The sequence below is a fragment of the Embiotoca jacksoni genome, unplaced genomic scaffold, assembly GCF_022577435.1.
Source record: "Embiotoca jacksoni isolate LCO1_2020_lvr unplaced genomic scaffold, fEmbJac1.0.p SCAF_8, whole genome shotgun sequence".
Taxonomy (NCBI): domain Eukaryota; kingdom Metazoa; phylum Chordata; class Actinopteri; family Embiotocidae; genus Embiotoca; species Embiotoca jacksoni.
Genome location: NW_027185436.1, coordinates 18,730,291 through 18,852,186, shown reverse-complemented (window position 1 = coordinate 18,852,186; position 121,896 = coordinate 18,730,291). Strand labels below are relative to the sequence as shown.

At 41.5% G+C, this 121,896-nt stretch overlaps 3 protein-coding genes across 9 annotated transcripts; 1 reads left to right on the top strand and 2 right to left on the bottom strand.

Moving 5' to 3' along the window:
• Positions 1-9,028: 9,028 nt before the first annotated feature.
• Positions 9,029-20,305, top strand: angptl2b (angiopoietin-like 2b). Of its 5 annotated transcripts, none has more exons than XM_069138855.1 (6): positions 9,029-9,338; positions 9,458-9,643; positions 14,148-15,073; positions 17,090-17,283; positions 18,246-18,516; positions 18,639-20,305. In XM_069138855.1, exons 3-6 carry the CDS (start codon positions 14,173-14,175, stop codon positions 18,836-18,838), a joined length of 1,566 nt encoding a protein of 521 aa, XP_068994956.1. In that variant the 5' UTR covers positions 9,029-9,338; positions 9,458-9,643; positions 14,148-14,172; the 3' UTR covers positions 18,839-20,305. The 5 variants fall into 5 exon arrangements, with proteins under 5 accessions (XP_068994956.1, XP_068994955.1, XP_068994957.1 ...); XM_069138854.1 differs by having other exon boundaries at positions 9,430-9,643; XM_069138856.1 differs by lacking the exon at positions 9,458-9,643.
• An 8,949-nt stretch (positions 20,306-29,254) lies between these two features.
• On the bottom strand, positions 29,255-43,569 carry zbtb34 (zinc finger and BTB domain containing 34). 2 transcript variants are annotated; one of them, XM_069138306.1, is made up of 2 exons: positions 43,347-43,569; positions 29,255-36,043 (listed from the first exon to the last, which is right to left on the bottom strand). In XM_069138306.1, exons 1-2 carry the CDS (start codon positions 43,371-43,373, stop codon positions 34,490-34,492), a joined length of 1,581 nt encoding a protein of 526 aa, XP_068994407.1. In that variant the 5' UTR covers positions 43,374-43,569; the 3' UTR covers positions 29,255-34,489. The 2 variants fall into 2 exon arrangements, with proteins under 2 accessions (XP_068994407.1, XP_068994408.1); XM_069138307.1 differs by having other exon boundaries at positions 43,423-43,569.
• A 28,681-nt stretch (positions 43,570-72,250) lies between these two features.
• lmx1bb (LIM homeobox transcription factor 1, beta b) lies at positions 72,251-119,070 on the bottom strand. Of its 2 annotated transcripts, none has more exons than XM_069139054.1 (9): positions 118,756-119,070; positions 118,310-118,567; positions 117,630-117,816; positions 79,136-79,368; positions 76,697-76,872; positions 76,146-76,223; positions 75,691-75,757; positions 74,583-74,744; positions 72,251-73,465 (listed from the first exon to the last, which is right to left on the bottom strand). In XM_069139054.1, the coding sequence occupies exons 2-9, from the start codon at positions 118,446-118,448 to the stop codon at positions 73,308-73,310; spliced, it is 1,200 nt and encodes a 399-aa protein (XP_068995155.1). In that variant the 5' UTR covers positions 118,449-118,567; positions 118,756-119,070; the 3' UTR covers positions 72,251-73,307. The 2 variants fall into 2 exon arrangements, with proteins under 2 accessions (XP_068995155.1, XP_068995157.1); XM_069139056.1 differs by having other exon boundaries at positions 118,310-118,432.
• Positions 119,071-121,896: the final 2,826 nt, after the last annotated feature.

Here is a 121,896-nt window from a genome sequence, read left to right as displayed (position 1 = left end):
GTGGATATCATTAAATTTGTCAACAAGAATTTAGCACTAGTATTAAGGATTTTGTCAGCTGCTTGAGGTCAAGTATCATTTGTGAACGTGGAAATTTCTGATTTCACAAGCTGTCAAGGCCACCTAGTTCTATAATTATTTCTGGTCAGTATGATGGCAGTAAGTCAGAATAATGGAGAGCTTTCTGTAGACCAGGCACTGATTCATTCCCCTCCTCTCCACACTCTTCACAAATATAGTTTGTGAAATGTAACAGCTGTTCTTGAGGTTTGCAGTGTTCCTAAGTCACTTTGTGTTATTTTTTTCCCCTTTAATTTATCACCTTAGATCAACCCACTAAAAATAAATAATAATGGAAATATATAAAAAGCATGCTGTAACTTTCAATCCTAGTACGCTTCAGAGCTCATTAGTGGGGTAAGTGATTAACCCAATACATTCAAACTCTTAACAAAATTGCCAAGAATCTAATATTCACAGCGGGGTCAATATTTATTGTGGGGTCAAGCAAACACACATGCTTTGTTGAAACACAGGGATGGAAAAGGCCACACTTGACTGAATCTGGTCATATAAACTGGAGCGAGTATTCCCAGCGAGTTTCAGGTCAATGGCTTTCAATTGGAAACCTGCTCAATAAATGAGAATTTTTCTAATAAAAATGCAAAAATGGATAAAATTGAGAACAAAAGGCATGATTCATGGATCAGTTTTGGTTTGTGTCATTTATTAGTTTGCTACAAAAAAAAATTATACGTTCATACAGTACATGGTAATAAATGGTTCAGTTATTTGCATTAAGTTAAAAATGTGTATGTTCAGTTCTGTGATTGCATTTTTAAATCTTAGATTTCAGTGGCTTGCTTGGTTTCACACTTGTTATCAGCAGTTTGCAGTCTTTGAGTGCATTACCCGATTTCATCAGATAGTTTTAATTATTGCATTTTATTACATGTTAATGGAAGAGTTCCAGCTCTTTTCATCACTGGAGCTCTAACAGACTACTAATCAGCAGACCGATCCTTTCCCACCAAGCATCAGTGTACAAACATTGTTCTGTATCCAAAAAACTACCAAGACAACCCTTCTCAGGATCAGGGTCAGAGCAGTGTGTGTAATGATGTCTGAAAAGTGAAAACAAAAACAGTATACTGTCCTGCCTGATGTGCATATCACGAAACATCTACTTATGACGTAAAATGGCCGGCAGGAATATTGGGTTTTCAGTGGGCATGGGTTTCTGAAAAGGGAACGTCTGTCCCGTATTTGGACAAACTGGGGTCAACAGACATGCTTTATGATTCTTCTTCCCATATGTTTATGTGCTCGTTACATGCAGCATGTGTCATATCCTTGCAGTATTTCCAACAAGGTAAATCTTATCGACCATGGACATAAATGTAAATTCACCAAAGACTGAAGTGGTATAGCAAAATATCCTCACTGCAAAAAAAGCACGTACAAATACCCAAGCAATACCCAGCACTAGTCCAACATGAGTCCTTGGTATAAAAGTAGTAGCCTACTATTTCTCCGATTAAGTGCTGTAATTGATTTTTTTCACACAGGAAATCGTCACACAAATTCAAGATAAAGATTAAAACTGCAAGCAGTGATATGCGGGCCCTCGCACGCTGCACGTCGGGGATCCATCGGGTCGGGGCCGCCGGCTCCCCGACGTGCAGCACGCGAGGGTCCGCATATTCCCCTTTGCAGTTTAAATTTTTTTCTCGATCTCGTTCCTTATTCTTCTTAAAAAGAAATTGCCTTTTTTTGGCGTTTGGCTTTTCAAAAACTCATGAAAGTTGGTGCCTGACGCATGTGCAAAGTTTCGTGAGGTTTGGAACATAACATAAACGTTCAACGTTCATTAAAAGTTCAACTTCCTGTGTCACGGCGAAACATCAAACTTAGCCGCATATAGTATATGGCTATATATACTACATATATACACAATGTATTTTTGGATAACTTTTTCAAGTTACACAATGAAGAAAAAGTCTCTTTTAGAATTTTGTTTTTGTTTGAGTTCTATATTGTTGTTGACCTTTGGTTTGTGGTATTAGTATGACTGCATGTACAAACCCAAACCTGTGTGGCTTACCCCTAGAGGGACTCGCCTTAGGGGGACTCACCCCCTGTGAACCACGTGGCCTTACCCTTAGAGGGAGTCGCATTTGAATGAATATTTATTTATAGTATGGCTTTTATATCACATTTTGAACACCATGCTATAATATGACTTTTGGGTCACTTTATGGCCGCCATGCCACGGGCACACCGATTGTCGAAACCGAATTCTTATGATAACTTCAAGTCAAAGTTAAATTTCAAGTCGGTCTGACAAAATCTGTACGAGGACATCGTTAAAGTACAACGTGCGAATCGCCAAAAATGGCAACTAAATTCAAAATGGCAGACTTCCTGTTGAGTTGACGTAATGGTGCAGTGTAACTTTTTTGTACGTCTAGGTGTGATACACATGTCCACCGATTTTCGTACATGTACGTGAATGGAGCCGCCGGGGCATCTGTGTAGGGGGCGCTAGCGACCCAATTGGCCACGCCCACTCGCGACTCCACTAAAATACAAAATTTGTCACCAGGAGAGATTTTCTTTTCCCAACTTTCATGAGTTTTTGAATATGATGAAGCCTCCAAAATTGCATTTAAACTTTCAGGATGAAAAGAATAATATTTTTACGAATAACAATAGGGCTTTCGCACCATCGGTGCTCGGGCCCTAAATACAAACATGTTCTTGCACCAAAATTTCTTAAATCAGGATATCCCCATAAACACCATAAAGTTATGACTTCATGCTTCCCGAATGCTACTCGTGCATTAGGCCGTATTGTAAAGCTTTACGATGTTTAAAGTCCGGCTGAGCCTGGGGTTTGGGGGTGCTTCTGCTGCCATCAGTAATTCCATAAACAGCAAGAGAATGAGCTATGGTCTACCCTGAGGCAGGGTGCCGTTCCAGTCTTTCTCCAGGCTCTTCTTAACCCAGAACTTCAGCCATTAAAGCTAGCAGACCTGAACCAAAAAATACAGCTACAGAATACACCTTGTTCTCTCGAGCCCAGAGGCTGAAACCAGAAAACAGGAAACAAGCTATGACTCCTGCGTTAACACGAATTTAACCCATGTCACACCTGGTTTGTTCAAAAATGATACTCTTTCCTAATAAACGTCCAATAACCTCAGAGAGGACCAATATGATGACATTTAAAGAGTGACTGGTGCTGCTGTAAAATAAATCTGTCACACAAACATGTGGGAGGATCGTATTAAATGTAACAGGGATCCAAGATTCTTCATTTGCTCCAACTGTGACTTGAGGATGTTATCTTTCCCTGCTAGAAGGGAAGTGTCTGACAATTACTAAACAGACGGTGTGCTGAGAACATTACACCAAAGCTAGGACATAAATTACTGTATAATACGCTGTATTTTCCATACTAAGACATTTTTTTCGGGAATAATTTGTATTTGCACAGGCAATGGTCATTGGTCTGAAAAAGTAGGTCAAATATGCTGCTGAATAAATCCATAGTCACAAACTTCACCGTGAACAGGGCTTTTTGAAACCTGAACTCTACTATTGACAGCCTCCAATGATGACAGAGCTATATGTGTAATATTGGTGGAGAACATCTGCCAATAACCTTTCAGCTACACCTTAGGTCACACGTCGTTATATTTTCAAGTTGATCGTATGGCTTTGTTTGTTGTTCTCCTCTGCTGCCATGGATGCCAAATCACAGCACCTGGACAAGCCTTCACCCTCTTGAGTGTGTTCCTTTGGATTCTTTCCAAATGATGTATAGGAGGCCAGACTTGTAAGACATGTCTGGAAACCATACAGCAAGTCTAGAGCACTCATGAAAAATAGGTAATGTAAACTTGATCTTTAAATTACACGCTACGAGGCACGATGTCAAAAGTAATAAACGTAGGATATTGAGCTGGTTTGCGGTTTAATGCTGGTTAAACTGGCTGCAAAAGGATGAACAACAGGGAAACTTTGCAACTTCTGAATTGTTAAACATTGGTCACACGGATGCATATGTGGGCAGATGTTCTAATGTTATTTGCAGCATTGTTGGCGTTACACCGTTAAATCACTGCATAAATTTCAGACGAGGCCACACAGGCTGCTCATGCTTTCAACATCAGACTAATGAAGTCTGAATGAAATCCTGTTCCTCTGAATTCTCACACGTTCCATATTTACTGGTCTCGTTTGGTGGTTTCTGCAACAGTTGGGGTGTGCTTGACAAAATCCTGAGCCAGTCCCATTCGTTCCACTCAGATCATAAAACAAAAAATTTTCCTCCCAACAGAATGACTGTTGTAGGTCTAGCCACGAGGAACAGTGAGTCCTGCACAGCAAGGCCATGGAATAATTAAACAAACTCTTTCCATGCCACATCACAGAACAAAAATATGAAAATAACTATTTTGATACTTTGATTCATTATATAGCCAGACAGACATCACATAAAAGGCCTACTGCTGCAACAGTTTACAAAAGTGAATTCACAGTTGTAATGAGCTTTTCAATCAAAGATAGATAACAAACATCAAGCAACAGTAGGCCAGGGGTTACAAAGGTTGATACAGGTCACACGAAAACCATCCATCATAGCTGGAGACACGCTGGCCTGAACATACCCGTGTTTAAACAAAGGTCACTATGGAGGCACTCATGTTCGGCACACACACACACACACACACACACACACACCGAAAGCCATAAACACAAGCTCTTTACATCTGAACCCAATTATGAAAAATATAATCTGGGTTAAGCTTAATAATATTAGAATATTACAGAGCATATATCAAAGAAATTGAACAACTAGTAGTACTGATCATCTGAATTGACCTGTGGACACGTGATTTTAAGTGCAGATGTTTGCGTGAATGCCAACCAAGGCTAAAAGTAACTAATTGCATTTATAGCTGTTAAACTAAGTATATTATGTTACTTTGAGTATATTACTTATTTTACTTGCATGTATAACTTTCAATGGAAAATACATCAATTACAAACATCTTCCCTCTAAAACTATATACAGTTCATCTTAGTAAATAACAGCTAGTCAGTAAACAATAAAATATTGAGTAGTTTCTACTTTTTCTATTAAAACAATCAAGTTTGAACTCTTTTTAAAAAAAAAAAAAAAAATTATTTGGGAATTTGTACCACTAAAGTACAATGAGGTAGTCAGAGGGTGATTTTTGTTAAGGTTCAAATCTTAAAGGTTGTTTTTTTGTTTTGAAATTATTTTGTATTATTAATTCAAGAACATAAAACTGCAACAAGGGAATTGTTATCATGTTATGTCAACGATGTCATCATGGTTTGTCGTACGTCGCTGTGGTCAGGACTCAACTTGAATACATGGTGCATGCTGTACCAAGCGAGATGTCAGGGTGCTCCCCTTTTTCTTGAATTTACACTATTCAAACGTGATGCATTTTCCTAAATAAATGTGTTTGATCAAATTACAACAAACCTACTAATTTACTGCAGGGAAAACCTGGAGCCAGGTAGTAGAGCCAGGAGAAAACAGGAGTGCAGCTGAAAGCTTTGGCCCTGTGGCCCACAAATGTGTAAATCCCACTTTAACATACTGACTTTTTCTATTCTGGTATTATTTTGTACTTTCTTGGTACTTTTGTCTAATCTGCTTGTACATTTTTTAGACTCCATCTGTCATTGCTCAGGTGAAACCTGTTAGTGTCTGGCTTCTCATACTGGAATTTAATTCCACAGCATGCTACTAAGATTTCATACATCCAGTTGCCTCTAAAGCAATAAAAACTATGATGTCATGCTTTTCCTTTCAGTTCTCAAGGTTGTTGCCAAAACATTAGCTCATGGAAAGAAAAATTCTGTGCTGTATATCCATTATTCTAAAGCCCTCCTAGTTACTAGTTTTCTAGTATTTCTACCAAAGTAGGGCACTGCCATACTCCTTCAACCATAGCTGTCCTAAAGGAACAACATTCAGCATCAGGGCAAATCATAAATTGCAAGGATAAACTGTTTTTATCCTTTAATCTTTGAAACACTTGAAAACTAAAATTCTGTGCTGATCTGAAAAAGCTGTGTTTGATGCACAAACGTGATGTAGACACGCCATTGTTTTGCAAGTTGTTTTCAATAATATTACAATCCAATAGTTTAGTGACCTTTGTGACTTATTAAGATGAACAGTGACTTCCATGAATCTGACATTTATTGTACAGTAGTTAAACCTGTTTATATCATTTAATGGATGCAGCAAAGACTATTGGAATAAATATCATTATAAAGGACTTATCCACTATTAAAACCTAATTCTACTTGTATGTATTCATTCATCTGGTCACAAATTCTACTCATAACAGAAGCTTTCCTGCTGCTAAACCCAATGTACTGGTAAACTGCCGGACAGCTCTCTCAACATGTTCATTCATTCCCCACCATACCAGCCCATCTGTGAAACATTTCCAACTTAAAGTCACTTTCCCATGTGGTGCTAGCAGCTTTAAAACGCATTGATTGGTTACCATTTCAGTGTGGAAGTAACATTTTCCTCTGACATATTGACGATCCGGTGTTCCTCCACCTGCTGGGGATTAGACGTGGAAAGAGAACTAATCACTGCTCCGACACCATGGTTTCGGATGAGACTCAATGAGTCACCCAAAACACTAAAAAGCCCTGTCACTCACACGCTTAGCCACAAAGTCAGCCGCAGCTGTTATATAGGAGTGGAAAGAGAAGCAAGAGGGTATAAACAACCGAATAACAGTTCAGTATTACATGTGACACGCAGGAGTGTAAGTTTAAGCACATTTTCTTCGATCAAAAGTCTCTTTAAGGGATTAGTTTGTCAAATGAGTCTGGCCTAATACTGGATGTTACGAAATAATTGTGTTCACCTCTTGCCAGACAATCGTCTTCTGCCAGGAATTTTGTCCCGTAAAGCCAGTAGTACATTCTCGCTGTGTCATCAGGGGAAGTATTTAGAGAGTTCCATTCACTGAAGGAAGAAATTAAATTAACAGTGGAAGAAATCAAATTCCAAACTGCACATGATCTGAAAAAGAAAAAAAAAAAAAATCATACATAATTGTGGAACTAATAGAATCCTTTATGTAATATCCACAGGACTATGCTTGTTTTGGTGATGAGGTTCTTCATCGATAATTTCTTTCTTGGAATCTACAGTCAGCTGCTGCTTGTTGCTCCTCAAGCACTTAGTAGTTGACAATATTTTCCTTGACGTGCTACTAAATGATGCCTCGAGGATCACAGTGACATCAGAAAGTTGAAATGTTACCTATTGCAATGAGCTCTTCTAGTCTTACTGGATGTGGCTCAGAGTGCATTGGAACATTTCCCCCAAAACGGCCCGTATTATGACTAGAACATTCCGTGATAAAAACCACATGAATGCAAACTGTACAACAGCTTGGATTTCAAGAATGCACTGAGGCCAAAATTTGAATCTATATGCTTAAAGGAAACTATGCATAATGTAATAATACAATGGAAAATGTTGATTGTTGAGAAGGAAGGCAGCAAGGGCACCTATGCAGTTGAATACGTACTAAGAAGCAAAAACGGGGTTCATTTGAGGGATAAATTCATACAAAAAGACTTCAGCTACTCACTTGTACACCACTTGTGCACCTTTGTTCAGAAAGACTGAACTTCCTCTGGAAACGTACTACTAATTTAAATGCCTGTTGTTTAACTCTTAAAAGAAAGTGATGTAGCTGAAACTTCATTAATGTCTTCCCCGTTCCCTTGTATTCTTTTTATATGCATCCCAACACTTTGTGATTCCAGTCAACACCTAAAAGTTCGTAACCATCTGTAACATATTTAATCTTTTATACTCCAAAGGGGAATCACACATCCTGTGAATTGTAAGACAAACTGCACAGCAAACGTTAACTTTTATTAAACACAAGGCCACAATAAAACACTGAAGAACATGTTTGCACGGTCCTTTGACATATAGTGTAGAATAAAATGGTAGCATAATAAGATGACTACTTTGAAGGTGCAGAAATGATGCCTGAATTTTATTTGCTAGGGAAAATAAAAGGCTAAAAACAAGCAACCGATTGAGAAAGTTGCCCTCCTGGTGCTACTACAACTTGGGTCTAAACAATTTAATTTCAATAGTTTACAGAGCAGCTAATACCAGATTAAGAAATAATTTTAATAGCTCCTAGAAATGGGCAAATTCCTATGAAAATAAGCCATCTGAACTTTCGCTGAACCTTGCTCTGACTTGAAAATGATTAAATACTATATAATCTTCGTAGAAATAGGAAACCCAATGACAACATTATTGGCTGGGCAAAAACATGACTCTTATTGAAAACAGGAAGACAACACAAAAACAGAAGCCAAAAAGGCAACAGAACCAAAAGCCCCCTCTTTGCTTGGGGAATTGGCAGCACTGTCCATGCTCAGACAAGACGTGTTTCATATCCTCTTGTCCACCAAAATACATGGACACAAGTACCACTTTTGAAGTCATAGCATAATTAGCCACTCTGCAGTGGGACTTAGTTCATACTGCAGAGATCCAGCAGGTTTCAGAAAGATCACCTCCAGACTATAAACCAGGGTCAAATACCTGGATCTGCTTCCTGTCTGCCAGTCTTTTTGTCTCTCTCTCCCTCCCTCTCTCTGGACAAGTGTTCATTCACGCCCAATTAGGATCTGATCAGTGTGACATCACTGCTGTCCACCACTAGAAGAGCCATGCAACCCAAGCCAGAAATAGTGGTGGTGGTGAACCAGTGGTCAGGGGGCAGGGGATTGGAAATTTGAGTAGTACACACGTGCCTGTGTGTGTGTGTGTGTGTGTGTGTGTGTGTGTGTGTGTGTGTGTGTGTGTGTGTGTGTAGCTTGTGTTGTGCGGATCTCTTTTGTGCCATGGGGAGGAGGGGTGGAGAAAGAAGGCTGTTGCTTTAAACAAGAATGTGTTCATTTTGAGGGAGAGGGGGAGGCTCTGCCTACTGAAACACTGCTAGAGGACTTTTCATCATTTAAAAGCACCAAGGAGAAAGAGAGAGAGGGAGAGAGAGAGAGAGAGAGAGAGAGAGAGAGAGAGAGAGAGAGAGAGAGGTGCAGTTGAGAGAGACAGCCTCTTAGAGCTGTGAGGCAGAAGTGATGGATTCGGCCCACAGAAAAGTGACAGTCTTCTCTTAACAGGCCACAGGCAGCACACATCCTGCCCTGGACTCTCACCGTTTACCAGGAAACTACCTCCTTCATCCATCTACAGTTGCCTCCTGAAGGTGTTCCAACTTTTTCAGGTGGATTTTGGAACAATCTACTGAATGTTTGCTGAAGAGTGTCTGCCAAGTTGAGCTTCTGTTGGGGCTAATGACAGTCTTTTAATCACAGGCTTTAAAACACCACTACCTCTCCACAGCTGGAATGGACTAAGGTGACAAAGAGTGTGTAACAAGACAGGCAGTGCGCAAAGAGGGGGAGAGGAAGACGCAGGGGTGCAGCTTTCACACACTTGGGATGACTTTCTACCAAGAGAATCTTCAAACAGCTCTGGCAGGAGGGCAAGGCAACTGAGGGAGCCTCATCAGTACTGTGCAGTTATCTTGTAAGCATTAAGTAAGCTTGTCTCATTTATATTTGTATCTCTTTAACAAGGACAGTGCATGTGTGCATTAACTAACTAACCTCAGATCACTGCATTTATGAATTGTCCTCACTTGTAACAAGTAATCTTACAGAGCAAAAATTTTGACCTTTTCTTGGTGTGAGACAAGTTTTTAGTGAGCTCAGAATTAATCAACTCATTTTTTAGTTGAGCTCTTACTTCTGTCATTTTGTTAGACAAACTGAAGTCAGACTTTGGATGTTCACTCTGAAGGAAGCCGCTGTACTTCAAATAATAATCTTAAATTCAGCTGCCGTCATACAGCATCTGTTGTCTGACTCACTGTTTGGTGCCAAGCAGTAATTCTACTTTATGATGAGTAACTGCACTCTGACTGATAGATTTGGCCAAGGGGGGTTAATTCAGCACAGGGGGATGCTGGAGAGTGAGCCTTTGAGGCTAGTAAAGTGCTTCTTTGCTACTGGTAAAAAAAAAAAAAAAAAAAAAAACACTCAGCTTGTCAAAACAAAGAACCCCAAAAGTGTAATATAAAGACACTTTGGCAGTGAAGAAGGTCTGAAGCATGTTATATGCAGCAAGCGCCATGTATGATACATGCTGAAAACAAAATTTCTTTCTTATTATTCCCAAAAAACTATTCACTTCTAAAACGTGTTTTTTTTGTTGTTTTTTTTTCAAAAAGATAAGCTTATTATGTCGAGGAGATGCAGATTCAGGATGTTCCCCTGAACTCAAGAGGCCAGGGAAGTAAGCGGTTGAATCCCGTCTTTGTTTCTGTTGCCAGACTGGTGTTTGGATAAGGGGGCTTTGAGGTAGAATGCTGAAACTTATCGAAACAATTCCCAAGACCCTCTGCCTCCCTGTCTGAGATCACAAGCGAGGTACAGAACTGCACTAAGCAGCGAGAGACGCAGAACAAAATCTACATTTTTTTTTTTTTACCATCACACTGCGCAGGTAGAGTGGAGGTTAATCATGTTACAAATGTCATGTTCCACGCCTACAAGGATTACATGCTTGAGGAAAGAATGAGGTTACCCTCAAGGTAAAGTAATAGTGCAGATTACTATGAGCAAATTGAATTTGACTCTGATCCAACACATATTGGGTGTCATGCAGGAGACTCAGCCAGTTCTCAGCAGAGTTGGTGCTAATTTGAACATGCAGCACAAAGCCGCCCTGCAAAGTGTGCGCTTCGTTTTGGCTACCGACGAATGAAGTGCTGTGTAGTCCTGTTGTGATCTCCTGTTGTGAAGGATGATGAAGTGATTGTGAAGCATTCACACAGAAAGTAGGACACCGAGAATGAATTGGGTCAGTAGATACAGTATGTCTTATAGGTACGGCGGGGATAAAGAGGGGGTTGTGGTCTACATCTAGAGGATCTAGCTCTCTCTGTCTGCCACTGCCATTGACTCTCCATGTGAGTATGGCAGCTCACTCTAATGAGGTGACGAAGAATGTAAGGAATGCCCTGCTCATGCTGAAATGAGAGGGGCTGGGGTGAGAGACATCAGCCAGGCTGAGCAAGGCTGCCCACCTTCTAATTAATATGTGCTGAGCATGACCAAAAAGGCTGGAGAGCAGTGCTGGTCAGAGACACGGTGACCTAACCGCTGCACCCGCCTATCACACTTCATTTAACATTGAGTAAAATCCAGAAGGCGGAGTCGTGTAAACACAGACTTGCCACCTGAAGACAGTAAAACCAAAACATCTTGGTGTGAAGCAGACTTGAAGAAATTACCTAAGAGGAGCTGCCAATCATAATACAATGAGAGGGGCTATTCACTGCACTTCAGTCAATTGTTTTAGGCCCTGAGCAGAGCAGATGTATGTGACACTTCTCAACAACAGTCAATCTCTGCAGCTATTGGCCGGTCAATAGCAGTTTGTCTAAGTGAACTGGTTTTAGGACAATAATGAGGCACAGGGGTTGTTAACAGCGAAGACGGAGACCCCGAAGAAGGGCCTGTTCCCTCCAGCCGATGGGTTAATAACAGGCTGTCTCTCTGCAAGGGCAGATGGGTCCCTGGGAGAGTTGAGCCCAGCAAGTGTTGCTATTTGAAAACACACATTAACGGAAAAACCCTCACAGACATGCACATACCGCATACACTGAAAAACACACATTTCATCACAAGCTGCAAGCAGTTTTCCCCCTTCAGCTTTGAAGTGTAGTGAAGCCTAGAGCAGGAGATTCCAGGCTAACGACGTCCAAAATGGGACTCCACTGCAGCAGGGGTAAATCACACGGCATTTCTCAAAGACAGATCTCATGTTCCAGGGGGAGAAACCGCAGGAGCCACTCGCCAAATACCGTCATCAGCCCATTACAAGGACAGGCTCTGAGCGACTCTATTATCTTGGTATGGCTTTATTTGTAAGCTATTATTAGTGATTTCTTCAGGGCTTGATCTATACGATTTTAAGGTAATTTCAACGATGACTGACAAGTATCTATTTGCATAGTGAGAAAAATATTTGTGACGCTACAATCTCTGCATCAATCAGCATTTGCAGCGGTGACGTCATAGAGCCTGGGCTTTGTTAGCAGGATTAGTGCCATGAAAGACTTCATGCTATGCTGACTGAACATAGTTTCATGGTAAATTTGAAACAGAAAGTGCACTCCTCTTTAGTGGTTTTAGGTGCTGCTTGAACAGAATACAAAAATACCTCAGACAGTCAAATTCCATGGGGTTTTTTTTCCTGGCAAGCTCAACGATCAAAAAGACAGTTTAGGTAAGAGAAAGGTGTGCAGAAGACCTTTTCTATGCAAGTTTTTTTTTCTTTCCCAGTAGGAAAAAAGTGTTTAAACATTCTAGACAGATAAAAATGAGAATGGTTGAATGTGCCAGGGGTCATGTTCTTGGAGAGCGCTGCATTTCTCTTCTCCATGTCTCCAACCTAATGTGCTGGCTGCACGCCCGGATTAACAAGACAAAAACATTTTTGCTCTCTTCCCAGTTTTCTGCTCAACATTATATTGTAGGTTATCTTTCGCACCGAGGTAAGCTATGAAAAATGTGTGAGGGAAGCGCTTGTAAAATGGACAACCCTGACGCCTCTCTTACGCAGGCAATATAGGCTTCTCTATAATGCTTTATGATTAGACCGGCCCCTTCTGACTTTGGAGAGGCGGTACACAGGACCCCTCTGTAATCCTATATACAGCAGCTTTCAATTAAGGTGCCCCAGGAGTTCAAGGCCTTGTTATCCTTACACAGGAGTTACATTCTCCTCAACATTTAGTGCCATCTCGTCTGCTTCTAATAACACCACATCAAAAAACTGCCAGCACTTATTTTTCAAATAAAAATAAAATTGAATTCTGGACCAAACAATTAATCATCTCAATCTTGTGAACTCTTGAGGAAAGGGTTGTGCCACAAAGTCTTGTTAGAAAGAAAACTGAATTTTAGAGAGACTGTTACCAAAACAGGGATATATCAGATTTTACCAGGGATTAATGTTATGTAACATCCATCATACTTCGTCACGCTAAGTGGTTTAAGTAAGCCTTTAGTCTAACAGTCAAAATAGGAAACAGGCATGTTCGAAGTGGATACATAAATTCTGATTAATTACCCTTCGATGTCTGAATACAGAGTATTTCCTTATTTTGGTTAAGACAGGAGTGATGTAACCCAATCAATATTCAAACCAGTTGTTTGAATGGCATCATCTGTTGGTGTCTCAAATTTTCCATAAGCAACAATGTTCAGGCCTGCAGAGGGGAACAGACAGGAGTGTTTGTGTGTGTAAGGAACGAGCAATGGCAGTCACCCAAAGGGAACCTAAGCCAGGACAGCAAACTAAACTAAACCAGTAAATTTCTACAAGCAGTGTAACTGACTAAAGAGATCTGTACATCAATAGACAAAATAAATATTTTTCTTAGAGCCACTAAGGGGGATTAGTTTCAAACAGCATACTGCCTTTGATAGTAGAGACCTAATTAAAAAAAAAAAAAAAAAAACAGGATCATGGCCAGATGTATTGAATCAATTCACAGCAGTGTGTGCTTATGCCGGTGGAGATATGAAAAGTAGAGCAACCACAAGATTTCTGATTTATATATATTACACAAGAATATCATGTGGTTCCTGTCATGGAAAGTCGCAGCAGCCATTTTGGCGCTCAAATGGTCATGTGAGCAATTTCCTTTCAAATCTAATCTTTTTCAGTAGCCCAGATTTTTGACCTCCACCCCTACCACGGTGGAGATGTGTATGCACGGGGCTTCTGCCTGTTTCTTGCAGTTAATGAATGATAGGACCAGGGGAGCCTTCTTCTGGCCTCAAAAAGCATAGCAGTGATGGACTCCATTGAAGCCATGTCAAAACGAGGTTGCAGCTCAATCCTGAGGGCTTTTAACTGTAAAGGAAGGGACAATGTTTGAGCATAGGTATGCTCACACAGTCCTCTGTTTTCACGACAATGTGACCATGTTCTTCATTTTCTTACCCATTCTTTTCAGGCTTTGGTGAGTTGGACACTAACTCATGGAGCCCCCTTCAATGGTACTGCTGGGGCTCCTTCTAGTTTATGGACTAGCCAGTGGTATCCAGCAGACGCAGGGGAGCCCATCGGACAGCAGCCATGGAAGGACTCAAGAATTTGACAGCAGTGATGACGGTCTGGAGAGAGAGTTTCTCTATACTGGAAGGAGCAAACGTGCTCCAGCTGACCAGCAGCAGGACAAGTGTTCCTACACTTTCATTGTGCCTCAACAAAAAGTGACTGGAGCCATCTGCGTCAACTCCAAGGAGCCGGAGGCCATGCTGGAGAACCGGGTCAACAAACAAGAGTTAGAGCTGCTAAATGTGGAGCTACAGAAACAAAAGAGGCAGATCGAGACCCTGCAGCAGTTGGTGGAGGTGGACGGAGGTATCGTCAACGAGGTCAAGCTTCTGAGGAAGGAGAGTCGAAACATGAACTCCAGAGTCACTCAGCTGTACATGCAGCTGCTCCATGAGATCATTAGAAAGAGAGACAATGCCCTGGAATTGGCACAGATGGAGAACAAGATCCTGAACCAAACCTCTGAAATGCAACAGCTCACCAGTCGATACAAAGATCTTGAGCACAAATACCAGCACTTGGCTTCCTTAGCTACAAACCAATCAACACTTATTGCCATGTTAGAAGAACAGTGCCAGAGTCGACCTCCTCTCCGTCACGTCCCCGTTCCCCAGCCGCGGCCTCAGCCTCAGCCTCAGCCTCAGCCTCAGCCACCTCCACCATCACCACCTGTCAACAAGCCTTACCAGCCACCTGTCCTTCCACCACGTATCACCAACCCAATCAGCAATGAGATCCAGAGTGACCAGAAGTCTCAACCACCTCTTCTTCCAACGATGCCCACGGGTACACACAGCCCCTCCACCACTGACAAGCCCTCTGGTGAGTCCAGCAAAGTCCAATAGAAAAATGTGTCTTTGATGCACTCTTATCAAACACACCAGTTACCATCATAACCAAAAGATTGTGTGTTTAATCACTAATCACGAGACAACACTGAGTACCCATTCTTCCAGTCAATTTAAATATGACCCACACATTCCCAGAGCAAAGGACAAATGGTGAGAACAGAAAAGCTGTTGTCTGCTGCCTTTTGAGATGCATATCATTTAATTGCACTGATTTAACCCACACAAAAACACAAAGAATGGTGGTAGGGTAAATATGTGCGCCTAAATGTACATCTGGCCCTGAGCCCACTGGTCGTTTGAACGTGTTAGCAAAGTTAAAAACTGATGTGAAAAGTGTTTTGTGGGCTTGGTGGCAGTGGATAGTTGATTTTCGCTCCCTCTCTTTAGAAGACTTCTCTTTGGTGGAAAATGGTGGAAAAAAAACAAAAAAAAACAAGACCAAACCATTCCGAACATGACTACTGGGAGCTTTTTCCATTGGCATTTTGAGCTACCCTTTGCCATTTTCACTAGGCTTCATGTGAACAGTAGCCTTTGTACAGATTGTTTGAACGGAGGCAAGTAATTTCCTGCCCACATCCACGCAACTAACACCCAAAGACTTACATAAACCTTTAACACGAACAGAGAGCTACACAGCATAAAAGAACGAGGGAGGAAGAGATAGACGTGAAAGAGAAACAGAGAGAAAACACAGGGATGGAGTCAGCGAAAAACGGGGAGGGGTAAGTACAAACAGAACGAGATACCCAGAGTCAGTGATGTCATTTGTTCCAGTTGCACCAGGCAAGAATCAGTCATATGTTCCACCAAAGCAGCAGACTTTATCAGGCAGAACAGAGCAGGGCAGGGCAGGGCAGGGCAGCTCTCTGGGTTGTATCTGCTCAATGGAGACATTCCTGAGAGTAAAAAGATGGCTGAGCGCAGGTCATGAAACAGATATCATCCAGAGTGATTTCATAAAACCAAAAACAACCTCGAAAAGAGATTTGTATAATAACAAGTGCTTTGTTTCTTCTTTCATATGCATCCTCTTTTTATCTGTTGCACTGCTTTATTCACCTCTACCCCTTTGTGTGACCCCTTATTCTCTTTCCATTTGCCCTCGCTGCACTCAAACTCTTTGAAATGCGGGCCACTTGCCAAACGAACCAGGTGTGAAATTTTGGGAACTTTAAACACTTTCACAGCAAATTGTAGCAGGGGAGCCAGTTCCCCCATTAGTGTTTTTCCATATTTGCCCGGTTTGTAATTTTGGGTAAAGGTTTCAGTGATTTGCACCATGAAATCCAATAATAAATTGTCCTTGCAAAAAAAATGAACAAAACATTTATAGCATGAATAGTATTGCGCAGACTAATGCAGGATTGACGCTGCATTAGTGCTCTTCTCAGAGGTAGGTCAAATTTATTCCCCAGCTGCAAACAAGCAACACATCTTCATACATGCTGTAAAAGCTATCCTGCTAGTTCACACAGCTCATTGTAGTAATGCATAAAAAACACAAGCAACCATTAAATACACAGATTTACAGGCCTCATTAATTTAGTCTCGTAAATTCTATCTTCAAACTATGATGTGGAGGCTTAATAGGTGTGCCTCCACTGAAAATGATGTGTCTGCATAAAATAAAATACAAAAAGAACTAAGTATACTAATAATCCTGGACTGTAACGCATCATGGAATACTGAAACCTTATGCTACCGTTTCATCATAGAGCAGTCAGGATTCCCTTTGCCCTCATGCCAGTGTTTCTTTTGGCAGCACAACCGGCAGCCATTTCCACTGTGTGGGGAGCAGCCAAAGTCAATTCTGCTGTTAAAATGAGAGCCTCCGCTGAAAAATGGGATTCCCTATGACCAGGAATAATAACTCTTTGTGTCACCATGGATGTTTCCCTATTTCCTATTGTTAACTTTTTAGGCACTATTGCAGTTGACTGGGTTTTACATGCTGTACAAGTCATGTTGTAATTTTTCTGTTTAGGCCCCTTTAAGGATTGTCTGCAGGCTCTTGAAGACGGCCACACTGCCAGTGGCATGTACCTAGTGAAGCCAGAGAATGCCAACCGGCTTATGCAGGTGTGGTGCGACCAGAGACACGACCCAGGTGGCTGGACCGTGATCCAGAGGAGGGTGGACGGATCTGTCAACTTTTTCAGGAACTGGGAGACATACAAGGTGCGACAACCTCACACCGAATCAAGGACCTCATAGTTTGGAGGGAAGCTGGTGGCTTATGTAGGGTGTTTTGACACTAACCAGATGTGAACTGCTAATGAATAGGTGATTGTTAGGCTTTCAAAGTGTCTAATGTAGTCTCAGTCACAGCCTTATGACTCAGTAATTCCTGCAACATCCATTGGTCTTGTGAAATGACTTCACACCAAAAATAAAAACGTAAGGATATTGGACATAAATGTCAAATTTCTCAATGTCATCTGTGTTGCATTTCTGATGTTCTGGAAAAATACCCCTTTTTTTTTTTTTTTTCCTGAATATTGCATCAGAACAAATCTGATAAAGGGCTATGGAAAACGTGATTTTTACACAGGGGAACACATTTTCTTTATCTTTTGAATAGGAACCTCCTGCTACAGGGAGAGGGAGTACATGGAAAACATGTTCTCGCAGGCCAGCAATTCACAAGGGTCCTGATTAAATCTTAAGCTCAGGGCAACAACAGATATATTTCCAAGAGCCTAGCAAAAACATTTAAACCACATGAAATCTCAAGTTGCCTTTGTGCACTCATCAGGAGGAGTGTTTCCATTCTAAGTACCCCAAACCAACTTACAGTATGACCAGAGCCAGAAAAAAGGAGTAAGACCGCATGCAGCATGTTGAATTTCATACCAAATGCACTGCATCCTGCTGTGTTTTCAACAATAAAATAATACTGGAAATCTGGACACCTGATGCAAGCCATGAACTTGACTCTGAGGGTCCATTTATAGTAATGTTCCCTGACGATAAACAACCCCACAGAAGAGCTAAAACTCATAATTACCTCCAGAGCATGAGCAACGACCCTGAATCATCCCGCAGACATCCAAACTAACCGTTCAAGGCTTTTCAAAGAGCATTCAGAAAGGATTTTCTAATCGTACTGATAATGTTTTTCTTATCATGGCACTTCACAGCAAGGTTTTGGCAATATTGACGGCGAGTACTGGCTGGGTCTGGAGAACATCTACTGGCTGACTAACCAGGGAAACTACAAACTGCTGGTCACGCTGGAGGACTGGTCTGGCAGGAAAGTGTTCGCAGAGTACGCCAGCTTCAGAGTGGAGCCTGAAGCCGACTTCTACAAGCTCAGGGTGGGCCGTTACCATGGCAATGCCGGAGATTCGCTCACCTGGCATAACGGCAAACAGTTCACAACACTGGACAGAGACCACGATGCATATACAGGTACAAATTTCAGTGTTACATTTTTTTTTTAAACTGGGCACATTTTGGCAGATTCAAAACAATGACTCCACTATGTTTATACACACAGCCTAACTGTTTTATTTATTTTCCAATCTTAATAGGAAATTGTGCCCACTACCAGAAGGGAGGCTGGTGGTACAACTCCTGTGCCCATTCAAATCTGAATGGAGTTTGGTACAGAGGAGGACACTACCGCAGCCGCTATCAAGATGGAGTGTACTGGGCAGAGTTCAGAGGAGGAGCCTATTCACTAAAGAAAGTAGTTATGATGATCCGCCCAAACCCAAACACCTTCCACTAATCATCCACGGAACATATACTGTACTGTATTTCTCACAAAAAAAATCTTTACAGGCCTAATATTTTTTTTTTGTTTAATGGACTGGCGGCAGACCAAGTCAGATGACAAAGAGAAAGATCATGTTGAAAGTGCAATATCAAAACATCAGGGCGATACTGGTTCCCCTAACAATTCAACAAATGTGCGCTCCATTATTCAGTTGTCTGAAAATGTTACTCTTTAACATATGTCGGCTGGGTACCGAAATTGTATACGTTTATGGCACTGACCGAACTGCATCGGTACTATTTACTAGAGAAAAATACCTTGTCATTGGGAACCAATATAAGAACCTCGACTTCATCTACACTGACAAGTTTTCATATTTAGTTGCATAACTTTTGCTACGTTTACGCAAGCTCTCCCCATATATATATCCTCTACTTGGGTGGGCTACCCAAGTACGTAATCATTGTTTCAACTTACTCAACTAAATCTTACATTAGATTGTTTAATTTCACACGTGTGGAAGTGGCTTGCGCTGTAGTAACTGGAGGCTTTTGGATAGCATCTACTGATAGCGTGTGAGGCATTCAGGGAACAGCTGTTAATTGTACCTACGGAAAAGGACCTGGTTTACACTCTCCCCTTCTAAACTGCATGAAAACTAAAAGATTTGTACCATAATATGTAACATAGTTTTCATTTTCATAAAATGTTATTGATATAATTGGTATGGAAAAAAGTTTCGTTCATGAACTGGTATCAAAGTCAACCAGTATCGAACATTTTGAGCAATACCCAGCCCTAAACATATGAGACATTAAAACATGCTCATTGCTCAGGAGTTATTTAAAATAGACTTTGGCAAACAAGAACCTGAGGTGACACTGCCTTATTCGATCTGAGTGAGTAGCTTTGAAATAGGAACATTACAATATATATTTAGTATCCTACAAGCAAATGAGGTTGACACAGGAAATGTATCCAGTGACTATCATTTAATTTCATTCTAAATACATGTTTCAAATGTGTAAATTTATAGTAACAGTAACATTTATTGACTTGTAATACAGCCTTGATATTCTGGCCAGTTTTGTTAATTACAGTAAAATGTACTATACAGAATAGTGCCATTTTCTTTTCTAACACAAAACCCAAACTGTTAATATAAATACCTGATGTTAATAACAGTTTGATCCAAAAATATATATTTTTTTTAAATCAACTCATTAGTAAAATTTGAGGAGATAAATTCTCTTTTATGACTGGCATTTGTTTTAAATACTCGTTTTGAAATCTTGAATTTCTTGAACAGGTATCCACCAATTTGCTTGTATGAATCAAGCATTGTATTTACTGTATAAATTTAGTGGTTTATTGATGTCAATAGATCCAACACATTGCGTTTGTACATAAGACATTTGTAATATAATGTATGAAACTTGATACGTCACTACTACGTTGCAATAAAATATGTACAGCGTGTGTTTATCTCTTTATTTTCTATCTCTTGGCGTAAGACCATACTTAGTATAGTTAGTGAGCAGTCATAACTTCATTTGAGTTTATAAAGCTTATAAACGCTCAGAACATTTTAGGTCTGAGCGTGTTTTTGTAAAGCTAACAAAAACAAAGGGGGTGCAGTCTGAAATAACACCATCTGATTTTCTGACAGCAAGAAGCTTCTCAAATACATTGTTTAACTTGTGCAACATCATTTATCCATTGACTCTCAGTGACGACAGTCTCTTTTGCCAGTTTTCACTGGGGGGGCTTACAAGTTTGATCCTTGATAAAAGCTGAAGGTTTCTATTATGGTAACATTTAGTGTTTTTCTTTTTGTGATACATATCACACTTCTATTTTCAAGTTTCTGTCTCATGAGGAGAGGTGCTAAACTATTCACTGTTAGGATTATACCTTCACCTATCCCTGTGGGAAGCTACCCTTGGTTTATTAGCACTTTGCAAGGAACTTACTTTTCTATTATCTAATATGTAAATCAGATAAGCATGTAGGTCATTTTCTCTGTACATGTTTTTTTTAAAGCAACTTTGAGTAGTAAATAGCCCAAAAGGCCTAACGATTACTAAATGGTTCAACGTTACATTTCCCTCAGAATATTGAATCATGCTTGAAGAAAGCTTATAGGTTATAACACATTGATAATCGATTTCTTTTTTTTTTTTTTACAATATCAGATATGCTTTTTTGGATATTAATCATGAACAAAAATCTAAGTAAAACAATGCAAAACAAAAAATGTAAAGCTACAATCTCAAAGATCTCTGTTTCTGTCTCTTGATGGCAACTATGGTGATAAGCAGTAATTGCAGCTGTGTTTGTTTTACTTCACTTGTATGTTATACTGATATGAGACTAAATACCATCTTAGAGTTTGATATTGCAATATTGTGACATGGTGTAATTCTGGTCTATTTCAGTAAAGTGATGTCATTTTCTGAACCTACAAGACTGTTCTAGCTGTTCTATTATTTGCTTTTACACAGTCATATCCGCATTACTGATGATTATTTATCAAAAATCGAATTATGTAAATATTTTGTGAATGCAACAATAGTCATCACTACAATATCAGTGCAAAAATCAATAAAGGTATTTGGTAAAAAAAAATGGCTAGATATTTGATTTTGTCCATCTCGCACAGTCTTAGTTTTGACAAATTCAACAACTTGCCTGGAAAACATCAGTAAATAGGACATATTTTTGAACAACAAATAACATGATGAATAAGTACATAAAGTGTTTCTCATCACAAAGGCGAGAACTGGTTGCATAAAACCATGTTGCCACGAACACTATCAAGCAGCATTTGCATACAGAGTTCGCATCCCAGAGACTGAAAAATGAAATGTGACAGGCTTGTAAAACTAATGCATCCAGCAGTCCCCTCCACTGACAGCAAAAAAACACCTTTACTTTACGATGTGTCGATGACATTTCCAAAGACAGCTGGAAAATGAAGCAAAAATGACTTTACACTGCAATGAACCAAACTCCATTAATGTCATATATTGTCTCCAAATTGAAGTTTAAAGAGGTTTGACAGTTTAGAGAGCATTTGAAATCAATTTTGTGTGAATTTCTGTGACTGACAACTTTAAAGAGGATCTGAGATTGTCTTAAGAGACCAATTACAGACAGAGCAAAACGTTCTATGTCCTATTTAAATTCCTCTGCTCCAAAATGTACCATACAAGTCTTTTGTGCTGCCAAAGTAAAGATGTATGCTTATGTGATTGTGGCCAAAACACTTGTCCAGCATTAAACTGACAAACACTGACTGCTAAATCTGGCTAAAAGCCAAAAGCTAAAAAAAAAACTAAAGTTCTTCCCCATGACAAAAAGGCTGTGGACGGGACAAAGGAAGACATCCATCACAGTGACTGTCACTTTTGTCAGCTGTGGTTTTACTAAAGATGGATGGAATGGATGGATGTACGGTAAAAGGCACTTTGTACCAAATCCTTCGGTCTTCCCAATAGGGTCAACACTTTTTCATAGAAATTACATCTTAAAACCAGTTTAAGTCTGCTTTGTCAATTAGCCTAATCGTGGTAAAACAGAGGATGGTATTTCATCGTCTCCATAAACAGAGACGACAGACTCTTTGGATGCCGTGTGCGTCTGAGGACTCACCACGATGGAAAACCTTCAGTAAGGGTGGCCTGTTCAGCCCCCACTCCTCAACTAACATGGAAAACCTTGAGCTGACACAGTGCTCACTCAGCACAAAAAGAACCACATTTCCTGAGCCTTCAAACCTGAACCTTAAAACTGGCCTGTATTGTTGTTTCACATCTGTAAAAGTCTGTGTCCTTGTGCCGTTTTCAACTTTCCTGTGCTCCCACAAAGACATTTCACCTCATCGAATGAGTAACTGTAGTCATACCAAGAGAAACCACCGTACACATTTTTCGCTGGGGGCCTTAACCACAAACATTTTATGCTTTTACTGAGCCAAACAGATCCATCCACCAGGGAGCTAGCCATGCCACATAATTTGTAATTTACTGTTAATTATTAAAAGCTCTACTAAACATGATGAACAAATTGGAGTAAATTACGGGGCTGTCCGCACTCGTGTTCAGGATGTTGGAAGAGTTAACATCAAGCATGATGAAAGGGCTGCGTATGGGAAGGGACTTTTCCCACTACATCCTTTCCCCATTTTTCCACAGGTTGTGAAACAGTGTCACGCTTCAATCCGTTTGTGCAAGTAGCCAGTAAAACCATAAAACAAAGTTGAATCACATCATTTAAAAAAAAAAAAAAGGTCACATAATTATAGTGCACCGACGCTCACGTTTGCGCTTGCCTTTAACCAGTATCATTCCTTCTGCAAAGAAACATTCAACAAAACACATTTAACACCATCAGGAACCCAAAGTAAAATCACATCCATCGCTCTGTCATCATTTTCCTCTCTGCAGTCTCCTCTCAAATGTAATCGCCACATCTTTCTGCCACAACTCACCACAGACTGTCAAGACGTCTCGAGGTACGAGAGCTACGCTATCATTTCAGTGTCTGTCTCTGAAATCACAGCATGTCTGATATGCATGTAATGAAGCGTTCCATTGAGGTGACCCGACAGTGACTCGAGCAGAGCCCGACGTTCTCATTGTCTCACTGCAAGTCAGCAAAAACACAACTCTGTGCACTGTGGAATACCAAATAGTGAGATCCAACAACAGTCTGCACATTAAAAGGTTACCGACATCTTTTTCCAAGTCATTAATTCAAACCAATCCCCACTGCTGCTGTAAAATGATTGTGATGCATATGGGAGTTATTAGAGATGCATAAAAATAGAAAGGCGTAATAATGTGGCGAGGCTTCTCTTTTAGAGAATAATCACTTCATTGTTTATTACTTGCATAGTGGAACTATTGAATTTGGGGGGGTTTTCCGTTTTCCAAGAGCTCAGCATTTGAACTGATTTCCAACTGTGGAGATGTGCAGATTTCCTTATACTTTTACAGCCACATGCCACGACCACTGTTTCATGTTCTTCCAACATGTCTGCGAGTCCTCTGCCGGGACCTTTCAGAAAATCTCTCTGGGATCGACTGGAGGAATTTTCCTCAGCAAAATGGAAATGCTATTTTGTGAGGTTTTACTGCGGCTGTCACAACATAACTTTAATAGCAAGGCATTTTTACAAGAAGTACGTTGTATCCTTGAGAAGTGGACAGAAATACTTCAGTTTAGTACAGTTAGTTCGATTTCACGCCACGTGCACCCTGTGACCTTCAAGAGCCGAATTCTGCACACTGTGCAATTTCATCCCACATCTGGGCCTGTCACAATTATTACGTAATCGCCTGATTGCAATTATTTCATCTGACCGCAGCTATTTTGCTTAATCATTAGAATTGTTTCCATTCAACTGGTGTTTGAGGTTTGACTGTCGCTCTTTCACTGATGTCATTTGGTTGCGCTCCCTTCTTCTGCCGTGGTTTAAGGGCACATGAGTGGAGAATTAGCGGCCCCATGGTACATTGTTTATTTTGATTATTGATACCTAATTTCTTTCTATGTTTCAGTAATGAGATTTGTATTTTAAAGTAGTTATCTATGCAATATCTGCCCTGAGCAGTTTTTGGTTACAAAGCCTAAAAAGCAAACAGAAATGTCGTTTGTACGTGTTTGTCCCAATGTTCAATCATCATCTTCAAGGTGTATCATTAAACTATTATAAGGCTTATACTATAATGAAATGAAATGAACAGTAAAAGAAAATGATATCGCTAATTGCAATATTTAGGATGACAAATAATCGTCAACTAAAATTTCATGATCGTGACCGCCCTTCCCAGAGCCCTCTTTATCAATAATTGTACACAAATGCAGGACAAAAACACACAAATACAAACTTCAGTGTTACCCGCATTAGTTTGATCAAAATAAATAAATAATATATTCAGACAGTGAAGTGCAATCCCATTTTGCCTGAACAGAAAAAAAAGCACTGACCGTTGTGCCAAAAACTTCAAATACGACACAAAATGGATATGTTTGAAATGAGTGTTAAAATGTGACAACTGTGATAAATAAGACAGAAGTCAAATCTACCAAGTTCTCAAAAACATGTATTTCTTCCTGCTGTGCTTTGTTACATTTACATAATGCCGGTAAGAAACAAACTGTGGTCTAACTGCTCATCACAGAGACAGCAGCACACCAGGAGCCTTTAAGCCATTACTCGCCAGTGAGTCAAAATTACTGGGGCACGGATCAACTTTGATCAACAGATTGACTCGGTTTTCATAAAGGAAAATATGAACAACATGAACAGGCATTTTTTGGGAAAAGGAGTGGTTTCTCAGAATCTGACAGATGTTCCTCTCTCTCTCTCCGTCTCTGTCATGCCAACTTGGCGAGGCAGACTTACACTAACTTTCAAGTTTTAAATGCTTTAAAAGAACAATAATCAAACCGAATATACTCAGTAAAACAAATGTAGAGGTTTGTCTTTGGTCCCATTTTAACTGAGCTTCAGGATATCCATTCAGACATGTCTAGTTCTGAGTAAATTGTACAAATAAATGTTTCTTATGATTAAGCATTAGAGTGGCCTCCCATTAAAACTCATTTCAGCTGAGCACATTAAATCTTTTCATTTCTTTCCCTGGAATAGAAACATGGTAATTATCCAAGGTGAACAGATGTATTCTGCATGTGCTTTAATTACATTTCTCCTATTAATAGTATGAAAGGTCAAGATAAATGCCAAAACATTAATGGAACAATCAAAAGATTGAGGGCGTATTGAAGCTAGGAAGGTGTCTTACAACCGCCCTAACCCTCCAAATGCTCTGAATTCTGCCACGAAGGCAAACAAGTGATTAATTCATACTTCAAGTTTATGTAAGCTGAATTAAAAAGATTCTCCCACATCATGGCAGACATGTTTGCAGTTATGTCCGATGGCTCCTGGCCTTTTTCACAGCAAACATTTTGAGTTGTCATAGCAGGGGGGAGAGGCACACGTGTTATTCATAACTTTGACAATGGCTTTGCTGTATTCAAGTGCCCCTGTGCAACAGTGAGCACCAAATACAGATTGCACAACAGGCATTTTGCAATGAAAGTGAACCAATATGCACACAGGCTGGTCCAATTTCCATCCAGGGAAGTCAAAATGTCTGACCTGACCTGAAAATGAAGTAATTAGTTCATTATTTTTGTAATTTAAAGCTGGGGTGTGTCGTTTTCTGGAAAAGGGAAAGAAACAAAAACAAACATTTGAAAATGCTATCCACCTCCCGCAGTTCTCCAGCCCGGCCTCTCTTTCCTTTCAGGACATGCCCCTATACGCACTCTTGACCTCCTTTGGTGCAGGTTGTTGCCATCAGGAACCAGAAGTTGAACTTGTGAAACATTACAGTCCAAAACACCACCAATACCAACCGGATGACCGTGTGCCCCCCACCATCACCACCAAACAAATGCACTCCTGACAGCCCGCTCCGGTGGTTGGCAGATTTGAAGTTGGAGTGCGCAGAGGTTGGTGTGGGGTCGCCTGTGGGGTGACACCTGGTCTTAACCCACCACAGATAACCTTAACCTTTAATAGGAATAGTAATGTAATGGTACATTTTGTCTCTAGAATTTTCCACCACTGAATCAGGCTTAAGTCTGAAGGGACATGCTCGCACATCTGGATTAGTAGAAGAGCAAATAGCATTGCCCTCCACCTGAGATGACCTGACATTGGCCTCAAGCCTGCGTCATGGGCTAGATTTTCCAAAGCCTGAAGGCAGAAGCAAGATGAGGTGCAGAAGTCTGTTATTGCTTCAGACCAGACAGTTTTCTTAAAGGTTATTAAGGGATTTATGCCCAATGACGCAAAAAACAAAACAAAAAAAAACAACAACTGCCAACTCCAATTTGAACTGTATGTTTTTCCTAATGTGAAAAGTGAAAATGGAGGAGCTAATTCCTTAACTGTAGAGTTAAAAGGGGTGTGAAAATGTGAACATCTTTGAGACAAAAACAGATGTGTGTGTGTGTGTGTGTGTGTGGACATAATATCATGGACCCATACTCAATACAAGGCAGACCTGGTATTTTCAGTCACATAATTCATCACATACAGCAACCGCCAAGTATTCACAAACTATTCAAACTGCAAGCAACGAGATGACAATGGCTTAAATTTCAAAAAAATGAGGTCAGACCAGTGAGTTACCAGCAATTAGTCGGTGTCATATTAGTAGGCTAGTGACAGAAGCAAGCAAACACGCAACTAATTTCACACATGCGTTTATTAAAATCAACATGGCGTCGATAATATGCAGCTTTTATAATAAAAAAAAAAAAAATCGTACCTGTTGGCTGGTTGCGTCCACTGGCTTCACTTTTGTATTGTTTTCCATTCTGTTCTGCAGAGCAACTCCACCTGCAGCCATTGAGAAGGTGTCTGTTTTACGTCGGGCCAACAGGCCAGAGGTTAATTTCCCTCAAGTGTCACGTGACGTATTTCCTGAGCGATTTCGCACTCTTGTGGGTGAGGTTGACGTTTTTCCAGCGGCTTCTATCCAAGATAAGAAATTCCACAAGGAAATAAGCAAAGTTTGTGACTGCGTTTTCATTTCAAATAGGTGGAAAACTCACCTGTTTTCTCTCCTTTCTCCAAAAACCCCTCTAACGTGGCAGTATCAGGAGTCTAAAAGGTCAATTAGGATCCATGTCATTATGGATGAGGTCAGACTCTGACTTTTGACTCTGAGCCAGACTATTTGAAGGAGTGTCTTCATTTACTTCAACATCAACCTTCACAAAAATACCATCGAAAATGGAAAAAGCTCTTTTTTAATACAATCTCCCTACAAGAGACGAAACCCCGTCGTTATACTAAAGCAATTCACGCATATGGCTACTTTTTTTGTTGTTGCATTTAATCAGCTAAGGGGTCACATTGGGAAACAACACGGCACAAAAACTGTCGCTCCAGCAGCACACATGTAAGTAAAACAGGAGTACCTGCCTGCTGTCGGAAACAAACGACCCTCTGTGACCTGTGAGATCATACAAGGTCTGCAGCTTCAGGACTATGTGGACATTGCTGTGTGATATAGACCGAGCCAAAGAAAAGTGCGTTGGAAATTGAAGAGCCACTGATCATATTCTAACTGCAAAACTGTTAGAACAATAATTACAATCATCCTGAAAGTTCATATTAACAAATGTATGAAACAGCCATCAGCTATATACCCTGATCCAGTGAAGTTTGTGTTACAAAGCAGCAATACATCATACTCATAGAATGCAATTAAAGACGCCTTGTGGAAACACAACTACCTCAGGTTTCCTGGCCTTGTGTTTTGTGGTTCATTTTATTCCCTTATTCCACTGAACAGAGCAATTTAGTCTGTTATTTTAGGATTCAGATGTCTTTGCAGTCCTATGACGCTGTCATTTAAACAATTCATCCAATTTATTATTACGGCTACGAGTGCTGCTTATTTTACAACACCCGTTCCCAATCATTAAACTATTTACTGAGATTATCTTACTGACCAGAGGGGGGAATTATATTAAACAGTGAAATTCTTCTTTAAAGTTAGTGTTAACAAGCAGTCTGAAAATATAATTGCAAGCTACCCAGTTTAGTGGTTTTCCAAAAATTTGGGCTTCTCCGTGGCCTCACTTTTAAAAAACGACATCCAGAACAGCGGTAACACTATGGGAGGGCGCTACACATGTGCTGTGCCACTTGATGAAAATATGTCTCTCTTTCGATGCATTTTTTAACACATTAGGGACAGGAAGAATAACACTGCTGAGAATGGAGGTGGAGAACTTGACCGGCGATCCAGCAGGACGGGCGATAAATTCATTTTATCACCAGCCATCTGAGACTAACGCAGTTTATTGTTTTATATGTTCCTACTTGGCCTCTGTGACTTTTGTAAATTGCCTATTTTTCACAAACACTGCTTAGAGCACAAAACCTCAAACAAAAGAATAATTTTAATCTCACAAAAAGTTAATTAACTTAAATGTCCTCACCAGTGGCCAATTATTTTCTGTTTGCATGGGTAACGTTTTAATTTTGAAATTAAACAGCCCTATGTTTTCAGTCACAAAGGCCTATTTATTCTGAGCTGTATTATGCTTCTCTTTTAGATTAAATTGCAAAATTTCAGGCCCTGAATATCAGTAACCCTTTCAGATGTGTTATTCTCTAGCTCCCTCTAGAGGGTCAAAGTTGCACATGCATCATTCATTCCTACAGATGGCACTCACGTCCAGAATTACTGCTGTATGGAGTAAATACCAGGCATGGCAACAACGCAAATTAAACCGTTGTTCCTCTCCCCTTTTACATCAAAAACCTTTCATTTGAGTCCTCATGCACACATAAATACGCAATAAATCAATCCGCTCGTGAGAAACAAAAAAGACAAATCAGAGCCAAATCAGCGTCTTTATTTTACAAACGCATTATTCTATTGACATTTTTTATATAATAAAAAAGCAATTTACAAGCTTAAGAACCAAAATGAAGCAGCACAGAATGATTATGAGTAAAATATATAATTTGAATAAATATATTTTATTTCATGCTATAAAATAAATTCATAAATGGCAATAGATACAACATCAGCTCTAGCTAGCTTCATTTACTTCATAGTTGTACAAAACAGTAGAGTTCTGAGGTTCACAGTTGGGTTGTGAGGTTGTGTGTAGAGTGGACAAAACAGGAGCCGGGACTTTTCTGCTATCATGGTTCAGTTTGTGGTCTCCAGTGCGCCTCGAGCTTCAGCTCTGTGGAAAATATGGACTCATCGAGACCTTGAGGCAGAATGTTTGGGAACCGCTGACTGAGGACTTGTTTCCCCACCTGAAGAGAAGTGCACGATTATACCATGGACATAGGATGCATGTCCAATGAGACCACTTTTAACACTATATACCCTGAGTTCTAAGTTTTTTTTTTTTTTTGCCTTGTCACCAAATACATACGAGCCAGAGACACGATAGTGCAGAGTTTAGGGAGTTAAAAAAGGAAAAGGAACAATAGTCTGAAAACTTCCCCTCTGATCCTAAACAGCTACAACTGCAGTCTCTGAGCCCGAGGAGCCAAATGAGATCACTGAACCTCAGCATGCCAACAGATAGCCCGCTCCCAAACAGTGGCTATACAGCCCAAAAATCCCTTTCACTATTTGACTCAGCTGGAGGTGCAACTCTGAACAGTGCCACTGAGTTTAATGACTGAACCACACGCTCAGTTCTTGTGTTGCAGGTTTTTGACCGCCACTGGATTCTGATGAGCATTTAGAACATCAGCAAGCAACACCGCTTTTTCACTTATATATATATTTATTTTTCAAAGAGTAAGTCAACCTGTCCAAAGTTTCAGAAAATATATAAAAAATAAATCAATATCAAATTGTCCTGGTCCAACTTCAATTCAACAGCTCCCTGACATTCAGTTTGTTTGATATATGACAGGTCAATATTTCAATAGGCTTGATGATCCCAATACACCACTTTCATTTTTAAAAAGGTTATTGCTTTTTTTTTTTTTCTTCAATAATACACAGTGGACAGAAACTGACAGGAAAGCTATGGAAGACTTACGATTTATTTCTAAGCCTGTATCAGTGTTCGTAAACTACCTGAAGTGAGTTTATTATAAAAGGAATAGGACGAGCTGCAATTTCAAAAAGTAGTCTGACAGCCTTCCCTGTAAACACTTCCTTTTGATTAGTTGTGGCCCAAAATGCATCTCCAGTTCCCCTCGGAGGGGCGGAGCTAAGAGTTGACAAATAGTCAATTCGAGTGTCAAGTTGAGTTGGTTCTGTAAGTGTGTACTATCACATAAGTAACTATAGTTCATGAAAAGCATTTAAACAATTTCCCCTCCATTCACCTATAATGTATACATGGACTTCTTAACGCATTTGATAATAACAAAACAAAAAAAACCTGACTAGTCTAAAAGCACCATTTAAGGGGAAAAAGGTCCCTACCAAAGTGATTGAGGCCATTATAGCTGAGTCCCTTACGGGTAACTACAGATATAAACTAGACTTCCCAGATGGAACGGCTATGTAAAAAAAAACAACAAAAAAAAAACTGTAAGTGCACAATCAATGACACGAATACAAGAAAACTGAAGTTAAAACATTATCTGTTGGCAATTTTATACAATTTTGTGGTTGAGCAACGAGCAATTCAGCTACAGTATTTGAGGCTAAGCTTTTTCTTTCTGCACAAATATTCAGTTCATCCTGTTAAAGACCCGGGCACCTATTTCCCTGCTAGATGCTCCAAGAGAACAGAAAGCAAGTCGACTTGTGTTTTTCATGCATCGACTTCCTTCACTGAAATGCCTAAACTACAGTACATTGCTTCGATTGTCCTCGGTCGTTAAGAGAGGAGGGATACAGTATAGTCTCTGAACATGGGGCAATGGCTTGCAGGGAACAAGTCTGCCTCACTTGATTGTAATCAGTTGCTACAAAGTCAGTTACATCGTTAAATCAATTACCCATCCCGTGACCGAAAAACAAAACAAAACAAAAAAATCCAATGATAAGGGAAAATTAGGGGCGGGGCTTGAGTTGAGAATACAACAAAATGGACAAAAATGACATGAATTCATTTCTTTTCATTCTTGGTACCACTTTAAATGATGTGGCCATATTTTATTCTAATCTCTCTATTTAATTCATTTCAAATGAAAGAGGCACAAGAATCTAAGTGCCAGAATCGGAAATATAAAGCTTGTGGCAAGGCACTAAGTTTAAGATGCCACTTCTTGTGAAATATTCCTATTTTGTTTACATTGGCTTTAAACAATTACGATACCTATTGCACAACTTTTATATTGTCAGCTTTCGTATGGCTTAATATATGACGTTACTTATGATTTCACTACTTAATATCTTCTTAGCAAATTGTTCAAATTTTACACAAGTGATTGTTATAAGATGGGAAACATACATTCCTTTCAAATACCAATGAACTACATTAAATGAAGAACTATTCTTCTTAATGAGCATTCAATTATGCAATACAGTCAAAGTTTACTGCTAAAAATCACCTTTCAGTCTTTGGTGTTGTCTCTTGGTACAAAGTCTTTTTTTGAACAGTTTGTACCTATTATCCGCAAAATGATACTGACGATGTCACAAGAAGGTTTTAATGTCCTCTCGTGTTTTTGTTTTAAATGAAGGGAAAGAATCATCATAGGCAGCTTCAAAATTACTCGGCGACTGATTTTGGTGAAGTCAGATCAGCTAGAAAACCTGCACTTCATCATCAGCAGCTGACGGAAATAAACTTGACTCGGTAAACATTCATCTAAAAAGCATTGTGTAGGCTGACAGACTGTGGGTGATGATAACCAAAAGTGTTTGTGGTAAATTCGTACACAAAAAAAAATAACAAAAAGCTAGCTATACTGATTTTTTTGCTTAATTCCCCAAATTTTGGTTTGCTATCTTAACTGTCAATGAGTAAAGACGATGACTGCACATTCAGAGGAATAAAAGGACTGCACTCTTGACGTTACACTAGAAATAAGCAACAAAACACAATATTCTCCCACCACATGCACACAAAGTAGAAAATTATATGAAAAGTGTAAAATAATCAGTTCATTCTCAATTCATTGACACAAATTCAGCATGGACCAGATGGGACAAAATAAAAGCATATAGCAGGGGCTCTCCAACAAAGACATTAAACAGCTGGATGGTAAATAAGGAAGCAGGATCGCACAAAAGGAACCACCCAGCTGAGCTCTGAATTTGCAAATTATGACAGGATAATCAATCAGGCCTTCTAAGTGCCTTTTTACTGTGAATATAGATTTTTAAATCACAATGGAAATAAATCCAAATCTCTATATTCTAACAACTCCCCCATCCCTGATCCCCATAGTTCATATAGTAAAGATATAATATAATTCTGCCATATGCATGACTTGTAGCTAATAGTATTCATGTGATTGCAGAGTTTCATGAAAGCTCACAACATTTTTAGTCAGAGGGAAAAAAAAAAAAAAAATCAATGCTGTGAAGCAAGTACTAGTCTGACACTGCTGCTGCAGCATCACAATTAAGACAGAAATTAGCACATTTTATCACTGGGACAGCGACCAGCCCACACACTAACTCTGCAAAGTGCATCAATACTTTGGATCATCAGCTACCTCTTAAAACATTTACCTCCTAACCTTAATCTAGCAATGCCAAATCCATGACAACGCCCAAAGTAGGATTGACAGATGAGGGAAACATGTTCCAAGTCTGCATTTGACCCCCAAACGATGCAGAAAATGAAGATCACAGATCAATTATTCCATCATAAAAGGTAGGACATAATGGGAAAACAAACACAAAAAAAAAAGAGAGGAAAGAACACCAATCGTTCTTTCAAAAAAAATGGAAGAAAAACCATGTCACAATGGCTGAGATTCCTTTGTTCTTTCTGTTTGCATATTGTTCAGACTATAGTGATTTATGTGAACAGATGCAGAGCTGTTCCCGCTGTGCAGAATTGACAATGAGTACTCATGTCTCTGTTCGACAGAGTATCGAATTGGAAGCCTACCTCAGGACAAAACAAGTACACATACAATAGTTCTGTATAACTTTGCCGTTAGAGTACTGAGAAATACAAATGACTTGGCTGTATGGACGTAATTCACCCATTACATGGATGGCAGCATCTAAAACCGTGCCTCGGCCGACAGAGTGAGATCTCCAGTAGTGATGAGAGATAAAATCCTGAAGTGTTTTGAAGAACAAATGTTACCAGACAGCAAAATCATATCTTGAAATATAACGGGGCCATTCTCTTACTCTATTCTCCACATTTGCCCCAATTAAGCACACAAGTAAGCTAGTAAATTTAATGCACTCCTAACATAGCACCTTCTTATTTAATCACTTTAACCTGGCTGACCATGAAACATTTGACAAGGACTTTGTCCCTAATCCATACAATCAGCAAGGAATATTTCCCCTAAGTATCAAGGCTTTGTGTTGAAAGAATATTCTTTACAGGGTTTGGCAATAAGATACTGTACATAAAACAGATTTCAAACGGTGAACACATCTGTGCCTGGTAGGTTCTTGGCTATGAGGTAGAACCTGGTGAGTTTCTTGTAAGTTAAAATACTGTCTGTTATGAGTATGTAGTTGCATCATGAGGTATTGAACGGATATGTCACACGAAGCTTTGCACTGGCAGAAAAATCATTCCTTGTGAGTAAGTGACCTCTTGTGGCCACATGTGCAAAAACAGGTCAGGTAAAAAGGTGATATGACAAGCATCTTACCAGAGCTTTCACATTATCAATTATTGCAACATGCCTATATAACTCTGTAAATATGTTTTAAAAAACATGGAAAGATAAAAAGAGAAATCAATCAGGGGGTCTTGATTATTGGGACCTCCTCAAAAATAGTAAGTTGTTACTCCCTTTGCTTGAAAGAATCAGATTTCTATAAAGCACCCATTTTCTCTCCGCATTTACCATCTAACTTTCACAAAACTGACAGAAACCCTTGACGCAAGAAATGTCAATAGTAGAGGGAGCTAATTGAAAAAGAAGAGAGTCCTTTAAATTGAGTTGAAATAAACATTTCTTAAAGCTTCCTTAACCTGAAGCAGGACCTAAAAATCACATCTCGATGCTTGAGCCTCCTCTGGACTGCATTTTGAACTCTCCTCCATATCATTGGCTGGTGCCTCTTCTGCATATTGTGCCTCGAAGGCCATCCCCTCAGACGTATCCTCTTGGTCCTTCTGACCTGAGCTTCCCTCCGTCCTCTCTGGAGAGTCCATATGATTGTTGCCCTCTGATGCTCCCATGTGCTTCTTCCTCAGGTGCTGGTTAAGGGTGCCCTGAAATGGGAAGCATTTGCCACAGATCTGACAGTGGAAGGGCTTGTTGTCCGTGTGGCCACGGATGTGGTACTCCAGCTGGTCTTTCCTTGTGTACTTCTTGCCACAGAATTTACAAACAAACGGGGTGATTCCCATGTGCAGGCGCATGTGGCGGTCCAGGCTCCCTTTCTGATTGAAGGTCTTTCCACAGTAGATGCAAATGAGTCTCTCATTGTAGGGGTACCACTGGCTCCGCAGGCTACGCTCTCGCACGTCGTTCTCCAACCCTGCGGGTCCCACAGCCGATTCGCCATTTTCTGAGCCGGGTTTAATATGACTCAGCACCCCGGCCGGGACGGCCAGCGGGCGCTTCGCCCTGGCTCGCCCACCTCTGAAGCCACTGAGCATGGAGCGGGAAGGACTGGAGTTGCTGAGGTTGACAAAGCACGGGGAGGACAGCCCTGAGTAAGAATAGGCAGCGGGCTGGATGACAGGACCATAAGAACCCACACTAACAGCCAACACCTGTTCTCCATCTACCAACTCTGTGTGGTAGCCATCGTCACCAGCTGAGGAGCTATCCGAGTAAGTGGGCCTGTCTGTCTTTTCTACCTTCACATGCACATCTGTTACTTGCCCATCTTTGCCTATCAGTTCCACTTGCTCTGTTTCTCCCTCCATTGGCGCCTCGTGTTCGGACACACTATCACTACTGCCGCGGTCCGACTGGCCTTCCTCTTGCTGCTGTCGCGCCCGGCCCAGGCCTTTTCCGCCCAGCGCTTCGTGCCCTGCCTGATTCTGCCGGGAGTAGTAAGGGGGGGAGATCTGGGTAGGGTTTATAAAGAGGTTGCTGTCATTGACCCCATTGCGGCTGGTCTGCAAGTTATCCTTCTCCGGGCTGCAGACATTACCTGGGATGCTGATCTTGGAATGGATGCTCTCCAGGATTTTGGTGCACTTGTCGATGATCGCCTGCATCTGCAGAAAGCTGGCAGCGGTGAGGAAACTAATGATATCCTTGAGCTGCAGGGACATGTGACCCGTGTAACAGAAAGCTAGAAGCTGCTCAAACACCTCAGGGCTTTTGATGACTGAAATGGAAAGACCACTCATGGTGCTGAGAGCTGAGTGGTCACGGAAGTAGGGTGAACTAGCTGCCAGCACGGCCTTGTGGGCTCGAAACGGCTGGCCCTGAATGTGAACAATGATGTCACACAGCTTCCCTTGCAGCCGCAACTCATTGAGTTGGGTCAGAACAGTGTTACTGAACTCTGGCACATCAAACTCGATGTAGCTGCCGTCGTCCATTTCTTGGATATGTTTCTCCAGTTTGTCGACAGCCTGATGGGAAGAGAAAAAAAGACAAATTATTAGCTTTTGGTTCATTCAATTTGACTGATTTGACAGACTGCAGCATTTTTACAGTTTAAACAAGTAACAGACAGTAAACAGCCAGATAAAACTAAAGCAGCCTAATTTAAGTCCTGATCGAGTCCTGATGCAGTTTAGATCCTCGATGAAGGTTATAATGCTCAGTGGATTTGAACTGACTTGAACTTTAGGATCATTTTGGAGGAAGTAGTTTGTGAGGCTGTTGAATTACATTTCATATGACAGAGTGTTTCTGCTATCCTCAGATATAAATGGATTAGAAAAACACACACAAAAAAAAAAGGTTCATAATGCAAAGCAAAAATATTTTGCTCAGCAGTTAGTCTAAATAATCTTTTATTAAAACAAATCTTAAACAACCAAATCTTAGGGATCCTTCCCATGGAAGGTAATTACTGCATGTGTACGTAGAAACTGTATATTGACTGCAATATCGCATGCTGGTGTTGGTTTCGGCCTCAATGTGCTACTGGTCAGTCATACACTCCCCCACAATATACGGTACATATTAAAAATGATTCCAGTGTTAAAAATGTGGATCAGAAAAGAGCAGCAGCAAAGCACTTCCACAGTTATTTGCCAATTGAATGATTGCCAATAGCGGCCTCATCAAAGCACTGAGATGATGGCACATACTGAACATAAAGTCTGATAATTACAATCTCTCAGTCACAGGAATCAGAAACAGAAGATGTCTTCTAAAACACAATTGGTAACCCCAAATCTATTTTGTTATAAATCTATAATCAGAAAAATAACCAATATGGTTTGCATATACGGTCAGATGAAAAAATAAGATATATCCCATGGAAATTGTGGATCCTCTTTGAAACAGTGAGTACGGTTAAAGGTCATATGGTCAGACATATGCTACATAAAATCACCATTTTGTCATTTTCATAATGTAAAAAAAAAAAAAAGGGAATGTATACTTTTAAATCCATAAAATTAGAATCAGGGCTTCCAGATTAGGTGTGAATGATTATAACCTCCTCAGGGAGTGACAGGTGGAACCTGTCCTATTTAAACTTCTGACATCTAGAGCGTGGTGTTCTCTTTGTTACTAAAGTGTGTTGTGTTATCGTGCCAAGATATGAATAGTTGTCCAAGAACTCCCCAAAAAAGGTGGCAGATACTTTTGAGTCTGCTGAGGGGCCTAAAAAGATCTCCAAATTACTTTAAATAAATTATTCTACTCAGAGAAAAATCATCTACAAGTGATGTCGATTTCAAACAATTGCCAATTTGTCCAGGACTGACCGACCCAGAAAATGTCGCCTCAGAGCAGACCGATGCAAAAAGAAGTCTGCAAGAATCCCAAAATTTAATGACAGGATCTGCAAGAAACTGTTGCACCTGTTGGTGCCAAAGTCTATGCAACTACAGTCTGAAAGTCTATGAGATGAGACGTGCATCAGAGAAAAGCCTTTACTCACCAAAAAAACATCACAGCAAAACTACAGTTTGCCGATGAACATACAGGCAAAAGCCAGACTTATTAGAAAATGCGTTCTGGACAGAAAATGTAGAAATAAAGATGTCTGGCCACAATAACAGTAGCGGCTACGCAGCATGGTGGTGGACATGTTCGGGTTTGGTGTTCCTTAACTGCCTCAGTGACTTGGCAGTGAAGTGAAAGAGTGCTTGGAGGTAATGGGAGGCCATCTGAAAAAAAAAATGTAAGCAAGAGACTGGTGGACATTTATGAAAATAGGCATCAAGGAAGCTATTTCTTCCAAAGTCCTTGTTTCTTTTGCCAGTGGTGTACTTACTCTTTTCACCGAAGAATATTACATCTATTGATGTTTTGTTCAAAAAAACGATTAAAAAAAAAGCAAATTTTCCACATGGTGTTGTTTAAGTACACCACCTTTATCTATAGGCAATGTTTCAAAGAGAGTCAAATGCTTGCTTGTCCAAATATGTTTATTTTTTTTTAAACTAAGCCGCTTCCGTGCCATGAGGGCAGCATATAAATGTATTTTCAGAATGTGGCCAAAATACATTTAAACAATTTAGCATGGAGTTGTTTTTCAGAAAAACATAGAAAACACTGATTGTTTTCTTGGGGTACACCACATAAGAAGAACCAAGTGCAAGTGTTAAAGACAGTAAGAGAACAAAATAGATGGTAATCTAGGTCAGTGATTCCCAAAGTGTCCACATAGTGCTACGGAAGAGTCTCGCTGAAAGGCCTAACAACTACACTGACAGGCCCAAAGTCCAAAAATAGTCATTTAGTATCATTTTTATTCCAGTTAAACCAGTTATTATACACATCACATTACAATGATGTCAAAATGTGTTGTTAATCATTTAAATATCTCTGAAAAAGGATTTGGCCGTCCGACATAGCATGAAGATAAAATTAGCCGAACAAAATTGCATTCGTGCTTTTCACTTGTCAATTTTATCAAGTGTAGTGAGTTGAGTTTCGAAATGACTACAAGGTCCAAAAACAAAAGTCTGGAGAATAAGGCAATGCCGGATCTGACAGGTCAGATGAACTTCTCAAAGTTAGAGAGAGAGGAAGAGCACTGCAATCTCAGCTGTTTCTTCATACCTCCCCCTGCAGATTAAATTATTTGTGTGTGTGCTCTGATCAGTAAATGTAGTCTTTACATTTTGAAGCTATGTTATGTTGTTATTTTGCCTTTATGAGGCTGTGTCATGGTTAAGTCAGTGAATTTTATTTTGATAAAAAAAAAAATGTTGGGCATCTACAGATACACATCTGCAATGTTTGGGAACCTCAAATCTAGGTAATCTAAAGATCTGAATAGGAACTTGAAATCTCAAGTCGCAAATTTTGTAATTTATTTCTCACATTTTTATGCATCATGTACTCACTGCTATTACTACTAAATAGCAAAGTAAAAAGAAAGCGGATGAATCAGGTTCAAGTGACTGAACACATGATACCAGTGTTCTAATACACCGACTGTGATGAAGCGTAACAGTCATGTGAGTAAAGCCATAAAGCTATACAGTATATAACACATTTGGCAGAGAAATAAGGAAATCTGGTTCTGCTCGGAGGGCGATCTCGTACCAACCGTTCCTGAGGACTCTTTTACAAAGCCTTTCTTTAAGACTGAAGAACTGACCGTAAGGGAGAACACTGCCTTTGTACTAGTCTGATTGAGGCAATGATGGTTGATACTCTCATTCCTGATGAGCGTATGCGCCAAATGCCTCTCCCTGATTTAAGATATTTCATGACATGCTGTCTATAACATTCGAGCTTTGACTGAAAACACATTTTGATCTTGACATTGATGATCACAGATGCCCTCTTGCAAGGCATTCCTGCACCAGAACTGGCATCCTACCCTGATACAATAATATACCGACCAGAACTGGCATCCTACCCTGATACAATAATATACCGACTTGAACTGGTGGACAAAATATTAACATACCAAAGTCCTGCCTTTTCCTGCAGAACGCGTTGAACCACATTTTTTTGGAACACTGCAACCTCAAAATCAAATGCTGCTGAACATAAGGTGTAATTTTGCGTTCACAAAAGAAACTACTTTCATCTCGCAAAACCTTAATTTGTGTCAGTTCTCCAGCTTAACCCTCCTCTCCCCCCACTCCATCTGCCCTTTTCCCATCACTCCCTCCTCCTCCACCCCCTCGCTGGCAATTCAGCATGACCTGCGCATTGAGTCGCTGTCAGCACTTTGTGAACGTAAACACTTTCTCCACTTGCCAAAGCTTGCCAGGACACCTGTCCAACAAACCACATGTTCTCATCGTGTCTTTGGAGACAGAAAGTTGGAGCAAAACATAGAATTATAAGGAGGCGTGTAGTCTTCACTCCCCCCGATGACGAGCCTTCAAATACAACATGTCCACACACTAAAACATACCAGTAATGGCTGCCAACAGCATGCATACTCGATGGAGCCAAGTGGAAGGGCAGCCAAAGAATGCATGCTCAGTAGTTGAGATGCACATGCTGAGTGAGGGTCACATGCTTGGCTCACATGGGAAAGCTGAAAATGTTTAAACTCAGCTTAAAAATTCCATCTGTGGGTCAAGTTCCTTGTCAGGTAATAAACCTATCTGGTAGGTAGCTAAAAAGGATGCTGAGTGGTGCATTGTGGTAATTCGGCTGACCAAAAGATAAGCATAAACTCTCGTGGAAAGACTCCACCTAATGCTTGGTTACTAAAACTTTGGCATTTCACTGGAAAAAAAAAAAAAAAAATCAAAGTCAGCAGGCAAGCACTGTATGCTTTCTTCAACATCAGCAGCATTCATCTACTTTGAAAAACAGCTTGTGGGGCAGTCCGGACGCAGGACAGAACTGCTTAACAAGCAAAGGTTTGGAGAGCAATTTAAAAAGAGATTCTAAAAAACTATATAAAAATAGACACGATTCGAGTACACCGAAGAGAGGGTATGATGCGAAAGACTTTGCTGGAGAGAAAATAACCTGTATTCTGAAAAATGTTAAGGCTTAGTGGGAGATCAGTATGCAGAGCTAAATATTGCATGCTTAGCCTTTGGGTGTGTTCTCTTATTTGATTTGTTTTGGAGTACATAACTGGAAGACAAGAAAATGCTCATCTTTCATTTCAGCCAACTCGCGTGCTGATCGGATGAACACAAGTGGAGGTCTTAATGGACTTGAGCCTATCCTCATTATCTGTATCCTTTTTCAACATATCATCTATAACTGCACTCGCCAAAAAACAACATACAAACACACATGGGCCTCCATATATCTAGGAAACTTGCACTAAACAGAAATAATTGACCAACAGAATTATACGGTACTTCACAGTAACGTGTGTTTACCGAGTGTTGTTGGTGACATTGCTCCGCTCACGGCCAAGACTCCATTAAAACAATGAGATAGGCGTGTTTTGGATTATTTTTTTTTGTAGACAAAAAAATACAAGGCGTCCACAAGGAGAAGTAAATATTACCGTTCCATTTTCACCATCTGCATTCACGTCTCGCAGCAGCGGATGAATTCAGACGAGAGTTAAAAGGGAACCTAGAAGATCTACAACAGCAATACTGTAACTCTGCCCCACATCTGAACCTCCTGTCCTGCATCAGTTGACTTACGTTCTGTCTACCGTTAACCTTCACACATTGTCCACATGTTGTTTGCAGCATGAACAGTGCTTTTAAAGACCAGCACTAATTAGCTGAGAGCATACGCTGTCTTTTCACCCAGAGCCACTCTGCAGCGATTACGCTGTCACAAGTACAGTTGGCCATGATGCGTCTGTCGCAATGTCCTTAAAACAGGTTTTATTGTCAACAAATGATCGGCTTTTGCTTAAAGGTGGAAGAGAATCCAAGCAACGCAGCCACCATTTGCTGCAGAAGTGCAGTTTTGCTGTGTTCTTCTTGGCTTACGTTGCATTTCCCAAAAGTATGTAAATATGTTACAGAAATACTTGAGAACATTTGAACTAATATAATGGGTTCAACTTATTACCCTACGATTTAGAAAACATTTACAAACAAAGAAGCATCTTTACCAAGGATCAAGTGACAAATAACAAGATTACCAAAAATGCAAGCAGGGAAATGCTCTTTGGAAATTGATATGGCATTATATATATATATATATATATATATATATATATATAAGTGTAAAATTACTACAAACAACTCACTTGTACCCCAACAATTTTCTAAATGACCATGTTCCCACTATTTTTTGCTTTGTTTTAAACACAATTTACCAACCTGGCACCAAACATGATATGTCCTATACTGCACAATCATTCATTTCAGCTGGTATTTCAAACCAAAACAGTTTTTACTGCTTATCCCAAACAGAAATGGGACCATAAAAAAAAGAAAGAAAAGAAAAGAGAACGGCTGGGGTGGGAGCAGAGCCATAAGGCCAACACGTGCGAAAGTCGTAACTGGTCGGGCTCCACTCTGTTCTGACATGCCTCTTACAGTTAAAATATTCGGTCTGGTTTCAGACGCGGTCGTCCGGGATTAAAGCTCGTCGTTGGTTCAAACCGTATCCACAAGGAAGACTTCAGAGCCGACGCGGACGTCAGAAAAAAAAAGAAAAATAGTCGTAAAGAGAGCGCTGGGTGACCCAGGTGAACTCAGGTGTTACTGACTACGTGCCTGCACTTTGTCCTTTCCTGCAAATTCTAGTTTACAGGTAGACCCGGTTATGAAGAACCCTGACAGTGACTTTCCCATTTTTAACACCTTGCCCTACAAAAAAAAAAAAAAAAAAAAAAAAGCGTTATAGGTGCAGGTTATTTTCTGACACATGCAAATCCACCGGGGCCTGATGCCACCTCGTACACGAACAGGGAGGATTCATAAAACTAATAATAATAATAATAATAATAATAATAATAATAAGGCACAGTTATTACTTGTTCATTAAGAGGCGTCTTCGTTTGTCCACGTTAGCTTCATCGTGCACGGTGGGGGGGGGGGAGGAGGAGGAGGAGGAGGGTGTATCACCGTACATGCATATAAAAAAATGTGCGGTGTCTCCAAACTTTAACGCACAAACCCTCCGGTTTACTGATGGGGGGGGGGGGGGGGGGAGGTGGGGGAGGTAGGGGAGGTAAGGGGGGGGAGGAGGAGGAGGAGGGGGGGGGGGGGGTTACCTTTGCGGGGGCAAGCTAGCGCTAACGTTAGCTTGCCCATCACACGAGCCAGCCAGCTGCTTTCTTTTTTTTATTTTCTTTATTATTATTATTATTATTATTATTATTTTTCTCCCTGCGTCGCCTCCATTAATCTCAACACTTCTGCGGTTAAACACGTAGTTCAGATGAACGTTTAGTGAAACTCACAGGGCCGAAACACCCCAAACTTCAACACACACACACACACTACAACTAGCCGCGTTAGCTTAGCACGAAGAATCGGAGCTTTATTTCATGAACAAAAAAAATATAAAAAAAAAAAAAGAAAAAAAAGCGTAACTTTCACGGAGACTTCACTCTCGCGTCGTGTTTTTTTTTTTTAATCTGGTTTTATATACATATATATAAAAAGAAAGCTTGACGAGCTCGTAGGATTTTTAACAACTAAAGTTACGACGTCGGCTGTCACACGAAACAGCTGCTAACCGCTAGGTAGCTCGTGCTAGCCGTTAGCTTAGCAACCGTTCCAAAAAAAATCCATTCAGAAAAGCTAAACTAAAGCTATTGCTAAGTTACGCGGAGCTAACGCTGGCGAGCTACCGCTCGTTTTCTAATGATTATTTCCCCCCTTCTCCTCTCCATTAACTCACACTGTTCGAGCGCGGACGCGCCGACATCACAAACCCACGACGGTCATCGAGTCCGTGAAGTCCGGCTGTAACTCACCGTCTTGCAGATTTAGCACGAAACGTTGTCCATTCCCCTCAGTAGTCCGCTAACACTCCGGCCAGGCCTCCCCCCCCTCTCCGCTCCAGATGTGTCAGACAGTTGCTGCTGCAAATTTTTTTTTTTTTTTTTTTTTTTTTTTTTTTTTTTTTTGTGCATCAACAGGAAGTGTTCTTTAGGCTCTTTGCATTCATTCTATCAGTGTGGTTTTTTTTTTTTTTTTTGCAGCAGCAGCAGCCCCTCCCTTTGCTCATTGCCAGTATCGTACAACTGAGGCATCGTGTTCTTAATATCCGACGTGATGCAGGACACATGCACGATTAAAATAAAATAAATAAATTGAAAGTAATTTACAGTCGGTGCCTCAATTGTTTTGAACAGACAGCGTGCCTGTAGCCAATTCTCTTATGAGAACACACCCACGCGGTGCAAGTATGGGTCGTTTTTTTTTTATTTTTTTTTTTTTATCTGCCTTCACTTTACACCAGTGAAAGTCAGCACTGCATGCCGTTTATTTGTGATTATTTCGTTTAAATCTGAGATTATACGGGTCCTTTCCAGGTGTGTTGAACCCCATCCTCCCCCTCCCCCTCCCGTCACACACGCACCACACACACACACACACGTATACAAATATTCTGGATAAATTTATTCACTATTCTATCGTGCCAATTTGAACAGATCTGGGATATCATCAATAAAACTTGCAGTATTGATTGCACCATTTAAAATACATTACAACGGACCAGAGAAGCTTTGATTAACTAATCGTATTTCACTTTACTATAATTTCAGTGACTTGCTGTGTTAAATTAAATTCATTTATTGAGATCTACTCTTTCGTTTTAGGGGGGGGGGCATACAACGTGATTACTACATAACAACAAGGGAGTTACAAAATAAGATAAAAAAAAAAATAAAATAAAAAAAATACAGTGCGGAGAGACAACAGACCAAAAAAAAAAAAAAAAAAAAAAAAAAAAAATCATAACAACAACAGTCCATCTTAAAGTAAGAGGACAGGGAATGCTTAAACAACGTTTTTAGATAAGATTTGCATAATCTGTTGTTATGATAGCTATTGTTATGAGCTCAAAAGGAATTGATTAACTTCTTTATAGATACCACAAAGGGGCGCCAGAGACTAAACTGATGAAACATCAACTTTTTTCCCAATCCTCCCTTTTTATTGTAACACACAACTCAGAAAAGGTTGAGGTGGATCAGCACTAGAAAATGTTGTTTTTATTTGAATCAACATGATATTGAAAAATGAATTAGATTGTAAATGATTAAAGTAATCCTAAAATGTGAAATTATTAATTATATATAATTTATATATATATAAAGAAATTGTTCACCACAATGGATACTTTTGTGTGGGTTTTGGTATAGTGTTAATTATGTACTCAATACTAACTCTGCATGTTAACTCTGTGCAGCATGACTGTTGACTGAGCATTGGTAAATAATTAAAATGTTGGAAGTACTGCAGCCTTTAATGAGAAAGATTAGTATTTTCTGTAGGCAGTGCAAATCACAGTTCTTCCCGAAAATTAGATAAAACAACAAATAATAACACAATGTGAATTGCTGTCAGAGTAACATTATTGTAGCATCTTAAGAAAACATGACTTATATTTAGTTTTATAATATTTGGCCACCTCCCAAGTATAGACAAAAGAGGTTTGTTTACTGTAGTAATCTCTTTTATGTATCCTGTAGAGCTCTGGTGCTCAAGATTATATTCAAAGCACATATACTGTACGTATAATCATTTGCAAGGATATTATACATAAAAGCTGGACTTACAATATTGTACAGTATATATTCAAAAATATAATCATCTGTAAATAACGGATTGTTTTGGATTGTATCTTGTAAAACCACCAGAGGTTAAAATTCATGCCTATTTCAACAAAATGTTACTTTCACTCTTAGGTTATAATAGCTGCTTGCAAACACTCTATATTATGCTGTGTGGGATTTTTGAGTGATAATATTAAGGAATCCCTTTTTATGTTGGTTGAACAGACAAGTAAACCATCTTCTGTCATGTCTTCGGAGGACTTTATCTGGACTGCTTGTAGTGAAAAGGGATGAATGTACGCTGTGTGTGTTTCTTTCTCGCTTTTTTTTTTTTATCAAGTGTGAGTGACAGGTTGGCAGCTCAGGTGAATATCTGACCTAATCTGTGCGCAGGTGGGTGATCAACGTAGAGAAAGGAATCGCTTTGTCATTGCACGTGCTTCTTGTTAAACAAGTCACTCCTCTATTCTCGACCGTGATTTGCTTTTTTTTTCTTCTTCTTCCAGGAGGTTGATGCACAACTGAAGGTGCAGCCAAGGTATGGTGATTAGAGATGGTTTTGTTGATCCGCAGGAATGATCATGGTATTGATAACATTTCAAACAAACTCATAATCAAAGGGTTTCCTGTTGAAGTTGTAATCTTTTCTGAAATGGGGCTTTGTTAGCCCAGTGTCATTTGGTTGACCAGGAATTATTTGGCGGTAAGCTAATGGGGCTAGTTTTGAGTGGTGCAGCGCCAGGGATCGTATAGGGGCTCCAGGTGGTGTGGCCTGGGGCTCTGATGTGCTGCTCCTTTTTAATCCCAGATGACATTGCAAAATCCCCAAACCCCCTTGCCCCTGTATAAGACTGTATAGGAGCAGGGACCAGATGATTTGTTTAAAGAGCACATATCATGTATCAAACTGGGGAAATAAGGAGCTCCACTGTTTTATGTTAAGCCTGAGACCATAGGTTATGTTTAATATGAAAGATAGGAATTTATATTATTTGTCTGAAAAGGAAATTTGTAGGATTCTAGTAATATACTTATAAATACCAATTGTTATTAGTATTAATAATTCTGGTCTATCAGTTAATAATTTTGTTCCATCAGTTGTAATTATTAAAAAAAAAAAAAGAACCTGCTTTTTCTGCAGAATATGTTTGCAGTTGCAATATTTAAGGCTACTCTGAAGTCAAAAAAACATCCCTCCAATCACAGTTTGTCAATGTTGAATAAGTAGCCCAATTTTTTAAGCTTAACATGAATAACACATTGTTTTCTATGTGTGCCAAGAGTCCCAGAATACCTTGGCCGTCAGTGCCTGGGAGAACAATGGCCTCCCAGTGCTCCTGTCCAGAAATAGTCTATAGCTCACTGATGGAGAACATATTTCCCAATAGCAGGTGTCTGAGTCAGTCAGTGCTTGATCTTCACCATGACTGTAAATGAAAGGACCAGCTCGTCCAGGTGCGGGAGCTCCTCTCTGGCCCTCTCAGGTTTCTCCTTGATGGAGGAGCTTTTTGTGGAAGAATGAACAAGAGAAATATTAACATTAAAGAAAGTGTATTACTATTAAAAAGCATGTATATCATCCACTTTAGAATATGTAAGGTTCTACATAAAGAAATTGACATCAATAGTTACACTGTATATAGATGATTGACAGGCTTCTCTTTAAATATGCGTTTGTGTTTTACAACACATAAGGTATGTAACAATTTTACTTATTCAATCTATGCGCTGCATTGGAAAAACAGTAGAGACAACATGAATGAAACTCTTCTTGTACTTTTAGAAGTTCACATTAAGGCAAACAGAATAGGCTCATGAAGAATTTACATACCACGATGATAGTCAGTTTGACATTATTTCATTTTAAAAATCAGCTGGACTCCAACCAAAGCCATTCAAGACTAAACCTCCAATGCTAACAGAGTTTTATCAGTAACTACAATAATTACTTGCATTGCAAGGATAATGAGCTCTCAGATGTATCATATATTTGCCTGAGAAATTAAGCCAATTTGTGGAAATGGTGGCCCGGGGTTGAGGGAATACAGAGTGGCTTGTAAAGATGAGTGATATCTGGCACAGCATGAAGAGAATGAGAGGTGTGCTGCCCGGTGCTTAGCTCAAATGAAAGCTCTGATTAGTGGAGCAAAGATCAAAATGACAGAGCGGTGGAGGCTTCAGCTGGGTCTTTGTTATTGATAAGTCTGTCATCTCTGCTGATATTGGAGCAGTAATGGCAGCTGATGATTAGGCCACTCCTGAGCTATTAACTACATTTCTTATCCTTTTACTGGGGCCCAAGAGAGCCTGTTTGAGAGACAAAGGCGTCCTTTATGAAGCTGGCTTCTTAAACGGCATCCACCTGACCTAAAAGGCACAACTGTTATGTCTTTCTGCCTGGCCAAAGAAGTCAGGGACCAGATACATGTCAGAGGTCGCAGTGTGCTGCTGTTTGAAATGAAGGGGTTCTGAGTGAGTAAGCTGCTGAAAGAGGGCCGCGGCAAAATTACAGAAAATTGGCTGTTTTGTCAACATTTCATCAGAAGATTTACAGAAAGCTGACCCCGACCCTTTCTCTCCCCTTCTTTCACAAGGCTAAGAAGATTGAATGGATCGGAATTGACTGACAAACAAATCTCTCCTTTATTTCTTTCTCGCTTTCTCTTTCCCTCCAGAAGGGATATTCAATATGATCTCTTTTTAATGATCCTAAGTGGCTGAAATTACATATCCTCGACACATATTGTTCAGGTTGTTTTAGTCTGATTCCAAGGCACACTAAGGGCATAAAAAGTAATTATCAAAATGTTTCAATTCTCCAGTGAAAAGAATAATATGCCATTCATTTCGTATTATTATACCATGGTGGCCGTAGATCCAGTACATTCATTTTAATATTTCTGTTTGTATAATGGTACACTGTGATAGTGTCAGATGATTATCATGTGTGACCCGGGAATGATTAGAAGGATAATTGATCTAATATTATGTAATATATATGGCTTGATAGTGTGCACTGGGTCAATGATTCCCAACCAGGGAACTTGGACTTCAGAGGATGGACAGTGTGTGAAGAAGCTCAACCAATTTGGAAAAAAAGACCAACAACAAAAAATAAATCCGTATCGAGTTGGCTGCATTATGTGAAACACAATAGCTTGAAGTAGTTAAATAGTTTAAAAAGTTAGCTACAAGTGGTTTAAATGGTTAGCTAAAAGTAACAGATGAATGGATGAAGCAATAAGTTTCTGCTACACCAAGTACAAATGCAGGCTATTTGCATGAACACTGCTGTAAAGTGAAGATTTTATGTAATAGTTAAACCAATTAGTCTCAGATAAATTCAAGTGAATATGTTTGGAACATGACAGGTGCCGTGGATGTTGTCGTCCTTGAGTCATGTGACAGGCCTTGTGTATGTCTGACAAAAACAGTTAGAGACCACTTGCACTACAATGCACACAGTGTTGTTTTGGGTGCAGCATTTCCATCTTCAGCCTCTTGCTTTGTCTCTGACCTCAGCTCAGTCTGCTCTCTGTCTTTGGTATTCCCCTACAAAGGCCAACAGGAATCCTAGGCTTGTTGATTTAGCCCCCAGTGGCCGGAGGCAAAGCATCTTTCATTAACGTCTAAAACCTCAGGAATGAGATACTGGCCTCATGATAAGATCTGGTAATGCAGTAACATGGAATTATGGAAGAAGAAAATTGCCATTTTGTATATAAGCACCTGTGATCTCCCATGAAAGCCCCCTGTTCCCCCGGCTTGGGTCAGTCCCAGGAGAGGAGAGGGTCCTGGAACCCAATCTATCCTGCAGAGGAGCGACTTTTAGGCTGGAGGCCTGGAGCAATGGAAGGTGCTGCTGTCTGCGGAGGGCCAACTCAGAGTAGCAGACAGTGAGTGTCTGTTGGAGAATATCATCTCCTACCCACCCACCCCTCCTAGTCATGGTTTTGTTTGTGGTCAGCAAATGCTATAAGGTCAATACAAAGCATTTATGAGGCACTGCGGACGTGTTGTCACTCTGCTTACCCGTGAGTGTGGACACATGAGATAGCTGCTCTGAGAATATGGGAGTACTTGTTTTCTACATTGCTCTTTGAAAAGTATGTCAACCTGGCCACTTTTAGGGACATGTTTCTTCATCTTAGCTTCTGTCAAGAGAATGTGTCAAGAACAATAGAGTTATGTGGCACTCTGACATTTCGAAGAAGTTAGATACCCTTTTACTTGAAAACTGAGGTCAAACTCAGAGTGCTGCAGGAAGCCTGCAAAATGTGCAGGTGTTCTGCTTGCAGCAAACGGCCTGAAGAAAAGAAAAGAAAAAGACATCTCTCTTCACCGTCTCTGAGCCTCCTTCATCCTGCAGTCCGTAAAAAAGGTGCAGGCAAAGCTGTTCACATGGCAATCTCAATGATGAAGTTTCCAATATCTCTGGTTTGCAATCTTGGCATGCAAAGCTAGTTGGACATTTACACATCATTGTATTAAAGAACTATCTGTTGCAAGCTAAGCCAAGGATTTCCTCATTCCTATCGGGATTTTAGGTTTATCTGATTTTCCCATGCTTTCAATATATACATAACCACAACTATAACTTGGAATGGCCAGTTGTCTTGATATAAAAACAAGTTTGAATGGCTGGTAATGAGTGTTCAGGGTGAGACAGCTCAACTGGAAAGAAGGGGCTGGAAGGAAACAAGTCTTATTGTGGCAGAACTGATGTGTTTTTGTCTCCTCTGGATAGTTTCTTCATCACCTCTTTAAATTTTAAAGCATTTGGCACGCAGCCTGTGGCAGGTTCTCTTGAGGAAGCAGGAAAGCAATGAGGGTCAATGGTACCATAAATCTTAGACCGTCCACTTTGGAATCCGACATGGACACTTGAGATATGCATATTTAATAGAACATTCATGTCGGTGTCTTGACTGTCCAATGCATTTTATATAAGTTAGCTGTTGCTAGATGTTAACAAGTGACCACAAAGCTGTTTATCAGCTGGGGACAAGTATTGCTGAGGGGTCTTTATTTTCTGTTGTGCTGTAACGCAGAATGGCTAACATGCGTAAAACGGCACATAAGTCCCGCCTTTGGATTTTGAAGGGCCTGAGAGGGGGAAAGAGCTGGCAGCCATGTTTTTGCACCTCATTCCAGAGCAATGCAATAAGTGACATAACTTCGGCTTTAACATAAGAATGAGACTCACACTCAAAGACAAGCTGTCTCCCTTCAATGTATCCTCCCTTTCCCTTGATGAGAACTCGGTATGCCCATCATGAGTCAGGTTTGATTTAATACATGTTATCTATACATTAAACACATTATATTTTGCGGCCAAAGCAGCAGGTGTTTAGTTCTGTATTGTCAAAAAGACCTGCTTTGATTTATTTTTTTTTGTTCCAAAAAACAGCATATTTTATTATATATAAGACCACTATCGTTTATTCTTTATGAAACAATAAATATATTAAATAACTGATTCTTCTATGGTTCAGATGTTTGATGCAAAGACATGCAACTCATTTGTAATTGCTAATAAAGTAAAACAATTAAGCTCCATACCAGAGCCTTAAACTAAATTGCAGTTAAGGAGAAAGGGGGTGGAAACTCTAAGCATATATAATGTAAATAGTTTCTGGCAACAGAGAGGGGTATAAGTTCAAGACAATATTTGGAGGCTAGAAGACTGACAGTAATTCAATTAGAAAGGAATCCTCACCCGTTCTGTGGGTCAAAGTTATCCATGTTAATCAGTAGAGACCGGAGACATATAAGCTGCTGGTTTCCTGCCGGGGCTGCTCTGTCTGACTGCGCTGTTACTAGGCTTTAAATTTACTATTAAAACTTGTGTCAATGCAAATATTAAAATTAGATAATTAATGTATATTTTAGTCAAATCAGTACCAGAACAATATTATATTAGTATTATACATCATCAATAAATATATATAAAGTAAATTTAGAATTATGAATTAAAATATCAGCTTTATCTGCTGGGAAAGCCAGTACAGAAGAAAATGTGAACATGCAAAAACAAAATTGCAATGTCGTCTGTGAATTATTTCAAATTTATATTTGTGAATAATCAATGAAAAAGCAATTACCTTATGCATTTATTGTTTAATGATTACAAAACAGGTTTGCAATTCCAAAAAGATATTGTTATGGATGTAAATATTACATGAACTAGATAAAGGTCCATATTATTTATCTGATGTGTTGATGGATTCATAAATTAATTAACCATTAGATTTCACATTGTTATTAAATCATAAAGGATATTTTCTCTGAGAGTGTTCAAGGTTAACCCCGCTTTATCCTAACAAATCCCATTCTCTGTTACCCACAGTGACAATCTCAGTTTTTAATTTCAGCATTTCTCTAATAGCTGGTCCCAGTGGACAACACTCACAAGTTTTTAAATCTATCATCTGTCATAATACAGTTTCCATATTGGTAATGTTTTCCTTGTTGTTTGCGTTATAGATATACTCAATTTAATGCCACATTTAAATCCTCCCATTTCCATTGTCTTGCTCGCACATTTCCTCTAATTATCTGTCCAGGTTGTGGCACGTTGTAGTGTTGATATTTTTACGACATGAATGCAAACTTTCACTAAGCCTAAGTGTTTTTTTGGGGAAAAACCTAAAGGGCTGCAGCTCTTCCTCAGAAAGTGCCAAGAGAATGTTCTGAATCCGTCGAGAGAGAAAACAGCACAGTGAATGTAATGATTGTGTTTCAGATGGTATTCTGAACAGTCCAGTGAGCTGTGTCCACAGAGTGAGCTGTGACCCTCTGAATGCCAGTGTAAAAATGTGTCTGTCGTCTGGATACTTTGCACCCTGGGAGGTGTCTGCAGAAAGTAATTACTTCAACCAGGATGCTGTCAGCTTGGCCAACAGCAAAAGATCTATTGCCTGAAAAAAAACGTAAACCGGTGTATCAATTATTAAGATAACTCCGTTTGGAGTGGTGGTTCGTGGGGGGTGGGCAGTGGTAGTTTGACATATGTGTTAACTAAACAATTGATTAGAGTATCTGAGCATAACGATCCAATTAGTTCTATGTGTCTATGTGCAACCTCCCCACTGCCAAAACAGGTGGATGCTGCTGAAGTCGAAACAGAAAAAACACACACAGAGAGGACTAGAGCCAGAGCTGTCATCCTGACTTTCAGATGAAGTGGGGGATTAGGATGGAGGTGAAAGCATGCTGAGGACCATGGTGACAGCAGATGAAGGGAGATAGCCCAAACTCCTGTGGAATTCAACAAGCATTCATAGGCTGAGTTGGAGGGGGGGTGGAGGGTTGCTACGAGAGCGCTGGAGCGTTCTCCCAAGTATTTTTGCGAACGTAAATTTCATCTCAAAATGTCTATAGTAATGATTGAGTGAATTGTGGCGCAGAGAAAATTATATTTCCGAAAAGATCTGAAAGGTTAAGTATGCTTTTCAGATGACAAAGTCCTCCAGGGAGCATAACAAATTGATGACAATCTCTCTCTGTTTTGAAGTGTTATGAAATCATGTGTGTGAGAGCGGGGAAACCCAGTACACCACCAGTCAAGCCACAGACAACACTGATATCGATACCAAAAATGATGTCTTACAAATTACAGCTTGTGCTCGGGATACTCTTGTGTGCATGCATGTGTGTGTCATATGTCTCTGCTGGTGTTATGCAGGAATGTGCTGTTCAGTGTGTTTCTTCTCCTGCTGGGTTTAGCGGCGGTGGTCCCGCGGCACCAGCCATTCGTCCTTCCACAGACACGCTGACTAGGCCGACCCGGGCTCAGGTATCTCCACTAACCTCCCCTTTGTCCGGCTTTAAAATAGACTCTTTTGTCTGCTGTTTTCTGCAGGTCATTGTGAGGAGCGCTTCTTAGTGTCAGCTTTAATTCACACTGTAACCCTAGCCGTGATGCCTCCCAACTATCCACACTGCCTGCCTGGCATTCAGCTGCTCCTTGGAGAGCTGAGGCTGCATTACCTCCTCCCAACCCCTCCACCCCACAACTGCACCCGAGGGACAACTTGAAAACTTTGTTGCTTAAATATTTAAATAGCCCTTTAATTGACACCCGTCAGGCCTCACCTAGAGCCCAACCTGAATGCCTCTCGGTGGACATACGAGAAAATGCTGGTGGTGGTTTTTTTTTTTCAGTCATTGTCTCCCCGTGTCGTAAAGATTAGGTGATTGAGTACTTAATTTTTCCTCCAAGATAATAGACTGACTGTCGAAAACCACATTTTATCCCTGTTACTTGATTGGTATTTTTTATGTTTTAATCACTGTTCTTGTTTTTAAATGTCCTTTTCTTTTGCCTTATGTTTTGATGCTTTTAATGGTTTTAAGTGAAGCACTTTGAATTGCCATGTTGTTGAAATGTGCTATACAAATAAACTTGCCTTGCCTTGTAGTGCTTCTTAATTCTCCTTAAGCAGTCGTTTTTAATGATAGCACGCAGCAGAACGTTTGCTTCTTTGCATTTAAAACAATTAAAAACCTTTACATGACACCAGCAGGGCAAAGCTTAGCAGCTTGCATTGGCAATGTGTTTCATAACCTTTGACCTTAGGATGAACTTTAGTCCAAAAACATTAGCTAAATTAAAGCAACCACAGTCCAAATTGCAGCAACAAAGCTGTGCGATGGGAATTGTCCAGAGGAGAATGTAAAATAGAGTAGCAATGAAGGAAATGCACCAAAAAACAACATTGGTATTTTTCTCTTTGGAGCTTAACCTAAGATCCCAGCTGGGGAGATACAGCCCCCGGGCGCTGTCTGCCTGTCTACCCTTGAAGAGGAGAAGAAACAACAGGAGAAAAGGGGAAAAAAAAGAGGCTCATGTTAAAACAGCAAACATCATAACCTGATATCAACACTCAGCTGGGGTTCGCTTTACTTCTGCGGTCTCTGTTTTTCTCTCCTGGGAGGGTGCAATCTATAAGGGCTTCCTCAAACTATCTCTATGGCTAAAAATAAATCTCACATACAGTACGCTGCTGTCAGGAGTTTCAAAAGTCCTCCAGTGGAAATGTAGACATTACTCTGATATCAGAAAGACAGATGACTAGCTGGGGTTCTTTTCAGGGTATTTTTTCACATTAGGAAAAACTGCTGTGAAGGAGAATATCTTTAGAAAAAAAAGTGTGGTCGGAACGGGCTCATTGAATAAATACAGTTCTACCATCAGCTGGTTTTGTTTCATTTTTGAATTGTCAACTGGCTTTGAATTAACAATTGTAATTAAAATGTTGCTTAAAAAGTCAATGTTATATCAGTCTGACACACACACCTACATATCTTATAGCCATTAGTAGGTATGGTGGAATAGAAAAAACAAAAACATGTATTTGTTCTTTAGGGAAAGTAATACATTTTGGAATTTAATTCCAAGTGTAAATATAAGTATCTTATAGACTTCGTCAATTTCAACAAGAACTGCTGTTTGGCCCTCAAATGTGCCACTAGCTTTAAAGTCTTCATCAGTCTGAAACCATAATAAGTTATTGTTTTTCTTACTGTGAACAAATCTCACTTAAAAACCATTCTGTCTCTAAACACAAAGTCACAGAAATGTAGTTTGATTTTTTTTTACAACATGCTAAATAAACTGCTGCAACGTGGCATTGTAGGGCTACACAAAGAAGTAAATACTGGACTTGTTGGGGACTTTTTTCAGCTGTAGATTAATTTGGTGAGCTAGTGAGTAATTATTGTGGAAGGATAATGCCTCAAAATAAACAGTGTTCAACTTACTCAAGAAACATGTCACCCAGTGCAACACTGAGGCTGATAGATGTGTTTTCTTTTTTTTCTTTTTTTCTGAAATCGTTTTTAGACAAGACTGGAGCTCTATGGAGCAACTTATAGCAGGCTTTGACTATATTCAAAATAGTTGGATCCATCCATTGTTGTTGTTGTTGTTGTTGTTGTTGTTGTGTTTTTTTTGACAATAATAAAAATGTATGTCATGATGCGTTGGCTTTAAAGACCAACAAGTCATAACTGCTACTTAGGACTTGATAATCAATGACATGGATTATTGAAAATCACCAATGTATAGCTGAAACTGTCTATTGGTACAATTGCTGTTATCTTTATATGCACACAACATGACTTATAGCCAGATGAGACATAACTGCAAAGTCACGACTGCTTCAGCATTTTTTATTGTGCACCTAAACTGTCAAAACTGGACTGTAAAAGACAGCATTTGTGACAAAGACGGTAGATTTAGATGTAAATCAGATGCCAACAAGTAACTACAGCGAGGTAGACTCGCTCCGTCTGACAAGCGAGGGCTGGGTCTCTCAGTCGGGACCGCTGTCTTATGGAATGGAGTGGAGGTTTGTGGGAGCTCGTCTCGGCCCAGTTCCCCTGCTCAGCTCACATTCTCCGGGTGAACCCGTGTCCTGGGGCCAGTTGGGCGGCACAGTCTCATGTCTCAAGTCCTCACAGTTCACTGGGCCCTTTAAAGTGAGCACACCCACCAGGGGCCCTCAAGACTACAAAAACTACAAACACTGAGCTGTCCAGGCTTCTATCTGAGACACACAGATGCACACTTGCATGCACACATGCACGCGCGCACACACACACACACACACACACACACACACCAACTGTTAACAGCCCATTTATCTCCGATACAATGGAGAGACAATAGCACAGACAAAGATATTATCTGCATCGCTTGTTAGTTGCTGTAATTTCGCCCCTGTAAGTCATCGACCTACAGGAAATACAGGCAATATTCATCTTTTTTTTCCTCTGAGTGATTTCAGAGCAGAGATATAGATCCTGAGATGGTTATGGGAGGGCAATGTCAGAGAGCGGATCAGTTTTCAGACATGGCACACTCCGGTGAACATAAGCGCCAAGATCAAAGCAACCCCTTTGCCTACCGCAGTGCATCCCCAACAGATCTGACAAAGTGCCCCCATTGTGTGACCCTGACCCATTACTGATAATGGATCGCCTCCAGAACCGCCCCCTCGGAGGCCGAACTGGTCCTGCACGCAGAGCTGCAGCCTGCGCTCCGAGGAGAGCCGCGGCATGTTGATGAACACACGTGATGCGACGTGTCAACTTTCATGCAGTGTGACAGCCTCAAAAAGATTAGTAGCAAAGTTTTTCTTTGTATCTCGTTTCAAGAATGTCACTTTGCAAAAAACATTCAAGAATCTGTCTCATTATTTTTTGCCAGAAATAGGAATATGCTAGAATATAGGAGTATGCTGACCTTCAAAGAAGAACAAATGCCAAATTTAATAAGTTCATTTCTGTTTTTTTAAATTTAGATTCCATCAGTGATATTTCTTTCATATTTCAAGAAAAGAAACTCCACATCTGTGACATCTCAGTGCTTCAAATTCTTCTTTACAGAGCCACAGATGACACCAAAGCCAAACACAGTCTCCCTGTGTGCCCTTATGTAGTTTGTTTTCTAACTTGTCCTACTTGAAATAAAAAGTTGCACCTGGTCAGTAAGTGCATCACATAATCTGAAAATACATTTCAATTAATGTGTGAAATATTTGAGTGTTGTGTTTGGGCCTTGCTTGTGTTTTGACCGCAAACATATGCACACGTGTGCGTGTGTGTGCGTGGCGTGCGTACACCCATGAACGCATAGACATCGAGCTCCCCTGCTCTGCCACGTCCACAGCCTCAGGCATGTTCTCAGTCCCTCCCTCCCTCATAATTACTTTGGTGATCAAGGTTACAGCAGTAGTAAAGCACACTAACCCTTTCACCTTCCGTGAACTCCCCCCATTAGTCCACCTTGGAAGCTGATGCACGGTGTCAAACACAGTCGCCTGCAACAAGCCGGTGAATTAGTCTTGGCATGAATCTGAGAGACAGGTCTGAAGGGCTGCCGATGCCTCTGCATGAATCAGACGTCGGAGCAGAGACAGCGAGAGCATGAGGGGGTCAAAAATGCAGTGTTATCAAACACCCCCCACCACCCTCCTTTGCTGAACCCCCTGCTTGGGCTTACAGAAACAGGACAGACTCCCACAACGCACCCTGCCACTCTGCCAGCCCCGAGGGCTCCTCCAGAACAGCTCAGGAATTCGAAGTAGGGATCCGACAAGGTCTGCAGCTGGGAGGAGAAATTTCTACCATCCTCCGTTTCACCCTCTTATTGTCAGGCACGGGCATCCCAGCGTTGCCTGTCTGGCTCCGTTGTCCTCCCAGCTCGGTGTTTTGATATTGGTTTTGCTCAAGGGCAAGGGTCAGCCAGGTTGTGACATCTGAGTTTGACGGGAAATGAATTGCAAACAGTGATGGTGAAAAAGGTGAAAATTGGGTTTGACTCTAACAGAAAAACAGAGTGGATGAAAAGAGCCTTTGTTATTAGCAAGTATGCTAATCGTAATGATATCACCTCTACAGTTATCAAAAATAATCCTTACAATGAATACATGATTAGTCTTTCTATGTGTGGTCTAACAGCCATCCTGACATCATTGTGTCCCACAGTGGCCGAGTGTTGTCAGGCTCAACTTTACCTGCACAGAGCTTCACTGGAGGCAGATGGGAGGACTAAATGATCAGTGCAGGGGGCTGCCATCTTTTTACACCCTGATCCAGGTTAGTTGACTGCAGTACACAAACTCTTTTCCAGGGGGCACTATTGAACTGAGAGAGAAACACACTTGAGACTGTTGAGTCAGAGAGAAACAAGGTTTAAGGCAAATGATCAAACCTTTATTGATAACTCAGATTTTCTGCCATGGATATTTTATAAGCATTTTTATTTATTCATCAACTGAATTATGGGACCAAACTCACAAGATGGCAGCCATCATTTGACACGTGAAATGGAAACCCAACTGTCTTTGCTGCAGCACCTTAAATCTGTTAAGTGATAGGTGACTTTGTATATTTCTGTGAAGACTGATAAGATAAACCAAAATCATTATGCAATGAAGAAATGCCTCATTTTGCCTCAAATGTTACAAATTCTGTAACATTTTTACTCTTTAAGTTTTATCAGGTAAAAAGGCACAGCTTGTTTTCCTGTCCACAAGTAACAATTATAAAGTACTGTAAAATGAAGCAAAAGGACAATGTTGGCCTCCAAAACCAAATCCTAATTTGTAGACATTAAACAAGTTTGCCATTTAAGATCGTGTCTGGATCTCAAAATTCAGCCTGACAACAGCCCGGTGTCAGAATAAAAGGAGTGTTCACAGCTGAGGCCACAGTGTTGCCTTCACATTGAATTTATCTGGCGTGATGGACAGATGAGATGGACTGGGCAGATATTAGGAGTGGGAGTGGGATACGACTGGGATGCAGATGAGGCTCGTCAGAGCGGGTGAAGGTGGGGGAGGGGGTGGCAGCCAAAAGAGAGGGAGGGTTGGAGGGTGGGGGGGTTCATATCCAGGGAGACTGGGCCGAGCGGCAGTATGCAGGTGGTGGCTGGCTGGTGCTCCTCAGCTGGGCCCGCCGCCAGCTTGGCCCCTGGGTGCCCCGCTTTGAATTCAGCCCTTTGTGCTGCCCTGGGCAGGTCAGACAAATTCATGTCTCATCATACACAGAGATAGCAATGATACAGGATAATGACTCAGCTGCAACTTTTAGTCTGTCGCCTGTAAAAAAAAAAAAAATGCTTGCGAAAACAGCCAATCACCTATTACTCGATTAGACAATGTAGAGTTTTTTTTTTTTTTTTATCATTGGTGGAAGAACTTATTTGCATGTTTTAACATTTAATGTGCCAAGAAAACAAGAAAAATGACATGTTATCTCTAGATTTAGAAATATTTGATTATACAGACGATGTATGCGTTCATGTGATATTTGAGGTATTTAAATCAATTCAATTCTGTTATGCTTGGTCTACTGCATCGTATTCTTATGGGAAAGCAGTAAAATGTGAACTATAATGCTGACAAAAGAAACTGTTTAATTGGTAAGCATGGAATTGTAGTAAAATGTGCCTGCATTGCAACTTTAAAAGTCCCAGGATTCACAAGCATGAATATGTAACATAGGCATCGTTTTATATCTTTTGGAGGGACCAGTGCATCAGTGGCCTGGGTGGTGGCCTACTTAGACTGAATCCAACCAGTGGACAAGCTCTAATGAGAAGCAGGAGCAGCGGAGTGGGAGTGGGACTGGCTCTAGGGAAGGGTCACATGGGGTTAACTATCAAAGATGAGTGCAAACCTATCCCTGTGGAAAAGACTCAGGGGAAAACATCACCCTGCGCATGCTAAGCTTCCCAAACTGGGAGTTCCTCATCTTAATTAATCCAAGACACAAGATCTCCCCCCGCTTCAACCAACCCCGCCAAATGAAAAATTTTGCCTGGCTCCACAGAGGAATGAGCGCGAAAACACTTAAAACATCACGCTCATTTAGCTTGTAGACATTTTTTTAGGCTATGTTCATTTTGATGATGTCAGATTGGAAAGAAGCTGTGTGTGAAAACTTGTATTATTAGTCGATCATAAACTCATCAGTGATCTCCTCACCCCTGAAATAGCGGAAACATATTTGTGTATTTAGATATTTAATGAAACAATAACTAGAAGAAAGAATAAAGTAGATATGGATAACCACAGAAGGAGTATGAAAGTAAATTTATTATTGGACTTGGAAAGATTTGTGTGGGTACATCGAGAAACACCCAGCAAATTCTGGAAACCACATTGTGATGGACAGTTAAAACCCATAGCAAAAATAAAAACAGATGTGGAAGTCTAGAATTAAGTTTGTCAGAAACTGTGGCAGCAATGAAGTCGTCTAGACGGCTAATTTTTACAGTGAGCGGCTGCCTACTGTACAATAATGTAACATTGTGATTAAAACCAAAAGTTTGCCCAATTTGTCAAATCTATAGAAACAGTTGGCAGAATCTGCAACAAGGTTTGTTGTTATTTCAGTTTTTTAAATCAATTATATTGATCCAATTCCTCTTTGCTGTCAGCAGCTGTCAACATAAGCCTGAGTGTTTATTCCCCAAACTTTAGTGTGTATGAGCTAAACCTTTAAGCACAGTCATGCCAGATACTAAAGTCTGAAGCACAAAACAAACCAGTGAGTCATGAGATGTTCATTAGCACTGAAAATATTTTTTTGTTATGTGAGCTGATAGAGATAGTTTGAAGAAGCTACTGCAGCAAACCAACCTTTCTATTTTTTAAATAATGACAACTATATTATGTTGCAACCCACTCACTGCACTCACAGTTTCTAGCTTGATTTGCATCGATCCTATCTCCCCTGTTCGGTTCTTTGCTGCAACTCTCACAATGAGAACCTTTCGTCACGGCAACACATTAGTTTCCCTCCACTTGTCCAGACAAGGATTTCACTGGTAATGGCCCTGTAATGGCCTACAGGTCCTTGGGCATGGGCTGTAAAGGCTATATTATTGAACAGTCACTTCTTGACTGACAGTTTGTGTAAATCTTTAGAATTTGCCATGCAGCGACTGGGACCGTCCGCTCAATCAGCCAAATTGAACATGAGACGGCCACGAGAGAAAGTGATGAAAGAGAAAGTGAAGCCGCCTGCGAGAGGACAGGACATGTCAGTGGGCCACAGTCAGTTCAGCAGACAGGACTCTGTCAGCTTTTACTATCTGGAACACGCCAGCCTTCTGTTGCAGTTGCCTCGGAGCAAAGAAAGTTTTCTGTTCAGACATGCTGAATGTTTTCCTCACCTCCTTTTATATCAAAGGAATATACTAGGCAGACAATGATCATTAGCTGATCTGGATTGCGTGATGACTGATGGGAACAACATTGTACCCGTGCATGTTGAATTTTGCCACCCAGTATAGAAAATAGGAACTGTCTTCTCGTTACAGCATTGATCAGCCGTGACAGTTTACAAGACAATTTGATCTATAAAGGCGAGTTGTTTCTACATGTCTGCCTCAGATTGCTTTATTGTTTTAGACCAAGGTTCCTCCTGCTGAGATCATTTACTGTTTTAGATTGTTTTAGGCTGATGTCATGCTGAAACTCAAGCTCCCAGACATCACAAATTAATCCAGTCTGATCACTGTGATGCCATTTGCTGGAATATCTTTGTCGTAAACACTAAAGACGGCTGGCACCTGTCTCTGCACATACAGCCCAGCACTGGCACCCCGGTGTACTTTGCATATTTATGTTTTAATTGTATTACAACCCGCACAGTCTATTAATGTTGTTCTGTTCCAATTGCTGGAGCGACACAAATATGGCATGTTCCCCGTCAGCTCTGGTGTACATACGAGGGCGAAGGATTGCTTGCTATTCTGAAAAAGGCAGCGGTAAAAAAAAAAATCAGTGCTTTGGGTTGCGATATTTATATTTTCCATTATGAATTGTAAACATGCTCTGTTATAGCACTTTGAACCTCAGTTTAAGACATCAAAATATGTAGGGAGGAGAGGCTGCTACATTGTTTTGATAACTGTTATTGACTTTAAGGGTTAATGCCTTTGTACCTCCCTTAAATGACAATGAAGTGTTTTTTGTTTTTTTTTAATCTTCTGCATCACCTCACATGGTTTGAACGCAAACTTTGGACCACGAGGATGGAATTCAATGTTCCCAAGGAAGGTTGACAAGAAATGTCAAGAAGAGACATGCACCTTCAAAGGGAGAGCCACAGGCAAGGGTTTGTGGGTAGGTTTCTGTGCAATGGCAGCTCTCTGTCGGGGCTTGCTGCCTCCTCCTGAGCCTCCAGTTCCAAAACACCCGAAGAAGAAAACCAGGCCATTCTGTCAATCTGAAGGTTGACACCACTGCTGCTGAGTGGTTCAAAATCCTTGCTTTGTGTCGGGATTTGTGAAACACTGAAACATCTTATCGTGTATCCCAGGACACTCAAGTCAGCAAGTTAGACCAACAGTCTGACAAGACGTTCAGACATGGTTTTGAGCGGTAGGTCGCCCGTGTTTTTCGAAAGCACTCAAAGCCCGATACACAATCATTGCAGTGAGTGTTTAAAATACACTATTTAAGGGCATACAGCTTGAGTTAAACTTGAGCCGTTTCACTGACTTAGTAGACAGCTAGATTAAATAAAACAGTTTATCTGTTCCATTAGCCATACAGAAGATGGACGACTGAAAAACACAAATGAAATGCTTCCTGTGCACACTGACTGCAGCTGGTCAGTGAAGCTGGTCCCACACTGGAGGATAACTGGGGTGATTCTGGGTCTGATTCGCCGGCATTCCAGATTCAAGACGGGTCTGAATTGATCACCTGCCCGAATGATCCTGTAGTTTCAGGGTTTTACAGACATAATCCTAACATTACCACCCTGGATTGGTGCCTCCCCACAAATATCACAAATATCAAGCATTTTTGATATTTACAACTTGAAATTCTGTGGTGTGATAGAAACTGCGAGAAAATAACGAGCAGAAACCCACAATAGCCAATGGGAGCGAGCTGACCGGGAAGTTTTACCAACACCACAGCACATTCATAATAATATGGGAAAGCATCTCCATGTCAGTGAAAGGTCAGACAAGGTATGAAAGTGACTCCACTCCTAATGATCACAGGCCTCACTCTCCCTCCACCTGTAGGAGATACAAATAACAATAACATTAGCTTGTAGCAGTAGATCGCTCTAGCCCTGTTTCAGACTGACAATAAAACTTTATAACTCACCTTCAGCACACACTGCGAGAACACAGCACAAACCAATGCATACAGCTGATGACGACGGTCCATGTTTGTTTTGCTTTGAAGTCACGTTTGATCTCACGAGTTTCTGTGAGAACTGTGAGTACCCTGAAAATCACCACTCAGAAACAGTTTAGTACAAAAGCCAAGTGCATGGTCCTGCTTCTTGACTTAATCGTCTGGTGTGTGCGTTCTTACAATGAAAATATTAGAAAAAAACGGGCTAAATCTGTTGTTATGTCTGTTGTCACACATTTCTGAAATTTCTCAAATTTTAAATTCGTCCACAGTACACCAGGCATTTAGCATAGGCTACAATAAAGACGCAATGTCTGATGGTAAAAATAAAACAACAAAAACGTTCTTATTTGATACCCTCACAGTGATGACAAGATTTCTGGTTTCTGATTTCGGAAAATAAATAGTCCAACACGTTCAGTTCCTGTAAAGATTACACAAACTGTGTGAATATACGTGTGAATATACTGTGTGAATTAGTGAGATTTAGAGGTGCTGGGAGGTGTTTTTTTTGTTAGCTTCAGTCAGAGTCCGGCTGGCAGTTTCCACCTGTTTCCAGTCTTCATGCTAAGCTAAGATAACTGGCTGTTGATGGTAGCCTCTTATTTACCCCACAGACAGACAGACATAAGAGTGCTAAAATTAGCTCTATAAATCACACAAGGGTCTCTGTCAGATTTAAGTCAAACAAAACTGAAAAAGAGCTCTCAATACAGAAACATACAGTACAGTCTATATCATGAATTTGGCAACATATAGTTTTTCTTAACAACGTTTTACTTATTTTATTTCAAGACCCTGCTCAGTGGTTAGTGCTCAACGCCAAGGAGCCAGTCACGTCTCGCTTGTCAGCAGAGGAAGTCAACAGAGCGCTTTCACTGAGGCGGGCACGGTGAGTCTGATGACATGTATGAAGGTGGGTGTGAGGAACATGGGAACTCTGATACTGGCATGCTGCTGGGGGACTCGGTGCCCCCAAGAAAGCACGAGCACGAGGACTTTGAGCTTCAGGGAGTCCGTACGGATGCACCGTCGTGCCGGACGGACTGCAACATGCAGCAAGCTCTGAGAAACCCGAGTCTGAAGCAGGCATGCCGGTACTCACGGCAGAGGGAGGTGCACCGACCGGGGCCGGGGCGGGGCTGAGGCTGGGATTAGGCCAGACATTACTTCTTTTAAAAAACACCACAGTACATGGCTGTGTTCTGCTCTGGTGGCTCTAGTGCAATCAATATTTACTTATAACGGTCACTCTGGGAGGTCACGACCTTTGGTGTTCATGGCTGGTTATAACTTTGAGTTAGAGCTCGTAGATCCTGATCTATTGAAAGGGGAAAAAATATGTGAACAATTCTAGAAAACAATGACTCATGATGCAAATATCAAATACCTGTTTCCCATGAGGCGTTAGCAGCTTGTCAAATTCACAGTCAGTGAAAACCTGTTTGCATTTGTCCTAAATCCTAAAGCTGATTATTTGTCTGTTCAAACCATCAGCATGTTTTCTACTTGTGGCGAGGACCTAAAGGTCACGCTGTCTTTATTACACTCAACATTTCATCTCTAAATCCATCTTCATTAAACACGGAGGAAGGACAATGGCCCTCCATGAACTCTCAACACTTAACCTCACCAGGCACAACAATATTGTAAAAGTGCAAATCTCTCTCCAAAATGGCCCCACAGTTAATAATTAAGCCGTGACATTTGGGGAAGACAACGAAAAAATCCATACGGTGAAATTTACTAACCTTTTGAAAAGCTAGCAAGAGGAGGGTTCATCCGCGGTTTATTTGGGCCATTTTAGTCCATATAATAAAACTGTCAAAAACACACCAAAAGGCCGAGTGGTGCACAAAGGATGATTGCGGGCTGTTAACTGGATAAGAACAGGAGGCTAATCAATGCCCACCACGTCAAAACTCTATTAGAGGAGCTTTGTCTCTGGGGGAGGAGGGTGGTCTGAAAGACAGGAGAGACAAATGATATTCATATGTAATATTATGGATTAGAATTGTCATGATGAACCAATAATCATGTAGGTTCTTGCTACGATGAAAAAGGTCATTGCAGAGCAGAGTAGCACTGACCTCTGTCTTCTGAAAATACTGATTATCAAGTTAGGAAGGGTCAGGAAGGAGGTCAAATGTGGCCCAGCGGTCATTAGAGGATCTCGGTGCAATAGCTGCTGTGGCACTCAGCAGACATGATTCAGTTTTAAAAACATCTCTGGGAATGAACTTAAAACTGGATCAAATTTACAATATATAAACAAACAAAAGGTGAGTAATATGACATACTACTTTTATAATTTGCGTGGCGAGGGACAAAGGTCAAGCTTTATTTTGAAAGTAAACGTATGTCTTATAAGTTGTTGACAGTCTCCAGAAAGCCTCTCATTGGAGTCATTAAGTGTACATAATAAATAGCGCATACATGACAGGAAGTGTGCCAAATACAGAATTCCTATAACAGTTTGGTTTAGCCCTAACTGGCTGTTGACTTTTAGATTTACTGTCCACGCTCAGCTCTGACCGTACACTGCGAGTGATTTATCAGCCTCACAGGTGAGTTCTGTCGAAACATCCAGGGCTTAAATATACAGCTCAGGGCTCACCTTGTCCTGTGCCATATCCCACATCCAGAGGAAATGTTTGTGAGAGCTGCTGTGAACAGTAACTCTGATCCAAAGTCACGACTGAGCCAGGAGAGACTCCCTCCTCTACAAGTTCATCCACACAAGAAAAAAAGGAGTAACTGTGGATGCAAACTTTTACAAGCTTTCAGATTACACTGATAAAACTCTTTTTTTTTTTTCTTTTTTTTCTGTGAGCACGTTTTGGGAATAGGAGTAACACACGTAAAAGGGCTTTTTTTTTATTTTTTTTTTTTTTTTTTTTTTTATTGATTCAATTTGTAAATTGCCTGAGAAACCTGACCTGCCTCGCACACTCTCTTCCAGCTCTTGTGGTTGATATGATTGCTGCCTTTATCTGCCTCAGTGACAGATTTAATTCTCCGCTCCACTTTGACAAATGCACGTCCGTGCATTGAACAAAAAGTTTGCATCAGTCAGTGCTGGTGTTGTCTATTTGCCAGAAGGTAACTTAAGTCAAAAGAATAATTATAAACACACAGGTATCAGTAAGCCGTGCATGTCACGGTGTGGAAAACATATCGGTACTGATTACCAATCACTCTTCACATAAAATATGATTGATCTGTCTTGCCATTGGCTCCTTATTAAAAGGGAACATGAAAATGACACGTTTATGGGAACACAAACTCTCCTCTGCTCAAGTGAAAGGACGACATGGTGATTGCAATCTGCATTATTACAGCATCGCGCAGCCTGGAGCGGAAACGCTGATTACAGAAGTAAAATTCACTTTGTGGAAAATTAGCTCTCATTTCTTTGAGAGCCTTGGTACCTAATATTTCTCTGCCACTAAAAGTTCTTAACTGAGGATTGATCCCGATACGTCACCCTGACTAGTTGTTTGTTTTCACCTCATAAAATACTTCATCACCAAGTGCCCGTAGACCTGATGACGTTACCGTCAAGCTCAGCTGTACTTTGTGTCTGTGCTAATTAGCAATTGTTAGCATACTAGGAAGCTTAAATGGCGGTGAACATCACTCGTGTTTTGATATCATCATTGTGCCTGGCATCGGCATTTAGTTCAAAGCCCCACTGGGGTCTAATGCTGAGTGTTAAAACTGGAAAAGTCTCACGTTAATTAAACACTGAAATTGAAAAGATATAGCCGTGTATTGAAGAATCAAAGCCTTTAAACCCGCACACATTCAGTTATACAATCAAACAACATTTTGCATTTTGTTCACGTTACATTTATGTATGTCAGCTTTTAAAGGTGAAGTCAGAGATTTTTTTTCATCCAACACAGTGTTTTTTTTTGTTGTTTTTTTTGTCAAATTCAGTCAATACCTCCTCACAGTCTGCTGGCTGCCTGATCTTTGTGCTCTGATAAACAAAAACCTATTTGTCCATACGCAGGCCCGGCTCAGAACGGGAAACTTTGACAAGAAGGAGAAATTGTGCGAGACAAGCAACCAAAAAGTGAAGGTTAGCGGAGGAAAACCTGCGGTTCAGGTTACACAGCCAAATCTACTTTGCTTTAATGAAAACGGCATTGTTATCTTTCAGACCCAAAACCCTTCCTCCAAGATGAAGATCTTCAACACCGCTGCAACCTCCTTCCAAAGACTTCAGTCTTTTGTACTTGGTCAAGTGACCTCTTTCGTAGGGACGTGTATGTCGCGTGACATTTGTCACATGACCTTTTATCATGTGACGTGCTGCACTCTTTTGGACTGGCAGGTGTATGTAACGCTTTTCCGTGATGCTGGTCTGCGTGTGAGGAGGTACCTGCGTCCCACTCGTTTGTCAGGTAATGTAAAATGACTCGTCCACTCGGCTACTTTGTAGTTTGCCAAGATTTTCTGTTTTGATGTTAGCTACAGAGGCTGTGAGTATCGCTGTCTGTAGCTTTGGGAAACAGTCTCTAAGTTTTGGTATTTTATTGCTCTCACTGCTGTAAAATTGTTCAATGTCACATAAGACAATGAGACACACCAGAGAATTTTTTTGCTAAAACGGACCTAATATAAAAGTAACTTATTAGATCGTTTAAAGCAGAAAGGTAACACTATTTCTCCTGGAAAACAAACAAAAAACAAAAAAAACAGCATACAAGATATTTGATTATCAATTTGATTGATTGATTATGATATTACAACTATTTAGAATATTTTTAGTGTATCGCCTTGTGATAAAATGTCACGACTATGACTGCAAAATGAAATGACAAATTTGGAGAAGTCCTTGGCGTCTGAGGTTGGGGAGAGTGCAGGACTTTGGATTCCAACATCAAGGGAGAGGCTCCTGGAGGTTAGGAGTGCTGGCTTGGGTTAGACCTTAAGGTCATCATTCCTTCAGCTAATGCCCCTGGCATCACCTTCCTCCTGGACTTCAAACACCCTGGCTACATTCCTAGACCATGTACCAATAAGCACTAATAATGCAGAAAAATGAAAACCAAAACAGATGGGCTCCAATAGTGGTGGGGATTACTGAGCCCTATCCAGGGCTCTATCTGCACCCCTGGGCGCTGAGAAGTGAATCCCACGCTATCTTTTTCTCAGCATAGGAACAAAGGTAAAGGGTGGAAAATGCAGCAATATGTTTACACGGAGAGGTTGGAATTGTCATTTCTACCTTGACTTGAGAGGTCAAAATGTAATGGATTGCACCTGAGCATTCCTTTGAATTGTGTTATTTTAAGATGTTGTATACCACAAATAAACTCTCCTCCACGAGCGGCGTTCAAACGTCTGCACTGCATATAACTTGTGGGGTTTCAGCACAATAGTTTCCCGTAGCGGAATCAATAAAGTAACAGTATTGGTCGTGTAGCGTGCAAACAATACCTCATACAGTGGCAGCAGAGTTTTGTGCTGCTGACTGACACAACAAAGTGACGTACCGCTGTGAGGGCATGCTTGGATGTTTGGCTCTGACCCTCACTATGGTCAAAACCACGGTAAAGTCTGTTATTTGATTATGCACAAGCCTTCAAGGCTCAAAGAAAATGTGTCAGACGCTGGTTAAAAGTCTCCCTTAACAATTAACCACACGCCATGGAAAATGCCCAATGAAAACACCCAAGCGCTCCCCCCCTGCTCCCACTGGGGACTCACTGTGAACTCCTGTGAACCCTGTGAAATCATGAGAAGAAATCTAGACTGTACTGAACCCACAAACGTCTGAGTGTCTTTGGCCTGGCAACGCAACAATTAATGGGGCTTGGTTTGTTTAAGAAATGTAATATTGGTCGGTTGTAAATGTGATGTTGAGAAATGACAAGTGGGAATGCCAATTACAAGTACAGTAAATTCAAAAACAAATGGTCTTTCAAAACAAAAGTGTTGCATGGTTTGATCTTGCCTCTCCCTGATTGAGTGTGCCGGAGTGGGATGTGCAGCCGTGTTGTTCACTCTTGGGCTACTGTCTCAGGTCATGCTGCGCTGTTTTACGGGGCAGCTGGTCGCAGTCTTGCTTTAAATTACCTCAAATAACAAATCGAGTTCAATGTGTTTTTCATGGGCTGGGGCAGAAGAAGCCAACAGCTATGAGAGTAAATGAATCACAAACTTCTAATTGTGTCTCAGGTGGAAAATTTCAGGATTTTGGTTATCTAACGAAAATATTGTCACTAGACTCATTTCCTATGTGGTGCCAGAACGGCAGAAGAGTAAATGTGTGAACAGTGCACTGAAGGGCGACTCTTAACTCTCCCCTAGTTTGTGTGTCTCCAGCTCGAGTTTCAGGGCGACTGTTTTCATATCGAGGCCACACTTACCTCAACCTCTGACAGTCTTCTTTGGCCGATTCACGTCCCAGTGCCAGCGAACAAGCACAGATGGGATCCATTTGGGTGAGGATGCAAAGTGTGGAGGTAAAGGGTCAATAAAATGTTTTAGCCTGTTTATGTCTGTCTGCTCCCACTGATTCCGTGTCCAAGAGCCTGCGTGAAGCAGAGCAGAGACTTGAACTACATAGATGCACTTTGTGAAATTAAAGGAATAATTCAGAAATTATTAATTTGGACACTATACATTTTTATCTGAGCGCTAGAAAACAATCAATGCCAGGGAAGACTGATGCGGTAAATATGTAGTAAATATGTGATGTCTTAATGCCAAGCTAAGCTAACTGGCTACCGGCTCCAGCAACGTATTTACCATAGAGACGTGACAGTGGTATTCATTTTATCTTCTAAATCTCAACAAGAAAGTGAAACAAAGTATTGATAAGTGATGGAAGCAGTCCACTAGTCTCACTTAACTAATTTAGTATCATCAGATATCGTCATAATTATGCAACAAGACAGTCCAGCTAATGATATTCCTGAATTCAGGAGTTCCACTGGCAAAAATACATGTATATGCATTGCTACAGTTCTCTTTTAATTAAGTTTTGTGTCTTTATTTTATTTTTTGCCTGCGTTTGAACCTCGATGCCTGAGTTGATGATCTACCATCTTGTCTTTTCCCCTTTCTTATGCCACAACTAAAAGCTTTATTTTGTATTTAATCCTCAAAAGTTGAATTGTATGTTAGGATCTGATGACTGCATATCACTGTGGAAAAAAAAAAAAAAAATCAATCTATTGCTGAACTACAACTACAGAAGTGTATAGTTTTGAACATAAGTAAATACAAGGACATTTTAACAAAAATATCATGTTGGAGAATTTTTTTTTTTTTTTTTTTTAGGGTTTTTATACTTACATTTCCACTACAATGTCAGCGACTGGGTCCTCTGACCACCTCCACACCTAAACACCTCTCTGACAGCTCACCTGGCCTGCCCTGAAATGGGAGAGTTTGAACCAATTGTACTGTCCAACCCGTGCAAACACAATGTGTGCAGAGCAGCCTCATCCATGTTTACTGTAAATGGGAGTCTTTGTCGAGTCTGTTTACTCAGTCTTTCACGTCTCCCGCATTTAAACCCACATATATACTAGAAACCTGATGCAAACCTGGTCATTGTCATCATAATAGTCGCTTATAGACACACACAAAGGTACACACGCCACACACGTTGAGTGTTTCCTGTTCAACTCGACATACCGTAGTTGTCTAATAACGCATTCAAGGCAACCTTAGTTTAACAAGGAAAATAAACAAAAAGATCCAAAGCACCGTTTTATGTCAGCTGGATTTGATCCAATTTTGAGTTATTTGCAAAGTAAAACCTCCCTCTTCCAATCAGCAAACAGACAGAGATGACGTCAAGGTGTGGTGCCTCCTGGGACGGCTTCTTTCTGGTATGACAATATGACAAGGAAAGATATATGGTAGTGTACTTTTGCCAACGAGTTCAACACCTGGCTGTCAGATTGAAGACTTGATAGCATATATATATATATATATATATATATATATACTGTATATGTGGGCGATATACAAATATATTTACATGCTACTTATTCATAGATACAGTATATATAAACTTATATCTGTAAACCTTGTCACGAGTATGACATTAGGAATATAGTGAGTCACAGCAACACAGAACATCACGGATGCGTTGTTTATCTGTGTGGTCACGTGACTGCACAGACAGTGGGTGGAAGCTTGCCTGGCCACATTGAAGAGCTGTCAGAGAGTTGAAGGAGCACCCAGATGGTATTTCCAAACAGCCGCCCGACAAGCCCTGAGGTTATAGGTGGGGTTTGCGCTCGAGTCGTGCAGCTGTATTGGGATTGGTATGTCACCTGAACTTTTCTTCGACCTCACCCTCCCTACGTGTTTCTGCCTCAGCGTCCCCGTTCTCTCACAGACGAGCCGCTCACTGGAACAGTTACATGATTCATTATTAAGGTCAACTGAAGTCGAATAACAAACTAGATGGGTGAATACAAATAATTTGCTTACAGTTTAGCTTTAAATGCATTGGACAGACATAACGTCTTTACACACTGGGGGGGCTTTCTTTAACACATCAACATATATTTTTTTAAATCATTGTTTTTGTCACGAGTACTTAAACACGCAATCCAGAGAGCGTAATTATTTTTTTTTGCTTTCGCAACGCAAGTAAAGGCGTCAACCCATCACATTGTGCGGAAGTGACGTCACGTCACAATTCTTAATGGCAATGTGGATTGTTTGTATTTTCAGCAAAACAAAAGTTACAACTTATCGGAGTAGCGTCGTCGAATAACTAGGTTATCAAGGTAATGAGCAGTTTACTTTCAGATGTATTAAAGTTGGCAGTACGTATGCAGGCAGCAACGTCACAGCAGGTTTCGCTAACCTACCGAAATCTCTTTTGTGGAGTGAGGAGGAGCAGGACAAGGTCATCATCATTGGATGATGTTGAATGCATCTTTTTTTTTTTTTTTTTTTTTTTTTTATGAAAAATGAACTGATATGAATGTATTCAAAGAATTTTGAATAGCTGTCACAAATTTGCATATCTGACTTTGAACCTTGACGGAGTTCAAACATGCTAAAAAAAAAAAAAGAATCCTAACATACTTTTTGTTTAGTAGGTATCTTTGTCATGTTCAGCCTCATTAGCATATCAGCGCGCTAATAAGAAAAATCATTCGATTAATCCTCTTGGGAGCACGAATCTTTCAAACAAATTTCGAGAGAATTTGCCCAATAGCATGCAGACTAACCGAGCGACACTGCTATCCCCAGAGCCAGCACCACGCCTGGACGTCCTGACGTGATGAGCTGAGCGTACTTGAACAGAGCCGTTCACTGAAGCAGGTAATATAAGGACCTGAAATGTTACCGTGTCAATGGTCACTGATGGTATTTATTTAATGTTATCAGGAGAAAGACATTGTTTATTCATCAAACCAGTCAACTTTGGTCAATTAGCAACTTTAACATTTTGAGAATGCACATATGACAATGACAACAAAAGGTTTATGGTCTGTACGAAATAAATAGCAACGTTGCTCATTTACAGCTTGGCTGAAGAAAAAAAACAAAACAAAAGGGTTAATCTTCATATTAAAAAAAAAACCAAAAGGTATACAGATGAGTTGTGACACTCATGAACTCACTAATTGCTCAACAAAAAAAAAATGCTCTCCTTTTTAAATAAAGCTTTTCAGTTTTAATATGTACCTTCAAGAGCCTGTTATAGTTAAATAAATAGAATGCTTTCCATTTTTAACATGCACATCCAATTTGCCTGGGGAAAGTATTTACACTTCACTGATCCTACTTGTCCACCAAATTCTCCACTTGTTTCTCTCCTCTAAACAATTCTTTCTCATCACAAACTCTCATACATACACAAATGTACAGTCACTCTTGCAGACATGCTGCACCTATTTACTATTAACACGATATCTAAACCTATGGAAAGTGATCAAAATGCTAACGGTGAACATGGAAACCCATGTAGTGTGAAGAAGAAACAGTCCAAACACCACATCTTAACCAGGGGGGAGGGGCTTACAAAAAGTTTTAGTTTACAATTGATCATGCACTGTATAAATTCACGGGGTTATTTGGTTCGAGAGTGTGTAATCAGTGGCTTCAGTATCTACTTGTTTTCTTTAAGTGAACAAAGAAAAGGAGTAATATCTCCTGTGACAAATAAGCAAACCTACCAAATAATCTCTAACAATATTTAAGTCTTTCCCCCCCCAGGAATCTTCACTGTCCTACATCAAGTGGTTTTGCTATCTTTGAGTAAGCTTCCGCACATAACCAGGCGCTACCGCAATGAGGTGTTTCTTCTGTCATGTCCGTGTTAGTGTAGAAACTCCTGGCCATCGTGCTTTAGGTTGAGCTGGGCAGTTTCTTTTTCTGTGCTGGTGTTTTTCTTTTTTTCTCTTTTCATGATGCAAAGTAAGAGTTCTGCATGGAGTAGAGGCGGTCGATGGGGTTCCCCACGCGGGCCTGCATGGAGCTGATGTCCGACGATGCCATGAAGCAGTCACTGAGGCTGGTTAAAGACGTGTCGCTGTCGATGTCATGGAATGCAGAATCGTTACCTGCGGAGAGAGGGTACGGTGGATAGAGCGTCATTCAAAACAGAAGAGCATCAACACCAAACTCTGACTGGGAAATTAATGCAATCATGTATTTGAGATTTATAGCAGCGTTGGGAAATTATAATTACTAATAGTCACTTTGAGAAATGGCTGTTGTGTGTCATCACAATTGTGAGAACTGTTTTGTTAGATATCATCAAAGCTCACTTTTTGCTGCCCTCGCCGGGACAATTGCGGTCTGTGAGGGAGCATGTAAACAAGGGGCATCCTCCTGAAAGATCTGGTTAATAGCAACTGTTTACGCCTTTCATAAAACCTCAACATGTTATTTCTCTGGAGGGAATAGTTAACTTTATTACACTCTGGATCTTAATGATAGTGTTGCACAAAATGGGGACAGTGTTTTGAGACATATCTTTTAATGCCTTGCCAATATTGTTCTTTTCCCCAAACCGAAGGAGAGTGATGAGACTGGGGATTTGGGTTCTTACTACCGAGAAGAACTAAATGGAGGCAAATTATAAGGAAGTTATGAACTTGAGGAAATGGTCCCTGTGGGACATGGTGAGGACATCACTCAGAAATGTATTATTCCAGCTACATCCTGTGGACCAACACTTGATTGACTGATTTCCCCCCCTCCCCCCACCGTGTCCTTGTTTGAATTTTAATTCCAGTATCAAACAGAAATCAGAGATGTGTTGTTTTCTCCTTCTGATTCATTAGCTCACACAGACCCCAATCATTGTTTGGACCGCAGTTTATCTCAAGCTGCCCACATAGACCACATGTTTTTACCAGCATTAGGAAACATCATCAGTAACAAGCCATGTCTCAGGACCGGAGGCGAGGAGTTAAAACCATATTAAACAGATTTAAAATTGCACTTCAAAACCCGACAGCTTATGAGAATGCTTGTGATATCTCGTGTGGGAGGAGAAGCTGCTCGTTCCTCTCTGAGCGGCTTAAATCAGGGGGCTGTGGCTTGAGCACATGTCCCACACTGGGGAGCTATGAGGTTGATCAAGGGACAGGCATGTGTGTGTTTTGTGAGCAGTAGTTTTTTTTTTTTTTTTTTTTTTTTATAAGGGGTTGGTGGGAGTTGGTGAATGCTCACCATATGGGTTCATATGGTCCCCGGGCATCTGTGGGGGGGTGAGCCCCTGTTGGAACGGGTCTGTGCTGTAACCGTTCTGATCCATGGCGACCAGCTGCTGCTGCGGCGGAGCCAGCGGTGTGAAGGAGTTCATCATCCCCTCCATCCGATTAGACATCACCTCTGCAAGGAAACAAATGGGAAAACCCATTACAGGAAATATGTATGTGATATTAACTTACAGATGAGTCTGCAAAATGTAAATGCGGCCACGCGCAACGGGCGAACGCAGAGAGGTGGGGCTGAACCGGGGACGATGATGAGAGCGTTCTTCCTTGTAGATTCCTATTCAAACCCCACAAGCTCACTTGAATTTGAGTTTCTGTTTAAAATGTACCACGATGATAACAAAAATAAATAAATGTGCTTGAGAGGTTGCCATTAGATCCTCCACATTCCCGGATTGCTCGCCTTTTGGAAACCTACAGTAGTTCTTCCTGCGGCTTCTCCCACAATTCCCTTCACAAACACTGCTCTTGGCTAACCGACTGGTGCGAGGGACACAAAGCTGCAGTGGCTTCATCCCCCCACCACCACCACCACCACCACCCCACCCCGCTTCCCTTTGCAGTGGTTTTTGCGAAATGATGTCTGCCATTCATTTTATTTGGCTTCCAAACATAATTTCCAACTTACTTTTGATGTGAAGCGTTCTTGTTTACACAGTGACATATTTGTAATCTGTTATTCAGCGTAACTGTTGAACACATTTGATTACTCTGTAACATAACTCAGAGAGGAAACGCTCATATATTCAGCTTCAGTAGACAACAAGAAGAAGGACTAATGTACTCCTTCTTACTAGCCTGATTACATTGCCATAATACATACAACTAAATGACACGTTTCATGACATTAACAATACTTTGTGTGGAATGATAATGTATGCCTGATATCGTTTTTTGTTTTTGCATATATTACCTTCTTCAAATTAAATTGATTATTTCTCCTTCACTGAAAACCCAGAATGAATGAATACCGCAAGTTTCTACTTTACACTTGTGTCAGATGCCAATGAGACAATGAGCCTCCATTGTGCGTGCTCCATTGAGTGTGTGCCGTATCCTACCTTGGCCAAGTCTCTGTGAATTCTGCTGTTCTTGTTGCTGCTGCTGTCTTCTTGCCAACTTCTTCATCTGAAACGAAGGAGTCAAAGTTGTGAGGAACTCCCAAAACTAACATGCTCTCTTTAATTTAAAAAGGATGCTCCTCGCCGTTCACCCTTGAGTGAACTGCATAAAATCTGTATCTGTGCGCACTTCATTGTCAAGTATCAAAGGTTTTAACAAGATAATAATCAGAAAAGAGGAGGGCGTAGACATTTAATGCAAGAGTGAGCTAGATTTGCAACTCTTCGCTCTTTTTTTTTTTTTTTTTTTGTTACATTTGTGAAAGGAATGCAGTGATAAGTTTAATATACATAGTTGTGGTGATTTATTAGCTGGACTTGAAGATGGAACAAAGCTGTTTTTTGTTTTTTTTGAGGACACGAACTGTAATTCATCTCTTGTAAGTGGCTCTCACCTTAGCTCTCTGGTTCTGAAACCACACCTGGACCACCCGAACACTGAGTCCCGTCTCCGCAGCCAGCGTCTCCCTCACCTGAAGACATCCAGACAAAATACTTTCAGGAAAACGAAACACCCTGAAATACTTTGCCTCCTTAACGTATCTGCCACATTTCCCAACAGGCAGACTGCCTCTTTGATTTGCTTTGATTTCAGTGAGCGCTGAATGAATGCAGTGGTCTTTTTTAGACCTCTTGGTTATTGCCTCTTCAAAGCCTTGGACCGGGTGCAGCGGCTGCTTTCGGGCCCGGGTTCTCCTATCTCAGTGTGACATTTGGTGCAGACGGACTGCGTTACAGCAGCCTGCCTCAGTTAACACAGAACAGAGTGCTGCTCGCCACTTCAAAGCTCAGCTCTGAGGTGGAGGAGGCTTTTTTAATTTGAGAATTTTATTTGTTAAACTACTGTAGGGGCTCATGGTCGGCATCTAAATCTCCCTCACCCCAAACACAAACCAGGGAAGAAATAAATACTTTTACGTAGCAGATTGTTTAAGCCTGGTCTTACCTTTCTGCAGGGCTTTGAGGACACCTCGAAGGAGGCCTTGAAGGCCCGTCTCTGTTGAGTGGTCAGAATGGTTCGTGGTCTTTTGGGCCTCCTTGGATCCTTCCCGTCATCCCCCTTTCCCTGGCTTCCTATGCCTTTCTCGGGCTTGATGTCCAACTCCTCGTCGTCACTTTTCTCTGCAGAAAGGAATCATATTTCCTTAACGTCAGCATGAGCCCGAGCTGACTGCACCCAGTGACAGTCTGCTGATGAATATATTTTCATTTTTTCCTATTCCGGGAGATTCACACACCACGAGTGCCTAATCAAAGGAGACATGTGTTTCTGATACTTTGTTATCAATTTATTACAAAAAGGAAAAGGCCACATGTACGATTGGACTTACAGAAGTCCATGGAAAGCTCAGTGAAATATGCACATTTGTCACTGAGCTGGACACTGCGTCACCATTGATTTATTGCTCTCAGCTTTGTCTGATTTACACTAAATCAATCTCTGATAAGAACACTGCATCACATGCAACATGAAAAAGGCAACCCATTACATATGGGAAATGCATCTCCTGTGACAGGACAGTAAATTTAAAATAATCGCAGAATCTATGTGCGTTGCTAAACTTTTACCGTCAACAGCAGGATATTACAGTTTGGGGTCGTAAAACCGGTGTCGTTTTTATGCCTGTTTCCTACAATGTGCCATTAAAATGAAATAAAATATGAGAGATGTTTATAGATTTATTTATTAGATTAAAATCAGCTTGCTGTTTGCAGCTACCACAAACTAAATCTTATGTATTCATTGCTCTCAGAACAATTCATTACTTAATGAGTAATCCTCCAACTTTTTTTTTTGAGATGATTGTAAATATTTTCTTTAATGAATGGAGTAGCGCCTGACTGATTTATTGGTATTGTCACATCACACATACATATATCAGTATGAAAACTGTTTTTCCACAGATCTTTACGTAGAAAAAAATGCTTGGGGTAATTTAGAATTGTTCTCTTTGTGTGTGTGTGTGTGTGTTTAATTTATTTCTATTTATAATTATTACATTGTTGTACATTTCAATTACATTTTTAATTCAATTTCCTTGACAAATTGACAGAAGGCATCTCAGGGCACTTAACACAGTAAAGTCCTCACAATAGACCTTTAAAACATTATACAGAGGAACCGAACAATTCAGTCATCCCTGCATAAGCAATAGTTAAAAGGAAACTGGCTGGGTTGAGAATAGAACAGAGAAAGAAAAGAACAGCACAGCTTTATCCACAATTAAAGGAATTCATCAATTATAATTACTTGAATTTATTTTACTGAAATATTTTAAATAACTGTTGTTGGAAATGTTTGCTAAATGAATATGATAACATACGTAGTTATGAAATAGGACACAAAAGGAGTGTTTTAATTCCGCAGTGACATATTTCAATAGCACTTGCCACAAGGGCCAGAAAAACAAAAGAATGAAAAAAGAAAACGTTTTTTTCATGCTATGTTTTTCCAAATCAAAACCAGCAGTGCTGTTAACAAACCCTGATGATTTTGTTGTCTCATGGCTGCAAGGAGAGGCGTACACATGACGGCTCGGTGTCTCCTGTCATCTGGTTCTGATATGTATCTACATTTCTCCACTAAAAACCTACATTTCATTTGCCACATGCCGAGGTTAACCTCTGTTCATGTCAACATTTTTTCCATCTTGAAATTCGGAGACGCGCAACAAAGACGTGGCTGCGCGCGATACGCCGGGACACAATCGAACGAGGAAGACACGGAGCAAATATTCCCACAAGTTGACAAAAGTTGACACAGGCACAGATGTATTTGACAAATTCGCCCCGCTTTTGTGCATGTTTAAATGTGAGCCAGATGGTAGTGAACAGTGAGGCTTGGCGAGATGCCTCATTGTGTGTGGAGGCTATAGGCGAGGAACACTAGAGCTGATAAGAGCGAAGATGCAGGCTTTCTGCAGAAAGGCCCCCAAATCCCTCTGTCACTCACCATGATACAGTGATTTAATTCTTTCCAGCACCAGAGCCTGCCCACGCATGGAGAGCCATTAATACAGGGTGGCTTGGCCTCGTCCTGTTTCCACTTCCTACTGTATCATAAACCTATGCTCCCTGCTTGAGATGAATTCTACAAAATCAGCCATTGAAAAGCTACAGCTGGAGAAATGCTAGAAGTTTTTACTGCCTGGGCTACATGCAAGATGTCGAAGCAAATGATCTAGCAACATGAACTGTATGTTTCTTTTAGTTTTAATGATGTAACAGTGAAACCAGTGAGATTCAGTTCAGATTCATCATGGACGTCTATGCTGGCTACCGCTGTGATGGAACACAGCATACAGAATACAACACCTCGGTGCCATGTGATGATCGCACCACGGTGGTGTTCTCACTCCCGTGTGAGAGGGTGCAGAGGGCTCACCTGAGTCTGAGTCATCGGGGCTGACCGAGCTGAGTAAGTCTTTCTCCCTCTCGTAGTCGATCTTGCAGAGCAGCTGACCCTCCTTCAGGACAAACTCGTCGCCCTTCCTCAGCTGGCGGTCGCACACGCAGCAGCAGAAGCAGTTCAGGTGGTAGACGCACTCCAGGGCGCGCATCACAAACTCTGTGGGGGCGATTTTTTCCATGCAGCCGCTGCACTTGGTCGCAAACAACCTGCAGGACAAGAAAGAGGGAGGATTTTAGAAGTGCTGAATTCAAATCAAATTAGTTGTTTAAAGCAACACTATGTCAAAAAAAAAAAAAGAAACGTTTGTTTACTTTAATGTGGTAACTGTCTGTGGCCGCAGGGGTCGCTGTTCAGTAAAAGTTGTAAAAGTGTAACTTTAAAAGCATTTCATTATTTTGTTATATAACGGCTAATGGTTTCAGCTGCCAATCATTAGGTCTGTCGCGATTACGACATCATCACCTGATCATGATTATTTAAGGTGTTTGCTATCATTTTGCATAATCGCTAGAATTGTTTACATTCATCTGTATAAAAACAACTGGATGAAACTAAGAGAAATCTTATATATTCACACCGTTTTGACCGGTGCTCTGTAATGAGGTTATCTTGTCGCGTCCTCTTCTGTTAATCTCGAGATGCTTAACTTCTAATGTTCGACCGACCGCATTTCGAAGAGCATCTATCGACTTTATCGTGGATTTAGTTTCAAAGCCAAACAGCCCGAATAAACAAATGGCTCTTTTTCTTCACAAGTTGCATGTGTATTATTAAACTCTGATTATGCTTAAACTATAATGGTGACATAAAAGGGACAAAGACAATTAAATCGTTAATCACAGTTATTTAATGATTGTGACAGCTCTACCCATCAATAATTTTTGAAGAGCCAAGTTGGTTTGTTGATCCTGTGGGCTGACAAAGAGGTGACTCCTTTGACAGCGACTAAATTTCTAGGGTGGGTCCAACCCTGCATCATTCCAAGAGAGCGCAGTCATGGGCACCCAAACCCCCTCACAAATCTAAAAAAAACAAAAAGAGGCTGGATCATGTTGCTGTGCAGTAATCACCAAACTAATCAAGCCTTTGTTGTGGCAATTTACACAATCCTTTCATATCCACAATACTTTATATGCATCAGATACCATATCAGAGAAATGATTCATCGCTGGCTACTGGGGTGCCCGCTAGTCTGTTCATATCTCATCTTACTGTCTAATATCACGCCTTTATAGCACAATACTACCTCTATCACCATTTCCTAGATGACACCTCTATCTTCTTTTATATCCTTTCAGGAAGATGTTTGCATTGTTTTATTGGTGACTGAGAGGCATTTAATTCATCCTCTGTTGTCCAGAAGAAGCCACATTAAATGGAGCAAGAAGGCAGGGAGTGTGGTTGATCTTGTCCAGCCGTAAAGCTGGATTTATTAGCGGCCTCTTTGTTTGCCCTGGTCTGGAAGACAGCTGGCAACCGCCTATCTATTTGTGGTGAACATCTATTTCATTGTGCAAGGCAGGGGAGGCAGCGAGAGGAGCAATTGACATCATGTGCTGGTTGGGGACAAGGATGAGCGATAGTGATGAATATAATGTGTAAATATGAAAGCAGGGAAACCAAAGGATGGTTTTGTTATGGTAATGTTGTTATAGGTACTGATTGAGTACTGATATGGTGTGTGTGTGTGTGTGTGTGTGTGTGTGTGTGTGTGTGTGTGTGTGTGTGTGTGTGTGTGTGCGGATGTGTTCACACGTGTATGAGCAGCTGCATGCGTGCTGGAAACAAGTGTGGTTTTTACTGTTGTCTCTGCAGCTTTTGAAAATAATTGTTTCACTGAGCTGCATTTTATGTCATCTTAATTACATCACAACAATTAATAAGCTTTTACTAGTTTCTAGATATCAATCCATTATAATGAATACTACAACCTGTTTCTGTCAGCAAAAGACAGTTAAAGCATCTTATTTTCTTTGTTTCCATCATGCAGCAGCAAGACAACGGAGATGTCAGAACTGGCACTCTCAGGGTTCATAAAATCCTTTAATCTTTCATTTATTACAATAAGTTAAGAAGATTATTATTGAACTATGGAAAAACCTCCAGGATAATCCCTTGAAAAAGAAATGTTGGCATGTTTCTCAAACAAGCAGGGTTCTTGTTTAAGTGACCTGCCAACCTGGATCTGTCCTCTAAACAAACCTCCAAGTTTGATCACTGAAAAATATAAAGACAAAGAGCAACGATTTAAATTAAAATGAGAAAATGAAAAAGAACGAAATCTGACATCGACTCATTCCTGCAAATAGAAAACGGAATATTCAGGGACTTGTTTCTAGTTTTTAGAAGGATTAGTGTGTTACATGCTGGGATCAGGGAAAAGAGGTGATGAATCTGTCAAGACAAGTTCCCAGCTCTAACTCTCATGTTTAGCTAATGATTGCCGGCTTAGGCTCAGAAAGAGAGCAAAAAAGTTGAGGAAATGACTTGTTAGCACGGTTTTGATACGTCCAGGACTCCGCATTCACCTACGACCGCTCTCTCAAATCTTCTCATCTAGATGAAAACATTCTCATTCAGCCCTCTTTCCTTTCTTCTTTCTCCTCGCCGAGTCTAATCTTGTAAGCCATTATTTTTCTATTTCCCCTCTCTGTCACTTTGCATTATTTTTGCTGCTGTAATTCCTATTCGTCCCTTCTGGAATCTTCCTGTCCTGCTTTGTCCTCGGGTCTAATCCGGACTTTCTGCCTGTTTTCAGTCCCCGGTCCCCATTCTCAGCGGGGTTCAGATGGAATAGCCATGCATGACGCCCCTTCTATGGCAACCACACCTCCACAGGAAGGCAACGCCGACTTTTCGGATGGGCAGAGAAGGCCTTTGAGAAGCTGGCAGCAGAAGTAAATCCTTCTCTAAGGAACAAGGAGAATTAGCAGGGAGCAGTGGACTAGGGATTTAACCCTACCCCTCTCCTTTGAAAGGCACAGTCAGTCCCACTCCTGCGGCTAGCCACAATCAAACAGAGGAGGAGTGGGGAGGTGGCAGCGGGGAGAGGAGAACACAAACTCCCTGAATGACACAAGCAGTGGATTGTGGAGGAGCCTAATCCCACTTTAATACCTTTCCAAGTTCAGCTGCTAAAGAATGCTCTTTAAAACAACACCACTGTGTGAGCAGTGAAGGTTGACCAGGGGGAGGCACGCCATTCAACCTCCCCGACATTACCTGATTAGTGGTTTGAGGACCGGGCTGCTGGGCTGGCGTGCCAACAGGAGACAGAGTGCAAGATGTAAATGATGATTTCATAAAAAGAAAAACATATCAACAGGGGCTGCTGATAACATTAGCTGGAAAAGAGGCTACACAGCTCTCTGTACAGACCCAGAGAGACATCAAAGAAGCTGTAGGTGCGACTGAAATCAGACTTAAAGTGATTACGGTGATCATTTACCACTTTCTGCCTCTACTTGATCCCAGTGACCCATCACACTAAGACCTGTATCCACCTAAAATCCACTTTCTGGACGTTCAGCTGCTTTGGTAACACGACTCCCGGTGTTACAGAGGCAAGCTAGTCTGTGTATAAAAGACGCCACAGAGAGGACCACCGGCATGACAACTAAGCCACGTCCCAGCTCTCGCTTTCTCTTCCTCCTCCCACACCTGAGCGCACAGATCAAGTGATGAGACCCTCCCGTGTGGATCAATGGCCGCATCTCAAGCAGAGAGAACTGTCAATATTTACTCAGGCCTCCCCACGACAGAACTCATAAATGAAGAAAAAAAAAGAGCCCATCTCAGCACATACCGCTCTCCCAGAGGAATAATTACATCCCTCTTTTTAATCCTGTGTCCACATACCTGTAATCCCTTGTCAGTTCTTTTTTTTTTTTGTACATTATCTATGGTTGTCTCTCCGTCTCTGTGACAGATTATAACACTGTTGAGGCTTGTAATGTTACAAGCAAATTACAGGAAAAAAAACAAAAACAAAAAAACAGATGGGAACAAAAAAAAAAAAAAAAAGAGCCTTATGAAGAAGACAAAAACCAACAGGGACAGAGGGACGTTTTGTCTGATGAACACTTTAGCCGAGCAAAGTGCAGCTGAGAGACATCGGCTTCTCAGCCGCTTCTTCTTCTTCTTTCCAGGCACTTTGGAGAACTATGCACTCTCCCTTTGAACAGATTATAAGCAACTTAAAGTGTGACAACATCTTAAGCTCTCACCACATGTTGCCAATGATTTCCCTTCTACAGACATTACATTTAATGCTTCTGCCGCAGTGATAAGCATCAGGAGGACTGGGCGGGATAAAAGAAACCCTGAAGAATAAGAGAGAACAGGGGGGGAAATGTGTGTGTGTGTGTGTGTGTGTGTGTGTGTGTGTGTGCGTGTGTGTGTGTGTGTGTGTGTGTGTGGTGGGGGGGAGGGGGGGGAGGAGTATGGAGCTGCTTATGGAGCTTGATAATCATGCTACATTTAGCAACACGTGCAACACCTACTCCCCTTTTGCTATTGAACAACACTGTGAGAAATACCATAACAATTTAGGGAAGAATAGCTGGGGCTATTATGTCACCGCATCCCTTCAAAGACGGAGGGGATGAGGATTATCCAGGCAGCAGCTGTAAACTATTACTTTGAAGATGGGCTCTCGTGTTCAGGCAGGAAAGCTGTGGCCGTGCCAATCATGCAGAGGTGAGAGATGAGGCCTGTGAGGCAGGTCAGGCGAGGGCCTCCGGGCAGGATGGAGGGAATCGGTCAAACGACTGATTTCGCGGCAACGTCTCAAATCAATCGTTTCCCGACAACTGAACACAGCTGACAGGCATATTCCGATGCAAAGCAGAAGAGACGGTTCAAAGTTTGGAGAAATGTGTCCATTCACAGTCTCAATATGACTTGCACATCTGTTTGCTTAGCTCACATTATCCTAAAACACTGAAACCAGGGAAAATAGGGAAGGAAACTTCCCACGAGGGTCCGTCCTGAGATGAGAGTGTTCACAAACAGGGAACGCGCTGGCCCCGAGAAAACCTGCTTTATTTCTACTGTCTTATGAAAGAAAAACGACAAATAACCTCGTCATCCTGCATATAAACGAACACGGACGCAAAACGGAGCTCAGTTGATCAATATCATTCGTGCGCAACATTTCTACACAATTTAATTTACTGCCGTTTTAAACATTTAACACAGATAGCAAACTGGATAGGCGAGGCTAACCAAGTCTGGCCATTTCCCCTTATTTTCTCAGTGAGTACATCTCTCCCTCTCGTCACGAACGCTTGCATTTGAAGTGACGTTAGACCTGCTTCTCGGAGCTCTCCAAAACCTCCCGCTTTCCTAACGGGATATTTCCGACCTTTTTCGACCTCCCGCTTGGAGGTCAAAACTTTCCCACGTCACAGTTGCTCATGAACGCACCATAAGAACAGTTCGTTCGCTCAGATGAGTTTAGCTTCGCGTAAAGAATTGAAACGTGGAAACAGCTCGCCGGGCTCTCTCCAAAGGCAAAATCTTTAACCTTTGACCTTTAACTGTCACATTTCTTTACGACAGCATCGTCATGACTTTGCTTTTGCTCGTATGCAAATGCTTTTATTATATTAGTTGCTCATTGATCATCCAAATTTTCAGGTGGAGTCTTGTTCTGTTTGTTCTCTGGAAAGACAACAAACGTCTCTGTCACGGCAAAAATCTCCAAACTGTTGAACAGCCACCTCTCTGTTCCTCACGAGACACGCCTCAGTTCTGTGAAAATTGGTTCCTCTTAGCAACAGTATCAAGAGCTTTGGCTATGGAGGAAAACATTTGATCCCCAGATGTTTCGCTACACGCGGCTGAACGAAGGCAAACCTTTTCAACTTCGTCTCAACATCATGCAAATTACTTTGTTATGTTTGGTTCTGTTGTCCGCCATCGTACACGCAGCTATAGATGTTGACCACACTGGCCCAAAAATAGCCCCCTTAATTCAGCTAATACAAGTGTTTGATTGCTTGCAGAGGGACTTTTGATAAAAGTAGGCTCCAAAATGGGGGTTGTGCTTTAACACAGCGGGTTTGTGTGTGTCAATAAAAGCAGCTAAAGTGGATTCATTCTGGGGTTTTTTTTTTATGGTTACAGCAAACTTTCAGCCTGTGTGAGTAGTAAAGGGCAAAAAAAGTGGTAGTGATGATGTTGTCTGCATAAATGATCTCAGTAGCTGACCTTGTTTCATAGTATCAGCGTTTTCTCTTTGGAGCATAGATTCATGGAGAATAATGAAGCCAAATAAAAAGTGCCATCCTTCTGCTCCCAAGGGCCAACTCCAGTCAGCTCTAAAAGCTGCTTAATCACCATCCCGTGCTTACTACATTAGCATAATAATGGCCTTTAAATTGAGGCTCTTTGTTTTTTAATTAAACTCCCAGCAGGTAAAAGTAAAACACATTAACGGGAGATGTGTACACCACTAACGGCCCAAAGGTGCCTTCTTCATCAGGCAGCTCTGGCCACAGGGTTTTGCTTGTTCCCCACACTGAAGCGCCGCAAAAGCTGCCGGCAAGCTCACAGGGGAGGAATGAGACAAGCTGATTGCACTTGGCATATCAAAGATAATAGCAGAGACGTGTGCGATGTGCTAGAGTATGCATATGCACCTGCCCGACATCTCAGAGGGAACACACTTAGTAATAGCTGCTGAACAGAGCGAGACTAAATCTGGAGAAAAAAAAGGAAAAAAAAGGGGGGATGCTGGTTACAGTTAGTCTGGAGTGAAGTGTTTCCAGGATCGTCTATCCCACATGTCCGCTATTGTGAAAATAAATACGGCCACTTTATTTCTATGGCAGCATGAACTCCTTTGTGCTGGAATGCGCAGCTCCTCAGACGAGTCTCCGGCCAGACGGACATCCCCGGCATATCTGTACATGATGCTATGCTGCACAGCTGCAAAAAGAAATCCTAACCCTTAAGTCGTTATTCAAATGATCTCATTCCAGGGGCTGTGAGTTTCACAGATTACTCAACACTCAAAATACCGTTTAGAAGCGATATTCACGTGTGTCCTAACTGACCGCAAGAGCCTGAAAACGTGCAAATCTGTATCTTTTATGTTTTGTGACGAGTGGAACTAAAAAAAAAAAAAACATTTCTGTTACTCACTCTAGTGTCAAGCTATATGAGATATAAGACCACACATAATGTAGTCAATACTGCGTGTTCGTACAAAGGTCTAAAAGCAACTGCGGAATGCTGAGAATTGTCTTGCAGCATTGAGCGACCTTCTCCTTCACATGTGTCTACTAATGAGTGGCGATAGGAAAACAGCATGGAAATAATCCTCCCGCAGCCACACAGGTAGAACAAAGCTCATGGAGTGAAAAGGACAGTGTATTGGGCAGCAGAGGAGGCTAAGTACACATCTAAATACAAGAGTAAGCAGGCGAGCACACATGATGCTGTTTGGACAGCTGGTGTTCCTGAGTATGTAAAATGAGTGCAACATCGCATTTAGGCTCAGTTTTTAGAGCTCAGAACAAACAATATGCTCGCACACTCTGAGCAGCGGCACCAGGGAAGAAATTATGACAGTGATTTTATTTTTTTTATTTGGATTTTTTTTTTCCTGTTTCTTTTTTAAAAAAAATTTTTTTTTACCTGTTTCCAAAGTGGAGTTGATCCTTAAACAAATAAATTAAAAGTTGGTGAATTACAAGGCTCTTATGAAGTACTTTGCGCTGCCTGTTGTCTCTCCAGTAAGTCGGGCAGTTTATAAGGCCATCACTGCTGGAGGCGGGACACGTTTACAACATGAACCCAAGAAACGAGGCCTGGATAGCTCCCATTAAAACACCGGTAAAATCATCGGTGACCATTTTAGATATATGTTATTAATTTGGCTTGTTCACACCTTGCAGGCTAATCAGCAGGAGGTGAAGCAGAGAGTCCGCCTTTGACGAGCCGCTCCAATTGATAGCTCGGCCTGGCACAATTTTTACATAATAACATGATCAAGATTATTTGAAATGATCGCAATCATTTCCACTCATCGGTATAAAAACAGCCGGATTAAACTAAAAAAAAAAATGGCCGATTTCTGTTACTTCGTTTTGACCGTTTGAGGTTTAACTGGCACTCTTTTATGATGTCATCTTGTCGCTACCGAAGTATCTTGTTCATTTTATTTATTGGTTCCTGTCACAGTCAGTAATTTCTTTGTATATTTCAGTAATAGGCTTCGCAAGTTGTCATGTCTGCTCTTTGCATTTTTTTTTTAAACAAAGTCTAAAAGGCGAACAGAAATTATTTCCAATTAAAAGACTTATAACTTAACGGTGGCATAAAATGAAGAGAAAGATACTTAGAAATAGTTAATTGCTATTATTTGTGTGAGGATTAATCATCAAGTGAAAGTTCATGATGGTGACAGCCCCAGTGATTGGTGCTTCTGAAAGAGCTGGGGGAGCGGAGAGTGATGGCTACAGTGACTGTAATGGCTATCACATGTTACAGAACTACAGTATGGCTGACTTTAACCACCCAGAGACACACAACTCTTTTTTATAATGAGACTCAGGAGTTCGCTGCAAGCCATAATGCTTATACAACTTTTGCAGCAATGAAAACAATTATGATCTCACGCCCAGTCAAAGAACATTAAGTTCTCAAAGACTAGATTAAATCACGAAGCGAATTAGTAGGAGCGGCTTCATCCAGCTCCAAGATACTTTACTTTCTTTATTGTAAGAAAATAAATGGACTCATCTTTCAGATTCAGCGGTGGAATGGTTAAAAAACAACATTTGGATTGGAGGGCTTTATAATTACTATTGACCCAGAGGTTCTGGGTCTAAGAAATAAAACAAACAGTAATATGAGGTGTTCTAAAGCACAAGTCTGCAAATATGCAAAGACAGGGTCTGGTGGAGAGCATCACGCTTTGGCTCCCTTTTCTCCGCTCCTAATCTGTGGGCCTACACAATATTAAGACGGCTTTGGAGCCACTTGTGACCCAGCTGTGCACTAATGAAAAATTCCACAGCTCTGTGCAGAGGCCAATGGAGCTTGACCCCTTTCCACCCTCAACCAAGCAATGTCCATCTTGAGGAGTTTACCAGGGCTGAAGGATACTGGATTAATAGGTAGAAAAGGAGAAAGAGAGACAATCTGGGAAAATCTAAAAAAAAAAGAAGAAAAAAAAGCCCTTGTGTTTCCCCTTCTTCTCTTCCTCCAATCTTTAGTACATTGGTGTGAAGTAAAGTGTTTGCCCAGGTTTTAATGGGCAGAGATGATCTGGAGATCATTGTGGATGGAGGACGGTTGTATGAGGGGGGCTCTGTTTACTTAACAGAGATTCACTCTAAGCCCAAAATTAGTTTGGAGGAAGAGAATGTGAGGCAACCAGGAATTAGCCGTTGTTCACAAGATCCGGATTCATGTGTTTGTGATCCTGCTGCCCTTGATTCTCTGTCTCTGCATCTTAACCAAGACAAAAGTCAGCACGATAGAGGCAGATATCAAAAGAACACCAAACTGACGGCAGAGGTCTATACAGTGATAGAAATGTACATCATGGACACTACTCAGAAAGGTCAATAAGCAGGAAGAGTTTTTATAAGGATGTATATGTTTTGGTTTTGGTCTGTCTTTCATTATCTTTCCCCCTTTTTTTTCTGGGCATTTATTTGTCTGAACTCAAACACAACCTAAAGCACATCCAATTCAGCCACCCACTCATCTCCTTTGGTTGCTAACACTCAGACACACAGACACACACTCATGCAGATAAAATCTAGGAAAACAGCCAAGACATGCAACGGAAAGCAGACGAAAAAAAAAAAAAAATACAAGTTGAAGGGTGCAAGAGAAGAGATAGATGAAAAGAATAAATGCGTGTTGTGCTGCCTTTTTTTCAGGACAAATGTATGTCACAATATATTTATCCTCATCCGTCGAAGAGTAGTACATTTTAAAGAACCTGTAATGAATTTTAATCGTTATGTAATATCACATAATTAGTTGAAGAAGGTGGCTTCAGCTGAGATCAGCCGAGATCGATACCCAGCACTTCACCTGTGTCAATTTAAATTCTCATTAGAATGAGTGATAATAATCTGTCTCTCTCCGGGAACATCCGAATCATCGATGCTCTCAAATTGTCACATACTTTAAAGTCCGACATTCCTTGAGGGAATAGACGGCGGAGCTAAATATGGGGTGGGGGTGGTGAGGGAAAATGAAAAAGAGAAAGCAAATGAAAAATAAACATTGTTATTGAAAGACAGGATGCTTTAAGACCCGGGGGCCGGGGATTAACATTCAGATTAGCATTCAAATAATATATTTGAATTTCTGATCAGCAATCCTCTTCAAAGAGCTAAATCCCAAGATTAGCAGGTGTTATGCTAAAAGGCTGTGTTTTTTTGTCGGCAACGTGGCTACACTAGCCAAACAAATATGTCTTTTGAGTGTGAAGAGCTGGCATGGATGTATGGTGGTAACCATGGCGACGGACTGGTAGTTAGGAGCCTTGGAGAGGGGTGCAGTGTTGGAATGTGTCAAACAGACAGAGGGGCGCACATACACCGCAGAGCAAACCAAAAACCTGCTGTTTCACTAAAGACCATCAGCTACATTATTGAGACCACCTACACATTCCAGGGAGCTTCGGGTTGGGAGGGAAAGAAAGGTCATTTTCTGCAGCATCATTTCTTTTCTCTTTTTTTTTTCATACCTTCTTTTCCAATTGGCTTGATTTAAGAGCTCCTGGCCTGGCTGAGGGAGTCAGATATAAAAGTTATGAATGTATACTTGACTGGTGTAGCTGTACACATAAAGATGAATTTAAAACATTTTCTTTTCATATTACCTCATTCAGTTACTTCTGACCTCAAGAAAATGACAATGGTTTAAAATGGTTCAGATCATCAGGACACATTAGACACGTTACAAGTAACTTAATTACATTTACCTACAATGTACTTGATATATCAATCAAGCTATTAAGATCTACAATATCTGCAGAAAAGCAGTTAATATTTATTTCTGGAGCAACGTGGAGGTGTTGTACAATTCTTGCACAATTTGTATATTTAAACTCATGCTCACACCTGCACAAACAATAATTGTTGTATATATGTACACAGAAAGATAGTATCAAAGATAGAGAGAAACAGGCAGACTGACAGCTAGATCGATACATCGGTACATCAGTACATCGATACATCGATAGATCGATAGATCGATCGATCGATCGATATAGATATTAGCTATATAAAGTTCCTTTAGTTAGGTAGTAAAATATACTTTTCATACACTATTTCCATTTACTAGTTAAAATTAAAACTTGAAATAAAGAATTTGTAAATACAAAACATATAATGATGCAGTATCACATTAAACTGTATACCTATAACCTGACCAATGACAACAGTTAAACAGTGTTAGAATATATAATTGTAGAACTTTACTGCTACTTTTAGCAAATTTTATTTTTCCATCTCTCTTTCCATATTTTTCCAGCTCCATTACTTGTAATGGGCTGTGTTTATATTGCAGTATTTCTCATTTTGCATTTAAAAAGTGTCTGATTTCCTTCATTACTGGCTAAAGCTGACATGTTATTTAATGTATAATCATTACAGCAACAGTGTGTCATCATATATTTCTGATTCTACTTGGTGGTTTAGTCTTTGGAATGAATTGTGGTTTCAATATGTATAGTCACACACAATCCAAGAGGGTTAGTCATTGTTGTCATTGTGTTGTTTCATTCCACCTTCCACACAAGGTACAAATAACCCGAAGAGAACAATCAATGAATTGTCCGTACTTGTTGCGACTTGCTTTGTGTACGTGGGTGTTTGTGTGGTTCATCTTGAAAGGGAAATTCTCTCTCCATCGTAGCAGCTAATGTTACTGTGAAACTATTTTGTTCATGTCTTCAAGTATTCAAGCATGCATTCTGCCCCAGGAGGTCTGGCAGAGCGGTTGTCTGATGCCCTCGCTGCTCTTTCTTTCTACTTTCCCACACACACACACACACACACACACACACACACACACACACACACACACACCGAGCATTTCTCTGTCATGTGGTTGGCGGAGTGTAAAATCTCATCTCTCCAGCTGGAAGAGAACAGGTTCGACAAAATTCCCTTTTCTCCACGTGGAGCCTTTAAGGCACAGAGTAGAATGGTGAAGCATGGCACGGCACGTCTGGTCTCTTAACAAACAAACTGACAGTGTATCTGCATGGTCCCACGGCGTTTACCTCGAGTCAACTCAGTGGCCTCACCAAAGCCCTTTAGTGACTGCATTATGACCCCTAACAGAGCACTGACACGGTTTATTTTCTCTCTGCTTTGGCTCCGGTCTCAGTAAATTGATGTTGTATAGGGCCGAAGCGCACAGAGATTCAGATGCCTCGACTCGGATCATTCATACATATAAGGCCTGGTTGAACAGCCCTGATATGAATTCTCCAGAGAGTGTGATGCGCAGCAGCTGTAGTTATACATATGTGGTTGTGAACAGACAGATCTCACTGGTGCCCCCGCTACTCATTGTACACATGACTCGGTCGATATGGATCCTTATTTGTCTTCAGAGGTGATGACAATGTCTCCCGCCGCAGTGACACCCGCGGTCAGCCCTCTCGGCGAGGGAAAAAAGGCTTGTATTCACCCACCAATTTTACACTCTCTTTGGGTCCAGGAGTGTCTTTGTGTGCCGGGGAGCTGCCCATTCTCCGTGGCTGTCTGAAAAAAGCAGCTGTTTCTATAATGCTGTGGCAGCACTTTATGTTGCAGAATGATAAATGAAGGGAAAGAGGCAGCGCTGCGGTGCAGCTGAAGCACACACAGGAAGAGACAATGGCATAGGAGGGTCCACGCTCTACATGGATATGCCTTTCTTTTTCAGCCGCTGCCTCTCTTTTGCTCACACACACTCTCTCCCTCTGCAGGTTGGACTTCTGCAGCTCACCCATAGCCAAAGGTTATGAGAGCGTGTTGAAGCGGAGGGAGGGGGAGGGGGGGAGGGGGGCGACACACTGACACGTCCCACCAGTCATAGTGCATACCCGGGGGAATGAGAGGTCGTGGTCACCGTCCCACCGGGACCTGTCGCTCCTCTGTCCTCGGGGCAGTCATCTTCCTCTCCACCACCAACCTAATGACAGAGCCCCGAGGCCTCGTCACTCCACCCCCACCCACCTCCACGCTTCTCTCTCCCCGTTGTAATACCCAGGTGCCTGTCAGAGGGGTGTCTGCTCTGCGACTGGTGTAGCTGTCCACATAAAGGACGCCCCACTCCTCCTCCTCCTCCTCCTCCTCCTCTTCACGCCGTGCCTCCTCCCCATGGCCCCGGGCTCAGCCTTTCATTTTGAAGTGGCGCGGGCCAGCTCCGCACCAGCCTGGGCCCTCGGCCTGCAGCCTGCTCCATTGTTTGGTCTCAGAGAAAGACTATTATTTCAACTCAATTTACTGTGAGTAAACACTGAGTGATAAGGCCCCCTGTCCTATTCCTCACACACACACACACACACACACACACACACACACGCTTCTCTGATCCCTCCCTCCCTGACCGTGGGCTGTAATATACGCCGCCAACAAATCACTGCTCTCAGCCCATTGCTATCACTGGCTTCAGAATGGAGCTCACTAATTCACTTTCCAACACAGATCAGAGGACAGGCCTCATGTGTTTCAGAATATGGCTCCACCACTGAGCGCCATTTAAAAGGGCTTGTGGCCCTATGGTGGACTGTTATAAATTTTAAAGCAACAGCATTCTCACATCCTTAAGATACCATTCACATGCTAAACCACTGCTAATCAGATGTAAATATGCAAAGATATCGACTGTGAAACGGTGCTGCGACAGTTTATTAAAAGAGCGAATTTTAATCATTTTTGGCATTAGTAATATGAAAGACGAGCCGTATGATGAATGGCTCATCTGCTCAGAGATCGGGAGAATAATCATGATGGTAGCTTTTTGTGTTTCCTAGACAATGGACGCAGAGTGTCTCACAGCTGCAGGAATAAGGCCAAGTGTTAACGATACTTGGACTTCCACGCAGCCGAAGCACCGGACACAACTGAACGTGGAATTCTTCATTCGAAGAATTATTCATTCAGTCGATTTTTCAGTCTGGTGTTCTTCTTTTGCTTTGAGAAAAAAAAGGCTTTCAAGAGGCCAGTTTGTTGTCTTTTTCTTTGTTTCACCACAGCAAAGCCCTCGGTCCCTCTTCTGTGTGAGCAACTGTACTATGTCTTAATTATACAGAATTATCAGCCAGCTTTAAATAGCAGTCGTTTGAACTGTCTCCGCCTTATGTGGCTAATATAATTATTGGGAGCCTACTTTATCTTAGGCAGAAAGAGGCTGACACAGTAGCACAAACTAATGTGATAAAAGCTTAGCATATCACGACTTGATTCGAGGATTTTAAAGGTAAGTGTTTATGACAAGGTAATAATGCCTCATGCAAACGGCTGGCCTGTAAATTGGTTAGTTAGGCCATGATGGATGAGGGGGAGCCTAACCTTATTTCCAATAGAGCCTCTTGATTTCTAGAGCTGAGGATAATGAATTTGATTTAATTAGACCATCCCTCATCTAATTAAGAGTGGGAAAAATCTGACCCTGTGTGTAGTCTTAAAACAGACACTACTTTGAACCGTGCGGACATATCGGAGTAAACACCGCAAATTAACCAATCTCAATGAAAAGGGTGCTTCTATAAAGAGTCATCACTTTAGCCATGATTCCCATTTGTCTAACCCACCCTTCATGAAATAAGTAAAGTTAATCAATTAAAAAAAAATGATTATTGTGTGAAATAAAAACAAACTACCGGACGATTAAGAATGGAGCCAAGAAGATGGGACTGGGGATCAGGCAACAGCTATAAAGGTCCAATTAAAGTAGTGATTCATCATCAGATTATTAACGAAGCATGTGAGGGTCCTCTGCAGTATTGGTAATGGGCCGGTTGGCCTATCTCCCCCTGAACCCCCTGGGTAGACCTGCTCCTTACACTGCCAAGGTAATCTCTTTAAAGGCCAGGGAGATCCGGCCCACCGGGCCCCCAAAGGCACCTTCACGTTTTGCTCCCACCGCCTGCTCTTCTCTGCGCTTCACCTCACAGGCTTGACAACTCTCATTATGACTCCAACTTTTCTAGGCTTCACCTCGGAGAAACAAACTCTCTCAACTTGATCATTCTGACAGCCCCGGGTGTTGTATTTGTCATCCTACGACTAAATGGAAGCGCTTGCGAGAGCCGGGGATCTGAGGAGAAATGATGTAAAGCCTGCCTCCTACAGAGACGCGTATCCAAAGCCAGTTCTGATTTGCTTCGGGCTCTCATGATGTTCGTGGGGGTGGGCAGCTAAAATATCTCAAATCAGTCATTACAGCACATGCTGGAAAGCCTTATAATACTTATCATTGGCAGTCCATCTCCGAGTGCCCCTTGTACTCACAACACACAACACCATAGACGCTTACGGTAGCGAACACACCACAGGTCCAATTACCTGGAATACACACTTTAGTTTATCTCACTCCCAGTCATTATCTAAATTGCCGACATATTATTAGGGTACCTGCTTGAGAAGTGTGTGTTTCTCTTTGTCTCCTAATAGGGCCCAAAGGGAGTGTTGTTTTGTATGTAAGCCTCTGCAGGCTGCACAGGAATGGGCTTTATAACCGTTTTCCAAAACAGAGGCATGCGAGAGGCACGGAACACTTCACCATTATGCACCAAACACAAACATATCTGTCATGACACGGTGAGTGGTAGAATCAGGAGATTAATTATGTGATTGTGGAGAGAGCAGCCCGGCCCCTCATTACATTACCTCGATCTCCAGAGGAGTCCAATTGACTTTAGAGGCACACGGCTCCAACACAGAAGAAGAGCACTGATTGAGAGCTGTGACAACTATTAACAGTTGATGCTGCATGGCCTCAGTAGTAGTGCTGCTCTGGTTGAATACCAGCTGATCACAATCAACCCTGCCGAGGTTAAAATCATGTTTTTGTGGTGATTTGGAAGCCAAGAAATTCACCAGTAAATTAATATAATCCTCGTAGGAATTTTGGATCAAATGTACTTTTTCATTCTGAATTTGGTTTCATTGTAGCCATTCACCATCAAGGGTTTTCTGTCCTGATTATTTTCCAGTGAAATCCAGAGTCGAACTGAACTCAGAAAACTTAAATTCCTCAACAAACCATGGATAATCGTGGTGCATTTCATTTGAAATGAAACAGCTTTTAAAAGTAATTTCATTGTGTGTGAGTGCGTTTCTTTTGACCACCAACATTCCTATTAAGATCATAGATATTAACAAACAAGACTCAGAGCAGACGACCTCATGCATATGAAGTTTGTGGAGACACTTTCCTTTTATCTTTAACTTAACAGTCACTACGTTTTGTTTACTATGTTGGCACTTTTTTAATGAGCGGACCAGCGCTGAGACTGTCACATGGCCACCGAGGGAGAACTGAAGGCCAATCGTGCCGCGCATCATTCAAATCATGCCCATGCAAGTGAGACGTACTCTCGACACTGGCCACTCCTCGGAGAGCCATGCACACAATTGCAGAATAGCTCCGGCTGAAAATGTCTCATCCATAGGGACCCTCACAAGTAATAACACACTATATGAGAGACAGACAGATAGATTGAATAGAGAGACAGCTAGACAGGCACAGATCAAGTCCAATCCCGCTCCCGTCATCTGGCTGTATACGTTCACAGGTCAGGCTTAGTTAATCTAATTCCTGGGCTTTCCCACAAAAAGCCAAGTGCCACTCAGGAGAAGTGGCAGGGAGAGAGAGAAAGAGAGGGGTTGGGGAAGTGGATGTGAAGAGGGCTGGTGGTGGGCTTGAATAATTATGAATCAGGGAGCTTAACCTTCTGGGGAGTTAATTTGAAGAGCACTGGGGATAGGGGAGTGGGACTCTTTATTTCCCTGGGGTGCCCCTAATGCCATTGTGAGGGAATGGAGAGATCAAGACACGCAGCAATATCGTGTCTGTTAGCCACCATATGACGAGCTGACCCCGGAGCCGCGCTCACAATCACACCTGCCGTCATCAGGGCTAATTTGTTAAACATATCAATAGCGCTCTGCTGGCCTTTTCTCCGCCACATCGGACCATTGATTCAGCCACCGCGCTGAGTGACAACGCCCGACCTCTTGACTTCACTCCCTCCTCCTGTGCACCATTAAATCACTTACAATCTCTGAGCTGTATTTCTTTCTTTAATTTTTTTTTTTTTTTACAAGAGGTGTACAAGAGAAAAGTTGGATGATTTAAAGCAGGAATATTTCAATTTAATATCTGTTGGCAGTGTTTCATTAAAATCTGCAGCTACATTACACCTACAGAAAGCCAGTTTACACACAGAACTTGCCACAACCAGTCATCCCGACATGAACAGTTAGCAGGGAGAGATTCAAAGTAAAAGACGAGAGAAGAGAAAGACACAAAAACCCAGGTCAGATAAATCACAGCATGAAGAAGTGATACTTCGCAGCCCTGAGTTCTGCCAGCGCCCTGAGCTGGAATTCTTTTATTTGGAGTGGGGGCCTCTGTCCCAGGCTCTCACCGGGAGAGTCTCCTGTCATGTTTGCAAGCTCGGAGGTTGAGGGAATGGTTGGCTAGCTGGCAGAAAGACCCTGTTGTGTGGCAGCGGTAGCAGCAGCAGCAGCAGCAGCAGCAGCAGCAGCAGCAGCAGCAGCCTATGGCACACAAACCTCGACATCTGGATCCTGTTTGCTGGGAACACACTCACGCAGACCTGACTCTGCCAAGGGGGAATCTCAGCCCTTTGATTTTTCCTCCCATGGCCTGCTCTAATTGTCATCCCTCATTATTTAGTCAAAGGTGGAGGGATGAATCATAAACTATTACGGAGAAATGACATTCTCTGCTCCGAGAGAAATCCTCCTCAGCCTCGCTCCCCGTCTCATCTCAGCTGATAAGGACAATGAATTTTACACGGGGCTGAAGTACCAACATCTCTCATGTGCGTTCATGTGATTAAAGATTTTATTGAGAGGGTCTGTGTTCTCCTGGAACCACAAGTGATGCAAGAGAGGAAGGGCAAAAGTTGCAGTAGATTTGATGACAGTCCTCAGTTCGAGAGGAGATCTCTGTTGTCAGGAACTTCTTTACACAATAAAAGTACATGTTGTACTGGACTGGAAGAGTCGCTACTGCAGACATTACTGCAAATAAAAGCATGTGTTTATGGTTGTGTATCATGTTAGCATTATAGATGGCTTCATAAAGATATATTCTTAGTTAATCATCAGAAATGATGATGCTTTTATAGCTATTAGAGAATTTTTTTTTCAGCATTTAACAATGTTCAGAGAACTTTTTTGCTGGTCTTAAATTCATTTTCTTTGCAAAATAACAGCACCATATTCTGTCGATAATTAAAGTCCTCAAATTTATCCTGAAGAAGTTTACCTCTAATTCTAATTTGTCTCAACAAGTAACTTGAGTGTTGCTCATCGTATAATTTCAAGAACATATTTGTGCATAAACCGGAAAAGAACCAAAGGGAGTAGGTAATGGATTAACAAATAATAAAGATATACGAGTCACACTCGACCAAAAAGAACCATTTTCAAATTTACTAAAACAACTTTTTGACAGATTTCTTTTTTGAGATGTCTTTTTTGACATCAGATTAAGGCAGCGCGACTCTCACAAATATATAATAATGTAATTTGCGGTTGCTTTCATCGCAGCCACAGCCGAGCCGTGTTGATGATGTGGCCACTAATGACAGCTCTGTGTCTGAGCACAGCGCCGGGCCAAGTGAGAACAGGTTTTGTTGATCTGAAGTCGATCATAGAGCCAGAGCTCCCCTGCCTTTTGATATTTCCTCTGTTTGTTTTGGGAACTCTGCGATGCGTGAATGTGTCCCCTGCTTAAGTGTGTTTGAGTGGAAGATGTGCCCTGTTCATTACCCCTGAAGTGGAATGTGTATTCTGCTTTCTACGACAGCGTCTGTCTGTCAGTCAGTCAGTCATTCGACAGCGAGGCACAGCAGTGATGACAGATCTTCTCGAGCACTTTTTGAAGGATAATTTTTTTTACTTTTTATTGGAAAATGAGGAAACTTGTGTGATGGGATGACGTGCTACAGAGCTCTCCTCTATCAGCGCTTTCTCAACCACGACCGAGCTGCAGTGTGATGCACCGCTTACTGTACATTTGCAGGAATTCTGAATGAGACTGATGTGTATCAGCCCCTTCTCTCTTACACGGCTTTGAGTCTTCCTTTTATAGTGGCCATCATTCACTCACCAGCAGCTAGATGAGCCATTTTTCCTACTGAACGTTAGGCCTACTATCAGATTAAGCAGTCTCTGATTTCAGCGCTAATTGTGCACGTCCACTTAAGAAGCTGACAGCCCGGCGAATGAGGAGGCTTGCAGGCCTCTGCAGTACGACACTCATCCATCACAGCCTAACCGATTGCATCCCTCTGAAGGCTCAACACGCTAACACCATTAGCTCTACTGCTGGGCATCTAACTAGCACATCACTCACACGGCTACATGCTAACAGCATTACGGCTAATGCTGCCCCTCTAACTAACACATCCGTCATAGGGCTAGAAATCCTACGGCTCTACAGGAACACGTGGAAGCACACTGTCTCTCCAAGACAATCACCCACATTATTTTGCCTCTGTTACTTTGGTTGCTCTGTGGCTAATACCCTCATTTGTCTCTGAAGATGCTGAATGCCACTGAAAGAAAGTTGTTTTGATTCAGTTTTGCTCTGCCCACAATGGATCCGGGCACAGGGTTGAATACGCAAGCCTCTGTGAAGGGAGCCATTCAAATCCGATTATGATTTCATATTTCACAAAGACAGTGCACCACTAGGATGATTTTTAATTAGAACCAGAATCAGTAAAAAGAATGGGGCATGGAGACAATAAAATGAGGAATGCATTCATCCATGGGATGATTCTCTAGCTTTATTTAAGATCTGTGCCAATGTGCTAACAGCATTAATGAAGTTATAAAGAATTATGAGGGGAAATCAAATTTGCCTCGCCACTTGAGCGCCACTAAAATGCCAAACAATAAACTACCAGATTGCAAATTAGATCAGTAAAAATATCAAACACATTGCGGTGCAGGAAAATCCATAATTGCATTTAGTGCCTGGCCTCTCCTGGGGGAAGAGACACTAAAGATCATCAGCAGGCTACACGGGAGCCGCTATTGACAGAGCGGTAAAAATCGACAGGCTAACTAAATAAACACTCCAGGCTCCATTAAATATTCAACGGCTGAGATTTGACAGTCTAGCGTGCCTGCCTCTCCCCATTGCCTCCATTGGCTTCCTCTCTGCAGCACATCTTCTCCCTGTCCCCCACTTCCTCCTCCTCCTCATGTGCCCCCCCCTCCCCTCCCCCCTCCACCCACCCCCGCACACCTCCACACACACCCCCCCATCTCCCTCCTCTTTCCCCTCCTCTCCTCTGTGACTCCTGACAGCAATAAATGATGCGGTGCCTGAGGGCGCTGCTCCAGTGGGAGACCTGGGAGGATAGAGCAGGAGAGCAAAAGAAATAAAGGGGAGACAGCCTATGACCAATGGCCATTAACCAAGGACTGAGACAGGGCCCTATGACATCCACTGCCACCCCACCCCCTCAACACGCTCTCATTCTCTCTGGCAGACTCACACATGCACGTACACTGTTACAAACCCGATACGCACACAGCCTCCTCGCTCCATTTGGCTGTTTATGTTCTAAAACCACAAAGACAGCTGAGCCAGAAAGCTCCGCATATACAGAACAGTAGAAAGGTGGCTTCCTCTTTCATTCTTCTAACTCAATCATAATCAAACAGTTTATCCTGCGTGTTTGAAACTAAACTGGCACCTGAAAGGAGGTGAAAACCCCTCCGATCACACGCCTTCTAAACTCCTGCAGCCTCTTGACAAGATCATATGCATTCATCTGCTGCGGCGAGCCGAGCGGGGTTATGCAAATGAGAGATGACAGTGTTATTGTGTGAGGAATATCAATGGAGTAATTACTGTTCCATGTCGGGCTATTGGCCCTGCACTGCCGTGCCCAGCTAGCGCGTTTCATTTCTCAGGCTCCCTCTCAGGGGAGAGATGAGCGGCGTGCTCTGGAGAGCAGAGCTAATAATGGCAGCTCGGATACAGGCAGGGCTTAGACGAGCCCTCGGGTCCTGAGCCGCAGACTGCTAAACGTTGCAGGGGTCTCAGGAGAGCCCCCCAGCAAAGATGAAATGATTAAAAAACCACCCAACCTGACTGACAAGCTGACCGACCACCTATAACTCTTTGTGCGGTAGGTCAAACCATCACTACTCACTTCAATCATAACAGCAGGTGACCTTTCTGGACATTAGCTGGCTGCCTGACAATGATTCGTAGTAGAGTTTCAGAGGGGAAGAAAAAAAAAAAAAAACCAATATTGGCAGATGAGAGTAAATGTTCCAGGTGGGTAACCAACAGAAATGTGCTGTAAACACAACATGTTTTAAAAGAGAATCAAATGGATTGAAGGGATTTGTAAATGAAAAAAGTGATAGAGATAGGTAAATATAATATTATCCTGCGAGTACTTTGCTAGAATGACAGTGTCTGTAAGATCATAATCATCTGGTCTGGCTTCTCTTTAGTGTCTTGGCTTCTGTCCAATGAGCAAGCTCCTCTGGCATGTAACGTGTCATCAAATTTAAAGCTCAAATTTGCTGGGGTGTTTAACAAAGCGCTCTCTTCGATGTGCGAAAGCGGCGACAGTCTGTAATGTGTCAACTTTATCATCTTTTACATGTGAGGAATTGTCTAATAAACAGAAATACTAAGAGGCCACAAGTTCAGCTGATGGAGAGAAGGAGAGAAACTTCAAAGCACGAAGGCTGGTAGATACCCTGGAGCTGTGAATTAACATACCAAGCCCGAGGAATGTTTCTCCCACACACCTTAGCGAGGCTGCAACCTAATCACTTTTGCTTTTGTGAAGAAAGAAATCTCCATTTACGTGAGCGTGTATTTGTTTGTAATTCAGCTGAAGAAAATGTGCTTTTCGGACAGAATCGTGTGTCCGCATTCAGGGCAGATGAAGCTTTAGTAAAGGTTTAGATTCTGCATCTTATGAAGTAAACATCTACACAATTTTGGGACTGTAGCAATGATCATGTTTTGTTTTTGGGATGCTGTGACAATTATTTGTGTTTACAAATGCATGTTTTATTTCCGTGTTCCATGCATTACATTTTACCCAAATTATTATTCCATTAATATATTATGATTGAGTGTTAAAACTGAGGCTGTCATCTAAAATTGTTGGTGCTTTGCCTCCTGAGTTGTACCGGTATTGTTGTTCATGTTATTCGGAGATATTACAGGGAGAGTATAACAGGTTTTCTTTTCTAAGCCAAGGGGAGGATCCTCATAAAATATTAACAATGCCAATACAAAGATGAAACATAATCTTAAACCTCCCTCTTCAGACCAATAATTTCCATACAATCCCTGCAGTCACTCCAGCGTTAGTGCGACAAAACACAAATAACTTTTATTTTAACCTAAACACCACATAAAGCCCTATAATCCCACCCAAAAAATACAACTGTCTGCACCTTCTGGTATCTGTGTCACGATCTGGGGCGTAGCGCTTACAAGACAGGGGCGGGATGAAAAAGGAGGTTCATGTGCTGCACTTGTACCTTCACGCCATTCATTTCCAGGTCAGGTGCACCTCTCGCCATGTCCAGACACCTCATACATCTTGCAGGCAAGGACTAGCTTATCTCCATACTTATCTCCTCAGCAATAATTCCCACTTAAAGCTGTATAGCCGCGAGCAAATGACTAGGCAGGACGGGAACGGCAGGCCCGGGTGGTACACCACTCCCATTCCTTCAGGACTACAAGTGAGGTAGAAGCTACCACAGACAACATGAAAATAAAATTAAAAAAAATGTCCATGTGCACTGCAGCAAATGATCATATAGTGGCCAAACAATAAAATCCCGGTTTGAATCTGAACGAAAATAAAACAAATTTATGCGTTGACTCCGAAGGTCCAAGAGTCGGGGGAGTTCAGGGGGGCATTTGTGAACACACTCAGCTAAAACAGTCAACTCAATCAGCCGTTCCCCGTCGACAAGCACCAGAGAAAGCCCAAGCTGAGTCACACACACACACACAAGGCTCCTGTCTGACGCTATAATACTTTTGCTCGTAAGACACAGACAGACAGACAGACAGACAGAGGGCTGCTGAGCGTTCCCCCTTCCCCCTCCCCCACACACACACACCCAGAAAGTCAGAGAAAAAAAACCGTCAAACCCAGTTTTCAGCCAATCATTTCAATCCTGGACTAGACAGAGAAAATAACAAAAGAGAAATGCATAGTGCCTAAAAAAAGATCTACTGTCTATTTGTGGCGTGAAAACTCTTAATGCTTTCCTCCCGTCCTCGCTGCTATTGTTCTTTTAACTTAACTGGCCTGTTTTTGTTTTTTTGGACTCGGAGGCTGTTTTTCACAGCAATAAAGAGCAGCCCGACAGAAACCTGTCTCTCCCTGACATGGTTTCTAGTTGTCATAAATCCAATTGTATGACTAACTGACTGTTTTGTTTATTATTCCTGTTTCTTTGCTTAATGTCCTTTCAGCGATGCTTTGATCCAGCTAACCTTATGGATCCTCACCATAAACACGTACCTCCCGAAGACGTTTTTATCACCCCGGGGCTCGATGCCAGGCATCTGCACGGAAGTACAGCAACAGACAACAGTTACCAGCGAGGGCAAAGAGGACAACAGACTCTCAGAGTGAAATGTTTTAAAACTCCTCCATCACTCTTTTGGTCAAAGTTTTTCCTCTATTGTGGGCTGCAGATTTGGCATGAAAAGATATCAGGCATTTTTTTTTTTTTTTTTTTTTTTTTTTTTTTACATATTCTGGCATTTAAACATGTGACTATCTTTAATGAAATCACCACAAACCCTCATGTTTTGGATTGTAAATTACAACTCTGATGTCATTCTAGACTATAACAACACATTATTCCATTTCAGGCTTCTATAAATATAAATAATGTCCATATTCAACCAAGTAAATCAAAATACGTGCTATTTTTGGTAAGATATTGATTATTTAGATCCTATTTTTGGAACTATTGTTTCAAACATATAAAAGCACACACTCACACACTAAAACCCTGCATGTCTGAACATACATACAGACACACAAACCACCCGCGAATGCTCAATCGTTGCCAGTGATGTCTCTGTGAGCAGGAGACCACAGGAATTGTTTATCACTGTGGATCAGAGTGACTAATCAGAAGCAGGCTGTTTTTTCTTGAACCTGTGCGAGGTCGAGATGTTTCTCATCCCAAACTGAGAGTTGAACGTGCCACAGCATGACCTTCCCCTCTCCTCCTCCTCAGTACCAAAGATAAAAAAGGGACACTCTGTGATGTTCTGCTGTGACGGCGAGACAACAAAAATCTCCGCTGTGGGGTGGCAGAAGGTTTGGAACCGTGCCTTACTCAAGACAAATGTTCCCTTTCGTTTTGGTTTATTTATCCCACCCTTAATCTTAATAATGAGCAGATAATGCATACTTTTTCCACTCTTGTCTCTCAGCCTTCAGTTCAGAGTGTATCAAAAGACGAATAATTATGGTAAATAAAAAAAAAAGAACAACCAGAGAAGCAGGAATGAAATGTGATTACTAGGCAAAGTAAGAGTTTCCATTAGTATTTGCCAAAGTACCATTAAATGTTATGGGCACATCAAGGCCCACAGAGCATGTTGGTCAGCACAGTGGGAGTATGACATTTACACTGTGCAGGGCCTCATTCTGGACCTAGCAGACAGCTTCAAAAGAACTTAACCGTCAAGAAAAACAGTCTCAGGACTGAAAGCACCGCGCGCATCCAGATAAATGTTGAACTGACTCACCCTGGGGAGAGCATAATGTCTGACAACTTATCGTTGGTTACGCAACATTTCTCGGATATAAACAACAACAAGCCGATCATAATGTCCAGATGAGGCTGTTAATGGACACAAAGAGGCAGACTTCCGCAGAAATAACTGTGCAGAGCCGAGGCACAGTGATAGAAATGATGGAGCTCTGTTGCCCATGAGGGATGTTTCAGAGCCACTCAAACGCTTGTCAGTGCAGTTTATTACTTCCTTGAAATATCTGTAAAAGAAGAACCATTGAGCAAAAGAAAACTGTTCAAGAGCTGGGGGTGTAAATCTCTTTTAATGCTGCTGATCCCTGTGTTAGTGCCGCTTCCAGAAACCGCTCGCTGTTTTCTCCTTCCCTACGGTTCCCTCATTACGCATCGTCTAGGAGAAATGGCTACCTTTTCACTTCGCCTTCTCAAATATTGCAAACTATAAGCGGTTTTCTAAGTTATAACTGCAGGGGCTGTGTCTGCCAAGAGTCTGTCGCTTGTGCAGTACTTAGTTTTTCTTCCCCCCTTCCCCCTTTATGTCTGTGGCTGTCGGTTAAGAGAAGTCGTGTCACAAAGCCAAAGTTGTGACACACAGAGGCATGTTGTTGCGCTATAAACTTGATATGAATATTTTGATTCCACAAGAACATCTTACAGCATATTTTAACAGCTTAGGGGTGACTAACTAAAGAGTCCTCATTTTGATGAAGGAATACAAAAAAATTTTGTCTGTGTATTTTCTTGCTTTGGGGATAGATTTTGACACGAATCCTGAAGCCCTCCATCTCTGCCCCAGGTTAGGTTAGTTCCCGGTGGGATGTTTTTGTGCGGAGAGGCCACCTCTCTTTCTTATCTTCCTGTCATCTCTGTGGGACGGCAGGGCACGACTCCTTCTCTGGCTCCAGAACCGCAGGTTTCCCCAGGACACCAAACCGCCACTCCACACCAGACAAACTCTTTGAGAGCGTGGTTGTTTAGGGTGTGTCGAAGCTTATTAGCGCCAGAATGTGTGAAAAAAACAGAGCTGGGCGAAACACTATTTGTAAAATACTGTTTTTATGGGTTGTTTCACTCGTCTTAAGTGCCAGCAGAGCGGGGTTTACCACATTGAGGCAGAGCAGGCAGACAGAACATTTGGACAATCACAGGGAAGTATGTGAAGGTTAATTTGGTCACAACAGTTTACCTAACACCATCTGAATGTTTGTCATTTGGTAAACCTCATCCCACTGATATTTGAAGCTGGATAAGATAAATGACATGAACGTAAATTCATAGAGTCGTTCTCCTACCATTAAATTTGGGTGGAAGTCAGTGCTCGTGTGCATAAATATCGTATTACTAACCCCTAAAGCAGTGGTTAACAACCTTTTTTTGTGAGACGCACTCACACAGCCCTGTCAGATGAACTCATACTCCACCCTGTTAACACAACCCATCATGTTCTAAATATGTATTACTGTTAAACTATTTTTATCTGACTATTAATTATATAAAGGCGTATACAATAGTGGTCATCTTTTGTCATAGAACTGAAGTGTCCATGTTTATGTCAGTGTCGTAAGCTTGCATTTGTCCTACACCACTTGGAGTAGCAAAAGTTGAATGTTTCAACAATCATTACTTTGAGCTGCTATTTCAACCATTTATCCGAATTTACCAACTTGTCTCTGCCCAACTATCACCTCATAACTTCAGTTTTCGCTGTACAGTCTGTTCACATGACAGTTTGTGAGGCCACCCTGGAGGGGGGACCAATCAGCGATCAGCAGTGGTGGCTAAATGTGATGATGTTGAAGTCAAGCATTCGTTTCGAAATGTAACTCCAACAATAGCGCCGATGGTAGAGCTAGATTAAGAGATACAAACAGTTGTACCGGTGCTTGCAAATATCGTGGAATTGAAGCCAGAGTAAGAACAAAGCCTAAAAGTACGGTCAGGTACGGACATGCCTTTGCACTCTGCTTACGTCGGGAGAGGGTCTCTGTTGTTAACAGTTTGGTGAGCTCCGGTGCACAACACATGTCATATGGTGGTCAATGCCGATTGGTTAAAGGTTGCTCCAATAGTTTTAAGATTAAGGTCTACGCCCATTAATATGCAACGAATGGAAACGATCCTCAGTGGAGCATGAGAGACCCACACATTCACACAGTGAATTTAGGTCTGGTGACACCAGGTTACATTTTGCGGTCACTATTTCATTATCCCTGACTATTACCTATTCCCACATTTATCTGTTCCTTTAGCTGTTTGTTTAAAGACTGAACATTATTCAGGTTTCATAGCTGATTCAACATGTGGATATTCTTTTAATCAAATTGTAATTTCCAAGTTGAGAGCTCCTCAAAATCTACCCACGTACGGCTGCTCAACTAACTGCAGAAATACCACTGGTTAGACATCACTGCCCTACAGCACCATGACATGATTCCTTACAGTTTTCTGGCAGTAATGATGATCCTCAGTTGCCCACAAGACATAATAATGATGACTAAAATACATGCAAACAGAAGTACAGTATGTAGGACATTGCAAAATTTGAAGAGGAGAAAGAAGACGACGAGTGTTACTTATCCCTGTGTATAAACTGTGGTGAGGCTAAAACCTATAATAGAATCATGAATGGCAGCTTGTGTGTAGATAGTCTCTCACATAGAAATACTTGTGGGCAACAAGAAAAACATACGTACAGAGGCACCGAACCTGCATGCAGGTTGAAGAATGTTAATAAGGATTATGGTTAATGTACTTATGATATTCCTCGCCAAAGCTAAGCGTGTTTTGCCGCTGTCTTTGAAGAGGTTGAGGCTTCTGCCAAGCAACACTAACCTTCGTATTTATGTTGTGAAAATATGTTTCTCTGTGTCAAATTTAACTTAAAGAAAGGGTAACTTGAATAAGTTGGAAGTCTCGAGAGGAACAGAGAGAAATGCCTCCTCTGTCAGACAGAATGAGGCTGTAAGTGCTGTAATAATGTTTCTAACATGTAAGCCATAAAGAGATGCTGATGCCAGAGAGCATGCTGTGACCCCTCCGACCTTGTGCCTGCTGCCTGGCTTCTGGTTAGTGTAAGCAGCATCCAGCTGAAAGCTACCAGAGGCCTTCATGTGTATATGTGATGTTTTCAAGGAGAGATGGACCAATTAATCTGATTATAGTCGCAAATCCTCCGACATGTGTAGGCCTGTCTGCGACCATGTGCCGTGCAGATGTGTGTCCATGTGTGTGTTAGCATATACGTACCTGCGTGTGCATCAGATAATGTGATCCACAGACAAAGTAGAGGTACGGCTCCACGTATACGCACAAAATCATAAAATATATGACCCACAAGATTTATAAAATACCCTGTGTGACATTCTGTAAACATTTATCACTCTGATAAATGGGAGTGAATCTTTGTAGAAAAAAAATGGTTACAAGGGAGCTGTAACTGTATGCAAATACATGCTGTGGGTGAGTGGTCGTCCCCCGGAAGTCGGAAAGCAACAGTTAAAAGTACCTGAAATGAAATACTGGGTGAAATTGTAAACCATCTGTCAAAGCTTTCGCGGTCTGTTTAAAAACACAACACCCGAGCACTTAAACAGCCCCTTTTCATTGGCATGGCTATGAATATGCCTATTTTGAGGGTGATGCTTTCATTTTCAAGCCAGAGATCTGAGTCAGTCACAGCTCAGCGTTATGTTTGTGCCACTGACTGCAGCCTGCATCGAGGGGCGGGAGGAAGTGGAACGAGGAGCTGACAGACAGGGCCTGATACTGCACTTCCACCACAGGCCAATCCCCAGCTAACCCCTGTGCTGACAGCCAGGATGTAGCACTCATCCACAGGCCACAGCCCAGATTCTGGGGCCCAGGAAAAGGAGAGCAAGGAGAGCAGGGAGAGGGCTGCTCGGCCGATGATGGAGAAGGGTGGGTGGGTGGTGGTGGTGGTGGTGGTGGGGGTGAGGGGTTGTGGCGGCTGGTGGTTTGGGTGGCACGCACCGCTTTCTGCCTCCAGAGCAGCACGACCAAGAGGAGAATCCACAGACTGTGTCGCCTGCCAACAGAATGTCCAACGCTTGGCCGAGTGACAGAGCTGCTGCACACATGCAAGCGGGCACGCTACACACACATACAGCTACTTTCAAGCACTTTCGCATAGGAATGCAAACAAACACGATTAAATGCACAGCAGAGCTGGAACCTATCAGAACCCATGAGATGAACATGCTGTATTAAGAAACTGCAAAGAACACAGACGACACGTTTCACACCACAAACACACAGTTTTCCTCAGACCAGATTTTTTGGTTACTTTACATATAAAAGTTTCAGAGTGAAACTATCCAGCATGGACGTAAAGGATGACGGCCTCATTGTATTTCCACTGACAGATTGATATTACTGACATTATAAATCATGTGAAACATCCATCTTGAATATTTCCCAGACAGACCGAACATTTTGGGTAGTTTAGCTTCTCCAGCTTCATGTAATTGATAACATGACCTCATCAAAACTTCAGTTCTCTGATATTTTTCGCAAGACGGAGCCTCAGAAGAACCGAAGACCGCGGGTCAATAAATAACGCGGTCCCAGTCGGTGCTGCGCAGAAGCACGGCGGAGTGATGAACGTTGAAGGTTGAGAGGCCACCGGTGACCCCGGCTGCACGCTGCGAGAGAGCTCCGCTCAGAGCCAGAGCTGTCTCTCCAGCTGGGATCACAACACAACGACGGAGCTCTGGTTTCAGAGCACAACTTCGGCCTGGGGCTGGGACGGCGCTCCCCCTGCGATGCTGGGCCTGCAGGGCTGGTGCTGAGGCAGACAGTCACCCGGGGGGGCCGGTCGACTCACCCACTCTCAGGAGGAGGCAGCGACAGGCACATAGGCCAAAGACTGATTGGGGCGGCCTCAGACCGCAGATTTGCTTTTTTAACTGTTGAGTTTGGGTTTGCATCAAGCGCTCAGCTTACTGCAGCTATTTTTGTTCAATGGGGTTTCCAGTGAGCCGCCCCCAGAGGAAGATTCTGTGCATAAATAATGTGCTATGAGGGCAAAAGGTTGAATCAAACAATACTACGGACTGGATGAGAAAATTTTGATGAATAGAGCAAACAACTGGGCCCTCACCTGCAGCAACACATTTTTCTTATCCAGGCAACAAAGTAGTAATATTCATTCAGACAGCACTATGAAATCACACATGCACAAAAAAAAAAGACTTCGATTTTTTTTTTTTTTTTTTTTTTTTATCTCTTTATCCATCCATCCCTTTCATAGACACCAGATCATTTTGCAGTGTTCGGGTAATGTGGAATTTCCCGAGAAGACGTATCGTAGCAGCTTTCTGGGAAATATTAATATCCAGCCAGCAGAGGAAAGGTAAAGGGAGAGGAGAAGGGATCGGGGGTGTACAGCAGGGGGGTGGGGTACAGACGATCAGTATCATGGCATGGTACTTGATGATAAAATGCCTCTTCTACTGCAACACTTTTCAACCCGCAGCGCACAGTTACCTCTACTGTTAGACACCTTTTCATGCCGACGGCACTGACGTCCGTCTCCTAAGGGACGCTGGGGCCAGCGGTGGGTGCCTGGGTGGAAGCGGGGGTGGGGGAGGGACCAAGTGTCCAGAATGGGCAGTCATCTTCTCTCACACACACACACTCCCCTGTCATCGCGGCAGCACTGCGGATTCTCCACATCTGCCTTGCCTTACACCGCTTTAGCCCCTGCTTCTACCAAGCCCCCCCATCATCTTTGCCTCCCTCCCACGTCTCTACTCCCCCATCAGGATCATCCAAATATTTCCCCTCGCTGCTTTTTGAAGCTTCCATGGGTCACGAGACCTCATGCACAAATCATGCTGGCTTGCTGTGGGGGGGCCAGTCAGAGAGGACGGGAGTGAGTCAGAGGCAGAGAAATCCAATCTGCACTGTTTTCATACGGGGTGCTTTTCTTTCTTGCCAAGACAGCCATCACCAATCAGCGGCTGGTTCTAAACAGCGAGTTTAGGGAGCTCTCGCTGTAGAGGCTGGTTCTGGCAGCTGATCGCAACCATACTCCCCACGCCAAGGGGGAAGAGATGGAGAGTAAATTCAGAGAGCCTGACAGCCTGCAGTGGTTTAACATGGGGGTTAGACCCAAATACATAGCTCTGGCTTTATGTTGATGGATGGATAACCAAATCCATTTCATTGTTTGCAATAAAACATAGATGTTAGTTTTTGCACCGTGACACCACATTTGCTACGGCGTTGAATTATGATGCACTCAGAGAGACCTAACAAATGCAAAAATTCAGGAAGCCACCGGTTTTGAAAATGATATTTTTTAGATGCAAGGGAAAAAATATCAGACTCATATACACAAGGATAATAAAGGAATTATCAGCTCTGCAGTGTGTGGGCACAAGAGGTTCAATTTTCATAACAGAGAATATTGGACAGGCCCCTAAAACCAGGTCGGTAAACAGGACAGACAGAGAAGGACGAGCCGGCGTGGACCTTCCCTCCCACCTGCAGAGCACACCGGCTCAGGGTGAGAGGAGACGCTGGGCAGGAATCTGCGAGTGCTGGTTAAAGTAATCACATTGGTCTCACTGCATCTGATCTGCAGTCTAACAGACTTCCAAACAGTTGAATGAGTAAATAAAGTGCCTCAGGGGACTCCCGCTGGAGATGGATTACCACAAGGGTGCACACACAAAAGGAGCTGGAGCTCCACAACCCGATGTGAGCTGCGGACAAAAGCTTCGCGTTGGACCTCGACCAGGGAACCGGCAAACTTTATTAATCTCATCCTAGACCGAACCTCCTGCTACTGCAATCCATGCACTCAGAGACGGACGCATGCTCTGCTGTGACTGTGAGCAGGTACACACTCTGGCACGACTGTGCATGCGTGTATCCATCTCTGATTGTGTGCATAAGTCGGTGAACATATTGTATGCATCTGTACATAGGTCAGCGGAATGTGTGATTGTGTGCAAACATTTAAAGAAACTGTCCTGTAAATGCAGAAATGCGCGCGTGTGTGTGTGCGCGTGTGTGTGTGCGCGTGTGTGTGTGCGTGTGCGTGTGTGCGCGTGTGTGCGCGTGTGTGCCTGTGTGTGAGTGTGTCTGCTCGAGTGCGTAGACCACATAAGATGAGTCTCATGCTCACTTGGCTGTGGAGTCCGGGGTCTGGAGGGGACTAAGGGCCACGGCATTCTGCAGCCCCGTCCCACCCCGGCCCCATTCTTCCCCCTTTCTGGGCCTGACACAAATAAAAGGATTAGGAGCCCCCGTTTCCGTCAGACCCTCCATTCAAGACAAAGCTCCGACCAGCTTAGTGTCACACTTAATGATAAAAGTGCAAATCTCTGTCAGTCACTTTGGGCAGGAATACCGGTATTTGGGGGCTAATCTCATTTGATGAAGATTAAAAGGGTTAAAAAAAAAAAAATTAAAAAAAAAAGTCAAGAAATGTTTTTTGACGCATCTTTGCAAAAAAAAAAAAAAAAAAAAAAAATGTACACTGCTGCATATCCAGGCGACCAAATTTGACATGCAGCAACTGAGATGAGGTGCTGAAATGTAGCTTTACAATGCTGGGTGAATGTGAGGCAGTGGAAGGAGCTTAGATTAGAGACAAAGAAAGAAAGGAGCAGAGAGAGGAAGCAAGTGTACATACACATGCCGCCCACACCCTCACAAAAACCTGGGGTGTATGTAGACAAACACACTGCTCTGCCCATTCCCGTGTAGAGCTAGAATGTGTGACGCGAGTGTGAGAGTAAGCCTTGGGCACACAACAGTCTGAATGCAGCACTTGCCACTATGATGCCAGTCCTCTCTAGTGTATCTGTGAAAAGCCTACGTGTTGGAAAAACATTCCAGAGTGGGATCACATATACACAGTTGGGGCCAGCAGCGATACTGCGAGCCAGCAGCAGAGACCATGTCTCAATTTCTCATGCACGTTCGACCGGGGCCGCCTGAAGAAACAAGCGTGGGCTATTTCCAAACTGTAGAAGCAAAACGAAACAAACAGACCTGAAATGTAATTAGAAATACTACAAATGTGCAAAAATAAATGAGGAACTGTTCACCGACTCAAAATGACATTTCAAATGAAAAATTTCAGCGCAGTAAAAAAAAAAATCCAGCACTGATCATTTTCACTGTCCTGATTTAAACATGTAATCTGGCAAATCAAAATTGGAAACATTTGCTGAGTGTGTGTATTTCTCGGCTGGCTACTTTAAGAAGACTATTACCGTATTTCACAGATTTAGCCAAAATCTAATTTGTAAATTGCATTTAATGGTTTGTGGTTGCCTTGCTTTTTTGTTATGAAGAGTTGTCATGCTGTGAAAATAAACCTGAAGGCCCGGGGACTCGGAGCCAGTAATGAAAATCGCTGCATTGCCGAGCCGAGGGTTTTCTCTCCACCGTCACTGATTAGCGTTCCTGATTGACTGACATGTCCCACTGGCTGCCTAACAGCCGGCTTTAGGAGATGAGGTTAAATTGTGGCTACCAACAAATTGCATGCTTGAGTTCCTCTGCACCCCTCTGCTATCATCCAGTGTAATGTGAGCACACCAGGCAGATCCCTCCGCAGATCCTTCTCCTCCCCTGCACAACAGCTCCCCCACACAAAGCCACAGAGACCTCTTTCCACATCCCTCGCCACCAGTCTGGCCTCTAAAGTGGTGATGGGCATTACCGTGGCTGAGCCTCTGTGGCTTCCCATAGCGTCCTGCAAAGTGCTTTATGTTCCAACTGCTGCTACACGCTCACTCACACACACACACTCTCTCACACACACACACACACACACACACACACACACACACACACACACACACACACACACACACACACACACTCTGCACCCAATCGACTAAAACACACAGCGGAAATGCCTTTATAAAAACAAACTTAATGAAATCACCTGATTTAACAACATAATACTTGAAATTTTTTTGACAACATCACAAAAAAACATTATAGGCATATATACAAAGCAGAGTTTGGAACCTTTTACGGACGTTAGCTATTGTAAATTGTATACGAGTTAATGTAAAAATCTAATATTTATCACTCAAACAAAAAACAAAAAGCAGAGAATCCAAGCTGTTGGTAATGATGCAATTAAATATGTTTTTTTGGGGGGAGACGGGGTGGGGGGATGGCACAGTTAGCAAAACCATGAGATGACAGATGATGCATCCTCATATGCTGCTGGGACAGGCCGAGCCATGTTGACATAAAACCCAATACTTCCTTACAGAGGAACGGGGCCAGCTTCAGCTAGCTCCTGGCCGTGCACTAAAAATCCCAGCAAGCTGAAGCAATATTATCACGCTTTGTGTTTCTAACATTAGATTTGTCTCTCTGTAGAGGTCCTCTTTTATTTACCCAAGAGAAGTGGCTAAAGACACATTTTTATCCTTTTTAAGGAGAATTAAAAAAAAAAAGTTTAAAAGTCTTCCACAAAGGAACGCACACCCACAGATCTGCCTGGAGAGCTGCCTCTGAAATACTTCAGCAGGATTGAGGACAGTCTTTAATTAACTGCAAAACTACCCAGCTGGGTTGACAACACAAAGTACATCCTAGTGGGGTTTTTTTTCTTCTTCTTTTTTTTTTTGGGGGGGTGTGCGTATGAGTGTTCGCAAAGTGCCAGGCCACGCGGGAGTGTCCTAGAGCGAGTAAAACACACACACACTGGGTGAGCTAACACAGAAACCCAGCCGTCAGCATCTAACCGGCACACACACACACACACACACACACACACCGCTGCAGCGTCGCAAGCACAGCTAATTAAAAAACAACAATTTCACAGGAGGGCACTCCAAACAGTTCTAAAAAACACCTCTCAGCACACCGGGGGATCGTCCAGTGTACACGGGAGGTGAGACAGGTTCTGGGAGCTCTGCTTTTATGGCTTCATCACTACTCTATTTTTCTACTACTCATACTACCGTGACCTGAATTTAATTTTGCTTACTGCAGGTTGAGTTGTGAGATTTGGAAAAAATCTGCATGCTGATGTATTTGGATGAGTTACAAATGAAACATTCTAAAATAACATTTTGCTAGACAGTAAAACTTTATAGAGCATGGAAAAAAAAAAAGAAAAAAAAATCCACTCTGGAATGTAAGTTTTTTTATGCATCAGCAGCACCCAAAAGTAGGCAGCATGGTGTATAATATAGTTAGCTGATGTTATGTTTTGTATATGGAGCCCCTGGCAGTTTCTAACAAGGCAGTCCATTACAGGGGTGTTGTCCAACACTTCGGTCAAGTGATAGGCCTTATTACACGGCTCCTTTCAAAGCATCTGCTTGGTTAGAGGAAAGGTCCCTCTGGGGAAAAGATCACCCTCTTTCTAATGATGTATAATTGACCTCCAAACACCAGGGCACAACAAGCTCTCTGGGAATGGTGTAATTCCACTCTACCTTTTACATACCGCCCGTCTCGTTCGAGCTTGTTCCTCCTCTACGGCTACAGCTCTCATCCAACTGACAGCTCGGCCAGCTTGTCTTCAATTTTATCCAGCTTGCACTGAAACGTTCTTAAAAACGTCAGCGCTATGTTGCTGTATATATTTCCCCTCATCCAAAAATATATTTCATTTAATTTTCTGTACATTTTGAGACCTTCTGGACTGAATTTAAATCTTAAGCCATGAAAATTATTCACAATATTTCACATCAAAACCGGGAGATAAAAAGGTCAGCTGCATGGCATAAAAAAAGGCAAACATATGCAGAAAAAAGGCAAATAAAATCCAATCTTGTTACTATATAATTGCACTATATGGAGCAAGATGAGTTGAACTGTGTTGGTGGGAGCTTTAATAACAGAGTACACAATTGTTTTCCCCTGTCTGCACTTAAACCTGCTCCAAAGGTGCGAAAAAAGACTGCTTGCCAATTCCTTGATTTATTATAGCTAGTGAGAGCTGATTACGGGGCATGAATCAGTTGCTGTAGGAATGTAATTAGGCACGTAGACCTCTGTAAGGCTAGGAGCTCTCTTCACAGCCCAAAGCAGTTTGTGGGCTGACAAATGCATCTTAAATGGGTGTCATAAAAGTCAAAAAGGTGCCAATTACATCTTTAAGTATCCCATCAATGGAATGGAATAAACAAAAAACAGGGGATACTTGTGTCGGTGTGATATGAGGGACCTACCAGCTAACTCAACATGGGAGGGGTCAAAAAAAAAAAAAAAAAAAGTGGCAGAAGAATTAAAAGATGTGATGAATAATACTGTGTGAGACGGCGCCCAGCAGGTTGTTGTGTTTGGCTGGAGTGATCGGAATTGCCACACAAGCTTACAGCATTCAAAGTGCCAAGAAGAGGAAAATCCAAAAAAAAATGGGGAAATGGCTAAGTTATATTCCAAAGATCGTTCCTCAAAAGCATATCACAAACAAAAATGCCATGAAAGAGTATTATTTAGCAGCCAGAGAGATCCAGTCTGTCTCCGTATGTCTGTCCCTTTACCCCCATCCTCTTCTCTCACACACACCAAACACATGAACAAACTACAACAGGCATGAGAAAGAGATCCCTCTCTCTGCCGGAGTGTCTCAACTTCCAGCCACCTCTGAGCCGTGACGCCGTGACTCTGGTATCCCCTAGTTACTGCTATGAATTTTCCATTGTTATCAGCCGACTACACTCCTGTCACAAAGCTGGATGAATGGCACGCATGGCAATAGATGTAACTCTTTGTTGCTTGCAAGGTATCTAGCAGAGAGCCATAATGTGCCGGTAATCGAAGTAGAATTGTTAAAAAGGCCGGACACAAAAAGCTGAAAATTTAGTGACAAGCATGAAAAGCGCTCATGCGATGAGAAACACAGGGCACCCCGGGGTCCTCACAGACCAAACAGCAACACCCAGTGCTGTAATACTTGAGTTACTTATAGCCTCGGTGTTATATCTGCCATCACTGCTTGTTTTATGTGATAATTTACTAATTCAATTTACTAATTTATCCTGCTCCATGGTGAGAGGCTGCCATGCTAAAAATGTTTTCATTGGAATATTTAACAACTGCAATTTAAGTTATATTTTTTTTAAATGCTTCCTAAAGGCCTATTAAAATCTAAAACTATTATAACTTATAATAAAACAAGAACAACAAATGGGCGATTGCTGCATTATTTCTATTTATTTATAATTTATAAAATGATTATCTGTAATTTTAATAATGATGTATTTTATTCACTGTGTTGAATTCAGCAGGCCCAACTGTCTGCATTTTATATCATTATTCTGCTATTGTAATTACACCCCAGCATTTCATCACAGAATAAGATGGACATTTTTCAAAGTGTTTTCACACTGCAAAACTTGCAATTCAACACTAAATTATTTTTTGTATTATTAAAATCTCGTGTTTTTCTGTGGGTGTGCGTGCGTGACTCCCGCGTGCTTAAATGGCTGAACTTTTAATTATTTGTTTAGCCTTGCATAATTTCAAATGGCGTAAAATGCGCATATTGTATTTCATTAAACCGTTAAATTGTTGCCATAACGCCGATCCTACAACACATCATATCCAATGAAATAGAAATAAAAATAAAATCTGTATAACCTAAAATAATATCATGTGAAATAAATAAAATAAGTAAAAACGGAGAAAGTATTGTAACAGTCAAAATGAAAAGAAAACAAATTCTGATACTGAAGGCAAATCAAGGCGAGTGATTTATAGAATAAAGGAATAGGGGCTGATCGGAAAAAATAAATCTAACCTGCGCCGTGGGCTCAGAGTCTTTAAATAAACCTACTGAAAGCATGTTTTCCATATTTTGAATAAATCTGAAGCAGCTGATGGTGATGGGGGGAAAAAGGCCACATGATTCAAACTGAAAATATATGACAGAGAGCGGAGCAAAAAAAAAAAAAAAAAACCGAGACTGCACGCCTTCACATTCTGGGGCCTGAGTGGGATCACATATTGTATCAATGCGGCCGCTGCACAGAGACAAATGTGGAAATATCGTGGGCCACTGTGACAATAATTAAACCGAGAATAATATATGACCGCTAATGCGAGCGTCATCCAGCCAGTGAGCAAGCATTGGGTACAAATATGTTTCCCACACAGGTAAAAAGCTTTGATTTAATTCCACTTGTTTGTGATTTTATATCTTGGCAGGACATTAATGTCAATCTGCGGCAGACAGAACAATCAGTGACTACAAGTTCATTTGTATTATAACGCCATAGTTTTTGATTACGTCTTATAAAATTCAAAGACAAGCTGAATGGTGTATTTTTGCACGGTGGAACCCACAGAAGGCCTTCAGACCAGCCAAAGCCATCACTTCTTTGAATCGCTGCACACCAACCAAAACAATCTAAAGAAATGCACACACACACACACACACACACACAAAAAGGAGAATGCATGAGACTCCCCCCACCCACGGAAATTGTGCTTACTGTTGGTAGTCGTGTTTGCAGTAAAGTTTCCTTTCTCTGAAGTAACAGCTGGTGGTGAGAGGCTGTTGACACACGGTGCACTGCAAACACTCTTCGTGCCATGAGGAATCGTTGACCCTCATCAAGAAGCGGTCGGAGATGGGACGCTGGCATCCTTCACACACGGATCTGTGATGACATTCAGTCCCTGGAAAAAAAAAAAAAAAAAAAAAAAAAAAAAAAAGGCAGAGGGGTCGAGGCCCCGTCAGGCAAAGAAGGCCTGAATCAAGGACTGCAACAAGCTCAGAAACCTTTACAGGCCGACACACGCAGGCTAGTGAAAGAAATCCTCCGAGGTGTTTGATATCTTTTTTTTTTTTTTTTTAAGTTTCTAATTACTTCTATTTTCTATTCAATAAGGCCTGAATTACACCACTCTTCCTTGACAATAAAATGAAATGATAACTACATTTGCCATTATTAGCTCTGTTGTTTTATCCATTACGCATAAATATGACTATTACTCACAAAAATACTTTCGTTTATGCATGATCAGAGGTAAAATAAATAAATAAATAAATTAAAAAAAAATAGCAGCATGCCAAAATAATGGCATCCACACAGGAACAAGGGTCCAGTGTTTGACCTGCGCTCGCAGGTCATTCGTAGTGGTGCGTATGGTTAAAAAGGAGAGGACTCACCGAGCATGACTCCGAGCGTGGCTTGTCCCGATCGCAGAGGATGATCTTCAATTTTTATGCCGTCCAGCATGATGCACGTCTCGGACTGTTCTCCCACGGAGAGGCGCTCCAGTGACACCAGACCTGTTGCAATATCCATAAGAATACGATCAGACTCGACAAGAAAATCCCGGCCACGCAAAGCTGTCTGGAGGAAGAGGCAGAGGGCGAGCTGGAAACCTGTTGAAACCGTTTGAGCTCCGTGTGACACCCAGCAGTCTGCAGCTCGGAGGAGGAAACAAAAAAGGAAAATAAACGAGATGGAGTGGGGAGAAAAAAAAAAAACCTCTTTGATGCTCGCAATTGTGGAAAGGTAGAGGCAGTCTGAGGCGGCTATTTGAATCCCTGGTGTCAGAGATGCGTGGTGAAACAGAAAGCAAACAATAAAAAAGTCTCTGAACAGTCACCTGTTATGATTAGAGGAACGAGGAAGCTTTATCTTCTCGTCCCCAAGCCGACGGGAGAAAGCTGCAAAAATGTCTTCACGGACTCACAGTCTCGCCAAGAAAGAGGGGGAAAGAAGCAAAAAAGTTGACAACAAATCCAAAGATAGCAGAGTGTGTCGGTAGATGTCCCGTCCGTAACTCTTTGGAAGTTGCAGAGACGGTTGGTTGGTTGTGCCCCTGCCGCTGCAAAAGTCTGAGATCGAGATTGAAGCGAGTAGATCCTCCCACTTCTGCATGCATGGCTACACTTTTTTTCATTCCCCCATTCACTGCCATTGGGATGCTATTGGAGCAGAGTACAGTGCGCTGCACACAGTCCAATAACAACACACAGATGGAGAGGCAACCGTAAAGAAGACTGTGTGGAAAAGTGATATTACAGAAGCCTGGCCTGAGGAAGATATAATAATAATAATAATAATAATAATAATAATAATAATAATAATAACAATAACAATAATAATAATGTTACATCATCATTTATTTATTAGACTTATTAAATTAAGCCTTTTCTGAGAAATGAATGCACTCAGTGGACTTTATATATTTGAAATTAGCTTTAAAAATATTAAAGCCTGACATTAAACTCTTGTGCATTTTTTAGCAAGATTTCTTTTTTTGACATTTTATTTTTCCTCAGTAGTGAAACCTGCAGATACGCAGCGTGTGTCTCTTGGAGCATCACACGCTGTCCACGCTCTTTTGTGTATTGTCTCCGGTGGAAGCTGCTGTCCCCTTTCAGCTGATGCACCTGGCGATCAGTGGTGATAACAGCGGTCTGTGCAGCAGGGTGGCCTCTGGACCAGCCATCCATCTTTCGGTCAGGCAGGAAAAAATATCTGTAATAATAATAATCACAATCTCATAATCATAGTTCTAATAATTACAGATCTGCTCAGTATGTATTTTGCAGGTACACACAAGCTTAGATCTACTCTCATCAGCGGTTGTTAAATAATTGATCAGTTAACTCTTTGATCTGATGAATAAACCCTCGTGCAGATTAAAATCAGCCTCATTTGGAATATTTGAAAACACGAAAATATCCATCTAAGCATGATTTTTTTTTTTTTTAAATGCTTGTAACTTTTGGGTTTGAGTGTTAATCAAATTTTTTTTTTTAAATCATCAATTTCTTTGTCAAGATGTGATCAAGACGTTTGGAGAGGTGCGGAGGAATATTCACTGCACTGAGGCCTGTCTGAAATTAAAGGGCTGCTAATGGGATTGTCCGGTGTTTGATCGTTATCAGCTTCTTAAACGACAGACTCAGAAAAGACAAAAAAAAAATAAGAAGAGTGCACGGAGGGGGCCGGGGATGATATACGTTTGAAACGTAGCATAACTAATTATTATTAATTATTGTCTTACGTGTTTGTTTTTTTTCTTCAGAATTTCAGTTTGAAAAAATAAAAAGATAATGAAGACAACACTGCTAAAATGGCTGATAAGGGAGGATCTGTTCTATCGTAATCATAATTTAAAGTGATGCTTTAAAAATAATCGTGTGCTTCACACAATTTAGTGCAAAATTCTCTATTTAAATTAAGAATTAAACAAAACAAAAAATATAGGCTACATCCTAAACTTTGCGGATGATGTAAATTCTCTGCAGGCAGCATTTACCTTCAGTCCAAAGGCCTACAGCTGCGTGTTGTTTCTGGAATCCTTTGTGAAGCATCAAGGCGATGACCTGTAGCCCAGTTTGGAAAACAGAGAAGAGATTGTTGGCGTTGCCCTCTGCTGTTCAGTGAGAGAACAGCTGCAGTTATCGAAAACATACAGAGAGGACATTTCACCTACACTTTTAGAAAGATCTCAACATCAGAGGAATATGTTTGTACATTATTATGCATTTTGAACATTGGAATCACGATATTTTTTTCTGTGTTGAAATGAGTCTACACCTGCCTCCCATGAAGTCATCCACCCTTCTGTAGCTTCTTTTTGTTACCTTCTATTTCCAGCACTTCTATCAGCATGTGGTCATTACCTCAATTTCGCACCATATTGGATTATTTTACCACTAAGCAGCATCTGGGTCAGAGCACTATTGATACAATATAATCAATACATTTATTTAAAACAAAAACAAAAAAAACAAAAAACTATTGAAGGCTGTGTTATCCCGGCCTCCCCCTCCTCCTGCTTTCATTCAGCAGTTATCGGCCAGGTCACTTGTGTGAGTGAGGACATCAAACATTCATTCAATAAATCAATCCGCCAACTTTCAGCCTGCGGTGTTTTAATGAGCCTCCGCATGACCCTCCCTCACTTCTACAGGGCAGGAAGAAAAAAAAACCCCAAAAAAACAGCGTTACAGCAGGTGTGCAGCACAGAAACCGAGTAATTTACTTTAAAAGTAAGCAGAACTGTTGCATCCATCGGAAAGGTAAGAGAACACTATAACGCTCATATTCCTGCAGGCCTCAGCTGTGGTGCTGGTTACAGTTCTCGCCGTGAATATAAAAACCGAATGATATGATTTCTGGAGGAAAGACGAGCGGAAATATGATCCTTCACTTGAGCGAGAGCAAAAGTTTAAAATTGCGAAAGATTTGAGCGGAGTTTTGCCTGCTCTGTATTCAAAATCAGGAGATTATTTCAGTGGGACATCAGAGCAAAAGTTTGGAGGAAAGCGCGTGAAGAAAAGAAGTAAATCTTAAAAGCTTTGTCGTTATTTTAAATTCATGTCTTTCTGAATTAATGTGGAACGATTCCAAAAACATTTTTTTTTAAAAAGTGCCACTGAACGAAACTGCTGAACAAACAAATGCAATAAATACATTCATGAAATTATTTATGAGTTTAAATCGAAATGTCATCAAAACAAACGCCTCAATTAAACTGAGCTATAGGTGTTAATAAGGACAATTATTTTCCTTACTTTAATTACAGCCTACATCTTGCTTCTTATTAGCCACGCAGGATCCATTCATTTTCCATCCCAGAGAACAACACATGAACTCCAGCAGTGTCAGAAAACCCGCAGGCTCCAATCAATGGACTGCAAAATCAGAGAAAGTATCTTCAGCGTAAAACTACAGGCAAATTACATTGGATATGTGGACTGTTATAAGCGCTGCATCTACTCTATGTCAT

What these genes read in the sequence shown, in the direction of transcription:
- angptl2b (XM_069138856.1), top strand. Translation starts at nt 14,173, where the DNA reads ATGGAGCCCCCTTCAATGGTACTGCTGGGGCTCCTTCTAGTTTATGGA. An exon ending in CACCACTGACAAGCCCTCTG is followed by an intron (nt 15,074 to 17,089) that starts GTGAGTCCAGCA and finishes TTTTCTGTTTAG; the next exon opens with GCCCCTTTAAGGATTGTCTG. An exon ending in GGAACTGGGAGACATACAAG is followed by an intron (nt 17,284 to 18,245) that starts GTGCGACAACCT and finishes GGCACTTCACAG; the next exon opens with CAAGGTTTTGGCAATATTGA.
- zbtb34 (XM_069138306.1), bottom strand. Translation starts at nt 43,373, where the DNA reads ATGTCGGCGCGTCCGCGCTCGAACAGT. An exon ending in CGCGTCCGCGCTCGAACAGT is followed by an intron (nt 36,044 to 43,346) that starts GTGAGTTAATGG and finishes TCTTCCCATCAG; the next exon opens with GCTGTCGACAAACTGGAGAA.
- lmx1bb (XM_069139054.1), bottom strand. Translation starts at nt 118,448, where the DNA reads ATGGATATTGCAACAGGTCTGGTGTCACTGGAGCGCCTCTCCGTGGGA. An exon ending in CCTCAAAGCCCTGCAGAAAG is followed by an intron (nt 76,224 to 76,696) that starts GTAAGACCAGGC and finishes GGATGTCTTCAG; the next exon opens with GTGAGGGAGACGCTGGCTGC. An exon ending in GGACCATATGAACCCATATG is followed by an intron (nt 73,466 to 74,582) that starts GTGAGCATTCAC and finishes CTCTCTCCGCAG; the next exon opens with GTAACGATTCTGCATTCCAT.